Source organism: Cibotium barometz, chromosome 9 (genome assembly GCF_041138505.1).
Source record: "Cibotium barometz isolate CiBa-2024 chromosome 9, ASM4113850v1, whole genome shotgun sequence".
NCBI lineage: Eukaryota > Viridiplantae > Streptophyta > Polypodiopsida > Cyatheales > Cibotiaceae > Cibotium > Cibotium barometz.
The window spans coordinates 33,351,575-33,456,473 of NC_141054.1; the positions used below are offsets into that span (position 1 = coordinate 33,351,575).

The window sequence follows — 104,899 nt, forward strand, 5'->3', positions numbered from 1 at the left end:
CAATCCCTAGATGCCTAAACTTTAGCCATACTAAACAATATAGGAAGGGGGATTGCACAAGTAATGAATGGTGTGCAACTTATGCGAAGATATGATATGGATTTATCGATCCTATTTAATTCTTCTAACTTCCACTTTTTTTAAAAAATCTATGAATGTGCTTGGAAGCATGCCCAAAAATGCATTATTTCCACCTAGAATGCCTAGCCACATGAGACCCGCCTAGTAAGCTGAAGTTTCTCAAAACTCACCTAAATATGGTCATGTTTTTATGCTCAAATTGACCAAAATTGTGATAACTGGCCAGCGAGCATGTCGAAATCATTAAATTTTGCACTCATTTTTTTATTATCTATTATGGGCATTGAAAATAAGTTCAAGTTCATTTTTTTATTATCTATTATGGGCATTTTTTTATTATCTATTATGGGCATTGAAAATAAGTTCAAGTTCAAAAAACAACTCTGTAATGTGAGGTCCTACATCATTCTTACTTTAAGTTTTTAGTGAGCAGATCACTTAAAAAATGGCGAGGTAGGAAACATGATTATTGATGAGTAAAAAAGAAAAGTTCATTGTTTTGACACAACAAAAAAAATGGATGCAAGAGAGAAAGAGTGATATGTATCCTCTCTCTTACTCATGGACATAGGTGCTTGTTTCCCCTTTAATATATGATATGTGGGCAGCATGGCTCAAAAGATCATCTCTATGTAATTGTGTGTGCGTAGCCTAAGGCTTTTGAGATACCTATAATATGCTTTTCTTTATTCTTAAAAAACTCTCGGTTCACGAGAAAATCTCACCAAAGTTTATCCAAAATAGTGGCCCCTCACCAGAGGTGCAAAAGCTAGAGCTCATGGGGTGGTCCGGACACAGTATTTTGATGGTGTGGCATTGGATGTTCAATGCGGAGTTCTTAATAGTGAGAAAGTTAACACTTTTGTTCAATGCGGAGTTCTTAATAGTGAGAAAGTTAACACTTTAAGTTTTGCCCATGAAAGGAAGAACCCTCCAAGTGTGAAAGAGTTTTGTGAGAGACCCTCCGAGTGTGAAAGGTAACTTACCTACACAACAAGGGTAGATTCGAACCTTGTATCTGAATGTAGAGGTTGTGGGTTCGAATCTATTAAAGCCAGGTCTTCTCTCAGTACTCTCTCCTGCCCAAAAGTCCATACATGGAGTAACGAGCAACCGGTATGCTTACTCTTGCTTGATTATTGAATTGGGCTAGATAAACATTGTTGTTTCTCGATTAGATCATGCAGGTTTTTTTGTCTTGTCAAAAAAATCACCAAATTAGAGTAGAATTTGCCTGTTGCAGTCATGTTCTGAGTGCGTTTTTTCCATCTCTGTGAGTGGCGCCCCCTCCCCCCTTTTTTTTTTCTTAATAGAGTTATATATAAACAATAAAGACTTTTTTTTCAGTGAAATTCTCTCTGAAGACTATGGATCTCCGGTATACAACCTTTAAATCTGGATATGGAACTCAAATGGGTTCTTGATAAATTTTATTTTTTCACCTTGAGTTTTTTCTTTTTCACAATTTTGCATTACCCTTACGTAAACAGTAAAACCCACTTCTTAACTTTCAAATTTGGGCATGATGTGATCCAAATGAGTCCATGGCCAAAAAAAGAAATTCCACATTTTAGTGGAAATGTGAGAGCACCTTTGGGATGGTGCAGCAGGCTTTTGAGTCATGTGTGAGTGCATATGTGCATCATTTGAAAAGATGCATAAGATTGAAATCCCTTTCAGATGGGAAACAAGTGCATGCTCACATGGTGATACATAGCTCGGTCTCTAATGTCATCCTTGAGAACACCCTCATTGATATGTATGCCAAATGCGGCACCATCGAAGATGCAAGACAAGTATTTGATAGAATTCTGCTACCAAATTTGTTTTCATGGACTGCTATCATCACAGGTTATGCCCAGCAGAAGCAATTTCAAGAGGTTTTGGACCTCTTCCGAGATATGCAATGCACAGGTATAGTGCCTGACAGAGTTTTATTCATGTTAATCGTCAATGCATGCACAAATCTAGCATCCTTGCACATAGGGGAGCTGGTCCATGCCTGTGTGATTAGAAATGGGTATGAATCAGATGCCTCTGTGGGCAAGAATTTGGTCGAGATGTATAAGAAATGTGGGAGGATCCATGATGCACGGGAAGTATTTGACAAGATTCAGAGTCGAGATGTCATCTTGTGGACAGCAATGGTTTCAGGGTATGTCCAACATGCACTTTGCAGGGAGGCACTTGGTTTGTTTGAACAAATGGAGAGTGAAGGTGTGGAACCGAATGAGGTTACCCTCGTGAGTGTCATCAAAGCATGTGCGGTTCTCGCAGAATCAGAGTATGGCATGCACATCCATTCTTGGGTAATGCAAGATAGCTTCGATTCAAATGCTCTTATTGCAAACAGCCTTATGGACATGTATGTAAAATGTGGATGCTTGAAGAATGCATGCAATGTGTTTGACAAGATGTGTGACCATGATGTCATATCATGGACCACGATGATCGCAGGGCATGCCCAGGGCGGGCACAGAAAAGAGGCACTTGAGTTATTTAATCAGATGGACAGGGAAGGTGTGAAAGCGAATCCTGTCACATATACCAGTGCACTTAAGGCATGTGCTGGCATGGAGTCCTCGAAATGGGGCATGCATGTTCATGCTCACATCATTAGAAGTGGACTTCACATGGATGTATCCTTGCAAAATTCGCTTATTGAAATGTATACAAAATGTGGAAGCATCAAAGATGCACGAAGTATGTTTGACGGTATGCTTGAACTAAATATTGTCACGTGGACTGCAATGATTACTGGCTATGTGGAACATGGCGTAGGTGAGGAGGCCGTTAATCTTTTCAGGCAAATGCAGACAGAAGGCATAGAACCAGATGGCATCATCCTTGTCAGCATTTTGAAAGCATGTGCCACCTTGGCAGCTCTACAGTTGGGCAAGCAGTTCCATGCCCAAATTGTTGAATCGGGTCTGCTTACGGAAATGCTTTTGGGGAGTGCTCTCATTGACATGTATGCAAAATGTGGGAGCATGGATAACGCAACCGAAGTGTTTCGTAAACTCGATGAACCAGATGTCGTCTCGTGGACAGCAATGATCGCAGGATACAGTGAGCACGGGCTTGGTAAAGAGGCTCTTGCAATATTCAAAGAAATGGGCGGCACATCTGTGCAAGCTAACAATGTCACACATGTCATTATTCTGAAAGCATGTGCTCACCTTATGGATGTAGAAAGAGGTAAGCAAGTTCATGCGCAAATTGTCCGTTTTGGACTCGACCCAGATGCCTTCATAGGAAGCGGTCTAGTGTATTTGTATGCTAAATGTGGAAGAATAAAAGATGCGTGCTGTGTGTTTGATAGAATGCATAAACTGGACCAGGTGTCATGGAATGCATTGATTGCAGGATATATCCAAGCAGAACTCTTTCAGGATGCCTTTATTTTGTATCAAAAAATGCAATGTATGGGATTGCAACCCGACACAGTCACGTTGGTGGCAATCCTCCAAGCATGTATTGAGCTGGCAGCCTTAGAAAGCGGTAAGCGTGTCCATGGATGCATCATTGAAAGGGGCTTTGAATTGGATGTTTTTGTCTCAAGCACCCTGATTGATATGTATGCAAAATGTGGGGCCATAACTGATGCCCGCATAGTGTTTAATAAAATGAAGAGTCCAGATCTGATTTCTTGGAATGCTATACTTGGGGGTTGTGCACAGCAAGGACGTAGTAAGGAGACTCTTGAGCTGTTTGAACAAATGCGGCACTCGCCTGTGAATCCAGACATCATCACGTTTGGGTGCGTACTCGCGGCCTGCAGCCATGGGGGATTACTGGACAAAGGCCAGCATTACTTCAATGTCATGACTCGAGATTTTGGCATGATGCCTTTACCGTGGCACTGTGCATGCATAGTTGACCTTCTTGGCCGTGCAGGGCACTTGGGCAAGGCGGAGGAGTTCATCAATGAATTGCCCATCCAACCTGATGCCGTTGTGTGGATGACTCTGCTTGGTGCCTGCAGAAACCATGACAATGTGGTTGTTGGACGCTGTGCTTTTAATAGCGTTATCAAACTGGACCTGCAAAATGCAGCAGCTTATGTTCTGTTGTCAAATATCTATGCTGCTGTTGGTAGATGGGAGGAAGCTGCATCTGTTAGGAAAGAGATGGAGGCGGCTGGTCTGAAGAACCCAGAGTGCACCTGGATTGAGGGTTATGGTGTGCAACATTCCCTTGTAACAGGAGGATTCTCCAGCTTGTTTGACAGTTTCGGGTGAAGGTTGTTAGTGAGGGCCATGGCAGACAAAGGGTGGGGTTTGTTCTAATGGGAACTGTTGGTAATGGCATGGTATGAGGTTGTCCAAGAGATTTTGCTTGGTACCGCCTCATAAATCATGCATACACATCAGGTTGAATCTGCAAGTTATGGTGATATCCTAGATTGTAAAAGGGGAGATAATTCAAGCAGACACATACATAATTCGTCAATTTAGAGGTGAGGTTTAATCTCATGGAGAACTTATCTCATGATATGAGGTCCTCAAAGAGAGTGCCATGGTAGGTACAATTTCTCAGGATCGATAAATGGGGATTTCACTGCAACTTTGACATCAAATCAATGGTGGAATTGACATCAAGAACTCATTTTGCATGGTGATCAGGTCCTTCATAGCAGATTTGCACTTATGGATGCCTGGTCAATGCCTTGTCCGAACACATGTAAAGTCTGTGTTGAGAAGGAAAGGTGTCAAGTGAGAGCTTCAAAGCATGTGGATTCAATTTACATGAGCTAGTTGTGGATATGCATGAACTCTTATTGGATGAGACCAAGGAAGAGCTGCACAACCGTCTTGTTGGCAAACAGCAAGGGGTTGAATGGAAGTGAAAGTGGGATTGTTCTCTAGGCTCTATTGAGAAAACAATTAAGTGAATGGGGTAGAAGAAGGCTTGGGATAGGGCTTAGGCACCTATGCGTTTTTACGAGGATCGTCCTCAAAGGGGACTTATAACTGCCCAATTTCAGTGAACTCTGTGATTGAAGAGATTCCACCTGGCTTCTATGTAGGTGGAGCTAGCTCCTTTGAAATGGACCCATTGCATTGTCCCCAAGGTAGCAGTGTGCAGCAGGGGGAAAACATGGAGTATGATGACATGATGTTATGGTCAGGATCTCTTCACAGTAGTGGGTGGAAATAAAAGAAGGGGATTTCAATGTCGGATTGGTCTCAATTTCATGGTGTTTGATAGACTTTGTCGGGTTAGCATCTTCAGAGATGAAGGCAGTGGGAGAGAGAAAGAAAGAAAGCTGTATTAACGTCTACTAGAGGCCGAACTCGACCTATGAGACAAATCAATGTACAACAGTCAATGTCTTCTAGATGTCCAGATAAAAAAAGGACAAAATGAATATGAAATAAACTATGAAAGTACTGAGCTAGTGGGGGGGTGTGATGGATGGAGCACTACTACTAGAGGCTCAGTATGCAACCTATATGCCCAGGGTATACAAGAATGCAATGTAGATCTGTCTAGCTCCAACCAGTATCATAATGGGGGTGTAATATGTGATACATAGGCGATGGCGAGGCAAATACCTCGGAGCATGATCTCTAGGTGTGAGTGTAAGTGAGCTAGCCGCTCCTGGATATGGTGCTGATGTCGAGCCCGTATCTGTGTGATCTCCCTCTGATGTAGTCTGGGAGTCTGGTAGCCTAGTGCTCTCGGTCTCCGTCTGGCTCGGAGGTCCGCAGCACGCTGAAATGTAACCCCCCTCCTGTGTCAGGATAGGCACTAGGATAGATCTCTGGAAGAAATCAGTGAGCTGGAGCTGTCGCCCACCTCTCCCTATGGTATGAGTCCGTAGCAGTGTCTCTCTGTGGCGCTGTGTCTCTAGCAAGAACTGGCCAAATCTGCGTTGGTCTACAGACTCCATGATCTGGCGGAGTGAGGGATGTCCACTGAAGATGGTGGTGTATCTCTCTCTAATGACACTATATTCTCTGCATCTGCATACATAATGTTCCTCACTCTCAGCCTCCTCCTGGCATAGTCTGCATATCCTCTCTACTGTGGGGATCCGTGCTGCCCTACCTGCCTCAATCTCAAGCTGGTGTGATTACACTCTGAGCTGGCCAATCACCACTCGGGCACTATGAGGCATGTACACATCCATGTATCCAAGTCTCTGTATGAATCCATCCGCTGAGATACGCATAAACTGATCTCTATAGTATAGCATCTTCGGCGGTAGAGGCTGACTGGGTGTAATCAAAGTCTCTTGAGTGTATCGCTGCCATAAACCCCGCCGAAGGACTCTGTTCCTCTCACTGTGAGAGAGCTGGATGGGTGGCGCATGTATATCATACTGGAAAGGTGGCAGGTGATCTATGTCAAGACCATGCTGAGTGAGCCACTGTATCATCTGTGAATACCATGATCTCCTGTCTCCACTCTCTGCGAGCTGCCTGGACGCCTCAAAAGCTCTATGTGAGAGTCGATTTGATGGCATATCTCTGATCCTCTGTATGAAGCAGATCGTCTAGAAGAGGGTCTCTACTAGCATAGGAGGTGCAGCAAACTCCGTCCGGACAATGTGTCATGTGGGACGGAGGGTTTGCTGCGGATCATCCGTGAGAGCATGAGAATCTAAGGCCTCTCTATCTGAGACCATGTGGAGGTGGCGAGCCCAGGTGCCCATACTGCTGCAGCATACATCAAAGCTGGGGTGACTGGTGTATAGCCCAAATAGTGTAGGAGAGAGTGGGCAACCTTGCTTCACACCTATGGTGCTAGCAATAACATCAGATAGCCACTTGGGGCATCGTATGCGCCCGAAGACCTGCTCATATAAAGCATAGATGCCCCAAACCATCTCTGATGGGATCCCCAATGACTGTAGGCGCTGGAAGAGTCTCTCTCGTGGCACCGTGTCAAATGCTTTGCGGAAATCCACAAAGCAGCAGTATAATCTCTTCTCCCGTGCCCTAGCCTGGTCAATCAGACATCTCAGAGTGAATATATGGTCAATAGTGGAGAAAGCTCGTCGGAATCCAGCCTACCCTAGTGCTCACAGTCCCTCCTTCTCTGCATATGAGCTCAGCTCTGCCTCGAGCACTGCGCCATAAAGTTTGGCCAATGTATGACCAATCATGATAGTCCTGTAGTTGCTGGGGTCTAGCATGTCTCCCGCTTTGTGGAGAGGCACGATGGTGTGCATAGTCCACTCAGCTGGTAGGCCCTCCACTAGTGCCCTATTAAAGAGGTGAGCAACAAAGGGTCCCAGTGTATCAGCTGCTGCAGAAATAAGATGCTCACTCTGTATACCTGTGTGGTCAGCCAATCTCCCATGCTGTAACCGGCGGATAGCTCTCTCTACCATAAGGCGGTAAAGAAAGTAGAGGTGGTAGGGCGGGATTCCTGTGGCTGTGGTATGGGCGGCTGCTGAGGGATATGGTAGAGGCTCTTTGCATATGTGTGCCACATGTGTGTGGATCCTCAATTGGGGTACGAGGGCGAGGCTCTCTCATCCTGCGCCATGCAGTGGCTGCATCTCTGCTCATGAGTAGGTGGTATATATCCCAGTACTGTGCCTCCTCATATGCACGCCTCTTACGGCGTGTGAGGATCCTCATCTATCGGCTCGCCTGTCTCTGTGTAATGGTCCCCAGTGCTCTCTGGGCACGGAGGTGTATATATAGCTCTCTGCACTCATCATCATACCGCCGATTCTGGGGCATGCTCGCAGATCTATTTGTGTGTGCAATGTGTGTATGATGGGGGAAGCTGCGGGTGGCGGCCGTATGTAGTAGAGATGACAGCTGGGTGGTGAGTATGTCTAGAGGTGGCAAGGGATCCATCTGGAATAACCTGTCATATACATGATGCTCATATATGTCTGCCAAGTCATGGGTGAAGTAGAAAGTTGTATGCGATGCCTGTGTGGGCTGTGTGGGTGCTGGTGTGGAGCTCGCCAGTGACAGTAAGTGGTACGTGTGATCCGCACCAATAGGACAGGGGGCGATGGTGAAAGATGTCACTGCCTGTGTGGTCTCCATGGACCCCATGATGTAGTCCACTGTGCCCCCCCCCCCCCGATCGTGGAAATCATGTCAGTGCTCCTGAATCCTGCCCACTGTCTCATCCCGTTATAAATAACGAGATGGTGTCGCACTCCCAGCTCAAGTAAGTGATGACCATATCTGGTGTTATCTGGCCCCATGTCCTCTGACACCCTGCAAGCTCCCATGTCCTCCACCTCTAGTGTGTGCATCACCTCGGGGTGCTCGAAATCATAAATGTCGCATTGTCGGCTCTGTGTCCGTGCATTGAAGTTCCCCATAAGGAGGACTTCCCCCCAGGTTGGAGTAGTGTATGATCTCATCTGAAAGGGCTGCATATGGTGACTCTCCCAATGGCCTTGTGTCCTCCTCCTCGCCTCTACTCTCATCCTCTGCTATCATGGCATATCTCGATCCTCTAGGAGAGAAGTAGCATAGAGCGATGTATAACACCCTGTCTGCTGAGAGCTGCAGTCTAATCCACATGTATCTAGCCTCCTGGTCATGTGCTACCACCTGTAGGCGCTCCTGTAGCTCTCACTTGAAGAGTACCGCTATACCTCCAGATCCTCTCGATGTGCTCTGCCGTGTGGTCCCCCTGTATGTAAACTCCCACTAATAGCCCTCTACTTTGGGTAGCCCCCGCTCTGGGCTCTAGTGCGTCTCTGTAAGTAGTATGATGTCCCGTCCCTCCATGACCTCCTCCATCCTCCAAAGTGCTCCATTACAGTTCCAAACTGCTATGTGTATCTGTGAATCTAGATCCTCCATAGCCAATGTCCCATAGGCCGCCTAGCGCTAATCAGTGGCCTTGCCATCGATGATGACACGGCCATCGCGATAGAATGCTCTCTTGCCCTCTTTTCGAGCATGTAGGACTCTCGGCATGCATGTTTTCCTGTGTTCTATATGCATCCTTGTAAGGTCATCATCCAAATAGATGGGATCTCCGTGTAATCCTCGTAGAATCACCCTCTTCCTCATGAAGGTGACCCTCTCCGTCTCTCCTGCAAACTGTAGGATGAGGACTCACTTGCGTGTTGAGTCTTTCCTGGCTCTCCATGCTTTGGTGAAGGGGAGAGGGTTCTCTTCCCTGTAGCCGAGCTTCACGCATAGAAGCTGTCCATCTTTCTCGGGAGTGGAGTCGGGTGTCTCGGCTATACCTGTGACTCGAATGTTGAGGCGGTGGGCATCCCTCATCTTCTCCTCTTCAATGGTGGTGTGAATGATTTGGTGTTCTTCCCTTTGAGTCTCCTCCCTCACTTCTTTACGGATGTTCTTCTTCACCACCTCAACCCATGGCTTTGAGTTTTCCCTCCATGTCTTTGTGATCTCCTTGGAGTTCTCTTCTTTGATGGCCGTGAGAGTGTTGTCATTGATCTCTCCTTCTTCCTTCTCCGTGGCTACTACACCCTTGTCGGGAGATCTTCAGGAGGCACCGGCAAACGAACTCCAATTGAGGAGGGAGGAAATCTACAGGGCAACTATATTGTCCTATTGGATGACGTTTTTCGAGCCGAAAATGCGTTTCGCGCACATTTGGACCTTCGTTTTTCAGTTCGCAATCGTTCACAAGCACTACGGGTAAGTTTCAATTCTTTGCAGAACTTTGTTTTTGGAACTACAGGGGCGATTAGTTGTGCAGACTGTGTCCTCCAAAAAGGTCTCAAAGTCGCCATTGGGTGTATGTATGCAAAGTAAGGTCACTGGTTGTGACAATTTGGGTGTAGTAGTATAGTACCATTGCAGAGAATACAACAGTTTGTACAGATCAAGCAAGAGTGCTGTTGCTTGTAAATTTTTGTTGCAGAAAAGATATCAAATGATGGAATAAACTAGATTGTTGCAGAGAAGCTTGACAAGAACAACTTCTATGCTTAGAGATTTAGATTGACAAATTTCCCGATGGAAAAAGGTTACTGAGATTACATTGAAGGTGAACATGAGGAGGCATCGGAGATTAATCCAACTGCTGCAGATATAAAAGAGTTCAAGGATTGGAATCAAGAGCAAGGAAAGTCATGTATTGGCTTTATCAACATACAGAACACTATGATTGGACATATACAGGATTACAAGTCACCTAAGGAGACATGGGACACCTTGGTGAAGCTGTATGAAACCAACACCAAGGCACGAAAGATTCAGTTGAAGAATGAGCTTCATACTGTGGAGAAGAAATATGTCCGTGAATGATCATGCTTTGAAGATCAAGGGCATTGTGGAATCCCTTGCATTAATTGGTGTTTCTGTTGATGATAATGATAAGGTGGAAGTGTGTCTGCGTGGTCTTAGGCCACGATACAAGGCATTCAAGACGTCTATTCAGACTCGGGAGAACATTCCCAACTTCACAGATTTTGTGTCAATGTTGATCATTGAAGAGAGGAACTTGGGTGAAGATCAACAGTCTTCACAAAACAGAAACAGTTTAGAGTAGCAGGCCTTTTACACAAGTGCAGGTAGAGGACGAGATAAGAGGTCGTGGACGTGGCCAAGGTGGTGGCCGAACAGGTAATCAGAATTATGGTGAGCAGCAGCAACAGTCCCAGGATTCACAACAACAACATACATGTGGAAGAGGTCAGTTTAGAGACAGGGAGAGTCAACGAGGTCGTGGTAATTGGCAAAGGTAGCATAATGATACATAAGGCTATTTTTACTATAGTAAGCCTGGGTATGTGTAGGCAGATTGCTATAAGAAGCAGAGTGACGCAAAATGGAAAAGTGCAGCAAAATAACTATGCATCCTCTAGCAAAAATAATGAGGATAATAAGAGGTTGTTTGTTATGCAACATGTGGTTAATGATGTGTCTGGAAATGATGTAGTAGCATGTAAGGATGTTGTATGGTATGTTGATTCAGGTACTTCGAACCACATGACAAGTCATGGTGAGTGGTTCAAGGAAATGAAGAGTCTTGAAAGACCAGGTTTTATTGAAACAGGGGATGACACTGCTCATTCAATTGCCCATGTTAGAGATGTGTCACTGTCTATGCAGGATAGTAAAGTAAAGTACCTTGCAGATGTACTTCATGTTTCAAACATTACACAAAGAATCTGGTTTCTATTGGCCAGATGATTAAGCAAGATTTGCAGGTTCGGTTTAACCATGATGGTTGTTATGTAGAAGACTGCAAAGATAAGTACAGGTTGGTTGTAAAAGGCAACAGAGTGGGCAGAATATTTACATTAAATGTAAATATGCCTAAAGTGAGTACTGCAATGTTTGCAAATGGTTCAGGAGTTATTGCAAATACAAACATTTGGCATAAGAGAATTGGGCATGTCAATGTGCAAAGAATGAAGTCTATGCAGACTAAAGAAATTGTAACAAGGCTGCCTAAGTTTAAAGTTGAAGGTATACAGAAAGTTTGTAAAGCATGTCAATTTGGAAAGCAAACAAAACATGTATTTCCACATGATAGAAATGTGAGTAGGGATGTGCTAGATGTTGTGCATTCAGATGTATGGGGTCCTGCGAAGACTATGTCTACGGATGGCTGTAAGTGCTACGTAACATTCATTGTTGACCACACGAGGAAAGTGTCAATGTACTTCATGAAGGAGAAGAGTGAAGTGTTCACTCATTTTCAGAATTTCAGAGTTATGGTTGAAAAACAGACAAGAAAGCATGTGAAGTGCCTAAGGTCGGATGGAGGAGGAGAATACTTCTCCAATGAGTTCTTTGAATTCTTGCGAAAGAATGGCATTCAGAGATAATTTACATGTAGATATACTATGTAGCAAAATGGGATTGTTGAGAGCGAAAAAACAGACACATTGCAGAGATAGCATGAGCATTGATGGCAGAGAAGAATATGTCGCATAGTTATTGGGCTGAGACTGTGTCTATAATAGTTTATATCATGAACAGGACTCCTACTGCAGCCATACATGATGTAACGCCAGAGAAGAGATTTACTGGCAGGAAATCTGATTTGTCTCACTTGAAAGTTTTTGGATGTATTGCATATGTGCATGTGCCAAATGAGTTACATACCAAGCTGGATCCAAAAGTAAAAAATGTGTGTTTATTGGATATTTCCTTGAGCAAAAGGGATATAGATGTTATAATCCTGCTACACGTGAATTGAGGGTAAGCAGGGATGTTGTATTTAATGAGATCAGTAGCTGGTATGTTGCTGAAAAAGATGCTATTGTTGAGGTTGATGTAAGTGGAAATGTGGTTGCACAGAATGCAAGTCAGCAATCACAGTCATCATTGAGTGGACCAGGAGAGTCCTCATCCAGTGGTTCTGTTGATAGACCATGGAATGGCAAGCTGTGTCATAATACCAGTCCTAAAAATGTAGTTGGTACATCACATAAAGGCGAAGAAGAAGTGGTTGGTATGCCTGACATTTCTATAGGGCATTCTTTTGTTGATGGAGATTCTAGTGGCTCGGAGATGAGCCTAGATGAGGAGCTTGGGATTCCAGCAATGAGGACACCTGGTGTGAAGAAGGCTATGGAAGCCGTAAATGCAAAGTTACGAAGATCTGGAAGAGTCAAAAATCCTATGTAGAGGTTGATTTACGATGTTTATGTGGTACATCACTATGCGTATATAGCAAAAGTTGTGCAACTTGTAGAACCCACATGCTTTGATGAGACTATTGGAAATGTGTGTTGGGAGAAAGCTATGGATGAGGAGATGGATGCATTGTATGGAAATGAGACTTGGGATTTGGTGCCATTGCCTGAAGGCAAGAAATCTATTGGTTATAAGTGGATGTATAAGGTGAAACATAACAGTGATGGTAGCATAAGCATGTACAAGGCTAGATTGGTAGCCAAAGGATATGCGCAGACACATGGGATTGATTATAAGGAGACATTTGCCCCAGTTGCAAAGATGGCAACTGTGAGAGTTGTGATTGTGGTGGCTGCCGCTAAAGGCTGGTTTTTACATCAGATAGATGTCAAAAATGCGTTCTTGCATGGTAACTTGTAAGAAGAGGTATATGGATTAGCCACTAGGTTTTGAGGATATAGGTCACCCAGAGTATGTATGTAAGCTTTGTAAGGTCTTGTATAGGCTGAAGCAAGCTCCACAAGCATGGTATGACAAGATTACTGAGTATCTTGTCACTATTGGTTTTCATATGACAGATGCAGGTTATGTGTTGAAGGATCCCACTATGTACAGGAAGATTGTGGGGAGTCTGATCTATGTCACGATCAGTAGGCCAGATTTGAGCTACACTGTTGGCTTAGAGAGCCAATTTACGCACGTTCCACGCAAACCACATCTTGACAATGTGCAACATACACTTCGATACTTGAGGGCCACTGTTGATTATGCATTGTTTTATGCAGCAGGTGTACCATTGAAGCTATATGGGTACATAAATGCAGATTGGGCAGGTAGCATTTTAGACAAGAGATCTACCAGTGGATTTATGTTTTCATTGGGGAGTGCTGCTGTGACATGGAGCAGCAAGAAGCAGCCCACAGTTGCCTTATCGAGTATAGAGGCAGAGTACAAAGGAGCTGCGGTGGCAACATGTAAGGTAGCTTGGTTACGCAAGCTACTTTGCGGATTTAGGGTTGCATGTGGAGAGAAAGATTGTCATATATTGTGACAATCTTAGCACTATACAGTTGGCCAGGAACCCAGTTTTCCATGCACGGACGAAACACATTGAGGTGCATTACCACTTCATCAAGAAGAGAGTCTTAGTAGGCAACATCGACTTGGCCTACGTCAGCACATAGGATCATGTTGTTGACATCTTCATGAAGGCCTTGGGAGCTAAGAAGCTCCGCAGGTTTCGAGATATGCTTGGAGTTAATGAACTGGAGTTGAGCTTGAGGGGGAGTGTTGAGATGTCAAGCTCAACATGAGCTGACACTCACGAGGTGCCTGCATAATTGTTCGACATTTATATCACTGGCGGGTTTGGTAGCTCGCACCGACATATCTTCGCTAGAGAGTCTACATCTTGACTACACCAACTAGTCCACATCTATCCACTCCTCTTAGCGTGTTCACATTATGGACCGCTTGTATATACTCTATTATGTGTGTTAGTCACTTTATCTTCTTTGTAAATCTCTTTTGTTGTGTGCAAAAGAAGAAGAATTTTCAACCAAGCTCTCTTCTCCCCTGCATCTTTTCATGGATTGTGGCTATCATCCAGGAACCGTGGGTGCCAAGGAGGTAACACATGGGTCCACGGAATCCACTATATGGGTATCCACCTCTTGGGTCCGGAAGAAGCTGATGATGGTTGGGGTGAGGGAGGGGGCGGGGTAGTTGGGGACTAAGCTCTCTCAAGAATGTGTCCTTGTATTTGTGGAGCTCGACGAGGAAGAGCCCTAGGCAGCAGTGGTTCGGGGAGTTAATGATCCTAGAAAGTGGGCCGGCCAAACCTCTCATGGAACAAATTGTGAAATCTCTCATGGATCTCATAGTATACTCGGCAGTAACATATTTAATGATCCAAGTGGAAACTTCAACATACCATACTCCAGCCCTTGATAGCTGTCTCAAGAACTCTAGGGCAAGCCTCATGTACTTGTGGGGATCCATCTCACTGATGGCGATGGAGGTATGTGACTCTCTAGAAAAGTCCATCCGCTACCATCGGGGTTGCAACAAACTCTGCCTAGATAATCTCGTGTGGGGCTAATGGTTTGCTATGGATCGTATGGGAGAACATCATGACATGGGGCCTCGTTGCCAATCCTCATCAGATAAATAAGGCCCTACTCCAACATCAGGGCTAGTGTGATGAGGGTGTCAAAAAGCCTACTCTTCTTCCCAGGCTCCTGGAAATGTGCTTGGAACTAAAGCACAAGTGGGTTTACATCTTGATAAGTTTGGAATAGCACAAAGAAATAAGCTGATTACAATAGATGCTTTTAAAGAAGCTTTGAAACTCTAGGGATTACATCATCAATGACTTCAAGCCAATTGAGTCCTTTTGCACACACATTTGCCTAGACACTTGAGATTTGATCTAATTCATACTAAACCTCCCCTCATACCGAGTCTTTTTGCGCACACGTTCACCTAGACACTTGAGATTTGATCTCATTCATACCATACCTCCCCTCGCATCCCAAGAAACGTAGTACTAAGTTGAGAACACTTCCATCCCAAGAAATCTAGTACTAAAATGTCCTCACAAAGTTGTAGACCTCGACTAATAGAATGAAGGTGAAATAAATGATAGTACAAATGCCACATACACAAACATGGAGCCCCCAACTGCATGCATCACTACAAGGCATTTTAAACAAACCAATAGTAGAAACACTAGTGACAAACTAGCAATAGAAACAGTAATGGCAAAACTTGCCACTAGAATAGTGATGACTAAAAACTTTGTTACCCAAACACAATGCTCCAAGGAATTACTAAAAGAGAAGGCCCATACATAAGGAAAAGCTCATCTCAAAAGTTGGCCAAACCAATATTCAAGGAGCATGTCTCATTGACCCAACATGTAAGATCTCTCCTTGCAACCCATGTTCAAAGAAAATGTTAAATAAAAGAAAACATTGGCTCGAAAACTATAAATTCTTGAAGAAGAAATGTGCACAAGGAAAAACTATTCAAAAATAAGAAAAAGCCTTTGAAATTTAATTTTAGGTAATAACCTTGAATTTTTGTAAGGTTCATATGCTCAGAAAATTATAAAAGTGCAATTGTGCATATGCGCCCACACATGTGAGTACCCCTGTGTGAAAGTACTTAAATCCTATATGAACTTGAGAAATTTGAACTCGTAATGAAATCTGGAATGTGGAGTTTACCCTAGGACTAAGAACATATGTAGAAATAAGATTAGCGCCTTGAAAAAAAAAAAGGGCATAGCCTAAGTGTGTATCGTTGGAAAGATTTAAATTGAGGTTCTAAGGTTGAGTAAAAACCATGGTTTAAATTAAAACAAGGTGGGAAAGTTGAAAGTAGTTTAGGTGCTTATGGTTTTGCCAAGATGGTTTGTGGAAAGTGGAAAAAGTCGATGGTTTTGAGTCTAGCTAGTGGTTTGGTGGTGTCGGGCTCCCTTAGCTTTAGTTAACTTGAGAAACTTGAGTTCCATATTAGATACCCCACAAAGGTGAGAGGTCTGCATGTATGCATGATGATGCATGAGCCACCAAGCACTGGGCATTAACTCCTAGAGCATTTGTGAAGCATGCAGAGAATAGAATTCCTATAAAAAACCCCTCCTCCAAGCTAGAAACCCACGATTTTTTTTTTTGTAATTCAAGGTTGTCATAATCCCCATATACTTATTCTTACAGTGTGTACTACCTATCCTACTCAACCTAGGAACTTTTACCTTGGATTTTGAGCATTTATTACTTTGTTGGAGCTTGTGTGAGCACTAAAGTGGAGGGAAAAAACTCGTGGACTTCTTGGAGGCTTGGAGAGTGCAAATCACTACACTTGCAGTACTTTTACATGTTATTCAAGACTTACATCAAGTAAAATTTGGCCTATATATTTAAAATTGTCATTTTCTATGCCAAATTGATTCTTTTATCTATTTTTTGCAATAATCTAGTTCTTTTCAAATTTTTAAAATTATCTATAAATATTTACAGTAAATTGAGAATATGCATTTAAGTGTATGCACCTACTTTATAACTATTTTAGACCTTCATCCTTTGACCATTAGAATTTGAAAATGACTTAAATTTATTCTTGTAGGATAATTAAATTCCTTGGTTATTTTAAAAACATAGAGAATCAAACTAATTATTTTTGGCATTATCCTTGAGGTTTATATTATGACTAAGAGTTCACCTTAGCAAATTAAGTGTAGTTTTCACCTAGAGGTTAGTTTTGGAAAAAATTAATGCAAGCATAAAGCTATAATCTTAGGGAAATTTTTCCTAGACCATAAAGACATAGTTTTGACCTAGTTTAATTTTTTGGTTCCTTCATATAGTCTTAGAAATTCCTTTACCTACGGGTTTAGCACTTGAAAAGAATTGTGCAAGGAAATTTTGCATATTACAATCATGGTAATTTTTAGAGTTTACTTCATTTCAAGGGATTTTTTAACATTAAATCATGAGTCATGAGAAGAAAGCATGTGGCTTGAACATAGTCGATACTTGGAAACCTTAGGGGGAGTGTATTATTGTTCAACCTTGAGACCCAAAATTCTATAAGATTCTAAAGAGAGGTAGTGAAACTCTAGAATTAGAAAGTCAAGTTGTAGCAATTAAAAATTAGAAAAATCAAGGTCAGTAGAGGTTCGAGCTTAAGAGAAATAAAAGGATTTAAGACCTTGAGGAAAAAATAGGGACTAATATAAATGTATGTTAAGGCCTTAGAGAAATTTAGAACAATTTTTCAAAGCTCGTTTATAGGTTAACTCGAAGTTGTCAATTTATTAAATGAGGAGAGCTTATCTAGACGGATCCTCTTGAGAAAGGTCTTAAAGAAAGAATAATAACCCCAAAGATCTACATTGGAAGTATCGAGTTGGTTGAAGAGCTAGAAGCTTAAGATCGTGAATTTAAGACCTTAGCTTCTTAAAGATTAGAAAAATGACTAAAAACTCAGTTGAAACCTTGGAGAAGCAAGAGAAGTCTCAATGTTTGAAAAAAAAAGACTCGAGACTTTAAGCAAAAGTGTATATTAGAATCAAGAGACCGTGTACCTTTGGTCAAATAAAAGTACAGGTTAAGGCTCATCTTAGCAACAAAAGATCAAATTAGAAACAAGTAACCTTGGGACTTATCATAGAATTTGAAGAGACTCAAAAATATTATTCAAAGACTTGGATGGATATTGGTTAGATTGTGAAACGTGTTCGGAGATTCGATGGAGGACCGAGACTATCTCATCGAAACTTGTGATGGTTTACCTCGTTTCACGATGCATGCGTGATGCATGGTTGCTTAATCGTGTTTGAAAATTGTTTGGATATTGTTTGTAATACACTTAGTGAAATTATTGAAATACTTAGTGAAACTTATGAAGGTACCTCATAGGTTGATATGATGCCAAGCGACTGTCATCCGAGTGGTGAGTCCTATTGCAAATGGTCATCTGAGACCTTGACCCATCTCGCAGATGTGGGGTGTGCTCTTAACACATCTGGTGTGAGGACAGAGGCTTCTCTAGTGTACTATGCTAGGTAGGTTTGGCCTAGACCTACACGTCATACTCACAAGACCTGGAGTGCTCATGCCTTGGGAAGGATATGGCCATCAGAAGCAGCTCCTATGTCGATCTAGGATGTGAGACTTTAAGCAAAAGTGTAGATTAGAATTAAAAGACCTTGTACCTTTGGTCAAATAAAAGTACAGATTAAGGATCATCTTAGCAACAAAGGATCAAATTAGAAACAAGTAACCTTGGGACTTATCGCGTAGAATTTAAAGAAACTCGAAAATATTGTTCAGAGGCTTGGATGGATAGTGGTTAGATTGGGAAACCAGTTTCAAAATTCGATGGAGGACCGAGATTGTCTCATCGAAACTTGTGATGGTTCACCTCATTCCTCCACGATGCATGCATAATGCATGGTTGCTTGATCATGTTTAAAAATTGCTAATACACCACTAGAAAGCAAGAGGCAAGGTGGACCTAAATAAACAAGGGATTAGATAGGGTTTAGGGTGTGCTTATGGATTTGATTGAAGTGGAAATTAGATACACCACTAAAAAGCAGGAGGTAGGGTGGACCCGAATAAATAGGTGCTTTCCATACAAAAACCAAAAAATTATTTGAAAAACTTAGTAAACTTGGGTAAAATGGGATTTTTATTCTAGAAAAAGTGGAAACTCAAGTAGAAACGTCTTTTCCATGATCGAGGCAGTCTCTCTGGGTCGCCTTGATATGACCTATATCGATGAGAATTATGGAGGGACACTTCCTTGGAGGAATCTTACACATTTCGTAGTGTAAAGTTTATGCCAGAATAGTTACGAGAGAAGCTATTGAAATAGCTCACATTAGGATAGTGTCGTTATTAGCAAGGCCCCAAGTGAGTTTCTCTACCCTTACGTAGTCTTTAGTAGCTATAGCCATTTTGAATGTATGTAAGGCATAGGGGTCTCACGACAGCTGGTATCAAAGCCTAGGTTAAATTAGTGTGATTGATTTAGTTGGCCAGATTAGAAAAAAGTGTAAACTTATATAGTTTCATCTTTTTTTAGATGGGTCAGCAGATCCCTATTATTCAGAGTTCCAGGGTACCTCGGTTCATCAAGGAGTTGGATTATGTTGTGGATTCCTTGAGCACTTACTCATCCGAGAACCTGAGTCACGACCCACCTTGATCCACCTATGTATTGACCAGTTATTCCTAACATAGGAGGACGGATGTTATTTGTGGTACTTCAATGAGTGAGGGAGAGTCCATGTTTATTGTTGCTTGACTTCTAGATTCTAGGAGAACATTACAATGACGATGGTACTCGCGTGGTTTGAGGTTATTCGCGAGCTAGTACTATGTTCTACTCTTACTCCAGATCGCATTCTTTAGTGTAGATATATAATTGCTTAGCGACCATATACCCCCATATTGAATCGATAACTCCACGTTGTATCTAAATAATTTTGATATATGTGTGTGTGTGTGTGTGCGCGCGCGCGTGCGCACGCACGCACGCGATGTTTTTAATTATAAATTTGTCTTCATTGTCTTCTTGCTTGTTTTCAAATTGTTTTGTTAAATTGAGTAAATAAAAATTACAGAATGGTGCATAGTATAATCGGCCTTACTTGTCCACCAATATACCGGGTTTATCTCCAGAAGATGATGACTTATCTAATGCAAAGCACTACGCGACCTCATTTTCAAAGACCAGGTCATCTATCCAAAGCAACCAGAGATCTGTTGCTCCCACCCAAAGTTATCAAAGCCCTCTGCCCACCAAAATTAGAAAATTTAAAGAAAGAATTTTTAAACACAGCCAGCTGTCACTCAAACTGTCAGTATTGCCAAATTGGAAGAAGATAATAAAGGCACAATTCATGTGGCCATTAAACATCAAGGATAAAATTTCCTATCATTTGAGCACTAGCAAGCTATCAAGGTAAGCAATTTGTGCTTTTTTTATTAACTCTGGAAGCACTCAATCTTTCATTCCGCTTGCCTACTTGCGAAAGTTAGAGATAAACTAGAAATAGAGTAAACCAATGCAAGTCAAATTAGCCAGTGGGAGACTTTTGCTCACACACCATCAGATAGATAATCTAGATGGAAACTCCACCATGGTAAAATTCTTGGAATGGATTGGCTTACTCAGAATTAAGTAGATATACACTACCATAAGGGAGCCATTTCTTTTTTGGATCTTCATCAAAATAAGGCCAAGGTCTTCAAGTCAACGAATCTCCAAAGTTACAATTGGTAAAGCCATCCAGAATGATGAACGAGATCAGGAAAAAAGAAACAATCTACCTTGTTAAGCTCAACTTTACCACGAAAGACACAAGTTCATTTAAACCTGAATGTCTAAGTGAATCTGTAGATGTATTTCCTGAGGAATCGACTGAAACTCCCCCACTTTGAGAAGTGAATCATGTGTACCCAGAGTTGAGCCAATTGCAAGAAGGGCATATAAGATGGTTATACCTAAAGCAATTGAACTTAAGGAGAAATTAAAGCAACTATTAGAATAGCATTTCATCAAGCTTAGTGTATCCCCATGGGTCACTAGTTCTCTTTCAAAGGAAGAAGGACGAAACTCTAATATTGTGTATTGTGACAATAGAGAACTAAATCAGTTCATTGTCAAGAACCGATACCTAGGATTGATGAACTTTAAGATCGATTACATGGTGCTTAGATCACCAAAATTGATTTGAAATCTAGGTATTATCAGATCTGAATCAAGAAACAAGACAGAGCAAAGATGGCATTCAATACCAGATATACGGGCACTATGAGAGTTTAGAGTTATGCCCTTCAAATTGACCAATGCTCTTGCAACTTTCAACTAACTAATGCAAGAATTTTTCGGGAACCTCTCAATGATTTTGTTCTAGTATTCTTTGGTCATAGTTTACTTTAAGAATGAAGTTGATCATGAAAAGCATGTCCGAAAAGTTCTGGATGTCTTCAGGAAGCATAAACTCTTTATTACTAAGAAAAGTAAATGCATTTTTTCACTAATTGCATGGAATACTTGGGGTTTATTGCACCTAAGGATGGCATCTCAACTAACCCTGCCAAAGTACAAGCCATTATAGATTGACCAAAACCAAAAACTATAAAGGAAGTTCGAGGTTTTCTTGGATTGACAAGGTGGTGTTGCATATTCATGCCAAGATATGCCAAAATTGTGTTGCCTCAGATGACGACTCTTCTAAAGAAATATAAAACCTTCATTAAATGCCGAGTCCCAAAGTGCATTCGATAAACTCAAAACTACTTTGGTGTGACCAATCCCATGCTGAAATTGCTACAATTTAATAAGCCTTTTGAAGTGAGTCTTACTGATGCAAGTGGCTTTGCAAGAAGGAAGGCCAGTAGCCTATGAGTTAAGAAAGGTCAGGTCCCATGAGCAAAATTATGCAGTTGATGATTTCAAACTTTAGCAGTCACTTATGCATTCAAAATATGGAGGCATTATCTTCTCGGATGAATATTTACATTGGTAATAGACCACAAGGGTTTTAAATGGCTATTTACACAGAGTGGTCTCATTATGTCTCAAAGAAGATGAGTGCAGATAGTGCAAGAGTTTGATTTTGAAATCGGGTAGTATAAATTTGGAAAAGAAAATGTAGCCGCAATAGATGCCTTAAGTCAAAAAGTTTCCTTACTTGCCATAACAGTCGTATCGAAATTCCTCCCAATAGAAATCAAAGAAAACATTAGGATATATGTATTTTTTGCTCCAACTATCACCTTGTTGATGCAAGAAAGAAAAACTATCCAAGAAATAAACAATGTTCAAGGATATAAATTTGAAGATGGATGCTTGTATTTCAACGATCGTTTGTGTCCCAAGCGAAGGGAATTTCAAGAATAGAATCTTAGTTGAGGCTCATGAGATAGCCCAATCATTGGACATCCTAGTTATGTGAAGACCTTTACATCAATTAACAAAAACTTCTTTTGGGCAAGGATGTATTGAATCATGTCTATCAATGCCTTATTTACCAAAAGGTTAAAGCTGGAAGAGTCGAGTAGCATGAAAAAGTGCATTCCTTGGATATTCTAATGATGAGATGGGAGAGTGCATTAGTATGGATTTCATTATTGGATTGTCTTCTAGTTTTGGATATGATTCCATAGTCGTGGCAGATTTACAAAGGTTGCACATCTTATAAAAGAAGACCTTCACTGCCTCACATTACAAGAATATTCTTGCGATAGATCTTTCGTTTACATGGATTACCCCATAGAATTGTGGTGAGTGATAGAGATATAAAGTTTCCTTCTTGATTCTAGACGTCATTTTTTGAAATATTTTGGACTTTCCTTGATCTTAGCACTACTTATCATACTAAACGTCCAATGGTCAAACTAAAAGGTCCTTTCTCACATTGTCATCAATATCATTCCGTCACTTGATGATTAGGGATGCATGTGTAATGCTAGATTTCTATTGAGAAATATTTGCATATGGACTACCCTCTTCATCATCTACTCCTCATGATGAGGAGATAGTCCACTCATGCCATAGATGGAGGATGGAGTTGTAGAGTTTATTGACTACATATGTTCATCATCTATGGGATGAGAGAGATTTACACATTTGGCGATCCCGTGACTGTTGGTCATTAAGATACTTCTTAGAGATAGATGGGTCGGTTTTTCTCAGTTGGGATGATTCCTACGGTTGCTTATTCAGGTGTCCTACATTCTTGAGTAGTCATGATTATATTACTGAGGATGTATATACCACATTAGCATTGGCATAGATGATGATGATGATGATGTATCTCATATACATACACATGATGTATTACACACATATAATAATATTGATACACGTGTACAAGATGATACACATGTATGTGATGATGTATGTGATGGTGTTGTGTGAGTTGGATCATGTGGACATGTTCTTGAGGGCAAGGATGGCATTGAGCACATCGAGCATCATAATGATGATACAACTAATATGTCTATCTACTTCTCTAGAGACCATAGTAAGGGTCGATTAGAGAATCTTGAGTATGCATCTATTTCACACAAGGTTAAGAGATACTCCACAGGATACCCATAGCATACACTGGACCGTGAAGAGCTTAGGCCTAAGGCTCTTATGTTAGACGTGTTGGGCTATTCCTCTAAAGTGTTCACTTATAAAAATGTTTCACATAATATTATTGCTAAAGATGTTTCTATGGGAATAGAAATGCAAAAGGCAAATTGGTGTGTTTGTTGGCATGGCTTTTGGAAACATATATGTGAGAATTCAAAATGACCTTAAGATGAGCTCAGACAAAACGCATGCAAGATGAAAACTAAGAACGATTTGATGAAGAAAAGAGGAGAAAAAACAAAATGGGAGACTGATAATCCGCATGCAATTACCAGTGGCATTTAATGGATTATAGTAGACGATAATCCTCTTCAACTATAGATCGACAAAAATGCAACTAAGATTGTATTTCTGCTTTGAAAAACAAATTATGCATATGGAAGAATTATTTATTGACCTAGCATATTTTGCGTATCTTATTCTTATTTGTATCCTTGTGTCCTATTTGATAAGTATATTCAGACAAAATTATTTGATATCTATTAATTAAATGCCATTGATGTGGCATTTAATTAATACAACCTTAGGAGATGAGTTTCTCCAACGCCTACGGTGCCCTACCTCTCCTCCTCTCTCTCTCCCTCCTCCTACTTGTTGAGTGAGCCCATTGAGGCTTTTTATAGAGAATTGTGGACCTTAAATAGAAAGGATATGAGTGAATGCATGCAAATAGAAACGATATGGGAGGGATCATTATTTTATTACCTTAAATAGATAGGATTGCAAATAGAAAGCATATGGGTGAATGTATGCAAATAGAAACTATTAGGGGATCATCATTTTATTGACTTTTTCAAGCATTGGTGCCATATTCTTATATTCATATCCTCCTGTCCTATTTATATTTACCCTTTTTATCGGGCAATAATTAACCCACTTTGGGCTTTAATTAATCAATGCTTAACCTTAGGTTGCTCCCAAGGTGCAAAACCTACACAACGCTTCCCTCCCCTCCCCCCCTCTCCTCATCAAAGCTCCTCTCCCCATCTATCACTTTGCAACCAACACCTTCCTCATCCAAACATTCCTGTCCCCACCCTCTCCTATTATCGGCCTTTCCCACATAGCTACTCGCTTGTAGACACATCTTTGTTTTTCTTGATCATGCCCGTATAGCTTCTCCACAGTAGAAAGAGAGATCTATACCCTTCACAAAAAGAGGTTTGTAGGCATGGATGGTAGGACACAAAAACAACCTGCGATTTTGATTGTGGAGACAAGCGAAAGAGACGAAAAGAACGAGGGACGGACGGACGAACTACCCTGCTAATCCATCAAGACAAAACATTGCTAGGCTATGTGGCTATTTTCGATGCGAGAGAGAAAGAGGTAAGATAGAGTTACAATGTACAACATTTCAATTATGTAAGATAGAGTTACAATGTACAACATTTCAGTTATGAAATAATATTTCTATAATTAAGGTTACCAAAAACCTTAACATCAAAGGTAAACCAAAAAGACATAACTAATCTAATGAATATAGATTTTGTACAAACTTTGGGCCCCTATATCTTCGTGTGATGCAACCTACATGCATGTATGAAAGATAAATGTGTATACGAATAAGCAACTAAGACAAAAATTAATTTTACCAATAGCTGCTAATCTTAAGAACTAGTATATTCTTCACTCTTTTATCAATGATATGTTTATTACTTGCTCACTTAATCTTGGCTACTAATTAATCTTTTAAAAAAAGAACCATGTACACGCCTACTTCACCCTCCGCTCTTCCACCCCTCCTTCCCTGCATCACAAGCACCTCCCTACCACACCCTCTTCCACCTCCACCTCCACCTCCCTTGCATTAACACACCCTCCCTAATATGCCCTCTACGTTGTAAGGAAAGACTCCTTCGATGAGTAATCCCCTATGTTAATGACAAGACATGCATGAGCAATGTGATTGACATTGTGTTTGTGTGTGTGTGTGTGTGTGGGTGTGTGCATGTGCATGTGCGTGTGCGTGTGTGTGTGTGTGTGTGTGTGTGTGTGAGAGAGAGAGAGAGAGAGAGAGAGAGAGAGGCGGGGAGGGGGGGGGGACAAATTCTGCATAGAGTAGAGAAGAATGAGAGAGAGAGAGAGACAGAGAGAGAGAGAGCTCAGAAACTTCTTCCAACCCTTTTTTCCTATATATATATATATATATATATATATATATATATATATATCGTCTACTAAAGACCCAATGGACCTATGAGACCAAAGTGATACAATAATGTCCATGGCATATCTCATCATGAAATGGAGAATACGAGAGAGAGAGAGAGAGAGAGAGAGAGAGAGAGAGAGAGTGGAGTGGAGTGGAGTGGACCCCTGCATCACACACACAAAAGAGAGAAAAAATTCAAGGCTAGAAAGAAAACTTTGTCAAGATTTTGGAAAAAATAAACTTTAAAATACCTTGCACACATTCTCATGAGTGCCCAAAAAAACATCGTTTGCGCACCTCTTCAAAGCCTTATAAACTTTGATTTTCAAAATATTCATGTTAAATACAAGGAAAAAGGCCTCGGGTCAACACTTTTTTGGTTGACCTTCATCACATGCCAAAATGATTTTGACTAAACATAAGAATCTTTCTTCAATGAATGAATTTGAAACACATCTTGCTTAAGACAAAGTACTCACTGCATGTACCCGTCGTTTCTATATGCTTACTCCTTTCTTGAAAGTCCCATCTTGCTTAAGACAAAGTACTCACTGCATATGCCCGTCATTTCTATATGCTCACTCCTTTCTTGAAAGTCTAAGATGCATAAGTATGCTTACTAGACTAAGAGAACATAAACCCAAACAAAAAATGGATTGTCAAGGTAGTCCTTGGTGAGCACTAATATCTACTTGATCAAAGGTACAACTAATAGGATCTTGCCAAATGTGCAAGGATTAATCTCTTTCGCGAAATCATCATTTTGCATGTGTTTTACTACTTCACTCCAGTAGCTATGTAGTGAGTTGTCCAATCAATGCCTCCCTCATGTGAAGTGTGTATCCATGCATCATGCTCAGAGGTAAGACAGTACAACTTAAGCAAAAGGGAGCAGAGCTAGAGAAGATGAGAGTGGAACACAAACGAGTGAAGTGGGCAATCCTCCGTAAGAATGAGGCCATGGTTCAAGAGTTTCATACTCCTAAATCGATACTCTCCTCTTTCGGATGTGGATGCTTGACTCACGTTACTCTAGGTTTTCTTTTTGTTTTTTTATAAGCCTTATAGCTCCTCGGTGGACTCTCAATCGTTAAATGATGTATTGCGATTGTATCGGTCCCTTAGGTCATATATGCCTCCAGAGGTCGTTAATATCATCCTCCTCTCCTCTCCTCTCCTCTCCTCTCCTCTCCTCTCCTACGCCCACCCACCCCATAGTAGTTAACCACAACCCTGTATGTGATTTATCTCCACATTATAGAGTACTTTGTACTTCGTATCCATTTGATGTCTATTGAGACATGATGATAATGTACACAAGTTTTGTCTCATAGGCCGTTTTTTGGTTTTTAGAAGACGTATAAAATCTTTCTCTCTACAATAAGACGTGTATGAATCATGGCAAGTATAACCGAAGCCGGCTTTGTGTTGGTGAGAACAATTTTGTTTGGGTGACATCAAATCATAGAATGAGCTTGTAGAAATATAAGAAGGTACATAATAAATCAAATATGGTCTAGTACTTTAAGATGAAGTTGCACACAATGCCCCTTCAATTCTAGGCACATCCTTAACAACAGATCAAGTATATATAGACGTGTAAGTCAAGTCTCATCTCAATGTATGTTGAGCACCAGCAGACATACAGCTACTTCAGGTGAGCTTGACCATATTCCAAATAGAATTGACGTGCAATTCAATAACCTCATACAGGTATGTGGCAGTGTGACTAAAAAGTGCAAAACCATCTCCAAAAGGCTTTATGAAACTACTATACATTAAGAAGCCAATTCCAAAATAATAAAAGCCTTCATGGTGTAGGTACCAATATGCGGCACCTCCATGAGGACTTCATGCTGTAGGTATGTGGCAGTGTGACTAAAAAGTGCAAAACCATCTCCAAAAGGCTTTATGAAATTACTGCACATTAAGAAGCCAATTCCAAAATAATAAAAGCCTTCATGGTGTAAGTACCAATATGCGGCGGCACCTCCATGAGGACTTCATGCTGTAGGTGTAACATGTCTCCCTCTCTCTCTCTCTCTCTCTCTCTCTCTCTCGTGTACATCCATACACAGGTCTACATCAATTTATTTGCCAGCCAAGAAGCTTTCGTTAGCACCAATTCAACTTTACTGTATATCATAGCTGTGTGTCAATCTGGACAGTGAGATCTTTTATACCAATATCATTATAGACACTGTGCACATGTTTGAGCACCTTTTGCTCGTCTGTGCCTGCCTTCACCTACATGCTTAAAATATAAGTAGTCAAATTCCATGGACAAATATGCACTTGAAGAAAACTGAAGGTTGCAATATGAAACCCTGTAGTAGTATTAATAGCTGTTACCCGTATGAGAAGTGTTCCAACAACAAAGCCAGGAACCATCTCCCAAAATCGAGCTTGAGATTCCAGAACATTTTCAAAGGATTTTACCTGGCAAGTTTGCATCAAACAAAAACGGAAATATTTATCTTATATCTATGTAAAATTCCCTTTTTAAGACACTGACCTAGCTTTTACATGCAGCTGATAAAGCTATAATCAAGCACAGACCAACCATATGTAGCAGCGTCACTCTGACAGAAGTACAATCTATAGCATATTTACCTGTCTGAGGCATTTGTGGAGAATTGATGCTGATATGCTTGCCGGAGACATCTGTAACAGCACCCCTGCTGTTGCTTTGAAAAGTGGCATCACCACAAGGAAGACAGCAACAGCAACTAAACCTAAACATAGTGTTTCTGCATTGTTAACCCTGCAGTCATCCATGTAGAAAAGGGAGAGACGTTAAAAAGTGCTAATGCAAAACACAGCTTTTAAGGCTAAATAATTGATACGATCCATTTGGATGGATAAAACAGAGTGACACAAGAATCTGGAAAACACACATTTAACAACAGCTAAAGGGCGATGCTTGAAAAACCCTTACCCTAGTGTCAGCAACCAAGATGCCAGAATCAGTCCAGCACTACAAGATCAGTTAAAGGAATATCAGTGCTCTCTCTCTCTCTCTCGCTCTCTCTCTCTCTCTCTCACACACACACACATGTATCCACATGATCACTATGATGATGAGATAATTAGCTATCTAGGCCTTGCAGTGTGTTACTTCCCATGCCTTCGCACAGGAATTGTTGTGCAAGCTGGATAGCCACCACACCCCCCTTTGTTTGGAGATATAGAGGAGTTTGCTCACAGGGAGACATCCTCCTGTTCAACGACTTCAATGCACACACAGCCTGGTAGCACATGCATATGTATGAATTTCATGGAGACCAAGTCGTGCTTACAGAGATAGACCCTATGGAGTTGGGGCTACAGCAGTCGTCACAGGACACTCAGCACATCCTTACTTATTGCAGGAGTCTCTTGAACAAGAGAGCCATGCATAAGCTGCTAATATACAGTGGGATGTCCCATTGGCCCACCTCAACTGGCCAAACCTGCTTACCCCACAGAGGCGGCTCGAGCACCGGGGATTACATCAGTTGGTCACCAAGTCAGAGAGGAGAGGGCCCCACTCAAAAACCATACAGCTTCTGCCTGTTTACATCCGGGCACCTGATGTGAGGCAAAACACCTTGATAGCCACAGCTTCTAAGCCGGAAAGGTAATCAATTCAATCATAGGCCTTCTCAAAGTCAAGGAGGAGAACCGCTAGATCCTCCTGTTGCATATGAGCCCGGGCTGATACCTCCCCAAGAGATGTCAAACCGGGCCCGAAGAAGTGGCCACAGGGAAGGCAGGTGAGCTGTGAAACATCTCACCTGTGGTACACACAAGACAGACCCGTGGGCAGGCGCACATGCCACGTGGAAGGTCGAGACCTGGACAGCAGTAAAACAAACCAACCAGCATATGGATGCATATATATGTGTGGGTGGCCAAATCGTCATAATCATCTGCTTTCCTCAGTGTTGGGACTTTGCAGAGCGTTTCTTTGTAGCCGAAGTGCTAGCGAGGAGTGTACAGTAGGTCACAAGGCTGCAACTGACGTTTTCACTCAGCCACATCCATTGTACTAGAGATTCACTTGTATTACTTCTTTCATGTACATAATACAGACAGTAGTATAGGACTCTGTCACTCGTGTGTGTGGTGTGTGATTCCGCCGCACTCTTCTATCTCCCTCCGAAAACCCTAGCACATACGCACAAGAGTTCTACGTTGGTATCAGAGCCTACTGAACCTGCAAACATTTTTCTTTTCTAGCACCTTGACTGCTTGGATAGGGTAGAGTCCCTAGGCTCAAGGAGTGGCACAAGTCCGGGTTTAGGAAAAGTCATTAGTATTTGAAGTGTAGGGTAACCGCGCTTATCCCACCCACCCTTTCTCAATATGAAAGACTTTCACCCTTCCCCATCATCATTCTTTATCCACATTTCGGGCGACTTGTTATGGATCCCGCTGCCCGCAAAGCTTGCAAATTCACTTCACAATCTCAAAGCAAACATGGGGACCATGTCTAACCATCTCGATCGGATAGAGTCACCACCCCGAGCGCCTAGTGTTGCGGATTTTGAATCTAACGAGGCTCGTGCTCTTCAGCAAGGGCATGAAAATTCTGAGGATGAAGTGGCGAAACATTCCAGAGGAGCGTATTTCACTCCTTTGGATGCAATTAAAGGTGTACTGGACGAGCTTCTCTCCCGGTCCGACAATCGTCATTCAACACCTGTGCATAGTCGCCATGAGAGATGTCATTCGCATCTCCGACGGTCTCTTTCGCGTAGTCCCTCCCCACCAGAATCTCTAGACAACTCCCACACGTGAGCACTTGGTTTGGTATGCATGACATGCAGATGGGGCCACTTCCACCGTTGGTACAGCATAGATGCCCCTTCCTTTGCTCTCAGCCACACAGAACTGAACAGGGTGATCAAGGAGGACATTGTGAGATTCGATACTCAGAGGACCTGGCATCCACCCCTCCAAACCCTAGGGATGAAGATGACTTTCTACAGAGACCTTCTTCACATGACAGAGGACGGCTTCATCATACACCCGCACTACATGGATAGACATTTCTCATTCGAGGTTCGAGTATCTCTTCCGAGAGGAATTTGGACCACTCTCTAGGATCATCGATTTTCCAGACCAGATGCATAGGGCTCTTTCTTCCAGAGCTTCGTAGACACATGGAATCCCTACTGCGGCCCAGATCAGCTGCACCTGCCTGAGAGCTCTCACTAACTTCGTCCAAACTAGGGCTCCGAGAGCAGATCCACGCATTCCCCCCAATCTCCAAGCTGATGCAGGAGCCCAGTCGAGAGGAGTGACATTAGACATAACCACCGAGCTATGCAAAGCCTGACATCCCCGACATAGTGGCCGCTGTCCAAGCTCACGTCACCTCGGGAGGATCAGAGCCATCATTTTCCACCACCACAAGACTTTCTCCCGCCTTACGAAATCAGGTGCCATGTTGCAGTGCCTTGCGCGAGATATTCTTGGTGGATGCAAGAGCTTGAGGCTCTTTGTTTTTTTACGGATATTTTCTTATAGTTTTACTTTCAGTACCATGATGATGTATTCCATGGATATGATATAACATTTTGGTCTCATAGGACATTTTGGCCTTTTGAAGACATTAATACAACTCTCTCTCTCTCTACCCGCTGTGCTGGCTCGCTCACACTACGCGCTGGTGGCCTCTCCCTGTTCGTATCCACCCGCTCGTGCTGCTCTGCTCACACTGCCCTGTCCACGCTGTGTTGCGCACCCCCTACTGTGTTGCGCCTGGCGCGCTGCTCTGCTGTTGCTCGCACTATGCACCCTGCCTGCTGTGCTGGCCAGCTCGCGCTACGCGCTGGTGGCCTCTCCCTGTTCGTATCCACCCACCTTTGCTACTCTGTCCACACTGTGCACCCTGCCCGCTAGTCCCTTCGCTTCCCTAATCCCACCGACCCTTTGTCACGCCCCCAAGGCAGCAACATAACTCTCTCTCTCTCTCTCTCTCTCTCTCTCTCTCTCTCTCTCTCTCTGTGGGAAGCGCTGCAGAGTGATCTCGAGGAATGGCTCCGAGTCTCCAAGAGAAGCTCGAGGCCCTCGAGACGGCAATGAAGGCAGTAATCAAGGAGAACAAGAAGACATCCGATTCCAACCTCAATGAGGTGGAGAACAAATTACACCGGCTCATCATGGCCCTCGAAGCACGGGTCACGGACCTCGAACAAGAGAACACGGCACTCAAGGAGGAGGTGAGTGCATTGAAAGTGAAACTGGTAGCCGTCAAGAACACCAAGAAGGAAGAAGGGGAGATCAATGACAACACTCTCACGGCCATCAAAGAAGAGATCTCCAAGGAGATCACAAAGGACATGGAGGGAAAACTCAAAGCCAAGCAATCAGGATGGGTCGAAGTGGTGAAGAAGAACATCCGTAAAGAAGTGAGGGAGGAGACTCAAAGTGAAGAACACCAAATCATTCACACCACCATTGAGGAGGAGAAGATGAGGCATGCCCGCCGCCTCAACATTCGAGTCACAGGTATAGCGGAGACACCCAACTCCACTCCCGAGAAAGATGGACAGCTTCTATGCATGAAGCTCGGCTCCAGGGAAGAGGACCCTCTCCCCTTCACCAAAGCATGGAGAGCCGGGAAAGACTCAACACGCAAGCGAGCCCTCATCCTACAGTTTGCAAGAGAGACGGAGAGGGTCACCTTCATGAGAAAGAGGGTGATTCTACGAGCATTACAAGGAGATCCCATCTATTTGGATGACAACCTTACAAGGATGCAGATAGAACACAAGAAAACATGCATGCCGAGAGTCCTACAGGCCCAGAAAGAGGGTAAGAGAGCATTCTATCGCGATGGCCGTGTCATCATCGATGGCAAGGCCACCGATTAGCGCCAGGCGGCTTATGGGACATCGGCTATGAAGGATCCAGATTCACGGATACACACAGCAGTTTGGAACTACAATGGAGCACTTTGGACACATCCTGGGATGATGGAGGAGGTCATGGAGGGACGGGACATCATACTACTAATAGAGACGCACCAGAGCCCAAAGAGGGGGCTACCCAAAGTAGAGGGCTATCATTGGGAGTTTACATACAAAAGAACCACACGGCAGAGCACATCGAGAGGATCTGGAGGTATAGCGGTACTCTTCAAGCAAGAGCTATAGGAGCGCCTACAGGTGGTAGCACATGACCAGGAGGCTAGATACATGTGGATTAGACTGCAGCTCTCAGCAGACAGGGTGTTACACATTGCTCTATGCTACTTCTCTCCTAGAGGATCGAGATATGCCATGATAGCAGAGGAGAGTAGAGGTGAGGAAGAGGACACACGGCCATTGGGAGAGTCACCATATCCAGCCCTTTCAGATGAGATCATTAACTACTCCAACCTAGGGGCAGTCCTCCTTATGGGGGACTTCAATGCACGGACACAAAGCTGACAATTAGACATAGCTCCAGCTCACTGATTTCTTCCAGAGATCTATCCCAGTGCCTACCCTGACACGAGGGGGTTACACTTCAGCGTGCTACGGACCTCCGAGCCAGACGGAGACCGAGAGCACCATGCTACCAGACTCCCAGACTACATCAGAGGGAGATCACAGAGATACGGGCTCGACATCAGCACCATATCCAGGAGCGGCTAGCTCACTTACACTCACACCCGGAGATCATGCTCCGAGGTATTTTTGCCTCGCCATCGCCTATGTATCACATATTACACCCCCATTATGGTAACGGTTGGATCTAGACAGATCTGCATTGCATTCTTGTATACCCTACGCATATAGGTTGCATACTGAGCCTCTAGCAGTAGTGCTCCATCCATCACACCCCCCCACTAGCTCAGTACTTTCATAGTTTATTTCATGTTCATTTTGTCCTTTTTTTTTGGACATGCAGAAGACATTGACAGTTGTACATTGATTGTCTCATAGGTCGAGTTCGGCCTCTAGTAGACGTTAATACAGCTTTCTTTCTCTCTCTCTCTCTCTCTCTCTCTCTCTCTCTCTCTCTCGCACACCCACCCACCATGGATCCCATAGCTAGGCTTGTCCTTGGCAAATCCTAGACCTGCAGCTTCTAGAAATGTGCCAGGGAATCGATTACCTGCTCACCCTGCATCTGGGCAAAGCGCTCCCATTGTTGCTTTAGCTCACGGTAATACTCCATAGGAATCAATCCTTCAACACCGCCTTACGGCACTCATCCCAACAGCTTTAGAAGCGTCAATAACTAAGTTCGTTTCTCATGAGGCATGGAAGAAGTACTCGGCAAAACAGTGGTAGCCAAATCATCATAATGATTTTCTTTTCCTCAATGTTGGACTTTAGAGTGTTTCTCTGTAGGCGAAGTGCTAGCTAGGACGTTTTCACTCAGCCATATCCATTGTACTAGAGATTCAGTTGTATTACTTATTTCTTGTACATAATACAGACAGTAGTTTAGACTCGGGTGTGTTGGGTGTGATTCTGGGCCTTACAGCATGTCTCTCAAAGGTAACCAGTTCATTCCAATACATACCATGGTAATCGGGGGTCTAGTTATGTCATGTTTGTTCATACTTCCCTTACCTACGAATGGAGTCAGCCAGAACATGCAGAAAAATCGAATGATAATTCATGTCCTCTGCTTTTCTGTAAGCTGCACACATACCAGCCAAAGAGAAGGGTTATACATAATAGAAACTGACATGCAAAATGTATAAACATGTTTTCAAGCTTCCCTCATAAAGATAAGCATCAGATGATTATTGACTCTACCAAATTGCATCTTGAATTTAATAGTATTGGTCCAATGCACAATGCAAGCAATTTACACACTCCACTATTCTTGGGAGTCGTCTTTTACCAACTTCGCAAGAGCAAGCTTGGCAGAGGAAGATACTTTACGTGTGTTCTTAGTTCTGGTAAACTAACCACCACCACATCTCCACTTCAACACATGATATTAGATGAGAAATCTCTTTCATTGAAGAACGTACACTACAAGTGCTGATGGAGCATTTGTGTTCAAAAAAGCAAACAATGTCAAGGACCTAAGCACCAAAACTACCGAGGCTTTTGAACTTTGCTAGAAAATGTGTAAGAAGGTGTTATGTTCTTGAGCTCCATGCTTGTCTGGCTGGCCTAATTAAGCTAGGATAGGCAAAAAGTTTTACATCTTCATGGTAGCACCAAAAGCTTTGCTACACAAGATTTGCTCAACAGAAGTGGATGGTTGACCTTGAAATTCATAGCCCTCATTAAGAGCTTATCTGTTTAAGTAAGCTAAATCCTATGTCTATCTATACACGAACAACAGTTTTTCCATTCAGACTCTATTAGTCTTTGTTTACCTTACTAACTCTCTTCGTTTGTTGAACTCCTTAAGGCCTACATGGTCCTATGGAAATCCCAAATCCCATGGATGGCGTACCACATATCTCACACCCTTATTAGAACGGGAGTCTTCTCTCCTTTAGAGTGAAAATATCATCTCTTCATACCTCAGTTGTCAGTGAGGGAGTGCATGAGTAAGTGAGAGTGTGTGTGCGCGCGCGCGCGCGTGTGTGTGTGTGTGTGAGAGGGAGAGAGAGAGAGAGAGAGAGAGAAAGAAAGAAAGAAAGAAAGATTTTATTAACGTCTTCCAAAAGACCGAACTCGGCCTATGAGACAAATCGGAGTACCTGTATGGGGTATCCTCTGTCATCCCAACAAAATGGAAAAGTACTGAATAAAAAAAAAAGCTGAATCTGGGTGTGCAGGGGATGGAGCTCTATTACTAGGAGAATGCAAAGCTATATGCATGGAGTATACAATCATGATATGCAACCTAGCTAGCTCCATCCTGTACCATACTGGGGGTATAAAATGGTATACATCAGTGAAGGGGGTGTCCACAGCTCCCTGAAGAACATGCCTGGGTGTGCTCTGAAGCGAGCTAGTCGCTCCGCACCCTCTCTGTGAAACTGAGCTCTGATCTCTGTCATCTCTCTCTGGTATAGGCGTGGTGTCCGAAAGCCAGGTGTTCTCTGTCTCCTGCGGGCTCTAAGTGTCTCTGCTCTCTGGAGAGTAATTCCCTGCCGTGTAGGGGCTGGGAGGGGTATGGATCTCTGAAAAAATGTAGTAATCTGTGTCTGTCGCCCCCCCTCTGGAGCTGTCTGAGCCTGTAATAATGTCTCTCTGTGGCGCTGTATGTCTAGAATGTATCTCCCCAGTATGCGCTGGTCTGCTGTCTCAAAGATCTGGCGTAGGGAATGTGGCTCTCTGAATAAAATGGGATATCTCTCTCTGATGGCTGTATATGCTCTGCATCTGCATACATAATGCTCCTCACTCTCCACCTCCTCTCTGCACAATCTGCATACCCTCTCCTCTCGGGGGATCCGTGCTGCTCTGCCAGTCTCAATCTCCAATCGGTGTGATGAACCTCTGAGCTGACCAATAGCCACTCGGGAACCGTGTGGTAAAAAGCCCTCCATGTATCTAGGCCTCTCTATAAATCCATCATCAGTGATACTCATGAAGTGATCTCTGTAGTATAGCATCTTCGGTGGAAGAGGCTGTGTAGGTGATATCCATGTCTCTCGTGTATAGAGCTGCCATAGATCCTGTCTCAATACTCTGTTCCTCTCACTATGAGAGAGACAGATATGTGGTGCATCCCTGTGGGAAAGTGGGCATCCTTGCTTCACACCAATGGTGCTAGCAATAGTCTCAGACATACCTCCTGGACATCTGACTCGCCCAAAAACTTGCTCATATAATGCATAGATGCCCCATGTCATATCTGCTGGTATGCCAAGAGACTGCAGGCGCTGAAAGAGCCTCTCTCGTGGTACTGTGTCAAATGCCTTGCGGAAATCCACAAAGCAGCAATAGAGCTTTCTCTTCCTCACTCTGGCCTGATCAATCATACATCTCAAAGTGAATACATGGTCAGTGGTAGAGAAAGCTCTCCTGAAGCCTGCCTGCCCTGATGAGCGTAAACCTGCTCGCTCAGCATATAAGCTAAGCTCCTGCTCCAGCACTGCACCATAGAGTTTGGCCAGCATGTGGCCAACCATAACCGTCCTGTAGTTGCTCGGATCGAGCATATCCCCTGTTTTGTGAATCGGCACAATGGTGTGCATCGTCCACTCCGCAGGCAAACCCTCTGCTAGTGCCCTGTTAAACAGGTGTGCAAGAAAAGGAGCTAAAGAATCTACTGCATATATGAGATGCTCACCCTCCAGGCCCATATGGTCGGCGGCCCGTCCATGCTGTAGGCGGCAGATAGCTTCCTGTACCATCGAGTGGGTAAAGAAGCTAGCTGTGGTAGGTCGAGGCTCCTGTGGCTGAGGTATAGGTGGCTGCTGTGGGGCATGGTATAGACCCTCTGCATATGTGTGCCATGTCTGTGGGTCTGCAATAGGTGTCGGGGTCCGGGGCTCTCTGAAGTGCCGCCATGAGACAGGGCTATCTCTACTCATGAAGAAATGAAAGATCTCTAGCTCCTGTATCTCTGCGAAGGCCCGCCTTTTGCGGCGAGTAAGTCTCCTCATCTCTCTCCTCGACTCCTGCTCTGTGATGGCTCCCAAGGCTCTCTGTATGCGGAGTCATGAGTATAGGGCTCTGCACTCGTCATCATACCATCTGTTCTGGGGCATAGTCCCAGGTCTCGCAGGCTCTCCTGAGTGTACACGATGTGGGAAGCTCTGTAATGCAGCCGTGTGTAAGAGTGATGCGAGCTGGGCTGTAATGATATCCATAGATGCCAGGGGATCCATGAGTAGGAGCCCATCCTCTACTCTGCCAGTGTATATGTCTGCCATGTCATGTGTGAAGTAGATGGTAGTGTGTGGCGTCGGTATGTGGGGGGCTGGTGATACTGGTGATCCGGCTAGTGAAAATGCCAAGTATGTATGATCTGCCCCAATAGGACGAGGTGGAATGGAGAATGAGGTGACAAGCTGTGATGCCTCCAAAGGCCCCATAATGTAGTCTACCACCGTGCCTCCGGTCCGTGTATGACCCCCATGTGGGAAGCATGTCAGCCCTCCTGATCCCGGCCACTGTAGCATCCCGTTATAAATAACGAGACGATGCCTGGCTCCCAACTCTAGTAAGTGGTCCCCATAATGTCCTCTGTCTGGTCCAGTGTCCTCTGATGCCCGACTAGCCCCTATCTCCTCTGGATCCACAGGGTGGAGGATCTCCATGTCATCATAGTCATACACCTCACACTGTCTGCTCTGTGTGTGGGCATTGAAGTCGCCCGTAAGAAATACTTCCCCTAGTGTAGAATAATGCATAATCTCCTCTGACAGACAAGTGTATGGCGAGGCTCCTATCTCCTCCTCCTGTGGCATGTCCTCTGTAATGACATAGGAGGATCCTGATGGAGAAAAGTAACATAGAGCTATGTATATAACCCTATCCTGTGAGAGCTGTAAGCTGATCCACATGTATCTGGCCTCTGGATCCTGTGCTACCACTCTCAGTCTCCCCTGTAGCTCCCGTCTGAATAGGACTGCTACTCCCCCCGACCCTCTCAAGGTACCCTGGCGTGTGGTCCTCCTGTATGCTGACTCCCACTGGAATCCCTCTACTCGAGGTAGCCCTCTCTCTGGGCTCTGATGTGTCTCTGTCAGAAGTATGATGTCTCTCCCCACCATAACATGCTCCAGTTGTCCAGGCTGCACCCATAGTGAACCATTACAGTTCCATACTGCTATGTGTATCTCTGTCAGTGGCCTGGTCTGTGTCCCATAGGCCCCAAACCGCTAATCCATGGGCCGGCCATCAATGATGACCCGACCATCTCGATAGAAGGCCTTCTTGCCTTCTCTCCTCGCGTGTAAGACTCGTGGCATGCAAGTTCTCCTATGCTCAAGCTGCATCCTCGTGAGATCATCATCCAAGAAAATAGGAGCTCCCTCTAAACCCCGTAGTATGACCCTCTTCCTCATGAATGTGGCCCTCTCCGTCTCTCCTGCAAACTGTAGGATGAGGGCTCGCTTGCGTGTTGAGTCTTTCCCAGCTCTCCATGCTTTGGTGAAGGGGAGAGGGTGCTCTTCCTTGTAGCCGAGCTTCATGCATAGAAGCTGTCCATCTTTCTCGGGAGTGGAGTCGGGTGTCTCGGCTATACCTGTGACTCCAATGTTGAGGCGGCGGGCATGCCTCATCTTCTCCTCCTCAATGGTGGTGTGAATGATTTGGTTTTCTTCCCTTTGAGTTTCCTCCCTCACTTCTTTACGGATGTTCTTCTTCACCACCTCGACCCATCCTGACTGCTTGGCTTCGAGCTTTCCCTCCATGTCCTTTGTGATCTCCTTGGAGATCTCTTCTTTGATGGCCGTGAGAGTGTTGTCATTGATCTCCCCTTCTTCCTTCTCAGCATTCTTGATGGCTACCATTTCCATCTATGAACGTCTACAAAAGACCCGAAGGGCCTATGAGACCATGAATAGTTGGGTATACAGTGCCATGGAAAAAGTTAAAATACTAATTGAAAACTTAACACTGAAACGTGACTCTATAAGACTCCTGATGGTAAATGTGGCTATGGTGAGGGCATGTCATGTCGTCGGATAATCTCATGGATCTATCTATGTTACTTCAACTATTATGTCATGTGCATCCGTTTATCCCGATGCTCAGGACATGAGTATCTTTCCTAGCAAGTGTATGGGCCGATTTAGAGGCAGATTTGGACCTGACTTTGAGGCCCTCCAGGTGCCTAGAACATGTGCCCGTGGATGGGACACCTTTTGGTCACAGTTTGGAGACCAAATATGACTTCTTCATCATTATTATGTAGATCAAAAAAGCAAAACTGACCTGAACACGACTTTCCATCCTATCCCTATATAAAGGAGGTCAAAGAGCATGGAAAGGCGGAAATCAAATAGATCTCCCGTGCATTTCACAAGTGTTTGAAGAACCCTCGCATAGAGACAGCCCGAGGCAGCTCTAGGCAAGAAGGCAAGCATCTCAAGAGCACGACCAAGTTGTGGAATCAGCAAACTTTTGTATGCACGTTGATTAGCATGCATGAATCGGATCTAAGTCAAGTTCCAAGATCATTGTACATATTTATGTCTGGAATATACAGTAGATTACGTCTGCCTTGTCATTTGTATGTTTGCTAATATCTTTAGCTTAGCATTAATCATAGACAAGCTTCCGCAACGCATGTCACATTGGTATTAGAGCATTAATGTCTTTTGCTTAGCATTAATCACAGACAAGCTTCCGCAACACATGTCACATTGGTATCAAAGCTTAGGTCGCCCTAGGACAGTCCTTAGCTTGCATTTTCTAGAAGCTGAATTAGGGTTTCTGAAATTAGGGTTTGCAGGCCAAAATTAACGTTTTTGTATTTTGTATGAGTTAAGCCCTAGCAACAGTGTTTTCAGCCATAGATTCAATGTGGAAAGTGGAAAAACCAAATTAGGGTTTCCATTTTTAGGGTTTTGCCCCATTTCTTCATGCAAAAGTCTTAGCCTAGGTCTAACCTAGGTAGGAGAAGAGGACCGTCGATGACGCGAGAAAGAAACACGTCAAGTAAAGCTTCACGAAGAGGCACGTCAAGCCCATCTTGTAGCTTCTGTACAAGCAAAGTTGGGCACAGATCGGGGAAACATGGGCACACTTCATGGTAGCATCAACAAAGGCCAAGGGGGAATCACCTAGGGTCGTGCCAGACCCAGAGCGTTGACCCAAGAAAGGAAGAGCTTTCAAGATAGGATTTCTCAAGAGAACTAAACACAGAAAGAGGTGTTTTCAAGGAGGTGTTATGTGCGGAAGTACACTTGAGAGAGAGCAACAGTGAACAATGTCAATAATGTATTAGAGTAGCCAAGAGGTACAACAGCTTGGTACTTGCAATAGATGATGGATGATTTTAACAAATAAGTAATGGGTTGCCTTTATATAGGCTTAGAGCATGACTTCCTAGATGAACACAACCACCAAGAAAGGTGACTCATCCAACTACTAAGCAAGCCCTTGTTCCCACCCCACATATAAGATGCACATTTCTAACACCCCCTCTGCAACTCATAGTGTGCATAATTGCTTAAAGAAACCAAGTTGATAAAGATGCTACTATGGACACCCTAGCATTCCAAGTTACTGGATACACCGCGGAGAATGCGCCTGCCAACATGTTTTCTCATAGCAAAATGCTATCTTGAGCACCAAAGGAAAATACTAACTCCTAGTTCCCACACAAGTGTGCAGTGAACCCCAAGGATGAATGATGAATTGTAGACTCATCCACGTCCATACTCGCTCGACAATGAATTGTGAACACATCAGGTCCAATAGTCCATGTGAAAAAACCTCAAACAATGAATTTTAGAATTCATCAAGTCCATAGCTGCTACACAAAATTAATTGTTCCAGCCAGATGTGTGCTCTGCAACTCCAACTCATGGGTCACCATGCACCAATCAGGAGCTTTTGACAGCCCGCCTCTACCTCCCACATGCCTCTCTCTGGCTGAAAGCACATGGGGGGAGTATAATCTTATTGCTGTAGGAATGCCAACACCTCCCTATCATCCTTGGCTCTGCAAACCCCAAGAGAATCAGGAGTGTCGCTGCTACTCGAAGATGGGGACCTCAATCTATTTTACCTATCGTTCGTGCTCAGCACAGAACACATCCATGCTCTTAGCAATGACCAATTGAGACACTGCCCCCTCTTCACCATTGCCAAGAAAATATGTAAGTAGTACTGCCATCCGTGTGTAGACGCTTGCTATGTGAACGCTCCACTGAGGTCCACTCTACAAAGCCAACTCTGACGTGCCACGCTAGTAACATGGCGTGAAACACTTCTTCAAGATCCGTCACCACCAATATCAAAACATCATCCAGCAAATCCATAGTAGAAGATACAACATGAAGCAACAGCACAAGCATCGATCTCATCACCTGTCACCAACCTGGACATTTTCCAGTATGAAAGGGGTCTAATGGACTCCAAGATGTCTAAATATTTGGAAAGTACAAGCTTTGGGAATGGGGAATTATCCTGGAATACAAAGGACCACACTCCTAAAATTTAGGAGAGTTGCTATTTTTGGCCCGAATCCGATGGAAATTCTATTCGCGTCATTACATCTCGAATTGAGCAGATAGCAAGAGTTGGCAAAGTGCCTTTGACAGAATGTCTACCAGTTGGGATATTTTTTGAGATAAAGTTTATGGAAGGACCCATCTCTTAGATTGGGACATGTGGCAAGAAAGTGGACCAAAGTGAGACAAGTGGCCTGACACTTGTTAGAAAGTGGATCAAAGTGAGACAAGTGGCCTCACACTTGTCACTTCAGCTATTGTGTGGCTCTCTCTCCACTTGTCATTGTAGCCTTCTCTTTCCATTTTCACTCATGGGAGCCCCAAATCTATAAATTGGAGCCCTCTCTCTCTTGAAGGCTCTCTTGCTGCACACTAGCCTCTACCACCGTTACAGGCTGCCCTAATGACGGCTACTCTCTGTCTCTCTCTCTTGAAGGCTGCCCATGAAGAATACCAGCTGTTGGGGACTGTTTTGGAGGCTTCCATCACGAAGAAATACTAAAGCTCTATTGCATGAAGACCCGTGGTTTTTGGGGAAGAATCAATACCCACACGGAGGTATATGGATTATATTATTGGCTTGGTATTTCTACAACCTATGTTCCGGCTTGGTTGCCTCGTGTTGGGTTGTGTTATGGCATTTGTATATGGATAATCCGGCATCTCCCGTGGGGAGAGTAAGGCCCTCAAAGCTTGTACATGATATTATTCTCCTTGAGTAATAAAATACTCCAAGGGGGGGGTCGGCCCATTCCGGCCTCTATGCGGTGTCACATGTGCAAGCTCCATTTTCAGCATTTGTGGATGTTTTGTCCAGCTTTTATTTTCATGCAAAGTGATGATGGATATGTGTTAAGGCTGTGGCCATGTTTAAATGTTTTAATATGCATTGGTGGTATCAACAAGTGTGTCAGAGGTCCTATTCCCCTAGGCACCGCCGCGAGTTACATCACCTTTCACTTCAAGACTCCAAAAGATCTTGGCCGGTCACGGGGACAAACCCCAAGAGAGAGCCAAATCCCTTTTTACTATAACCTGGTGTGAAACGGTCACTTAGCAGCAGCGAAAACGCAAGCGAAAAGCAAAAGGACACAGGAAAGTGCAGCTGCCTTGCTCTGCCTTCGCCGATTCTCCTCCTCTAAAAAAAACGCTGCTGCTCTGCACTTGTTGCCATGATGACTTCACGAGTGTCTTGCTGCCTACCTCCTCTACTCGTTGTTGCTACCCGCCGCCTCTACTTCCTGGCTGCCTCAGCCTGCTTCTTGCTGCTGTGTGCTCCACCTTGCAGCCCTGCTTTTGCTCTCAACCGCCTTCAGATGTTGCAAGCCTTGCTCTGCACTTGTTGCCATGACGACTTCACCACAATCTTGCTGCCTACCACTTCTACTTGTTGGTACCCGCCGCCTCTACTTCCTGGCTGTCTCAGCCCACTTCTTGCTGCTGTGTGCTCCACCTTGCAGCCCTGCTTTTGCTCTCAACGCCTTCAGTTGTTGCAAGCCTTGCTCTGCCCTGCTTGTGTTGCCTTTGCTTTGCCTTAACGCCTGCTGCACACAGCTTTGCCTTGCCACCACCACTGCACAAAGACCTAAAGAAAGAAAACACAGCCACAACCTTCTCTTAAAGAAAGACACTGCACACAGATTCTTCAAAGGCTTGATATGGGAGGGTTCATGTGCCACACTGACCAAAAGGGCCTCCGTCCACAAATATGCACACATGCAGTCTTGTCTGCTCTACTCTCGCATCACCAAAGACTACACGTGAAGCCCCCCATGTTCTGAGAACATGTTACGAGTTACACGCGGAAGTACACTTGAGAGAGAGAGCGAGAGAGAGAGAGAGAGAGAGAGAGAGAGAGACACCACACACACACACACACACACGAGTGAACAATGTCAACAAGGTACAACGGCTTGGTCTATCAGCTAAGTCACCCAGAACACCCACAACAGCCTTGCTCACTGCACCCTCCCTGTCAAAACAACCACATACAGTCAGAAAGTTTTGATTTTATGGCTGGCTGCTCACCCACCTCGCAAACAACATTTCAAACCTTTCATTATGGACAGAGAACCCTACTCCCACAAGAACAATATGTCAGAATACGCAACGGAGATGATGACCAGATCTGGGAACACGAGCAAAACACAATGCAGAAAATAACAGCACAAGAGATAGAGAGGTAGAGGCGTGTAACTCTGCTCTATATACACAAAAGAATCCCCGAAATGATACAAGTAACCAAAATCAGAACCGGAACTCCAGATCGAGCAGGTGGATCTCTTCAACTCCCATTTGGAGGAGGACGAGTTTTCGAGAAGGTAGATGTCTCCAAATCCTATTTGGATAACGATCTGGTCGACCCGAGAATCCAGAAAATCTCTTTGAATCCTGTGAGGAGGAGGATAAGACTACGTAAGATCCAAAGGATCCATATAATGGGCAAGAGAACTGGAAGACCAAGTCACGATCGAGCCAAAAGGATATGAAGTGGAGATTTGGACCTGATTTTGAGGCCCTACACGCGCCCAAAAGTTCCCGGAACGTGCACCCATGGATGGGACTCCTTTTAGGCACAGTTTGGAGGCCAAAGATTACTTTTTCAACATTATTATGTAGGTCAAAAAGACAAAACCGACCTGAACACGACTTTCCATCCTACCCCTATATAAAGGAGGTAAAAGGGCATGGAAAGACAAAAATCAAATAGATCTCTCAAGCATCTCACAAGCGTTGGTAGAAACCCCTGCATACACGCAACCCGAGGCAGCTCTAGTCTTCAATTGGACCGAAACGGAATTGGAGCAAAGGTGTATGGAGTACCCCAATGGTCCAAGCTTAGCAAGAGGGGATGTCATGTGCATACATTAATCCTAATGCTCACAGACATGAGTATCTTTCCTAGCAAGTATAAGGGCAGGCAAGAACACAAGCGTCTCGAGAGCACGACCAGGATGTGGAATCACCAAGCACATAGATTAGCATGCATGAGTCGGATCTTAGGTCAAGGTCCAAGATCATTGTACATATTCATGTTTGGAATATACAATAGATTAGGTCTACCTTGTCTTCTATGTGTTTGCTAAACACAAGATTAGCCTTAATGTCTTTTGCTTAGCATTAATCATAGACAAGCTTACGAAACACATGTCACATATTACTAGACTGAAGCTTAGTTACACCATATACATGCAGCTCTAGCTGCAATCGTACTTTCAGCATACATTACTTTTACAGTTGATGCACTACACATGTATTACAAATCCATGTGAGTGATGTGACTATTTGAATAGTGACTCCAAAAATCATTTGTTGTTTATGGTCATGTCATTCCTTTTAGAATGTGAAAGCACCATGTTCATCGATTAAAACATTTTTTCCAAGATCAGTTTTTTGTATTGTGATAAGCAGCCTAAAGCTTACTTCATCTTGCAAACGCCGTTAGCACTTGAATTCAAATGCCACGACAGCTGCACAACACTATTATTTACAAGCTCAGTGAAAGAGTGCACAGAGGGGAAGCATACAAGCACTAGAGTGTGCTGAGAGAGAGTGCCAGAGAGAGAGAGAGAGAGAGAGAGAGAGAGAGAGAGAGAGAGAAATATGAAGCAACTATGATGAATATACTGCAATGAAATAGTCCCGAGCAAGAGACATAAAAGGTCTCATCAATGAGGGATACAAATCAAGACTACAAAATGAAAAGTGAGGAGGCAAGCCCGCCTATAAATAGGGCATGAGTGGGCTGGCCGACTGGAGAAAAAAGACATGGCCAACTGGGGACATGAAGCTAGCCGACTGGACATCAATCACCCGACCTGGGAAAAATGCCAGAAAAATATGGAAACAAGGGGTGGCCAGCCCACAACCAAGGGCCATAAAAAAGGACCAAAAGGGAACTCCAAAAATGAGCAAAAACTGGGGATGAATGTGCTAACACCCCCTCTCAGCACCAAATGCTAAACAAACTCCGAGAAGCCGAAGATGAGGAGCCAAGGAAGCCTGAGAAACCGGCTTGGTGAACAAATCTGTTGCATTCTCTGCTGAAGGACAATACTCCAAACGCAAATCTCCAGCAAGAACTCATTCACGAACATAGTGATACTGAATCTCAATGTGTTTCGTAGGGTCCTTGGCAATGGCGATGCAACTCTGATTGTCACACCAAAGAAGAGTGGATCCGATAGGAAGAAAGCCCAAGTTCTCCCAAAAATCTCCACAACCAAATCGCCTCACACGCAGCATAACAAATTGCACGATACTCCGCCTCTGTAGAGGAAAGTGCCACAGTAGGGTGCTTTTTACTGCTCCATGAAATGGCTCCTGAGTCGTCCTAACCCAAGTAAAAAAACACAACCAATGGTCGAGCGCCGAGTATCTAGATCTCCAGCCCAATCTGAATCAGACCATCCAAGAAGAGTGCACCCTTTGCCATAGAAGATGCCAAAGTCCAAAGTACCACGCAAGTACCGAAGAACCTTGAGAGCACACCACCAATGCTGCTAATGGGGTTTAGATGTGTGAGAACTCAATAAGCTGATTGCGACGGGAGTAGGTCAACCAAACCAAACAACCGACGAGAACCCGATACTGTTCTTGATCAATCCCTGGAGAAGCATCAAGAAGAGAGCTTCTCACTAGTATCCATAGGAGAAGATACTGATCTGCATCCAGTCATGTCAAGTATCTCCCGTGTGTACTTCTGCTAAGAGAAGAAAATACCATTAGGGGTCTGCCAAATCTCAAAGCCAAGAAAATAATGCAGAAGCATTATTTTAAACTCTATCTCCGAACTCTATCTCCAAAGCATCCATGACGGAACGGATCCTCACTGAATAAGAACCTGTAAAGATGAGGTCATCAACATAGACCACAATGATAACAACCAACCCCCTCTCAAGGAGGATATAAAGGTTTGAATCTGCATGAGAACGGTGCAGGCCAAGCTTCTAAAAGAACTCATCAATCCGCTAGTACCAAGCCCGTGGAGCCTGCTTCAAACCATACAAAGCTTTCTTCAGTCGGTACACCTGATCTTGTTTGCCGGGAAGCTCAAATCCCCGCGGCTAATCAACATACACTTCCTTTGTAAGCTCTCCATTCAAGAAAGCCGACTTGACATCCATCTGGAATACGGGCCATCTTTGTTTTAGGGCCATATTAAATCAGATTAGCCAAAAAGGGCTGACTTGTGATTGATGCTCTAAGTAGGAACCAGAATAAACTTCAAACTTCAAGTGTATATACACCTGTCTAACCAGACATACTCAAAGTTTTGACATGAGATTTTTTTTAAAAAGACGTGGGCCATCATTAAAAATGCCTAAGAGGAGTAAGAATGAGTTGGAACTTCAACAATCTCAGGTGTGAGGTGCTTTGCTTGCCCATACCTTCTATCAAAAGTTCAATAGAATTCTGAGAGAAACCATAGAGCTTCATTACACTTACATTAAAAAATTACTCATAAAAAGTAACACCCAAAAACACTTTTTTATTTTTAAAAAACCCTGGAGGTCACGGTACTATACAAATCCACAGCAAGGGATGCAAGATTTCTCACCTATACGGATTCTTGCATAACTTCGAAAAAACCACACCCCCAGGAGGTTCACAAAAAGATTGGTCACTGCCGATACAATCAGATAGTGCCTGAATGATGACACGAATAACAACAAATGTCAGCACCAAACAACCAAACTACTGTCAATGCGCTTTCACATTTCAGAGCACAAATATCGGCATTCTCAACAGTGTGCAGATGGCAAATTGATAACTAAAATGGAGATTTTGTAGGGCCCTCACAAACAACCCACCAATCCTTGATCTGTCGGCAGGGGGAAAAGAAAGCAAGAGGAAGGGGGACGGGGGAAGAGAAATCAAGCCTGTCCACGTTTTGTAGGCAACTGTGTAAAGACCCTCATAACTTTGTGGAATGCACCTATAAAATAGCTAAAATGCTTGCAGGAAAGACTCTTTACTTACTTGTGTTCAGACTCATCCTGAACAAAGGCATGCAGCGCTTCAACTGCCAGGGAAAAAGAAAGAAAAAGTAGAAACAGCTGCCTACACGCACAATGAGGCAAGAAGAAAAAAACATGGACGTTATTCTCAGTTACAAAGAAAGAATCATCATTAAAATTTATAACTCCCAAAGACAAATGCTCTTCAATACTAAGGTATTACTTGAAGCATACAAAAGATCTCATAAAATGCTCAAAGGACAAAGGCAAACAACTGTCCTCCTCGCAATGCCAAACACTTACAGCATTAGTGAACGCTGCCAGCACTTCCAACCTTTTATACCTGGACACACAATTTAGCAAACCACAACGTGAGAAGTCTTCTCAGTCATCATCTAAGTGACAAATGTTGATGCTATGACTCCTGATGTTTAAGTTTTTACTGCATTTGACCAAACATGGTATTTTACCTAGCCCAAAAGGGGTTTTATTTTGGTATTTTTTGTCTTGCTGCTGGCCGACAGCCTTCCCTGGGCCGACTAGCAACCCAACATCATATATAATTCAGCAAGGCAACAACATATAATCAACATACATCTACTGCTGCTGCCGGCGCGTCCTCTGCATCACACTGAATTATCATCATCATTCTTCATCAGCAGCACCCGTCGGCGTCTTCATCTTCAGGCAGCGCTCTCAGCATACCACTACACCCTGTTTCATCATCTCGGCAGTCACTCCTGCAGCGCCCACCAGCCCTGTGTACAGCACTGATCGTGATCTTGAGTAACGCCCTGTCCACCACAACAGTAGCGCTCCCTGATCAGCACCTCTGCAGCAGCCATTCCCATCACCGGATCTCTGCAACCCTGCACCTGTACCTGCAGCGCTCCACTCCAGCCTGCAGAGATCAGTACCTACAGTACCCATTCGGGACAGCAGCCCATTCTCTGCTCATCACTCTGATGACATCTACCATTCGGGACAGCAGCCCATCTCTACTCACCTCATTTGACAGCTACCCTACCTCGTGACAGCAGCACACCATCTGCCCGGGACAGCAGCCCTCTCTGCTCTGTAGATCTGCGTTTGTCTGCACCTTGCGGAGTGCCTTTGCACGCAAGCCTTCATCACCGACTGTGCTTCAGCTCCAACCTCATCTTTGCTTCTTCGACGGTCTACTACTCAGAGTCACCTCACATGAGAGGGCCTTTTGTACTGGATTGCATTCATCATTATACATACACTCATTCGCCCATATCATGCTGTGTGTTGATTCGCTCTGATCTCTCGCACATCTGGTCCTTTCGTCCTTCTGCCCTCACACAAAGTTCCTCAATGGAGCAATGGTGTCGATGGATGACTAAGAAAGAAGAGCGAGATCATGAAACCAGACGGGTCGAGCAGCTCACAAAGAAAGCCAAACACAAGGCCAAAGAGGATCGACCACAAGCAAAGCTCGAAGCAAAGGCAAACCATGAGCAATAGGCCCAAGTAGACTGAAGGGACCAGTTCCAACAAACACTGCGGACTCTGGTAACTTCTTTCACCCCTTCTCAGTCCTCCGCCACCCCAGCCGCAGCCTCGACAACCATCATCCGTGCCTCACTGAACTTCCAAGCACGACGGCAAGTGCGACCATTCGGTTGCGACTCAATTCATCCACCAGTTTGTTGCCCTGTCACATGCACTCTGCACTCAGTGCATGGTGACAAGATGGCTCATCATCAGAAGTGCAACAGTTGTACAGTTTTAGAACCCAATAGGATGATATTTGTCGTATGCCGTGACCCCATTGTACATCCTCAGTCCAGGATAAGTCAGGCACGAGCTACGTAGGTCATTCCTCAGCCTTAGTGGGTCAGTCAGTCAGTCAAGTCCCTTAACCCACTTGGAGAGAATCATTCATGCATGTAGAGTCAGTAGAAGTCTTAGGGTTTGCATCAGAAAGCATTCTGCATCTTGCATAATATGCATACATATGCCTGTGCATCATTTAGAACATCCCCAAAGCCTTAGGGAATTTACTGGGATTTATCTGGTATTTTTTCCATATTTATTAGTATTTATTTAGCATTCTTTGCATTATTGGGCATTTATAAATATTAACTTTATTAAATGACCAACCTCCAGTTAGTATAAATAGGCTTGCCTAGAGCCTCTTTTGCTCATTCAGTCTTCATTGTGCTAAGAGCTCTCCTCTCTCTTGCTTTCAGCCCAAGACTAATCCAACCCTAGAGCCCATAAGCTTGCTTCTCCAACCCTTGAGAAACCCTAGCTTCATTCAGCCCTAGGTGCTTGCATTCAGCCCTGAATTCAGCACTCAGTTCAGGCCCAGATTCAGCATACCCTTCACCTTCAGTTCAACGCCAGTTTGCAGCCTGTATACACCTGCGTTTTCTAATCCAGCAACAGCAGTGCTGCGTTTCTGTCCCAGCCGTACAGCAGCAGCTCCTGCAGTCCCAGATTCACATGCGTTTCAGTCCACAGCATCCTCCACAGCTCAGCGTTTCTGTCCACAGCAGATTCCAACCCTGAAGCAACAGTCTACAGCAGTTTCCAGCCCTGAAACTGTTGTTTGCATCAGTGTCCAGCCTTCCAAGCATCATCCACACATTCAGCAGTCATCTGGTGAAGGTAACACAGCATTCATATGTGTTTTCAGCATTCTAACAGTGTGTAGTACAGTCCACCTTCTTCTTCTTTGAGCCTCAGGTGTGCAACCCTTCCTCATGCCCTTGGGAGGAGTGCATAGGCTCAAGATCAAGTCATTGAGGTGTTTCTACAGCAGTGTACAGATCAGCCGCTCTCCGATCCTCTGAGATCTTGCGTTTGGCTTATCTACAGTCCAAAGTCATTCTCTCTAAAGTAATAAAGCAAATACTATCTCGTTATTGGGATAGGGGGCCCTTCAGTGGGTAATTCGGGACCCAATCTGGTGTACAGTGTTCATATCTCTCTCTCTCATCTCTTTAAAGTTTGAAGTAAATGAAATGGATTGCTAAACTCACGAAACTCAGGATACAGAAGACGGTGTGAGCATATTGTGTGACAGGATCAACCAATACAAAGACTTCCGCTGCATATCACATTGGTATCAGATTCAGATTGTCCACACACACCGTATCCTAGCGTGGGGGCATCCTTGGATGGTTAGATTGCGTTCCGGCACGACCACCGACTTCAGCATCATGTCTACAGGAGAGAGTACTCTTCAGCCGGAAGACGTCTCCCCCGAAGGAGACCTTGTTCTTCCGCCTACAGCAGACACCATAGCTCTTCTTAGAGCTCAGAACCAGCTACTCATGGAGTGTCTCCAACTCTTGGAGGCAGCAGCAGCACCCGACTACATCTCCCTCTTCTTTCAGATGGAACAACAAAGGAGAAAGGACGAGGCCCGAAGGAGAAGAGAAAAAGAAGAAAGACGGGACTATGAGGAAGCCCAACGCAGGATCGACGAAGACCGGCGTCAGGCTGAACTCGCCGCTCGGGAACACCAACGTGAGCTTGATCGAGAACGTATGTTACTCGAACACCAATGGGAAAAGGAGGCCATACACTTGAGGTATCAGCAGCTCTCCTCAGTCTCCCCACTCATAGGTGTCACCAGCCAGCATCCCGCAGCAGCATCAACCACCATCATTCGCAGTCAACCGAATTTCAGCAAGTATGATGGTAAGTGTGATCATTCTTCAGTTAATCAATTTATTCATCAGTTTAATGCTCATTTTCCTTTAGCTAGGATCACAGACCCACAAGACAAAGTCCACTTAGCGGCTCCCCATCTCAGTGGTGAGGCAGTCACTTGGTGGCAGCATTGGTCTAGTATTCATACTGACCAGGCCACAGGTGTCACAGCCTTTGACTGGGACATCTTTGTCCATGACCTGAAGACCAGATTTCTCCCGCCCCAGTACATGACCGGTCTGAAAGACGAGTTCTATGGACTCAGACAGAACGGTTCCCCAGTGCTTCAGTTTTCCGATAAGGTTATTACTTTAGCACAGCAGTTAGGGCTATCTGAGCAGGCCAAGATGGAGAAATTCATTCGTGGATTGGACTCCAACATTCGGTTCACAGTTCGTAACTTTGAACCAAGTACATATGACCGGGCTTTGACTCTCGCTCAGAATGAAGAAATGAAGCTCAACGGGGGCAAGCCCAAGCAGGCATCTCAGTCCAGTACCAAACCCCAGCAGCAACAATCAGCTGCACAGACAAGGAAAGGTAACGCATCTTCTAAAGATGCTAAGAAGGACAGCAATAGTAGCTCCAGTTCAGGGGGTAAGAAGGATAAAGAACCTAAGAAAACCCCTAATGAAAAGGCTAAAGCAGGCATTACTGGAGGTTATCTTCCTCCAGAGGAGCAAAGGAAGTACCAGTCAGAAAATAGATGTTTTTTCTGTCATATTATAGGGCATGGTAAGAAGGATTGCCACAAATGGCAAGCGGCACAAGCTGCCAAAGCCCCTTCTGCCACAGTTGCCACAGCCTCCCCAGCTCCTCCAGCCCCGCCTACTACCTCAAATGCAGTTCAACTTTTACCTTCCATGCATCCTATGCCATCCGTGGTATTTGATGCTAAGCAGGAGGGTGAGAGTGATGCTGCTCAGAAAAGCCTTATCCGAGCTTATGGCTCTGCCCAGGGCCGACAGTTTGTAGTCCTTTTCGATACGGGCAATTCTGAAGACGCCATCTCTCCCCAGTTGGCTAATAAATTGAACTGCACTTTAGTCCCATATCATCTGGATGTGGACGGGTTTACACCTGGTCTTCGCACCCACATTTCCCAGAAGGCACAGCAGTTTGCCTTTGAAGTTCAGAAGGCCTCATTTCAACGAGATTTCATCGTCTCCCCTCTGTTAGGGTGTGACATGATCTTAGGAATTCAGTGGTTCCGTCAGTATGAGCCTATTTCCAATTGGGGGCAGGACACTTTTACTATTTGTAAAGGTTTTCCTGAGCCTGTCATGATTCGGGGGGATAGAAGCATTCTTGGCATCCCATTGATTTCACATCTCCAGGCCCGACGAGCTATCCGCAACAAGGGAGCAGAAGGAGCACTCCTTTATGTTCGTGCTCAAACAGCCCCTCCCTCATTAGTAGCATCCATTACATCTTCAGTCCCTCAGTTAGCAGACCTCCTATCCAGACACCAGGACATTATGCTTAGGGACGATCTCCCACCCTCTCGCCTTGAGGACCATCACATTGATTTGGTCCCTGGATCAGACCCTCCTAGCAGGTTTCCCTATCGTCTTTCCAAGACTTTAGAGGGCGAGTTGGAAAAGCAGTTATCTGAGCTTCTCCGAGCCGGATTCATTCGGCCTTCTTCCTCCCCATTTGCTGCACCTATCCTATTTGTCCAAAAGAAGGACAAGTCTGCACGCTTTGTGTAGACTACAGGACATTAAACAAACTCACTATCAAGAATAAGTTTCCTATGCCCAGGATAGAGTACATTTTGGAGCGTTTAGACGGTGCTAAGTTTTTCACTAAGATCGACCTCAAGAGTGGTTACCATCAGGTCCGCATTTTTGAAGCTGACATTCCAAAAACAGCTTTCAGGACAGAGCGTGGTCACTACGAGTTCGTAGTCATGCCTTTTGGGCTTACAAATGCACCCGCAACGTTAAGATGATGTCTAGGATTTTCGCAGTCCACATTGGGAAGTGTGTTTTCATATTCCTTGATGACATACTAGTCTTGTCAGCCACTGCGGAGCAGCATGAGAAAGATGTGGAGAAAGTCTTGCAACTATTGCGAGATAATCAGCTCTACATAAACGCCAAAAAGTCTATCTTTGGTGTTAAAGAAGTTCAGTATTTGGGCTACATCATCGGTTCCGATGGGATTAGACTGGACCCATCAAAGGTTCAGGAGATCTTAGATTGGGACATTCCTAAGACCGCCCAAGAAATCCGTTCATTCGTAGGTCTTTGTCAGGCCTATAGCACACATGTCCATCAGTTTTCCAACCTTGCAGCACCTCTTACCGACTTGCTCAAGGGGGTGAAGACTCGTAAGCAGAAAGTCTCAGTTACAGGTAAGGCACTTGATGCATTCCGTGCACTCCAGAAAGTTGCCTCAGAAGCACCTGTATTAAAGTTAGCATCATGGGACGAACCTTTCGAGGTCATCACCGATGCCAGCAATGTAGCCATAGGTGCAGTCCTCTAGCAGGACAATAGACCCGTGGCGTATTATAGCAGAAAGTTGGATGTCGCCGAAAAGAATTATTCGGTATATGACAAAGAGCTTTTGGGTGTGATCACAGCGCTCAAACATTGGAAGCCTTTTCTTTATGGACAGGCTTTCACAGTGAAAACAGACCACCAAGCACTTAAGTGGCTTCAGACTATGCCAAGTACCCAGTGGAGTGATCGACAAGCCAGGTGGAGTCAAATCTTCCAACAGTTTGGAGGTATGATTGAATACATCCCTGGTAAGCATAACCCAGTAGCAGATGCTCTCAGTCGAAAGTCCAGCATCCAGGCAGTCCAAGAAGCTACCATTCTCGAAATCAAGGGGAAGGACTTGGATAGTTTGAAAGACCAATATGTCGACTCCCCTAAGTTCGGTACTCAGTATAGTTTGGCCCTCACTTCTGAGCCTGGCCACTATTCAGTACAGAACGGTTGGTTGTTCTACAAGAACCGTCTCGGTGTTACTCGGGAAAAGCATTCCGCTCTTCTCCACGATGCCCATGACTCCTTAGTTGGAGGACATAGGGGTATCAACAGTACCCTCGAGAAATTAGAACGGTCCTTTTATTGGCCAAAGATGAGGCGTGATGTCTATGCACATGTACAAGCCTGTAAGATTTGTCAAAAAGTCAAGGTTCCCCATACAAAGAAGGCAGGTTTACTTCAACCTTTGCCTATCCCCGACGGACCTTTCATCGACATATCTATGGACTTTGTAGGGCCTCTACCAGCATCCACTGGATCACGTAACACTCAGTGTTTTACCATTGTGGATCGCTTTAGTAAGTTCTGCATGCTCATCCCATGCAAGCATACCGCCACAGCCGAGGACGTAGCCCGTCTGTTTCTCAAGCATTGGTATCCAATATGTGGTTTGCCTAGCACCATAACATCAGACAGAGATTCCAAGTTTACCTCGTATTTCTGGAGGGCATTATTTAAAAACTTTGGAACTAAGTTGCAGTTGTCTAGTGCATTCCATCCCCAGACAGATGGCCAGACAGAAATTTATAATCAGTTGGCCTTTGATGTCCTCAAGTCATATTGTCATGACCAGCAGTCCAAATGGGAGCACTATCTTCCGTTGGTCCAAGCTATCTTGAACGACACGCATTCATCCAGTGTCGGACGGACTCCATATGAAGCAGCCTTTGGTCGCCGTTTTTTTTCTCTTATGACGAGAATGGTGTCTCCATCTTTAGAGGCTAATAAAACCACGGAAGCATTTTCCGAGATCATTGAGTCAGTCAAGGACCGCTTGACCAAAGCTCAGGAAGCATATAGCAGACAGGCAAATAAATCTAGACGAGATGTCCACTTCAAGGAAGGGGATTGGGTCTATTTGCGTATCATGAAGCAGAGATTGAAACAAGTGGACAAACGTTGTCCCAAGCTTTCATTCCGTAGTTTTGGCCCTTTTCCAATAGTTAAGAAGTTAAGTGATGTCTCCATGAAGTTAAAGTTGCCTGCCAGTTGGACAATGCATGATGTTTTCCATGTTTCTTGACTAAAACCATATGTTGGTCCAGAAGTGTTTGATGTTTCAGATGAACAGCAGCCAGACGTGGTAGACGAGGCAGAAGTTATTGAGCCTGAGCAGATCCTTCTTCATCGATGGAAGCATGGTTCCGGTCGACGGATTCGTCAGTTCTATACGAAGTTCCGAGATCGAGGCACCCACGAAGCCGTATGGCTCGACGAGGAGTTCTTCCAGGAGTACCCCCAGTTATTGGCGGACTACTTGGAAGCCATGAACCTGCCGCCAAGCTAATCAGGAGGGAATGTCACATGCACTCTGCACTCAGTGCATGGTGACAAGATGGCTCATCAGAAGTGCAACAGTTGTACAGTTTTAGAACCCAATAGGATGATATTTGTCGTACGCCGTGACCCCATTGTACATCCTCAGTCCAGGATAAGTCAGGCACGAGCTACGTAGGTCATTCCTCAGCCTTAGTGGGTCAGTCAGTCAGTCAAGTCCCTTAACCCACTTGGAGAGAATCATTCATGCATGTAGAGTCGGTAGAAGCCTTAGGGTTTGCATCAGAAAGCATTCTGCATCTTGCATAATATGCATACATATGCCTGTGCATCATTTAGAACATCCCCAAAGCCTTAGGGAATTTACTGGGATTTATCTGGTATTTTTCCCATATTTATTAGTATTTATTTAGCATTCTTTGCATTATTGGGCATTTATAAATATTAACTTTATTAAATGACCAACCTCCAGTTAGTATAAATAGGCTTGCCTAGAGCCTCTTTTGCTCATTCAGTCTTCATTGTGCTAAGAGCTCTCCTCTCTCTTGCTTTCAGCCCAAGACTAATCCAACCCTAGAGCCCATAAGCTTGCTTCTCCAGCCCTTGAGAAACCCTAGCTTCATTCAGCCCTAGGTGCTTGCATTCAGCCCTGAATTCAGCACTCAGTTCAGGCCCAGATTCAGCATACCCTTCACCTTCAGTTCAACGCCAGTTTGCAGCCTGTATACACCTGCGTTTTCTAATCCAGCAGCAGCAGTGCTGCGTTTCTGTCCCAGCCGTACAGCAGCAGCTCCTGCAGTCCCAGATTCACATGCGTTTCAGTCCACAGCATCCTCCACAGCTCAGCGTTTCTGTCCACAGCAGATTCCAGCCCTGAAGCAACAGTCTACAGCAGTTTCCAGCCCTGAAACTGTTGTTTGCATCAGTGTCCAGCCTTCCAAGCATCATCCACACATTCAGCAGTCATCTGGTGAAGGTAACACAGCATTCATATGTGTTTTCAGCATTCTAACAGTGTGTAGTACAGTCCACCTTCTTCTTCTTTGAGCCTCAGGTGTGCAGCCCTTCCTCATGCCCTTGGGAGGAGTGCATAGGCTCAAGATCAAGTCATTGAGGTGTTTCTACAGCAGTGTACAGATCAGCCACTCTCCGATCCTCTGAGATCTTGCGTTTGGCTTATCTACAGTCCAAAGTCATTCTCTCTAAAGTAATAAAGCAAATACTATCTCGTTATTGGGATAGGGGGCCCTTCAGTGGGTAATTCGGGACCCAATCTGGTGTACAGTGTTCATATCTCTCTCTCTCATCTCTTTAAAGTTTTGAAGTAAATGAAATGGATTGCTAAACTCACGAAACTCAGATACAGAAGACGGTGTGAGCATATTGTGTGACAGGATCAACCAATACAAAGACTTCCGCTGCATATCACATGCCCACTTTCCACTCTCCAAGATCACAGATCCCCAAGACCAAGTCCACCTGGTGGCTCCACACCTCACACGTGATGCAGTCACTTGGTGGCAACATTGGTCCCATTTGCACACAGATTCCTACACTAGCTTACTGAACTATGATTGGGACACCTTTGTGTCCGATCTAAAGACAAGGTTTCTACCTCCGCAATACATGACCAATCTCGAAGACGAGTTCTACAAACTCACCCAGAACAGTTCCCCTGTGCTCACCTACTACAACAAAATGATCACATCAGCTCAATAGTTGGCGAAGTCCGAGGAGGAGAAGCTGAAGGAGTTAATTTGGGGATTGGATCCAAACATTTGATTCCCCGTTTGAAACTTCGAACCCTAGAGTTATGATAGGGGGCTTTGACTCTTGCGCAGAACCACGAGATGATGCTCAATGGAGCCAAGCCCAAAACCGCTCCAGTCGACCTGAAACCCCAACAGCAGCAAATGCAGACCACCCGGCAGAACCAGGCATCTACCCAACAGTCAGGTAAGGGGGCATCCTGTCAGAAATGACCACGCGGAAGCACAATAGACAATGCAAGGAAAATGAGAGAGAGAGAGAGAGAGAGAGATGTAGGCGAACAATGCTTGACTTGATTAGCAATGAGTAGGTGAGATACAATGGTGGGCAGGGGTTGTCAGAATATGCAGCAGAGATGATGACAAAATCTGAGAAGACAAGAGCAAGTGCAGAAAAATACAGCAATGGAGAGAGAGAGAGAGAGAGAGAGAGAGAGAGGCAGTCTAAACTCCCTTACCAAGGTAAGGTTTTCATTTGGAGGATGTTGGTGGGAGGGTTACCTACACGGGATCAGCTCAGCCGTCGTAAAATTACATTGGCCTCTTGCTTCTTCTCCACGACATGCACTAAAACAGTTATGCATCTGTTCATGAGTTGTCCAGTGGCCCGTCAGATTTGGTCTTTTGTCTCTCGCATTTGGGAGGCAGTAGAGAGGTCTACTGTTTCGGCTGATCAGTGGATATTTGGGATTTGTCCTCAAGTCATTACTTCGGACAGTCACCTTGTGATATTCCATTTCCTTAGATGGACAGGACTTTGGCATATTTGGACTACACGGAATGGGTTCATCTTTGATTCCTTGTCTGTAATACATGGGCACATTCTACGTATCCGCGGTTTGCTGCTTTGGCAGTTTTCTTCTCTTCTCTCAGCTCAGCTACTGGATGCAAATGTTATTTCGTTATGGTCTACGGCGGCTCGGCTGGCTCATCTTTGATGCTTTTATCTGGGATGCTTATTTGGCTAGGAGGCTTTCTTATTAGTGTACAGGTTTGCATGGTCATGATCCTTTAGAGGATCTTTTGTGGGGGTTTTTTTGGGGCCATAGGTTCTGTGTGAGCCATTTGGCTGATGTACATTTTTACATATAATATAAAACACCATTTCACGAAAAAAAAAAAAAAAGAGAGAGAGAGGCATGTAACTCTGCTCTATATACACAAGGAAAATCCCCAAAAAAATGATACAATGGTGTGGGGGCCATGGGGCCATTTTATATGGCCCCAAACATGCAATCGGCCTGTAGAAAAGGCAACCAACTGGACCTAAATATCCACGACCAGCTGTATCCACCAGTCGGCCAGCTGTACACAGTCGGCCAGCACACACGAGAGGTCCGGGACCAGAAGGAGCAAACAGCCAGCATCTAGGACACCCTTACCAGCACAGTCGGCCAGTGTCTGGATCAGCCAAGAGCCACAGAACTGCCTCCCACACCTGGTAAAAATAGGAAAAAAAATGGGGAAAAATATGGAGAGTGGGAATGAGAAAACACCTAATACGGGCGGGCACACCCACAACAGAGGCCCTGGTGTACATGTATAGACAGGAGATGACTTCTAACAGGGGTCACTTATATAGTCACAAATGGGAATTGCCCGACCCAACAAGATTGGAGGACAAAATAACAAAACGTCAAAATAGACAAAATATCCCATATGAGATGCATAATTCTAACACATCCAACAATAAAGACCAGAAGAAGAAGGGCCAGAATAGCTCTTCTACTGGGAAGGAGCGACAAGATGCACCCAAGAAGACTCCTAAAGAAAAGATCAAGGAGGGCCTTACCAGAGGATTCCTGCAGTCGGATGAGAAGGAACGGTACTTCAAAGAGAACCGTTGTTTTTTCTACCACCACACGAGACATGCGAAGAAGGATTGTTCCAATAAAAGGCAAGCAACAAGCCAGTGGCTACCACCACAACTGTACCACCCCCTCCAGCCCCACCCTCAACAACCAATGTTGTTCAACTCTTGCCCGCTTTGAATGCAGTACCCGTAGTGGTATTCGATGATAAGCAAGAGGGTAGAGTTCAAGAGCGTCAGAAAGGTCTTATCATAGCTTATGGCACAATGAAGGGGCAACAATTTGGTGTTCTCTTCGACATGGGCAGTTCCGAATATGCCATCTCTCCGTAGTTAGCGACCACGATGAGATGTGCCCTAGTACCTTATCACTTGGACGTGGACAGGTTCACTCCTGGCCCATATCATCTCCCAGAAAGCTCAACAGTTCACCTTCATTGTCAAGAAGGCCCAGTTTCATAGGGATTTTATGGTCTCACCCCTCCTCAAGTGACATGATCCTAGGGATTCAGTGGTTCCGCCAGTATGCACCCATTCCTGATTGGAGGCAGGTAACCTTCACGATCATCGAAGGTTTGCCTGAGCCTACTATCATCCGCGAGGATCAGAGCATCCAAGGTATTCTACTCATTTCCTACCTCCACGCTAGTAGAGCTATCAGAAAGGGAGCACAGTGTGCAATGATCTATGTCCGCCTACAACAGATATCGACATCCACCGCGACTCCATTAGAATCACAGATGATAGGACTCCTCCAGCAGTTTTAGGACATCATGTTGCAGGATGATCTCCCGCCCAAACCCCCACCCTCTCGTCCTGAAGACCATCATATCAATTTGGTGCTTGGAGCTGAGCCACCTAGTAAGTTTCTGTATCGTCTTTCCAAGGCGTTGGAAGCTGAGTTGGAGACGCAACTTGCGCAGTTGCTTATATCTGGTTTCATCTGTCAGAATACGCAGCGGATATGAAACAAACTACTAAGAGCACAACGTAGCAAGACACCAACATGAAGATGAACAAACGCAAGAGATCCACTAGCCTGGAAAACGCTGAACTGTGTGTGGAAGAGAAAACGCAAAAGAGAGAGCGAAGCTGTATGAACTCTGCACTATATAAAAGATCCGGTACACTACCCAATACAATGGAGTGTGGGAGGCAGCCCCACTATATATATATGGTCCAAGACTGCCGGTCGGCCAGCCCAAAATAGGCTGACAGCAGTCTCAACTGCTCACGACCAAAAAAAAATGGGAGTCGGCCAGATAAAATCCAGTTGCCCAGAACTAAGCATAGTCGGCCAGCATCTACTGTCCCACAACCACAAAAAACAGGGAAAAAATACAGGGAGATAGGAAAAATGAGAAAAGGTACAGGGCGGGCACACCCACAACAAAGGCCCTCTGTGAGATAATGTACAGACAGCAGATGACTGCTAACACCCCCTCTTAGCTCTTGGATGTAGAACCAACCCCAAGGAGCTGAAGTGCTACCGGAGCATAGCCTGAGGTAGAGACTTTGTGAAGAGGTCTGCCGCATTATCCTCCGTCGAACAAAACTCTAGCAAGATGTCATCAGCAAAAAACTTCTCACAAACAAGGTGACTCTGGATGACCGTGGGCTCCTCCTCTAGAAACCCAATCTCGCCAAGTAACCTCTGCAACCACACCACCTTGCAAGCAGCCCGGTACTCTGCCTCTGTAGACGACAAGGCAATAGTTGGTTGCCTCTTGCTACTCCATGAAACAACTCATGAACTGAGGGTAAAATTGTAGCTTGATGTAGATCTCCTTGTGTCTGGATCTCCTCCCCAATCTAAGTCACTCCAACCGTGGAGTCTGACTCCATCCGTCATTCCCCCTCTAGTATCATAGCAGAGTCCAAGATCCTTCGTACGCTGCAGAAACCGCAAGAGCCACAATCCTGCATCTTCAAAGTTCAAAGGCGTCTACAAAAATGAGCTCAACAGCCCACCAAGAAGCTCAAGTCCAATCTGGTGTTCAGTAACCAAATCAATGAACCAAACCACTTCCGAAACAAAGAGGCATCAACCTGCTCACAAGGATCATCAACTGTAACTTTGGTATGCCAAGTCCTGGAACCTCTTGAATACCATACAAGGCCTTTCAGAACCTGTAAACCACCCCCTCTGAACTCGGGACCTCAAAGCCTAGAGGCTGCGCAACATCCACCTCCACCTGCAAGTCACCATCTGCCACTTGCTTGGCTTTCCCCTGGGGAAGAGCTTCCTCATTTGTAGGAGGCTCTTTGTCCCGACTGATACGAGATATCAGAGCATAGGCATTGTTCACCTACAAGGGCTCCTCTGACTGACGAACGCAAGAACTGGAATGTTCATGTCTGCTGCTGCCAACATCTAGTAGGCCATCCACCATCTGGTCCCGAAAAGCCTGCTCCAACGTATCCACACTCAAGTGGTCATGACGAAACTGCCACACATCACCTAACTGAGCCCCTGTAAGAGAGAGTGCTGAGAGTTTGTAAATCCCATTCTCCACTCCGCCTTCCCATACAACGTGGCCTGTCACTTTGTCCCGGAGAGCAACAAAATGCTCCTCAAACTCCACCCGTACACCATTCTTGCAAACCTCATGCACTGACAACAGATGAAAACCAAGAGATGGGACAAAAAGAACCTAGGAGGAATGCTTCCTCCCTCTGCCATCGGGAACGATCTCTAACCTGCCCTCACTATGAATAGAGATAGTGGACTCATCACCAATCAGGATGTGACATGCGTGCCTCCGAAGATCCTGTAATAACTCTCGAGAAGGAGTCATGTGCCTGGAAACACCACTATCAAGAATCCAATCCCGAGTGTCCCTAGCAGTGAGTCCAACCGCCTCCCTGCTCAAAGAAGATGAAACGCCGGTGTCCATAATCTCCAAGTGCACAAAAGCTGGAGTCTTCACGGTTACTGCTGAGGAAAAATTCACCCTTCTCGGTGTTCCGCTTAGGACATTTTCTCCAATAATGGCCTTTCTCGCTACAATTGTTACATGTCCTCTTTACCTTCAAGGCGTCACGATCCACGTCGGGCTCCTGCTCGGAAGACTTCTCTTGTGAAGACTTCCCTTTGCTCTTACTGTGGCCTTGCGACCGCTGGCCAATCCAGGCCTCAGAACCTTCGCCTACCTGAAGAACCTCCTACAGACGAGCCTGCAACTTATTGATGTGCTCCCGCATCGTCCAAGACTTTGCAGGATCCATCACCCACATCTGAACTTCCAAGGAGATCCGCTTCATGGTGATACCCTATTATACAGAGAAGCCAAATGCTGCCAAATCCCTTTGGCTATCATCATATGCTTTATATGATTAATCACCTGTGGTGTGCAATTAAGGAGATGAAAGAACGCACACGAGCATTGACACGATCCCACAAATGTGCCTGAGCCTCCCGTTCTTTCCGAGTAGAGGGTAACAACTCCTCGTCCTCCAACTCCGGCTGTGGAACACCAACAATAATGAAATCAGCCAAGTCATAAGACTCCAATACAAACTCCATCATTACCTTACATATGCCATAGTTGGTCCCGTCCAATCGTCGATCCACGAGGAACGTGGGGAGAGTAGGGATCTTCACGTGCTTCTCAGCCATCTCAAGCAAGTCTGCCATCGGGGGGGTTACTTTGGTCTTGTAAAGGGAGGGTGGGTGGGTGGGAAAAAAAATGAAGAAGAGGCTGCAACTAATATGCAAGGTGGCTATCCAACGGTGATGACCGCCTTCTACCCAATCTCCAAGTCCCGAACAGCCCAAGAGATCTCCAATCGGACGGCCTTTTACACAGAATGAGGTCATTACGAGTTCGTGGTCATGCCTTTTGGCTTCACCAATGCATCGGCTACCTTCAACAAGATGATGTCTTGAGTCTTAACCGTACTCATCCGGTAAATGTCTATTCATTTTTTTTGGATTACATTCTTATTTTTTCTACCACTCTAAAACAACACGAGAAGGATGTCCAGCAGGTCTTGCGAATTTTGCAAGATAACGAACTCTACATCAATGCGAAGAAGAGCATATTTGGAGTTCAAGAAGTCTAGTACCTGGCATGCCCTATCCAAAGTTATCATTCATGAGTTTTGGTCCCTTTCCCATCACCAAGAAGTTAAGTGATGTCGCCATGCAACTCATATTGCCAGACAGTTGGACGATGCATAGCGTCTTCCACGTCTCTTGGTTAAAGCCTTATATCGGACCTTCATTGCAGAATGTCCCAAAAGAGCAGCAGCCAAAAATGGTTGATGATGCAGAAGTGATCCTTCTATATCGTTGGAAGCACGGTTCCGGACAACTTCTTCGCCAATTTTATACCAAGTTCAAAGATCGAGGGACCCATGCAGCCGTTTGGTTGGATGAAGAATTCTTCCTCGAGTATCCACAGTTATTGGAAAACTGCCTCAAAGCCATGAACCTGCCGCCAAGCTAAGCAGGAGGAAATGTCACGTGCACCCATGCGCACTGTGATACACGGTGACACACTAGCTCATCAACAGTGCAAGAAACATGTACAAAAGTAGTACCTTGATAGGATATTTTGTCGTATGTCATGACCCCTTTGTAAGCCCAAGTCCGGGACATGTCAGGCACAAGCTACTGTTAGAAGTCATCTCCTGTCTATATATATACACCAGGGCCTCTGTTGTGGGTGTGCCCGCCCTTATTAGGTGTTTTCTCATTTTTCCCCACTCTCCGTATTTTTCCCCCATTTTTCCCTATTTTTTCTGTGGCATAGGAGGTAGTCTTGTAGTGGCAGGAGGACCTTGAACCTGGCCGACTACATCTGTGGAGACTCTGGAGGTGGCCGACTGCTTTGCACAAGTCGTGGACCTCCCTGATGCTGGCCGACCCCCCCTGCTGCTGCTGGCCGACTGTGGATTTCAGCAGTCGTGGGGTTTTTTTGTGTCCTGTCGGCTGCCCTACACAGCAGGCTGACTGCTGTTGGGGGGCCATATAAAATGGCCCCCAGCCCCCTTGTCACCATTGTAGTATTCCGGGATTCTTTTGTGTACATAGAGCAGAGTTACACGCCTCTACCACTCTCTCTCGTGCTGTGATTTTCTGCATTGCGTTTTGCTCGTGTTCCCAGATCTAGTTATCATCTCCACTGCGCATTCTAACATGGTATCAGAGCCTAGGCTCTGGATAGTTCTTGGGATTTGTGTGAGCAAGAGGGGGACTGTTGTGTTGCTGATTGGTGGACTGTTCGGGACTGTTCGGGAAGAGGAGAAGCAAGAGGACGACGGGCTGATTTGCTGGACAGCCACTTGCAGGTGTTAGTTCTTCTTTGTTCCCACCCACCCTTTTCAGAGTACATCCCCACAATGGCAGATCTGTTTGAGATGGCCGAGAGGCATGTGAAGATCCCGACGCTCCCCACGTTCCCGGTGGACCGTCAGTTGGACGGGAACAACTACGGCATATGGAAGGTTATGATGGAATCTGTTCTGGAGTCTTACGACTTCGCTGATTTCATCGTTGTTGGGTTCCACGGTCGGAAGTAGAGGAAGGGGAGTTACCGTCGATCCGAAAGGACCGGGAGGCACAGGCACAGATGTGGGATCGTATCAACGCCAAGGTCCGTTTGTTTATCTTTCTCAACTGCACACCGCGGGTAATCAATCATGTAAAGCATATGACGCTGGCCAGAGGTATATGGCAGCATTTGGCTTCTCTTTACAACAGGGTATCGCCCATGAAGAGGATTTCCTTGGAAGTACAGATGCGGGTTATGAGCCCTGCAAAGTCGTCGACGATGCGGGAGCATATTAAAAAGCTGCAGGCTCTTCAGCAGGAAGTTCTTCAGGCTGGGAAGGAGATATCGTCAGAGGACATGACCATAACGTTGCTGTCACACTTGCCCCCTCAATACTCAGCATTTTACTCGTCTTTGATTACCAGTGGCAGGCTCAACACCATCACGTGGGAGAAGCTTGTGCCCATGGTCTTGGACCAAGAGGAAAGATTCACGCACCCTCCTCAGGGTGGAGGTTCAAGGGCCTTAACTGGCCGACGGTCGAAAGGCCGTAACACGGACAAAGGGGAGGCTTCATCGGAGAAGTCTTCTGAGAAGAACCCCGTTATTACTGACCGCGAGAAACTAAAGGTAGAGAGGACCTGTAATGATTGTGGCGAGAAAGGCCACTATTGGAGGCAGTGTCCCAAGCGGAAGACCGAGAAGGGTGAAGATTCCTCAGCAACAATCATGAAGACTCTGGCTTTTGTGCACCTAGAGGTGATGCACACCCATGTTTCATTTTCTTCAAGCAAGGAGGAGGTTGGAGGATTCTTCGCAACGGATACTCGGGAGTGGATTCTACACAGTGGTGCTTCCAAGCACATGACTCCTTCCCGTTCAGATTTACCGGATCTCTGCAAGTATTCTGGTCACATTCTTACTGGGGATACATCCACTATCCCAGTTCACAGTGAGGGCAGGATGGAGATAGTTCCCGATGGCAGAGGGGGGAAGCATTCCTCCTAGGTGTTGTATGTTCCGTCACTTGGTTTTCATCTGTTGTCAGTGCATCAGGTTTGCAAGACTGGCGTACAGGTGGAGTTTGATGAGCATTTTGTTGCTCTCCGGGACAAAGCAACAAGCCAGGTGGTTTGGGAAGGCAGAGTGGAGAATGGAGTTTACAAGCTTTCAACACTCTCTCTCCCAGGTCCTCAGGTTTGTGATGAGTGGCTGTCTGGTAATGGCCACTAAAGTGTGGATACGCTGCAGGTGCAGGCTTTTCGGGACCAGATGGTGGATAGCTTGCTAGTAGATGGCAGCAGTTGGCAGGAACTCTCCAGTACTCATGCTGGTAGTTCTTGTGTTCGTCAGTCAGAGAAAACTGAACAGGAAACTTATGCTCTGATGTCTCGTAGTATTCGGGACAAAGAACCTCCTGCAGATGAGGATGTTCTTTCCACGGGGACCTTTTGAAAAGCCAAGCAAGTGGCAGTTGATTACTTGCAGAAGGAGGTGCATACTCCAAGCTTTGTAGTTCCGGATTCAGAGGGGGTGGTTGACAAGTTTCAGAAGGCCTTGCGTGGTCTTCAGCAGGTTTCGAGGACTTGGTTTTGCACCGTAACAGGTGTTGATCCTTGTGAGCAGTGTGATGCCTCTTTGACTCAAAAGCAGAATGGTTCATTGATCTGGTTGATCGACACCAGATTAGACGGGAGCTTCCTGATGAGGCAGTTGAGCTCATGGTTGCGGATGACTCTTTGGGAGGCAGGATTGCGTTTCCTGTGGTTTCTACGGCATGCGAAGGATCATGGACTCTTTTACACAGGAGGGGGATTGATGGATGGAGTCCTACTCCACGGTTGGAGTGACTCAGTTTGGGGAGGAGATCCAGACACGAGGAGATCTACTTCAGGCCCAGGAGCAGTTTTTTGGAGCAGTAAGTGGCAGTCATCTTTTGCCTTGTTGACGACAGAGGCAGAGTACCGGGCTGCTTGTGATGCTGCTTGTGAGGTGGTGAGGCTGCAGAGGTTGCATTGCAAGATTGGGCTTCCACTGGAGGAACCCATGGTCATCCAGAGGCACTTTGTTCGTGAACAGATCGTTGCTGATGACATCTTGCTAGAGTTCTGTTCGATGAAGGACAGTACGGTGGACCTCTTCATGAAGTCGCTATCTCAGGATTTGCTCAGGCAACACCCCAGCTCCCTGTGGTTGGTTTTACAGCCAGGAGCTGAGAGGAGATGTTAGAAGTCATCTCCTGTCTATGTATATACACTAGGGCCTCTGTTGTGGGTGTGCCCGCCCTTATTAGGTGTTTTCTCATTTTTCCCCACTCTCCGTATTTTTCCCCCATTTTTTCCTATTTTTCCTGTGGCATAGGAGGTAGTCTTGTAGTGGCAGGAGGACCTTGAACCTGGCCGACTGCATCTGTGGAGACTCTGGAGGTGGCCGACTGCTCTGCACAGGTCGTGGACCTCCCTGATACTGGCCGACCCCCCTTGCTATTGGCCGACTGTGCATTTCAGCAGTCGTGGGGTTTTTTTGTGTCCTGTCGGCTGCCCTATAGCAGGCCGACTGCTATTGGGGGGCCATATAAAATGGCCCCCAGCCCGCTTGTCACCATTGTAGTATTCCGGGATTCTTTTGTGTATATAGAGCAGAGTTACACGCCTCTACCACTCTCTCTCTTGTGCTGTGATTTTCTGCATTGCGTTTTGCTCGTGTTCCCAGATCTGGTCATCATCTCCGCTGCGCATTCTGACAGCTACAATCTCCCAGCCATAGAGGTCTATCAAGTCAGTCCTGTTAACCCACTTTGGAGAATTCGGCACGTAGGCCTCATGTAGGTGGGGACAGCCTTGTGAGGGGTGTCAAATATCCCCAACCACCAGTAGGACCCAGTCGGCAGCCCTAGATAAGGCCTCGGCAATAGTCGGCCGGGTCTGACTGCAATCGGCCAACAGCCAAGAAAAGCCCATGACCAAAATCAGCATTTAATGCTATTTTCTCAGTCGTGGCAGATATTAAACAAGCCGACAACATCATAAGCCAACCGACAAGCACTCCTTTGGCATATAAAAGGGTGAGCCATCCATAGACCATAAATCATCACATAAAAATCCAAGTTATCAACAGCAGTCAAGCATGTGTGCTTAGGCAACCAGCCTTTGCATACTTTCAGCATTCCTTTGTGCTTTCGAGCCCAAGGCATACCAACCCTCAGCCTCGGGCCAGTGTATTCTCTTCGAAGATAGCTTCACAGTTCGCCTGCAGCTTATGCACAGTTCTGCCCAGCGTTTGGTGGTCAGTCAGTCAGTTTGTCCGCTCAGTCTTGTGGACATAGTTTCAGCTTGTATTCAGTTCTCCAGAAGAAATAAAGCAAATACTCCTCCTTGGGGGGGACACTTTTCAGTGGGTAATTTGGGACCCCATCTGGTGTCGTCTCGACATCATCTTTCAGTTCATGTATGATGTTTAAAGGATTGCTAAAGACTCACCAAACTCAGGTTTTAAAGAAGGCCTCGTTGTTTCACACGGTCCTTGCTTGGCGTATGCTACAACAGTAGCACCCTTGCCTCTCAAAAGGGAGGTAAAAGGTTTGGAATCTACCCTTGTGACATATGTAATTCAGTGCCCTCTCTTGCAGGAAAAAAAAAAAGGATCTAAGTAGCATGAAAAGTACGTAGAGTTTTAGAGTAACACTCAACAATCAAAAGACAGATTGGATTGTTTGTTTGAGAGTATCGTCATTGCTAGTAAGAATCAAAGCCAGTTAAGTTACGACCTTGTGAACTTAAAGAGGCAATACATACAAAGGTGCTTCTGTGCCCCACCATAAAGAGACAATACATACAAAGGTGCCAAATTATCTCAGATTTGTGTTTGATCATCTGATGTTCTTCAAGTTCAAAAAAATCAGCAGTTTCACTGACATGATAGTACTAATCAAAACAACAGTTTCACTGACATGATAGTACTAATCAAAACAAAGGCTTCATTATAGTATGACCATCTAGGAACATTAGCAACTTTTAAAGAGGACAATAGGCTACATTATAGTCATGTTTTAAGAGATACATTACACAAGTTTAAAGTAACCAAAGCTCAACAAGGATAGATAAAAGTGGTTTACGAACACATTGCCTTGTCATTCCATACTAAAAATCCAAAGGATTGACACCGTGCACCCTCGACCTTTATTGAGACTCTAAAAAAAATGAAGTGATCCATGAAGTAGTAGCCTTGCTTTGAATCCACAATTTTCCACATTCTTTCTTATACTAAACGCTTTAAAGCCTAACCCTACAATAGAGAAAGCCGCAACCATTCGACTAATCCACCAGTATTAAACACAAATTCAACTCACAATCATTTGACTAATCAACCAGTATTAAATACAAATTCAACTCACCCATAAGTGTAGGTGTCATCCTGTGCTTTCCTTCGGTAGAGCATTGCAATCAAAGAAAACGACAGTAGTCCACAACCAAAAGTCAAATGGAAGGCATCTGACACTAGACCTGCAAAATAAAAACTAAACTTTATTTCCTTATTGCTCAGCATGAAGCTCTTAACGCATTTAATGGCAATGAAAACTACGGAGCAAGGTAACACACTGTTTCCATACAGATTAGTGTATATAAACGCATAGAATATCTATATAATCTTGTCGTACACAACCCAAATCACTCACAATGAGAGGATATCAATAAACCAAAATAGGTGGAGAGGAAAAATTACTGTCAAAACACTAGTACAGCAGTTATTTGATATACCACACAAAAACAAGCTTAGATGGCAGAAGCACAAAATACTCACAAAATGTGAAGCGTGTATCTCGGGACAATTAACCATTAAATTGATTAAACAAACTTAAGCATGGAAAAATAAACCACACCATCACAAGACCATAAACACTACACCAGGGGTCAAAGATTGGTCGACCCCCCCATCCCCTCTTTTATGGTATTGTATTACCAAAAGAGTCTCCCTCGTACAAGCTTGGAATAACCAAGAGCTACCTCCCAGCTCATTTGCATTATCCAATTACAATTGAGAGATGAAAAACATTCAAAGAGTAGTGCATCAATGAACTTAATCATTTGCCATGCAATCACAGACTTACCCATCACCACGGAGCTGAATACTCAGTCTCACAAGGTAATATGGTTCTCCCACAAGCCTTTAAAAGTTGTTCCATCACGTGAAAGTCTTGAAATTTGAATCATAAATGGATATGTGCTGAGTTTACATCTTTTCCATGCTTGTATAGTGTTAGGGCAGCCTCTCACGAGTCAGAGCTTCAAAACAGTCAACTCTAGAACAGGCCAACAAGCAATAGGACACTCGACTCTGGCCAACAGTTGGCGTGCATTTGAGGTGACATAGCTCAAAAAAGAGGTCAAAAACTAGCCCCAACAGTTAGGCAATGAGGTAAAGAGTGAGACAATCAGCAAAATTTGAAAATTGCAAGTGTAGGTGTTGCATGCGCGGAAGCCTTGCTGTACTGATCCACAGCCCTAAGCCTGATTAAGAACATTGATGCTAATTAACTTAGATTAAGACACAGCGGAGAGAGAAGAAGAGAAGATTAGGTCTCAGGTTTTTTGTATTACTATGGTACAAAAGGGTAACTTAATGCTTGTACATGATGTAGGCTCATGGTCAGCCCCATAGGGGTGACCTCGGCCCCTTCTACATGAGTTCTACTGATTATTGAATGAATGAATGATGAGCTAATGATCTATCCTTTGCTGAAAACGATGTGATGCTTATATATGTTCCAAGAGTGCTGGTCGGCCAGCTGTGCTGCTGTCGGCCAGCAAAGGACAAGCAAAATATGCCTTTTTTCCTTTATTAAATGCTGTACTGCCTTGATGCCTTGTCCAAGCTGCTACCCGACCTTCTGGGCCTAGCCGACTGGCTGGTAGGATACTCCATAGGCAGCCGACTGCACTGCTGGCTGCCGACTAGGCATCCATACCCCCAAGGTGATGTTTATGATGAAGATGATGGAGCTGTTGATGCTGCCAACGATTGATGATGATGCTTCTGATGCTGATACTGATGGTTCTTCTAATGATGCTGATGGTAATGCTAATGAAGATGTTGATGATGACTGTGATGCTACTGCTCTAATCAGGGATTAAGACAGTTCATGCTGAAGATTAGCCATGGCACGGGCATGCACGTGATAGTAGGACAGGGTGAAAGAGGGCGCCCAATCTAGATACTCCCTCCATACTTGCACATGGGTTTAGCCACTTGTCATCTGTTTTTGGAGGCACCCATGCCCACACAGATTATTTTGGGCAGGCCCACACTTCATTAATGAAGGGATGCCCAGCTTATAAGTTGTCTTCCTAGTTTCTTATTTCGCTGATAGTTAGCCAAACATGAGATTCACACACATAATTATCCATGGTGGTGAATATTCACACAAAAAATGAGCCAAACTGATGACATATCCCCCCTCTCCCTGCTGGGCTTTAAACAATTGATCGCAATTGAAAAGCATCCAAGTACACTTCAAGAAGTGTTGGGTACTCCATGTATTCTTCATCCAACCATTTTGCATTAATGGCTAGATAAATTATAAATTTAGCATCTCTAGACTTTGTTGCCGAAAATATAATCTACCCAAGTTATAGTACCTCTTCAAGCTCATAGTGGATCTTCAAAAACAAGATCCATAGGTTTGGACCCCACATACCTCTTCAAAAGGTTAACATGAAAAGCATTATGTATTATCTACAGACCGGGCAATGTTAGCCTGAAAGTCACTTCATTGATCCTCTATGTGATCTTAATGTTCGAACCTGCAAATTAGGGTTAGCAACAGCAAGATACTCACAGTAGAGCTCAAACAAAGTGAGCGAGAGGCACACAACTCAATGATGATTACCAAGTACAATGAATGGTACAAGCTACAAAGGATAAGTACACCCTAAATGATGAGTGGTATTCACATGCACGAGAAAAAGAGGAAAAAAGTGTCCCGGCTAGTCCTAGAGTGTTAACACACCACTATCCTTAACATAGATGTCTACAAACCCCCTTGGAGTGATGTTGTGAACATGTACAAGGATCTCGAAGATCAACCCCCAAAAGGCAATAAGCTTAGAGCTTTGCAGAAAGCTTCGAGCTTTTCACGAGGAAGAGCCTTCCTGAATAGATCTACCACATTGTCATGTGTAGAGACATAAACCAAGCTGATCTCTCATGCGTGAAGCCTCTCCTCGACATAATGACAATGCACCTCAATGTGCTTCGTGCGAGCATGAAACAATGGGTTCCTCGCAATTGTGTAGATGGCAGTGGAGGACTATAGTCCAACACTAGATCTGCCAAAAGGCGTCTGAGCCAACACTCAATGATAGCTGTGAATGTTGCCATGTACTCAACCTCATAGCTAGATGCGGCCACTATCGGGCTATTTCTTGCTAGGCTATGATATGCACGAACCATCAAGAAAGAAACAAAATCCACTAATGGACACTCTCGTGTTGTAACATCCTATCTAGTCCTAATCATTGAAGACATGCAATCGTGCCTCACCTCCCCTGGGATAGAACAATCCAAGAAACTGGATGTAAGTAGCGGAAAACACACTTGATAGCTTGTCAATGCTTGGTACCTAGGCAATGCATAAATCTACTCGACTATGAGACCCCATATTGAATGTTTGGCCTCGAGTTGCATAGGTAGATCAAGCACCCAACAACCTATTGATATAGTGTCTGATCAAAAGGCTCTCCAGAATCCTGAGTGTTGTGCCTAGCACCTGTCTCAACTGGTGTAGTCACAGGTTTACAATCCTCAAGATTAAATCTTGTAAGCAAACTCTGTATGTACTTTGACTCCATCATGACTATCCCCCCTTCATCACGCTGTAAGAACTGAATCCCCAAATATTAATGGTCTAAATCTGGCATCTCAAAAGAAGCTTGTAATTCAACCTTGCAAGCTGAAATCTGATCGACATCTGGGCCTGTGAGTAGCATGTTATCAACGTACAAGACGATGACCAACAAATCCTCTTTCTTCTTTCTGACATAAAGCGTGCTCTCTCTGGAACTATTACAAAACCCATGTGAAACCAAGTATGCATCTATTTTCTCATACCACGCTCTGGGAGCCTACTTAAGGCCATACCTTCACCTTCTATAACCTGCATTATTACGACATCCCCACTAACATCATCAGTGCCCAATAGTGGGTGTAGAACTCTTGTTTCAAGATATGCTCTCACACACGCACACACATAAGAGCATATATTCACACACAGCCCTTCATATTGAGTTTCTGTCAAACCTCCGGAGATGCAGGGCAGACTCAGCCATAATGAAGCCTAGCACTAAGGGAAGTGGCAAATAGAAAGAATTAGTATAGCAAATAAGTAGTTGATAGGACAAAATGCACCGCTAAAGATAGAAAGAATTATGCATACTTTGTTTTCTTGACTCTTCTGAACAAAACCCCGACGCTGAGATACATATACCTCCTCGCATTCAAGAAAGCAATTTTAATGTCCAATTGATACACATTTCATCCATGATGTGTTGCCATAACAATGATGCACCTCATGGTGGTCATTCGAGATGTGGGGACAAAGGTCTCATCATAATCTATGTCCTTCTGATGTGCATAGCCCTTTACTACGAGTCTGGCTTTGTAGCGATCAATGCTACCATTAGAATTTCTCTTAATCTTACAGACCCACTCGTACCAATAGCCTTCATGCCGAACAGCAAGTCAACTAAATCCCAAGTGCCATTTTTCAAAATGGAACCATATTCATGCTTCATGGCATGCATCCAATGATGATCCTCGTGTGCAAAGGAAACAGGTTCCTCGTCATTACAAGAAGAAGCAACGAGAGCATCGGACCACATACTGATATCACTATGTATAAGCTGCAATTTCCAAGCAATCCTCACTGAACCATCTTTGGGGAATGATGTGCCATGCATTTTGCTCAATACGTAACCCTCACAAACATGCTTGACGGGTGCATCAAGTGGTGGCAAGCTGAAATCATATCGTGTCTTTGAAGACATAGCAAACTACCAAAGTTTAGGTGACCAAACCGAGTATGTCATAGCTCATCATCTCTCATTCTCGATGTGGCAATAAGTACAAGTGCATCATGTGAAGCTTTCTCATATACATCAACCTTGCAGAGACCATGACATAAACAACTATATGATATCTCCATTACTGCAATCACATACAGTGCATCTGTCATCAACAAAACAGACAACTAGACCGGACCCAGAAATGACTGAAACTGACAAGAGATTCTTTTTATTCCTGGCACATACAAAATGCATTGGAGAGTGTGATTGTCCTACCATTGGCAACAGTGAGCACAATCTTCCCACCTCCTTTGACTAGATAAGAGGCACACATAACAATACTTCCCTTGGGTGCATCTCCCAATGAAATAAGTGGCAATGTGACGTATTGTGCTTGCTAGCACCACTATCAAAATACCACTGATGTGTACCTGCCCCACAGACATGCATGCATCATAAAGAGAAGAATCATAGCTACACTGAACCTGGAATGCACAATAATCCTAAGCATAGTTAGCAGATTTCTTCTTTTCAACACTAGGTGTTGATGCATTGGCCCCAAACATACCCAAGTCTTTCTTCTCTTTCTCTCTTGCAAGCCTCTTCTTGCATTCATTAATGTAGTGACATGGCTTCCAACAGTAGTTACATTTGCCCTTCTTCTTGGGCTTTTCATTGTCACCCTTGTAAACATCTTTACTAGAAGAGGGACCTGAACCACCATTATGCTTCTTGCCATTGGTAACAAATGCTTCACCTTTGACCTTTCCTTGGGCAGTAAAACTTGATCCCCATGCTTTATGCCAGACTTGTTCATGTAATTCCCACCAGTAGGTGTGAAATGTTTGGCCTAACACAATGCCAATCAATACACTTAAATACACCAAGATTTAATGGACAGCAAGCACAATACAAGATGTAATCTACTGAATTGACAAGAGATACACAATGAGCCGAAACGACCGACCCCTCCCTCAAATCATGTTTATTGATCTTGGGAGAATAAAGTACATAGTGTCATGGGTATTTCTGACCAGACTTACATACCAATGCATATAAATACAGTATTGCAAACAATATGGTTGTCGGTGAAGATTTACAACTCACACTACCCTCTCAAGTGCCCATGTTTCCTACCATCTGCTCTCTATTGTTCCACGCACACATGATAGAAACAATCTGCAAGAGAACAAAAGAACACTACACAGGGTATGTGAACATGGAGTCCAACTACTTGCTTCCATAATTGAGCATTAAAGCCTACCAATTGCAAGTAGAGTCGATGACAAAGGAATGGGATTTTTCCCAGCCTTTCTGGCATTTACCAGTCGGCCATGTCCAGTAGCTCCAGTCGGCCTGTTTTGCAGCTCCAGTCGGCCAGCATTCCCTTACTATAAATAGTGGGTGCTGGCCTCTCTTTTCTCATTCAGTCTTGTACATATTTTGCTCCCTCACTTATGAGACTATACGTGTCTCTTGCTTGGGACTGTTTTGCTTCAGTATATTCAGCATAATCTTCATATCTCTCTCTCTCTCTTGCACTCTCTGTTCAGCACATTCTAGTGCCACTTTGCTTCCGCTCTGTGCACTCTTTCATGGTATCATCGCTCCCGGTTTAGCAACCTCTTTGCTGCCCCAGATTCAGCCCTGTTTTCAGCACCTTCTCCTCTGCGTTTTTCTCCCAGATCCACAGCCCTTGCTGCTGCGTTTTCTGGACAGCAACGTCTGGTCACTTCTCCTCCAGTTTTGGCTTCTCCAACTGCAGCCATCTGGCGTTTTCTGCTCAGCGTTTTTCCCACTTCGAGATTGGACAATAGGCGGCCTGTTTTCTACACGTGAGCTTCCTTCTGCTCCTCCGCCTGGTTCTCTTCGGGGTTCTCCCAGAGTTAAAAGGGAACAAATTCATGAGGGCAACATGTTTGTTAATTATGCTCTTATGTCTACAATCATTGATGGTCCTTCTGATCCCACTTCTGTAGACGAGGCTCTTTCACATGAGCCTTGGCGTCGTGCTATGCAGACAGAGCTGGATGCTATCGAACGGAATGGCACTTGGATTTTGGTGCCTCGGCCTCTGCAGCGTAAGGTGATTGGTGTGCGTTGGATTTTCAAATCAAAGTTCCGAGCTGATGGCAGCTTGGACAAGCACAAGGCGAGATTGGTTGCCAAGGGTTATGCTCAGAGCCCCGGTGTCGACTTCGATGAGACCTTCGCTCCAACTGCTCGGATGACTACCATTCGCACCGTTCTTGCACTTGCAGGACATCATAGATGGCCCGTTTTCCAGATGGACGTCAAGTCGGCTTTCCTTAATGGAGAGCTTACACAGGAGGTTTATATTGATCAGCCGCCAGGATTTGTTGTTCCGGGCAAACAGGATCATGTGTACCGGCTGAAGAAGGCTTTATATGGTCTAAAGCAGGCTCCGTGGGCTTGGTACCAGCGGATTGATGAGTTCTTTCAGAAGCTCGGCCTGCGCCGTTCTCACGCAGATTCGAACCTTTATATCCTCCTTGAGAGGGGGTTGATTGTTATCATTGTGGTCTATGTTGATGACCTCATCTTTACAGGTTCTTATTCTGTGCGGATCCGTTCTGTTATGAATGCTTTGGAGACAGAGTTTGAGATGACGGATCTTGGCCTCTTGCATTATTTTCTTGGCTTTGAGATTTGGCAGACCTCGAAGGGCATTTTCTTCTCTCAGCATAAGTACACTCGGGAGATTCTCGACAGACTTCAGATGACTAGGTGCAAACCAATATCTTCTCCTATGGATATTGGTGAGAAGCTTTCTTCACTTGATGCTTCTCCAGGGACTGATCAGGGACAGTATCCGGTTCTCGTCGATTATTTGGTATGGTTGACCTACTCCCGATTGGACAAATGCTTCGCAGTCAGTTTATTGAGTTCCTTCTCATCCAAACCCCGTCAACAGCATTGGCGGTGTGCTCTCAGAGTTCTTCGGTACTTGCATGGCACTCTGGATTTTGGCATCTTTTATGGCCAAGGATGCACTCTTGTTGGATGGTCTGACTCAGACTGGACTGGAGATCCAAATACACTGCGTTCGACCACTGGTTGTGTTTTCTCACTTGGGTCTGGAGCCATTTCTTGGAGCAGTAAAAAGCAGCCTATTGTGGCACTTTCCTCTATCGAGGCGGAGTACCGTGCAGTTTGTTATGCTGCATGTGAGGCGATATGGCTGCGGAGATTATTGGAGGAGCTCGGCTGTCCTCCTACCGGATCTACTCTTCTTTGGTGTGACAATCAGAGTTGCATCGCCATCGCCAAGAACCCTGTGTTTCATGCTCGTACAAAACACATTGAGATTCAGTATCACTATGTTCATGCACACACACACACACACACACACACACACACAACCTCAAGCACAAAGAAACGTGAGTGCTGGAAAAGATGTACTCAATAATGATATGAAATGAAAGTACAAGTGAGTACTAAAAGGCCTAGGGCAAAGTGCCCAACACACATAAGTGTGTTCACACGGGAAAAAAACATGTCCAGTCACAGGGAAAAAGTGCCCGTGAGTAAGCTGGGTTCACACCTGAACTAGCCGAGTGGACATGACCAACAACCCCCCCTCAAGTGAATGGTGTGAACGGGTGGCAGCAGGATGATAAAGCTGTGAATGCTGCCCTGCACTATGCTCCACAGTAAGAGTAAACTACAGTGCCAATGGAAAAAGCAAGCACTATATGACTGGAAAAAGGAGAATCGCCAATGTCATAGTGCTAATGCTAGAGCACAGTAGTATGCATCACCAAAAATGCATGGCAAAGATCATGTGGACATCAACTGCATCAAATCAAGAGGCATCGCATAATACCCCCCTAAAGGCAAGCATCCAAATGCCAAGCTGAACTGCATGTAATCCATATCAATGCTCTGTAACTGCACCAGTGATGAGCATAAGAAGAGGTAGCATATATACACGTGTGTAAAGGCAACAGGATCCAGAAGTCATGCCTGTGAGACATGCAATGTAAGCTGCAAAAGTGAAACTCATCAATGGAGGATCCGATGAGGAAAAAATCAGCAATGGTAGGGCTGATAAAAGTAAAAATTCAGTAATGGGAAAAGCTGAAATGGGGAGAAAAAGTAGGGGCTCGAGGCGGGCATTAGCCAATGCTATGAGAGGATAGGTAAACTCTCAGCGATGCCATGATCAGTGGCATGTATGGCAAGTGTAAAGATGCATAATCCCACAATGAATAATATACATGCGACATGCCAAAACCATGAGAGCAAGCCAACACTGGCCAAGTGTGTAAAAGGCACTCCCAGTAAACATCACATGTGAGAAAGTGACAATGTCAACACTGTAGAAACAATCCCGCTGCAAGGGAAAACAGCATAAAAGGCATCTCCAGTAGACATCACATAAGAGAAAGCGTCTAGCATAGACCAGCATAAGGGTCAACAAGCATAAGTGACCATGTGGGCAAGTAGAATCCCCCCCTGAAATGCATCTGCTAGACAATGCATACCATGGAGTACAGACTATAAAGCATAGTCATCAAAAGCAATGGCATCAGAAGACATCTCTGTAGGCAATGAAGATGTAAGTGTCAAGGCTGACACATGTGTAGCCTGATCTACACCTGTGGAAGAAGATGCCAGCTTCTTCTTTTTTTCACTCTCAATACGCTTCCTGCATTCCTCTATGGTGTGCCCTGTTTTCCTGCAATAGTTACAGCGCTTTTTCTTTTCAGGCTCGTCCTCTGTCTTGGGAGGATTCGATGGGCTAGGTTTAGGCCCAGATCTATTCCCACGAAAAGGAGCAACCATTGCTGACTCAGCAGACATCATGTTGTTCCTGTTGGAACAAGATTGCTCTTCACTGAGCAAGAGAGTCACAAGGTTGTCAAAAGTGACCGCATTAGGTGCATTGTCAACCAACAACCGCAAAGTGGTGCCAAATGTCTGATAAGAGTCAGGCAAGTTGCGCAAAACTGTCTGAACAAGATAGCTATCTGTCAAAACCTCATCAATGTTAATGAGCTGCTCTCGTAGGTCCTTCACATGCGTAAGGTACTGATCGATAGAGTCACCTTCAAGCATGCGGTCGGTCTCAAGCTTGCCCCGAAGGTAAGCTACACGAGCCTCATTGCGACCTGAATACAATGCCGCCAAGGTATCCCAAGCACCCTTTGCAGTGATGCAAGAACGAATGTGCGGAATGATATGCCTGCGGCACGAGAGAGCAATCAATGCATGGACCTAAGCATCCCTAGCATCCCAAGTACGCTGCTGCTGAGTAGGAAGAGACAAGGAGGTGGACCTGCAGGAGGAGGAGCGGGAATCACTTCACCTTCCGCTGCAGCAGGTGCAAGAGGACGCTCCTCAGTGCCATCCACATACAGCCATACATTTTTGGCGACTAAAACATAACGAATCATATAAGCCCACATACGGTAGTTGTCCCCATTGAGCATTATTACTATTGGCCATGATAGCACAGCAAATCTGTCACAAGTCACCACGAGTATGCAATGCCCAGCAAAACCGTAAGAATGCGGGAGATAAATAGCAGAATAACCAATGGACTGAAAGGGAACTCCTTCACCACGAGAAATACATATGCATGCCCCAAAACTGCAAGTGTACTGCACGATGATGCAAATCTGTCAAAGTTTCCACAATGGCATACATATACTGCAGCAAACCACAAATGTATACATGTGCCGTGAAAAACACAATCAGCTAACACATGTAAGAGCTGCAAGTGCTCAAATCCTGGCAGATCAAATGAAAATTGGTCGAATGCTCCAAAAATGGGCTCAATGTTGAAAAGCCCTAATTTTTAGGCAACCAATTAGACCAAATCTGAACCGGATCTACACCTGTAAATCTGCTAATGCGTTTGTCACCCTATACCAAGTGCTGCAGTGACCAAAAATTGGGGGAAATGCCCCAATGCCAACCAAATGTGCCTGTAATACCCAAAAATTGAGGGAAATGTCCCAATGCCAACCAAATGTGCCTGTAATACCCAAAAATTTGGGAAAAATGCCCCAATGCCAACCAAATGTGCCTGCAATACCCAAAAATTTGGGGGAAATGTCCCAATGCCAACCAAATGTGCCTGCAATACCCATAAGTGCTTGCAAATAGTGCCAATTTCTGCATTTCTAGTGCAATTATGCACCAAATCTACTGAAATCAATGCCAATGTGTGCCAATGTTGCAACTGCAGGCTCAATGGTGAAAAGCCCCAAAATTAATGCAACAAATTTACAAATTTTAGCAATTTCTGAATTTTTAAAAAATTATAGAAAAAATCAGTAAGAAAGTTACTGAGCTTGCAGTGGCTTCAACAAGGCAGGCAACAATACGGGCATGAGGCAGCAGTACGGGCATGAGGTACAGTAGGCACACAGCAGTACGGACATGAGGCGACGCAGATCTGGGAGCTTCGACGGGCGACACGACGGTGGCGACGGTGCAGGTACAGGTCAGCTTCGTAGATGTGACAAGCGACGAACAGCGGCGGTGGCGGGGGCGGCGGTGGCGCAGGTACAAGTCAGCTTCGTAGATGTGACAGGCGACGAACAGCGGCGGTGACGGCGGCGCACACAGATCTGTGGGCGGCGATGGCAGATCTGAAGGCGGCGACCCCAGATCTGGCAGTTGTGAAGCCGACGACGCACGGATCTGGCAGCTACAATCGACGATGGCGCATGCAGGGGCAACGGCAGAGGCGGCGGCGGCGCTGCGAACTGGGCAGCGCAGAGGACGGCAGGCGGCGCTCAATGCACAGACGTACGACGCAGATCTGGCGGCGCACGCAGAGGGCGGCGGCGGTAGTACAGCACGGCGTACGGGCAGAGCGACGGCGACGGCGTGCAGAGGCAACTGAGGGCGGCGACAGGGTGGCTGCAAGGCGGCCGAAAGGAAAACCCTAACCCTAATGCAACAAAACCCTAAAGCCCTGATGTGTGCAATAGGCTCAAGCTCTGACGGGCAGCAAGGGGCAAACCCTAATGCTAACCCTAACCATGCTCTGATACCAATGTTGGGTAGGAGGGAAGCTAGCCTCCACACACACACACACACACACATACACACAACCTCAAGCACAGAGAAACGTGAGTGCTGGAAAAGATGTACTCAATAATGATATGAAATGAAAGCACAAGTGAGTACTAAAAGGCCTAGGGCAAAGTGCCCAACACACATAAGTGTGTTCAGACGGAAAAAACCTGAAACCGACCTTCACTTGACGGGCGGTGAAACAAACACTCGCACACAAAACACTTCATCACCCATGGGAGCCTGGAAAAGTAAAACAAACAGGGGAGCTAGAGTGCTCTTGCAAATAGTACAAGGACACCGATTGGCCCCAAAACGCAGTGGCACCCCTTGCGGTATTTCTTTACTTGATCAAAAATGAGTACAAAGTACCAACTTGTCGAATCCTTTACCAATAGGACCCCTTTTAGCTTTCACCCGGGACTTTCCAAATAAGAACTCTCGCTTAGTACAGCAAAGCATTCTATAGAAAAGGCACACCTGTACGACACCTTCCTACTAGAAAAGGTCTTCTCCATCTCAACCATGGATCCCACGAACCCTTTCCCAAACAGCAGTAGGGCTGTACCAAACCATATGTCCTTCCTATAGTCACAGCCTGCATGTAACCTAGAGAAAACTAGAACCTGTTCACATGAATCCAAAGACATGCTTTCCACACGAAACCAATGACCTGTATCTGATAAACCAAAGACCTGTATCTCATAAACCATAGGCCTGTTTCCTCGATACCAAAGTCCTGTTTCTTCACGAAAGACCAATGTCCTGTTTCCATGACAGATAAACCCACATATGCATCATCCAATCACGATGCCAAAAACCTAGAGAGAGAAAGATAGAGGATGTGTCAAGCCATCCCTGAATACACATAAGTCCAAAACGAAGAGCAACACTAAAACCAGTCTATGGACACATAAAGCGGTAATTCATTCACAAATAACCTGGACTTACTCAGACACACAATCACAGAATCCTCGCTCCCTCGCTCAACAACACATTGGCCCCGAAGTCCGGCGCCCCTTGCGGTATTTCTTTATTGTTAAAAGGTTGGGAATTACAAAGCACAAGTGCAACAAAGCACTCTACTTGCATCAGCTAAGTTTTACAAATTCTAGGAGAAATTTGCCAGCATAACTGCACTAAAACTGTTCCATAACATCTCAGAATGAGTCCCAACTGACAGGCTCACTTCCATAGGCATCAGGCTACCCAATGGAGTCCAAAACATCACAATTCAGCTTGCTGTAATTTTCTGCACAGACCTGTTTTCAGCTCTGTTTTCAGCCCAAAATAACCCTTGTACTGTCCTGGAGGACTTTAGCAAAGTCCTACTGCATTTTGGCATCAACCGGGCAACATAACAGCCCAAAAACAGCACCTAAACAGTGCTGAAACAGCATTGTATTGAAGAGGTTATTACCCTCTTCCGTCCCTGCTTTGGTGTAGGAACTAACTACACCGGTTCCTGTTCAAGGAGGCAACTAGCCTTTGCATATAAGCATGAAATTCACACAACTGTACCTGATTTTATCTGATGAGAGCATTTCCATAGTCTGCAAGAGAGAGAAAGAGAGAGAGAGGCTGTGGGGAGCAAGCTCAACCCTCAATTCATGAGTTGTAGGGCAAGGGAGTGCACCACAAGTGCTGGTTTTCCTGCAACAATCCACCATGATGGCTGCAAATGAGCCTCAGAGGCTGTGGGGAGCAAGCTCAACCCTCAATTCATGAGTTGTAGGGCAAGGGAGTGCACCACAAATGCTGGTTTTCCTGCAACAATCCACCATGATGGCTGCAAATGAGCCTCATTCAGCCCAAATTCCCACGCTTCCCTCTTCTCAATGAGGAAAATGCACATAAATTTGACACTTGGCACATTTTTAAGCCTTTTCCACATGCAATCTTCCAGGCTAAAAATCTCCTGACTGGTTCACATTCTCACAACAGTCCTTTGTCAGCTTTTGGTCCCCTTGACATTCCACACAAACTGACGCGAACACTTTTCAATTCCGACACTGCCAAAAATAGCAGTTCCCTAGATTTTAGGGATGATGTCATCTGCATTCCTTCTGGTCTCCTGACCATCTTTGACCACTATGGTCACTTCAGAATTTGCTTAGAATTCAAGATACATTCACATTTCGGTGGCGGCCACTTACTAGTGTAAACTGGCCTATACCCTCATTCAGTGGCCATGTTCTGGACACTGTCCTTCATCTTTCAGTGCCCATGTCCTGGACACTGTCATTCATCTTTCAGTGCAGTTCTCAGGCTTAGCCAACCACTGGTCCAAAGTCCCACTGGCTGACCCATTCTGACATTGCAATGGCCCAAGCCCTTCCAAGAGATCCCGAGGGAAAGCAACAGCAACCAAAGAGAAAGAAAAGAAAAATATATATATTTATAGAGAAATGTAAATAAGGAAAACAACTGCAAAAAGTTTCACCTCCTAGTGACAAACACACATCTCTTCCAAGAACATCATCCTGTGCATCTTAGCTTGATCCTCTGTATCCAAATCTCGTAAACAAAGCCTGCTTGCGGAGAGAGAGAAGACCCCTTGGCTGTTAGCGCCTCGGTGCCTCCTTCAGCTCACCTTCTTCAAGAGAGATAGAGAGAGACCCGCGCTGACTGCTTTCTCACATGTAGCCACTTGGCGTAGAGAGCCTCTTATCTGACACTCGTCTGGCTGCCATACTGTCTGCAGAGAAATTCCTTCTTGACGCCTGCCTGGCTACACATCGCTGATTGCCCATCTGATTGCCTCTTGGCTGTCCTATACTGCCCGTCTGTAGTCCACAACTAGCGGCAGCGGCACACCTGGCGGTAGCAGCAACAGCTGGCGACAACATTAGTATCTGGCGGCGGCGGTAGCAGCGGCACATGCAGCAACGCCCATGTACAGCAGTGGTTGCACCTAGTGGCAGCAGCGCCCAACGTCAACAGCAGCAGCACCACCACCACCACCACCATGCGTAGCAGCGCTTGGTAGTCAATAGCACTCCTGGCGGCGACAGCAGCAGCAGCAGAAGCTGTCGCCTGGCTTCTGCGCAATAGCACCACCCCTGAAGATCCATACGGCGACCACCACCCTGCTCTTCCGAATCTCCGCCAACCTTCGCCTTTTATAAACATGCAATTCAAATCCCTTTTCTCAAAAAGCCAAAAGCAAGGATTAAAAACGCATGCCTCTAAAAACAATATTTTAATCATCAAAGGTTATTAAGCCTTACAAATTTTAAAGTCCCTTTTGTCCCCTTTCACACTTGGGCTGGCCACCATATATGGGTTTCCTTTTCACATTCAACTGATGCATGTCCACACTGTGCGTCCCGTGCCGTGCCCGTGCTCACCTGCTTGTTGTCCAGAGGGAAAAACACATGGCCGTAACAAAACCTGTGTCCAGTCATCACAGGGAAAAAGTGCCCGTGAGTAAGCTAGGTTCACACCTGAACTAGCCGGGAGTGGACATGACCATCAATTCTCGTCGTGAAACGTGTGCTGATTTCTGAGCATTGGAGTTATCGATCTCCCCCGAAGCTTCTGCATGTTACAGTGCTATCAGAGCCTACTTCAAGTGTAAAGATTCAGCAAGAAACCAGAAATTTTTTCACACTCGTGTGGTTGGTTTTCAGACTCCGGTGGACCACCCCTTTCGGAGTGACTCCTGTCCCTCGAAGGACAATTCATTTCAGCCTCTCGAAGTCTCCCACACACATGGTGGATGGTTAGATTGCGCTCCGGAAAGGTAGCGCATTTTCTTGCTATGGCGAGCTACGACAGCGAGAGAGACCAAGAACCTTGGGACCAAAGTGCACCAGGCAGTCCAGCTAGGGCATCAAGCATGAGTGTACAAGGGATGTTCCAACAAATGATGCGAGCAATCGCAGACCACAGTACCAACTTGGAAGAGCAGAAGGCGCAGATACTGGCTCTGGAAGAGCGCACCTGTCATGACCCTGTGAAAGTGGAACAGCATAAGTGTGAGCATGGTGGTTGGTGAGCAAGATAAATGTAAGGTAAATTTTTAAAGATGCATACTTGGGAGTCCGGACAAAAGAAATATGTGTGGACAGTCCCAAGTATGAATGGGGACCAAGGTTTTTAAGTTTCTAAGGTTAACAAATCTTGGGTGGCCCTTAGAAAGTTTAATAAACTTTAAAGGGCCACTAAGATATTTATGGAGGGAGGGCTACTCCACTTTTGGAGTACACGCCTCCTTTCCATCCCTCTCCATCTCTCTCTCTTGCTTTTTGGAAAAGAGAACTGGGCTGGCTGCGTGGAGAGAACAGGTCGGCTGGCTACGTGGAGAGAGACTGGTACAGGTTGCTGGCTGCGTGGAGAGAAGCTGTACAATACAGCAGCTACAAAACGACTAGTACATGTTGGTACAAGCAACTGCAGGTACACACTGGTACGACAGGTACAGGCTGCTCTGCAGGCTTTCTAACGCAGGTGGCTGCAGGTCATCTGACACAGACAGGTACAGGCGAGTACTGTACAGACAGTCCTGTCCAACAAGTACAGGCGGGTACAGTTCAGTCCTGTTCAGCTGGTACAGGCGGCGCATCATAAGGACATACGGCTATAGACAGGTTCCGTCCGGTTGCTACTGACCGGCTACAGATACAATTCTGAGGCGGCTACAGGGAGAATAGTACAGACAGGTACACACGTGTGCTGCAAGTACAAACCTATACGGATAGGTGCACACGTGTGCTGCAGTCACTGACACAGGCGGCTGCAAGTACAGACTGGTACGGTCAATCCCTCCGGTGCAGAACTGCGCATAACACTTGGTAAACTCTGAACATATCTTTCTCTCTTTCTTTCCACTGGCTTATGTCTGCTACAGAGTTGTTTCTTCTGGCCCTTTGTGAGAGGAGGGGTATGGCAGTTTGAAGGGTGGAAACAGAGTTGGACAGTGGATTTGTACTTGGGTTGAGTTTGAAGCCATGAACATGGAACAGCCAGATGCGTGCTCAAGGCTGCCCTATTGTATTGTCTTGGTTGATTAGAGGAGACTACAGTGTGTTGCTTTTGTGGGACATAGATCAGTATGTGAATCCTCTATGCTAAGAGATCTTGAGGGCTGCCAGATTGGACATGCAAGTTTACTTTCCTTGATTGGCTTTGTTGTACTCAGTTAAACTTTCCATTGAATTTGAATAAAGAAATACCGAAAGGGGCGCCAAGCTTTGGGGCCAACAGGTGTCGTTTTCCTTTTTGTTCTGGAGCATTCTAGCTCCTGTTCATTTGTTATTTGTCTGGACTACAATTGGATAGGTGACTGCTAGTCTACCGCACTTTGGTTTCTACCAGAGGCCGGTTTCAAGGTTCCGTTGCCGGGACCCATCATCAACTTTCTTAAGGGGGGGAGCTCGTGGTTGTCTCGAGAAAAGTCATTGCTGAAAAATTCAGCAACATGTCAAACACAGAAGATGAATATTTTTATGATGAAGAGGAAGAGCAAGAGGAATCTCTTGAGAGAAATGAATCTGAGGATATTCTTGCAGGAGAACAGGCTGCAGAAGATGCACAATATGAGGATGTAACACAGCCAGAAGATATGCCTAGTAAAGAGTGTTAGACATCATCCCCTACTTGCTGGCTTCCTATTTGGTGTCTTATTTTAGCCTCTAGGGCTGACCATGTTAGTCAGAGGGGTTGGTCACCCCTCACTCATATTTTACCCATATTTGTTCCCCATTTTATGGTCTTGGGATTTTCCCCAGTCGTGGAGGTATTTATCACTAGTCGGCTGCCTTCATGTAGAGGTATATATAGCCGGCATGCCTCCCTCATATTTTACTGCTTGCATTGCTTGCCTAGCTTGTCTAGCTGCAGTCCCTCACTTACAAGGTTCTCCCCTCTTGCTCGGGACATGTATTCCTTTTGATGATGATATTGAGAGCAGGTTCTCACCTGTGTTTCCTCTCCATCTTTCTCTCTCTCTCTCTCTCTCCTGTGTTTCCATTTTCCCTTCTTCCACTGCACATTCTATCATGGTATCAAAGCGCCGGTGATTTTCAGCGTTGGATGCTCCCTCCTATACCTCTTCATATCTGCGTTTTTTCCGCCCCTGAACAGACCTGCGTTTTTGCGTTTTCAGCAAGGGCAGCAGCACATAGGTTGCTGCGTTTTTCTTCAAGTGGCTGTCTACAGCAGTTTTCAGCAGTTCACGGCATTCATACCCCCCCCCCCCCCCCCCCCAGTGCTGGTTGCCTGTTTTGTACAGGCCAGTAGGAGCATATTTGCTGTTTTTTTCTTCTACAGGTTTCTGATGCTGATTTGCTGATCTGAGGCTTGGGTGTACCTATTTCTTCAGCATTTCCATATTCAGCCCCTTATACCTCTGTGTTTTCAGATTTGCAGCCATGGTTGCTGCGTTTTTTTTGAACCGATCTTGCTGGTAGCTCTACCTTCAACTGGGCTTCATCTGTTGGACCCCAAGGTACCTTCTCTTCAGCGTTTTTCCTCATAGGAGGTGTGGACACTGGTTGGCCTGAATTTTCAGGTTTGTAGCCCTTGTTTGGCTGCGTTTTCTTCTCCAGTGGACACAGATCACTTGCAGAGGGTTTCTTGATTGGATTGTGGCTTTGGAGGCAGTTTGGTACTTGAGGAGGATTTTGAATTTCTGATTTCAGTCAGCGTTTTGCTGATTTTGAAGCATCTATACCTGTGTTTTGTTCCTGGCCTACACAGTTTCCCGGTTTCTACATGTTCCTTGCCTTCTGTTGGCGGTGGAGTGCTGTTTTTGCTGGATAGCAGTGTTTTGGCTGCGTTTTGCTTCCCACAAGAGTTTTCTACACTCAGAGGGGACCCTTCTCTAGCTACTTCACTTAAGGATCAGTTTCGGGAGCTATGTTGTATCTGTGGAAACATTCTTCTTTGACAGGAGTTTACAGTTATTTGGAGGAGAGCAGTGACCTTTTCAGAGATCCTGAGCAGAGTTTATTTTGTCCGAGCTTGTGTTCTTTGCAGTATTTGCAGAACAAGGAGGGTGTTTTGCCCTTTTGCAGTGTGTGATCCTTTCACATGGATCTTTTATCTGTTGCTGATTCTTGGGATCTGGTTCTACTTTTGGAACAATCTTCCGCTATCCGTGATGCTTTTGAGGACTTTGTTGCCACTGCAGTTTATATTCCTGCTTCCCTTCCTCATTGTGAGGAGTCCACCTCTGCCTCTCTTTGTGATGCTTCTGAGGATGCCCCTCCCCCTGCCAGTTCTGATGGCTTGTTGTTTTGGAGGATGGTTTTTTGGACCCGGTGGGATGCTTTGGATCTGTGGTTGGTAACCGTGCCTGGAGCACAGTGGTACTTCCAGAGTTTTTTGGATTTGGATCAAACAGGTTGGGCTTGTACCAGTCCGATGATATCATTTTTCAGAGGGGAACGTGGAGTCCTTTCATCTTGCGATGCCCACCTCAGTGGCGTGTACTTATGTACAGCATTGGGCAACTCATGTTATGGAGTTTGAGCAGATGGACCCCATATTTTCTACAGAGTCTTTACATCTTGCGATGTCGACCTTTTCAAAGGATGCTTTTATACAGCATTTGGCTACTCTTGGTACAGAGTTGGAGCAGATTGACTCTATTTCTTTTGAGGGTTCCAGTGAGGAGCAATTTGCTTCTCCCAGGATTGATTATATACAGGATCTGATCTTGGTTAGTTATGAGGTTTTTCATACCTTCTCCAGGCTGGGTACACGACATTCGACTTCAGGGAGTGTTCTTACACTTGGGTTTGGAACCATTATTTGGAGCAGCACGTCGCAACCTATATGGTTGTTTTCTTCCATAGGAACAGTGTACCTGGCAGCTTGCTCTGTTGCTTTTGTAGCTGAGTTGCTGAGGAGATTGCTTGTGGAGCTTTCTTGGTACCTGTTTCTACAGTCTTTCATCTTTGATCAAGGACGGCGTCTCTGGCTTCTTGGAGTTTGCTCAGCATCCGGTGCTGAGAGGGGGTGTTAGACATCATCCCCTACTTGCTGGCTTCCTATTTGGTGTCCTATTTTAGCCTCTAGGGCTGACCATGTTAGTCAGAGGGGCTGATCACCCCTCATAAGAGAGAGAGAGAGAGGGAGAGATGGAGAGGACACAGTATTGGGTCCCAATTACCCTCTGTAGGCCCCCCACCACCACGGATGGTGTATTTGCTTTATTAGAATGATGTGAATCTGAAAAGAAAATACAAAATTCTTGACCTTTCTTGGCTGGGAAATCCCTGCCCTTGACCTTCAGTACTCCACCCCTTTGCTTAGCAACTCCCTTGGCAAGTGATGGTTCCAATCTCCAAAATAGATCCTTTTGCACCGCTTAAAGCATGGCTCAAGCCAAAGACAAAGACAATTCCTCACAAAGTTTCAGGACCGAGGGACCCACGAAGCAGTATGGCTTGACAAAGAATTCTTTGACGACTATTCGGCTTTATTGACCGACTATTTGGAGACTATGCTGCTTCCGTCAAGTTAAGCAGAAGGGGATATCACATACATCCCACACTTGGATGCCACGTGGACATATCTGAACAAGAAGGTGCAAGACTTGGGGTGGAAAACTAGTCCCATGTGAGCCCAGTCCGGGACGAGTCAGCCAGGGTTCCACTCCATTTGTCCGAGGTCAGGTGTACATTGTCCTTCCTACACATGCGTCCAAGGTCAGGTGTGCATTGTCCTGCACATGAAGCGGTGTCAGTCCGCATTGTGAGTCTCCCTTTGGAATGATGTCAGTTGCTCTATGTGTTTGGTCTGTGACCAGATGTCAGACGACTGTGTAGATGTAGGTTTGCATTAGGTATGGGCATGGGGAAGGCTATGGGCCACCCCAAGTGGGCCAGGAAGGCCCCAAGCCTTGCCCACCAGCCCTAGTATGGGCTGGGCAAGCTATCAGCCAGCCCAAGGGGCCTGGCCAAGCAGCCGAAAGTGCCTTTGGGCCAACCCGGCCAGGCAGCCAGGCCAATACAGAAGGTATAGTGTGAACACGTTGGCTTATTTAGCATTAAATGCTATTTTTTGCAAGTCGTGGAGAGAAAAAGCAGCCAGCCGACCAGGTCTAGAAGGGGTATATAAACCCAAGACATAATTCAGTCCAACCCATCTCATAATTCACAAGGTGCTGAAGCTACTCAAAGGCCAGGACAGCCAACGGAGAAGCTAACACAAGGGTGAAGGATTGAAGGTCAAGGGCAGAGATCTATCTCAGCCAAGAAGGTTCAGGTTCAGTCTTTTATTTTAGATTTTGCATCATTCTAATAAAAGCAAATACACCATTCGTGGTGGGGGCCCTGCAGAGGGTATTCGGGACCCAATACTGTGTCCTCTTCTCCCTCTCTCTCTCTCGCTCTCTATTTTCTACACATCTATTTTCAATTTTGTGCGTTATTCTCGTCGTGAAACGTGTGCTGATTTCTGAGCATTGAAGTTACCGATCTCCTTCGAAGCTTCCGCATGTTACACCGAGCCCTCGAGTTTCTCATTCTTCAGAGTACCCCGCCACCCCGCCAAGCTACCTTTTCTAGAGATCTTTTGTCAAATGCCTTGGCCGCATTGTGAGCCCCAATCTGGGACATGTCAGGAATGAGCAACGTAGGTCTTTCTCAGCCTTAGAGAGTCTCCATGTGTCAATCCTCTTAATCCACTTGGAGAATTCATCATACAAAAGCATGTAATGTCAACCCCAGATTAGGTATTGCATTAGAAATGCATTATTAGAAAGCATTACATATGGGCCAGCCCATAAGGCAACCCTTGCATAAGGGTATGCCCTAGTGTTGATGCTTAGCATCATCCACCTCTCATAGGACCAGTCGGCACCCTGAATATGGCATATAACAGTCATTTTTCAACATAGATAATAGTTGGTCAGCATCTACTGTTGGGCCAGCATTTAATGCCAACATTAAATGCTAGGTGTTGATATTCAATGCTCATTTTTCACAAGTTGTGGGCTGATGACATGGCCAACAGCAGCATATAGTGTCATTGCATAAAACACACCATTCCTCAAAGTATTCAGCCAAGCAGTTAGAACATGTGCGCTTAAGTTCCCTTAGGGTTCTTGGAGCATACAAACAGCCTCACGCACTCCGTGCTTCAGTCCAAGGCAACATAGAAGATCCTCTCATCTTCAGCCAGAATGTGTGCATATCCTCAGCAGTTCTGGATTTTGCATAAGTGGCTTCAAAGTCTTCTATGGTGCTATTCCTCGTCCTTGCATTTGGCAGTCCTCAGGCATCATTCACATCATTGTACAAAGTTCTCCAAAGTAATACAAGCAAATACTCCTGCTTGCAAGGGGGGGCCTTCAGTGGGTAATTGGGACCCAATCTAGTGTAAACTCTCATTTCTCTCTCAACTCTTCTCTCTTAAAGTAAAGTGGATTGCATAAACTCGCAAGTTAAAAGAAGTCTTTGTTGCACGTTACGACGACAGTCCCATGCTACATTCGCCCTAGGAGGGTCATTCTTTCCTTTGGCAACTTACAGGAGCCCTCGCGGTTGGCACTTGCTGTCGATCAGCAGACCGCCAGCTTCTTGCTCCAAATTTGATTTTCATCAAGAGTCTCAGCGCCACTGCCTATGGGATTGCCCAAGGATGAAGCAGGTTTCGTGGCGGATTCTCGAGCTTTTTACGAGACACAGGGTCTGCCTGTGAAGTCACTTGGGGAGCCATCACGAGGACAGTTGAGGCAGGTCAGGCCCTCCTCTACAAGGATGCACTTCAGCTTACACAATTCAGGATCACATCCATCATAGCCTCTGTGGCTCCCGTGTTCCCCCTGGACCACCGATAGCCACACAGATCAGAGCTGGGAGATCATTAGCAGCATTGCAGCCTAGCACATCTGGCGTGCGCTCTGCAACTGCAACAAGGCCATTGAGGGCGCTATAGTTCATAATTTGAAGCAAGCAGAATGAATGAAGTAACACCAGAAGCAAATGCACATGCATCCACTAGCGATGTAAAAGACCTTCATGTTACCATAAAGAGATGGTGAGAGACGCAAGTTCAAGAGAATTCACAAATGTGCCAAGGATGGTGACATCTCACCCTGAGCAATTGCAGCAGTAAATAGCAGGAGAGGGCCAGCAAGAACCACGGAACCTTTTTCAAGTGTACTTTTTTGTTGTGTTCAAAGAAATTCAGTACATTTCTTCAAACACAGTGGGGAAAGTAAGTGCATTTCTATTCTGGATTCGAAGGGAAAAACCATACAAATTTGATATATCAAAAGTATCATCACCTTGAGAAGTACATCTTTATATTCAAGAAAGTTCATAAGAGATATACAGAATTAATCACAATTATCATCATAATTTCCAAAGAAAAAGAGCTTGTTTTTGTGGTGGTGGTTGTTGAAGGTACTTACCCACACGCCCTGAGAGGAGGCCTAGGACAAGCTCCACAGAAGAGTAAGTAAAGTTGAGCAGGATGAGCATCAGAAGCTTCTTGGCGCCACCGTCGCGGCTTCCCAGTCGCAGTAAACTGAGGGCCAGGCTCCAGATCGAGCTAGGGTTTTCCTGCAGTTCCCTCTGAGCTAGGGTTTTCTCTGCGTAGTACTCTGAGCTTTTCGCAGAGTCTGCGGGGACGAACTCACCCTTCCATACACCTTCGTCTGCGCTGAAGACCTGGGGGGCTCTGCCGCGATCCATGGAGACGATGCGATCAAGGGCGCGCCTAGATTTGGGGTCTTGAAAAGACGAAAGGCGAGAGAAGGCCGGGCCGGGGCCGCCTGCTGCGGCTGGGGCCAGATTGAAGGACGAGTGGCGAGAGAAGGTATGGTGATTATCATGGTTATGGTGGTTATGCTGTATGATGCTTTGGCTGTTGCTTTCCGCTGCTGCAGAGAAGCCATAGCCGAGTGTAGAGGGAGTATGTGTGATGGCGATGGTAGGAGACGGTGAGAGAGGTAGATTGGAGAATGTGTCGGAAGTCGAAGAAGAAGAAGAAACGTCTTCCATACCTTACCAAGAGTTGCAGAGAGCTCCTTGTGTTTCTGCAGTCTGGTTTGTTCCATACACATGCTTTACACACGTGAGAAAACTGTATTCCGCACATGTGCATTGAAATTTTCAAAGCCACGTTTTCACATCACCTTATATTTAGGCCCTCAAAAGTTTCAAGATTTTGTTTTTATGAGAAGAAAAAAAGCTTGAGTATCAGATTTCATGGGAGAAATCCTCCTTTGTGTTTGAGGATGAGAGATGGGTATTGATTAATGATCTTCTAAACAGGGTCTGATTGTATAAACAGAAGTAGGGCTCTGGATATTTTATGCTAAAGGCTCTGGTTACTTTAATGTAAAGGATTTCAGTTAATATATATTTACACAACCCATTTCTCATCCTTGCCCAACTTCATAGTTTACTCACCCCTCACAAACATATTCTTCTTCTTTTTTGGGAACATAAAGTTATATTATAAACTTCTCAACAGTTATTTAGATGATTCAAATGTATCACTTCCTAAACTCCCACCATTTCATTGTTTAATAGACTGCATATCAGATCCCACCTCTCATCCTCCCAAACAAAAGAAGATTGCTCCCAAGAAATATGATAACCTAGTTGCATACAAGCAGAGATCATAGCCTCTAAGGTGCAGCCTTTTGGAGATTGTTTCTTCGTGTACTCTCCTTTAGTCCATACTTTCACCAACTGGTCTTCTACGCAAGGGGTTCTCAATAAAGGTCATAATAGAGAGTTCCGTGTGGCTCTGGTACAGCCAACCCATTTCACCAACCCCAACACTTCCTTCCAGTTGTAGCACATAAAAAACTTGCAAAAGGGAGAACCTGTAATTTTTAGGGGAGCATAAGATAAAAGCTTATCTTTCCAACCTAATCCCATCCACATACCTTTAAGTAGCACATCAGAATCCTCAACCAATTCCCTTAACAACCTGGTCCAAGTCTTCTCTTGATGTAGGCATTTAGGCATAATCATAGCTATCCTGGCTTTAGCATGAGTGGGTAAGTGCAGAATCCCAATGCCTTCTTCCCTCTTAGGCAAGCTAAACTTATTCCAGGCTAACCAAGCTGCCATTTTTCTATTATTCCCCCCATTTCTCCATAGGAAGTCCTTAATAGGACCTACAATCTTCTTCCAATTACATTCACCAAAATCAAGAACAAGGCATAAAAACATAATGTAAACATTTAGCACCACATTGCAGATGACCACTCTGTCTCGTGAAAAGGAACCCTGATCTCCTCCCACTTCTTCAGCTTATTAAGGAATCTCTCAATAGCCCAGTTAGTCAACTATTTATTTGACACCTCCACTCCAAAAGGAACACCCAGATGTCTGACTATCTATCCCCTCCTTATTACATCACACCCCCATCTCTCCAAGTCAAAGTCATTATCTTCAGTCAAGCTAATGATCCTAGATTTATGAATATTGCACCTAGAGCCAGAGGCCTCTGCAAACTCCTGCACAATCCATAGAGCCTGCCTCAAGTAGCAAGGGATGTATAACTAGCTATTCCCCACCCCTCAATTTTATAACCCAGTCACCCTTCCTTTGTCACATGCATCTTCCAAAGCCACAATTAAGGGATGGGAAGCAATAGCAAATAGCAAGGGAGCAAGTGGGCACCCCTATCTCACGGACCTTCTAATCTTAAACCCCCCCACCAATCTTCCATTTAACATCAATTTAGATTGTCCACCCATTGTGAGGGTATAAATATAGGTAGCCATTCTGTTTCCAAAACCCAACCTTTCCATGACCTCGGCCACAAAGGACTAATGAATCCTGTCTCATAGGCTTTCTCCAAGTCAAGCTACAACATAATGCATTTTTTATCTCTTTTCTAGGCCACTTCTCTACCCAACATGGCAGCAAAGATGTTGTCATGAATAGATCTCCCTTTAATGAAGCCATACTTTTTTTTGGATATAACCTCTTATAATACTGGAGTGATCCTTAAAGCAATAACCTTGACCAGTATTTTGTATACCATAGTGAGCAAAGTAATGAGTCTCTAGTACCTATTAACAAGCTGCCTGCTTCCGGATGAGTCTCATCACACCCTCTTTCAAATCCTTATCCATTCTCCCAGCTGATAATCCATCCCAACCAAGAGATTTCTCTTTCCCAAGCTTTTGAAGAGCCAACCAGCATTCATCCATTTCCACCTCTCTCTCCAACCATCTGGCCTTGTCAACTTCCACTCTTTTGCTGACCAGTCCTAAGAGTCTTTTCTTTGCTTGGAATCTTCTTTGAGTGCAATCTTCCTTTAAACTCAATGTTGAGCCAAGAAATTCAACCCACTTCCTGGCCACTTGATCAATATCCCCCAGTTCTTGCCCATTCTCATCCCTAATCTGCCCCACCACGTCCCTATTTCCTTTTTCTTAAGATAAACTAAAAAGATACCTATCAGGTTTCTTCTTATTACTATAAGATTTCCATCTCATTCCTTTTTTTCTCTCTCCAGCAAGCTTATCATCCTCTCTTTTTAGGAATGTCTGACAGTTAATGTGCAAACTAACCTCCTCCTCGGTCAATTTCCCAATTTGTCTTTTTCTTTGTAGGAATTCCAGCTACTCACACCATCTCCTCCTTTCCAAGCCTATTGACTTAAAAAAACTTGTCAATTCTAGAAGAGGACCCAAAGTATCGAAGACTAAAGTAGATGTGGCCCGGTTCAGACACCTAGATCCCCATGTTCCATCCATCAATCAACCCCAACTTCCCACTCGGATACCCAAGCTCCATCCATCAGCCCCAAGACCAACTTCCCCCTCGGACCTTCCCAGTTCCTTTTCTCTTGCCCCATTAAAATGGTATTCCCCCCACACCTATCCATCTGTCTCGACACCATATTGAAATCTCCCAAAAGGATGCAGGGACACTGAATATCCAATTGAGGCTCCGCATTGAATGTCCTCGCAAAACAGGCTGTATCCACCTGCCAGTTAAATTTTCCCATAGAGCACGTTTCACTATCATCCACTCCTAATAGACTGGAAGGGTTCGAGTACAGCAAAGGGTTTGAGTTACTATGAGACTTGCTACCCCCAACTGCTTTGGGCATAGGCTTGCTTTGAGTCTTTTTGGATTCCTCTTTAATTTGTCTAAAGCTAGCTTTTCCCTTCGCTTTGTCAATAACTTTATTCCAACCTCCTTCCACTTGCCCCCCTCCCCCAAGTTCTAGAATTTCCTTGCCTTTCCCTCATTCCTCTTATTCTCATTATTCTCCCTATCCTCGGCTTTACTACCCCTGCTAGACTCCCCTTCCTTCGTCTCCTCATAGCCATCTTTTGCATGCTTCACTCCTCCACAATTTTTGGCTATATGTCCAAAACCACCACACCTTAAACAGGCCCCGACAAATATGCTGAACTTCACATTCTGTTCCATCTTCCCTAGCTCACCCAACTCCACTTCCAAGGTTTTAGGAGTCTCTACCAAAGTATTCCAAGTGATGCATACACTATTTAATTGACGACCACTATCTTCTTCCTTGGGGATATACATGGCCTAGCGCATTGTTAAGGCTCACCCTAACCCTCCTTGAAACACATCCAAAAAGAGATTACCTGGTGAACTGCAACTGTCGTAAATAAGGATCTTTCCAATGGCCGAGCTCGTAACCCTTGAGGTCTCCAAGCTCTACAACTCCTTGAGAAGCAATTCCACCGCGTCTCCCGCGACGAGCGTTGTCACACCGTCCCGTTGCACTACGGGTCCTCGTCCCTCCTCTCACGTCACTTCACTCACACACACTCACTAGCATGCATTAGGGAGAGAAAGATTAGCAAGAGCAAGACTCAATTGCACAATGGGAGAGTATGTTGTATTATGAGAGAAATTCACTTATATACAAGGCCATAAGTGTTCACACTCACTTAAATTGTGGCCGGTCGGGCACTTTAGGCTCACAAGAGGCCTAATGCTAATGACTACTCTCATAATATATCCATGAAGTACATCACTTAGGACTTCATCCTATCTTGCTACCACGCGCTCTTGAAGCGCGAATCGCCATAAATACTCCGTCACACCATTACAGGCGCCCGTCCAAGTTGTAGCTTTGAACACTATTGCTTCATATCATGAATGTAGGACCCTTTGGTGTATCTACCGTGACTCCTTGATGTAAGATAATGGCGGTAGCTCTTGTTAATCCTAGAATTGGATTAACACGCATTGGCCAGCTCTCCAAGTGCCGGCCTTAGCCAAGGCGGCAGACCTACAATCTCCACCCATATAGGGCAAGCCTCTTGCAAGCTCTTCTTCACATCGAAAAGAGGATCAAAGAACACAACATGTACAAATTTCTGCCCTTATGAAGGATCAGATAGTTGCACCACGATCTTATATCTTCCTACCTTCATTCTCTCTTAATCTTGCTTATTTTTATTATTCTTGCAGGAAATGGCACACATTCCATGTCTCATGACATGTTGGATTGGTCACGTTCTTATTTAGACTAGTATGTTGTCCAAGAATACGATCATAACATCTTGATGTTTGAGGAATATGTGGTTTATTATAAAGCTGAAAATCATTGTATCATTGGTAGGTTTAAAGGGCATTACCAAAAACTCATAATGACCAAACAGAGTCCTAAATGCAGTGTTATATACACATTATTACTTGATGATAGTCAGGCTTAAGGTCATTTTTGCCAAATACCCTAGTCCCTCCCAATAAGTCATCAAATATGTGAATGGAGTACCTATTCTTTATCGAAATCTTCTTTAGAGCTCTATAGCCTATACACTTACAGTAAGTGCCATTCTTTTTCTTAACCAAAGGTATGAGAGCACCATAAGGTGAGTTGCCAGGTCTAAATAATTCTCTCTCTAATAGTTATTCTTGGATTTATTTTTTATCCTAGCATATTGACTCTATAGGGTGCTTTACAAGGTGGTGTATTACATTGGAGAACCTCATCTTTAGGTCTACAATATGTTAGTCTAGGAGGAAATTTCTATAAGAAACAATCCTTGAACTTAGAGAGGAATGCTTGTTGTGGGGGCTAGGTGTAGTTTTCATGGCTATGACCTTGTTAACTAACACCATGTCAATTTTATCCCTCGTACATACAAAGCTCTCTTAGCCTAGGTGTGGCTGAGTAAAGGGCTAAGCTCTTCTTCCATTTGCCCCCTAGACACAAACCCTTGCTATCTTTAGTAATCCACATGGGATGTGTATCATAGTCAATCTAAGAGTTATATTGATGTCTCTAAGGCACACCTAATATAATGTTTATCCCTGTTACATAATGTCCACCCTTTAGTGGTACGGGGATTCTCAGACACTAGTGTGCCATCCTAGTGAATTGGTATCATGGGTGACCCCACACAATAAATACTGGTTACCTAGTGTTATTGGCATAGCTTGAGACCATATGCTCGATGGGTGTATGTTATTGAGGTGTAACAAGTAGTGCCATGCTTGACAACTATATTGTGGTTAAAGTGAAATAAGTGGATTGTGCTAGACAACTGCACACGGTCAAAGCGTAACAAGTCGCAATACACTCCATGCTAGATGATATGTATAATGATACTCTCATTGTAGTGAAACAAGTGGTATGTGTATGTTGTGTTTGTGCCTACTATCAACGTTTCATATTGGGATTAATTGTAAAGAAGGGCAATCAATTAGAACAACTAATATGTTTACGTTTAAGAGATAGAGGTGATGAGTAGTGCGCATGTTGCTCATAAGGAATCTTGTCTATATATCATATTATTTTGAATTATTATTTGTGATTTGATGATGAGTGCGAGGGTCACCAATTTAGGTGTCGCACGAGTTTTATTGTTGCAATCCATGTTTTATTGATAAAATATATACATGTAAAACAATCTATGTCCATAAGAACCCATGAGCCATGCCTGATCAGCCTCTAAGCCATGTTTGGACCTCTGAGCCATGCCGCCGCGCCTGATCATCCTCTGAGCCATGTTCGGACCTTTGAGTTTACCTTGCAGGTTATGACATCGATAGCAAGCATGATGTTGTTGTTATAGCATTTTCTTCTACACAATTAAGGACAGTTGTTTCCTCAAACAGGAGGACTGTCTTATAGGTTATCATATTTTTTATGCATAATAATCAGAGAAAAATATGCTTGATTTAATTTGTGCAGAAATCAGCTTAATAAATGGAATGCGCGAATGTACACAAGGTTATTATATGTGCAAATATGAACAAGGCTATTTTATCAATTATTTTTTATTGGCCACGTGCCAAATGTTTGTATAAATTATTCATGGGTGTTGCTATATTCCTAGCATATATGTTAGAAGAGTTTTGATTATTTACACTTAGTGTGTGAACATGCTCGAGTGCTTGAGCTATTTTTGTATAAGTGGAAAATCAAGCCCAATTTTGCATGCACAACTATTAATAGCTCCTTGGGATATATATTGAAATAAAATTCTCAAAATACTCATGTCGTGTGAAAGTGGAGCTACACGTATGAGGGGGAGAAGATTGCACCCAATAGTGTCTTGATGGTGATGTTGTTCTATTTCTCTTGTTTTTATACTATGCTATGCTCAATCATATCAATTTGATTCAAGTCTATGCTTTAATCTTTGATATATTTGTGAGTTTTTAATTATTTCTTCAAGAAGTACAAAAGGTCCCATGACAGTAGTATCAAAGCTATGGTACTTGCACTTGAAGAGAAAGCAAGAAGCTCACAAAATCCACAGGGTAAAGAAGACAAAGGCTCAAGAACTTATGGGCAAAGATTGGAAGGTTCACAAGAAATTTCTCAGCTCTACTAGATCAAGATTTTGATCAAGGGCTATGGTTTAATATCAACCTTGAGCATAAAACCACTTTTCTTGAAGTGAAACCACCCTTCTTTTCCCAAAAACCACCTTCCTCAATTCAAATCCTCTCCATAATCCATTAGTATATGGATGAAATCAACTCATTGAGGTGATATTTGGTCTAACTTTAAAATTGCTAAGCCTATCCTCAGCTCAATTTGTATAATGGAGGGCTCTCAAATTTTCTTCTCCCTTCTTCCACAAGAACCGCCCTGCGTTGGTGGTTTTTTTTTTAGAACAAAGAAAAACTTTTTTTTTTCTTCGCTATACTTTCCCAATTAAAATTTCCTTCCCACCTTTCCCTCCACGGCAACGGCAATGCCAATGCCAAACAACCGCATTCTTCTCTTTTCTATTACGTGCAACGAAATTTCCTCTCCTTTTTTTTGTGACGTGTGCCGTTTATACAGGTTGAGGACATGTCACTCTTTGTTGGTGAAGCTTCTATAAAGCTTAGTAAGATTTATTTCAAAGCTTAGTTCTAAAGCTTAAAAAGCTTAAAATAAAGCTTTTATATATTTTCAAAGAGGGCATTTGTGGGCAATTAAAATCTCAGCATAAAAATTTGTGATTTTAGGAGAATTTAGTGCAAAGCTTGGCATGAAGAAATTTTTACCTTGGTTATCTTCTTCGGTAAAATTTTAACTCTTTTGAAGACCTCTTCAACGAGTTATTATTTGGATTTATTTTGGCGTTGAGTTATCTTCCACATCATATGTATTTATTGAGAAATATTCTTGAGCTTTTGAAGATTTTAGGATCCATGGTTAATAGTTGATATTTTGACATCAACAAATATTATTTTTCCCACTTACTCTTTGACATACGAGCTTCCGACTTTTTATGAATTACAGGTGAAAGCTAAGTAATAACTACACTTTCTAAATTTTTTAAATTAACAACAATTAAAGTTTGATATTATATTATGAATTGAAACTAACTTGCAGATTAGTATATGGAAAATCTTCGATGATTCACCAGTTAAGTATTCGCCTTGTGTAATTTAATTACTTGCATAAAATAAAATTTGTTATTTGTCTACTCATTTTCTTCTAACTAATATTTTACACTCCAACCTAAGTAAGTTTCTCCATTTTCCATAATTTTAATCATCAGCAAATTAAAACGTCACATATGCTTGTGATATTTGTGTCCTTTTAATGATGTATTTTGTAGCAAAGCTATCCGACACTTAGTAAATAATTCCTTCAATATTTTTATGTAACCTTTATCTTTCAGACACTGATTCAAGCACTTTCCAAGTAAGCTTCTCATTATTATCCTTGCAAAAGTGATTATGCTTCAAATATAATCTTGTTGTATTTAATAAGTATAATATTTTTAATTCGATTATTAGAGAAGTTCATAGTTATATGACTAATTTTTTAGGTAAATTGATTTCTTATAATATTGTTGGAAGGTCTCTTTTGTAGCCGTGAATACAGATAATCAATTTCATACGAATTCGATCATTTGACAAATTCGTATCCTTTTTCATATCCGACTCTTGAGGTAACATATTTATTTTATTTGATTATTACTACAATAAATTTTATTTAACACTTTTTGTAAATTTCAAGGAGAGTTTATATGCATCAAAAGTAAAACTTCTTGAAGGAATTGGCCCTTCCATCTTTAACTATACTTTATGAAATTTTCACTATGTATTAGTCTTATGGTATGGGACACGAGATTAATCATGTGTGAAGGATTCAAATGCATACTTATCTCTAGATTTGTGTGGGATAATTTCTAATTGTATGGGGCACTATAATTTATTACACATGGAAATCCTTGATACAATGTCTTTTGTTATAATTAGAGAATATACTTCAATCTATATATTATATGACAATTGATCTCCTTTGCTCGTAATAAGCAAACATGCAACTGAGGTCAATTGCTTATCCAAGCAAGAGGGATGTTACATAATGTCCACCTTTTCGTGGTATGGGGACGCTCGAACACTAGTGTGCCATCCTAGTGAATTTATATCATGGGTGACCCCACATTAAATATTGGTTACCTAATGTTATTCGCATAGCTTGAGACCATGCTTGAAGGATGTATGTTGTTGAGGTGTAACAAGTAGTGCCATGCTTGTGTTGGAATTTTTTGAATTATTTGATATTTATGTATTTATTTGATGGATATTTATTTTATGTGCAAGCGAGATTGATCACCTCTAACTTGTCACATATTTTGAGCTTTGAGTATTCCTTTCAAGTTTATTTTTATGGAGGGCCAACCGTGACCTTCCAGCATTGGTATTAGAGCCAGAGCCAAGATCAGGGAGAACTGCTGTACTTTTGTTGTCGTACCTTCCTGTAAAAAAAAAGGGTTTGTGAATTGGGCACTCAGACGCCCCTGGACTTTGTCCTTTGCAGCATGAAGGTGAGGAACGTCGGCATGAAATAGAGTGAGATAGTAATCCGTCAAAGTGCCAGCCGAGTAGACACGCATCTACAGTGGATACGCGACAGTGGAAAATTGCCAGCCCACCAGCCACCACCGACAAGCAAACACACCGGCCGCTGCTAGCACATTAGCTAGCAAGCACACGTAGAACCGCCAGTGCACCGGCAAGCATAAGGGAGCACAAGCACTTATGGCGGCAACAGCACTGACGACGAACCGTTAAACAAGTATTGATGATGGAACGGAACGAACCAATGCACCTCACCTCCCCCACAAATCAAGCGTGGATATCTCCTAAGAAGCAAGGGTAAATTCATGTCTCTTCTCCCCTTTATACCCGGCTCGCCTAATATCCTCCATGCTATATGGGATAATCGGGCGCCTGCATGGCAACCTCTAGTGAGGCTGTGAGAGAAGAAGAAGAAGAAGAAGGAGAGAAAAAGAGAAGAAGAAGAAAGATAAGAGAAGAGGAAGAAGAAGAAGAAGAAGAAGGAGAGAAAAAGAGAAGAAGAAGAAAGATAAGAGAAGAGGAAGAAGAGAGAGAGAAGAGAAGAGGGAAAGAGAAGAGAAGATAAAAGAAGAAGAAGAAAGATAAGAGAAGAGGAAGAAGCGAGAGAGAAGAGAAGAGGGAAAGAGAAGAAGAAGAAGAAGAAAAGGGGGAAAAAAATATCCTGTCATCTTTTTGAGAAGGGTCTTTTTTTTCAAAGATCTTTCAAATCTTTGTTTGGTTCAACATCTCCAATTTCTTCCAAGCATCTACAGCCATGGATTTTGATGACATCACTCAACCACCAACGATTTCAAATGTGTCACCCCTTCCCGCTCCTACTTTGGAGAAGTGCATTCTTCTACTCGAGATGGAACTTGAAGAACAACGCAAACGCCAACGGATTCACGAAAAATCTCCTGATGTCATGCCTCCCAAAGATGATCACTTGAGCAAGATTCTCAAATCCGTTTTCGACTCGCAAACAAGGACTCCAAGATGAGCCATCTCGTGCATTCACGTTCTCCAAATTTGATGGTAAAAAGGATAGTCGTTTAGTTTTCTCTTGGTTGACTCAATTTGATGATTATTTTGCTGGTGAACGCGAGAGGAAGATAAAATAAAGTGTGCTACTAATCATTTGAGTGATCGAGCTTCATTGTGGTGGAATGCACTTCGTATGGGTCCTACCAAGCCTCTCACATGGGATCAATTCCAAGACAACTTAAAGTCTGCTTTTCTTCCTCCATAATTCCACCTTAACACTCGTCGAGCATGGAATCTTCTCCGCATGACAGATCGTGATATTGTTTCTCAATACACTGAGAGATTTTGGCAATCACTTCTTATGCTTCGTATGCTCAAGGATGTTCTTGAAGAGTCACTCCAACAAAAGTATGAAGATGGTATTGAGACAATTATTCAAGCGGATGTGAATATGTTTAAGCCAACTTCTCTTGATGATGCAATCTCTTTTGCTCATGATTCCAAGCGCAAGAAAGGTTTGCCTCATCAATTACCTCGCAGTGGTCAATATGCTTCTCCACCCATCAACAATCTTCTTTTGTAGGGAATCAAGGTTTCAGATCTTCTTTTCGACGCCCTAAATTTTATCAATCTCCTTCACACAACAGCATCCATGAAATGGTAATAATGGTAATTTTGGTAATGGTAGTAGCAATGCACGCACTCTTTCCAATTTAAATGTAAATAACAAATTTAATGCTACTATCCCAAGCAATGTACACCCCAAACCCAATTCTAGTCACAAAAGTAATGCACCCACTCCTTGCCCTTCCCAACCTCGTCAAGGTGGTAATATGCCTACATACTTCAAGTGTCATCGAGTGGGACATCGAGCCGATAAGTTTACTTTTCGTCCTACTCAAGTGGCATAACTTCACAATATCTAAGACGACACATACTATGATGGTGATGGTGATACGGCTCCGGATTGGACGGAAGATCAATTCAACAATGAAGAAGTGGGTATGCAAAGCGAATCGGCAAGTACTTCAATCATTCCTCACTCTTTGTTTCGTATGAAAGTATCTATTAATGGAAACAATCTCACTATTTTGCATGATGATGGTAGTACACATGATTTTATTTCAAAAAAGGCAATTTGTAGGTTGCATTTGGAGACTCGTCCTTCGTGTTATAAGGTTAAATCTACATTTCAAGGCACACGATACACGAGAACTCGTGAAGTTTGTGACCTTGAGATATAAATTGGACCTTATAAACAAAAACATAACTTTCTCATTGCACCTTTGCATTCTAGTGACATCATACTTGGTATGCCATTTAGACATGAATTCAATCCATATATTGATTATTCCCTGCATACTATGGATTTCACACATGATGGTACTCTCATGCAATTGATTGGTGATCGTTCTCTTGAGATGTATCCATTATTATCCCATACCCAAGCTAAATGTGCACTTCGGAAGCAATCTCGTGCATATATGATTTTAGTTAATGAACTGCAAGCATATGGAAATAATCACTCCTTCTCAGCAAGCATTCATGGCTAGGTTTCAGGATTGTTTTGTAGACAATTCACCTCCTACCTTACCACTTTCACGTCATGCAGACCATACTATAGAGATTATCTCGGATAGCCAACCACCTCATAGAGCTCCTTATCGTACAAATTCTCTTCAACAAAAAGAAACAGAACAACAAATTAGAGAATTATTAGACAAGAAACTTATTCGACCTAGTAGTTCTCCTTTTGGTGCACCTGTTCTTCTTGTTGAAAAGAAAAATAAGACTTACCGAATGTGTACGGATTATAGAGCTCTAAATAAGATCACAGTTAAGAATAGATATCCCATCCCTCATGTTAATGATTTACTAGACAAGCTTAAAGGTACATTTGTCTTTAGTAAAATTGATTTGAAATCTAGATATCATCAAGTTTGAATGACTAATTCTAACATTTATAAAACTGCTTTTCGTACACAAACTGGTCATTATGAATTTTTGGTTATGCCTTTCGGTCTAACCAATGCTGATTATAGAGCTCTAAATAAGGTCATAGTTAAGAATAGATACCCCCATCCCTCGTGTTAATG

General features: G+C 44.3%; 2 protein-coding genes across 2 annotated transcripts; one reads left to right on the forward strand and one right to left on the reverse strand.

The window, feature by feature from the left end:
* The first annotated feature begins 1,028 nt into the window (after nt 1–1,028).
* Nucleotides 1,029–4,681, forward strand: LOC147635496 (pentatricopeptide repeat-containing protein At3g09040, mitochondrial-like). The gene is made up of 2 exons (XM_086802795.1): nt 1,029–1,197; nt 1,429–4,681. Exon 2 carries the CDS (start codon nt 1,680–1,682, stop codon nt 4,320–4,322), a length of 2,643 nt encoding a protein of 880 aa, XP_086658921.1. The 5' UTR covers nt 1,029–1,197; nt 1,429–1,679; the 3' UTR covers nt 4,323–4,681.
* Nucleotides 4,682–26,964: 22,283 nt separating this feature from the next.
* Nucleotides 26,965–92,659, reverse strand: LOC147635497 (Cation efflux family protein). The gene is made up of 10 exons (XM_086802796.1): nt 91,976–92,659; nt 68,889–68,997; nt 47,755–47,794; nt 47,474–47,550; nt 47,052–47,140; nt 34,017–34,086; nt 28,400–28,438; nt 28,075–28,225; nt 27,814–27,900; nt 26,965–27,708 (listed from the first exon to the last, which is right to left on the reverse strand). Exons 1-10 carry the CDS (start codon nt 92,565–92,567, stop codon nt 27,604–27,606), a joined length of 1,359 nt encoding a protein of 452 aa, XP_086658922.1. The 5' UTR covers nt 92,568–92,659; the 3' UTR covers nt 26,965–27,603.
* Nucleotides 92,660–104,899: the final 12,240 nt, after the last annotated feature.

Excerpts from the sequence above, each read along its gene's own strand:
- LOC147635496 (XM_086802795.1), top strand. The coding sequence starts at position 1,680 with ATGGTGCAGCAGGCTTTTGAGTCATGTGTGAGTGCATATGTGCATCAT.
- LOC147635497 (XM_086802796.1), bottom strand. The coding sequence starts at position 92,567 with ATGGAAGACGTTTCTTCTTCTTCTTCGACTTCCGACACATTCTCCAAT. Across the intron at positions 47,141-47,473 it reads CAGGATGAGTCTGAACACAA|GCACTATCTGATTGTATCGG; the intron begins GTAAGTAAAGAG and ends GTCATCATTCAG. Across the intron at positions 34,087-47,051 it reads TTATGCAAGAATCCGTATAG|CTTACAGAAAAGCAGAGGAC; the intron begins GTGAGAAATCTT and ends GTATGTGTGCAG.